Source organism: Trichosurus vulpecula, chromosome 4, assembly GCF_011100635.1.
Source record: "Trichosurus vulpecula isolate mTriVul1 chromosome 4, mTriVul1.pri, whole genome shotgun sequence".
Taxonomy (NCBI): domain Eukaryota; kingdom Metazoa; phylum Chordata; class Mammalia; order Diprotodontia; family Phalangeridae; genus Trichosurus; species Trichosurus vulpecula.
The window spans coordinates 231,387,828-231,532,006 of record NC_050576.1 but is presented as its reverse complement, the minus strand read 5'-3'; the positions used below and the strand labels follow the sequence as shown (position 1 = coordinate 231,532,006).

General features: G+C 44.6%; 3 protein-coding genes across 3 annotated transcripts; 2 read left to right on the top strand and 1 right to left on the bottom strand.

The window, feature by feature from the left end:
* The first annotated feature begins 37,326 nt into the window (after positions 1 to 37,326).
* Positions 37,327 to 73,490, top strand: RARRES1 (retinoic acid receptor responder 1). Its single transcript, XM_036758196.1, has 6 exons — positions 37,327 to 37,596; positions 57,632 to 57,694; positions 61,895 to 62,078; positions 66,336 to 66,472; positions 72,704 to 72,766; positions 72,862 to 73,490. Exons 1-6 carry the CDS (start codon positions 37,327 to 37,329, stop codon positions 73,012 to 73,014), a joined length of 870 nt encoding a protein of 289 aa, XP_036614091.1. The 3' UTR covers positions 73,015 to 73,490.
* Positions 73,491 to 82,072: 8,582 nt separating this feature from the next.
* Positions 82,073 to 134,514, bottom strand: GFM1 (G elongation factor mitochondrial 1). Its single transcript, XM_036754994.1, has 18 exons — positions 134,309 to 134,514; positions 129,872 to 130,021; positions 129,071 to 129,203; positions 127,694 to 127,898; positions 125,799 to 125,915; positions 124,410 to 124,560; positions 116,147 to 116,301; positions 115,507 to 115,591; positions 114,907 to 115,044; positions 113,209 to 113,310; positions 112,279 to 112,335; positions 110,781 to 110,918; positions 109,492 to 109,574; positions 98,827 to 98,989; positions 97,497 to 97,641; positions 83,729 to 83,889; positions 82,956 to 83,009; positions 82,073 to 82,450 (listed from the first exon to the last, which is right to left on the bottom strand). Exons 1-18 carry the CDS (start codon positions 134,360 to 134,362, stop codon positions 82,319 to 82,321), a joined length of 2,223 nt encoding a protein of 740 aa, XP_036610889.1. The 5' UTR covers positions 134,363 to 134,514; the 3' UTR covers positions 82,073 to 82,318.
* LXN (latexin) lies at positions 102,587 to 109,470 on the top strand. Its single transcript, XM_036754995.1, has 6 exons — positions 102,587 to 102,819; positions 103,884 to 103,946; positions 105,159 to 105,336; positions 105,850 to 105,986; positions 108,749 to 108,811; positions 109,209 to 109,470. The coding sequence occupies exons 1-6, from the start codon at positions 102,691 to 102,693 to the stop codon at positions 109,305 to 109,307; spliced, it is 669 nt and encodes a 222-aa protein (XP_036610890.1). The 5' UTR covers positions 102,587 to 102,690; the 3' UTR covers positions 109,308 to 109,470.
* Positions 134,515 to 144,179: the final 9,665 nt, after the last annotated feature.

Sequence of the window (144,179 nt, the reverse complement as noted above, 5' to 3'; positions counted from 1 at the left end):
CATTTTTGGGTATTCTTGGAAAAAGTACTAGAGTAGTTTGCCATTTCCTTCTCCAACTCATTTTACAGATGAGGAAACTGAGGCAAACAGGGTGAGGTGACTTGCCCAGGGTCACACAGCTAGTAAGTGTCTGAGGCCAGATTTGAACTCATGAAGATGGTTTTTACCAATTCCAAATCCAGTGCTCTACCCACTGTGCCACCTAGATGCCAACCTCTCTGATTATCCTCTGACAACTCTAAGACCATGAGTTGCCAGGTAGTTGTATTAGTGAAGAGAATTTTCTCACTGGGGATTTCCTACCCCAACAATCAAAGGTCCAGACAGAAAACAAAAATATCTACTGTATTCAAAGCACTGGGAATAAAAAGACAAAAAAATGAAAGAGTTCTGTCCTTTCCAGGGCATACACTCTCTCTAGGGGAAAACACAATGTACCCAGATTAGCAAACATGAGGTGTATTGAGACCATACAGAATGCCAACAAAGAAATATAAGAATGCTTGGTTAACTGACGAAGAGCAAGAAAGCAAAACTCGGCAAATGCGCGAGCAATGACAATGGTACGACCGATGAAAGTAACACTAAGAGATGGTGGAACTCAATTCTGGAGAACTGCAGGTGTCTTCCCATGATTCCCTGGATTCCTCATTTTTGGCATTTCTTACAGTGCGCTCTGTTTTTGCTGCCAGGAAGAATGATTCCCCAAAGGAAGCCTCTGTGGACATGACTGCCTAAGCAGCACCATGATATTACAGGATTTTGTAATATAATGAGTTTCTAATTTTTTACTGCATTTCTTGGAAATGTTTGGTAAAGATCCCCCTGGTTTTATACAGGAGAAAGAGGAACTTACTCTGAGAAACACATTCCTATGCCTTCTACTTTCCCTCAAAAGAGAACAATTCCATGCCAACCAACTCCCTCATTAGCCACCTCCCAACAGAGAGGTGACAGACTCAGGGTGCCAAATCAGACCTATTTTGAGATGTGGCCAGTGGAGGAATTTACTTTGCTTCACTATGCATATTTGTTCAAATGTTTTCTTTTCTTTTCATCAATGGAGGAGGAACATGGGAGGAAAAGAAAATAAGTGCTTGTTAATTAAAAAATCAATTTTTAAAAAAAAATAGCCTACTTTAGGAGTTCTTTTGTAAAAATTAGTTAATGTATTTATTTTTAGTTTTCAACATTCACTTCCGTAAGTTTTAAATTTTCTCTCCCTCCTTCCCCCTCCTTCCCCAAGACAGCCTGCAATCTGACATAGGCTCTACATACACATTCCTCTTAAACATATTTTCATGTTAGTCATATAGTGTAGAAGGAATGGGAGAAACCATGAGAAAGAAAAAATAGCTTAGGAGTCTTTAACCTAGGGCCCATGAACTTAGCATTTTAAAAAATATTTTGATAATTTTATTTTAATTGAATTGGTTTCCTTGCAAGCCTATGTATTTTATCTTTTGTATATAAAAACTGTAAGATGGAGTATATTTCCATCAGTTTGTTCATCTGTAAAATGAGATGTTGAAAGAAATGGCAAACCACTCCAAGAAAACCTCTGACACATACTGACTGTGTGACCTTGGACAAACCCCTTAACCTCTCAACATTCTAGGCAACTCTCTAAGACTATAGCTTGCAGAGAAAGAACCAAGCTGAACTGACAGGAGTTTCCTCACCCAGGAGTTCCCTATACCTTTGAAATCACAACTCTCTCCCTTCCACTCATTTACAATAAGCAAAGAACATTAAAAGTACATGTGCACTTGCTAAGATCCTTTCCCTGGAGATGATGCCCTTTGACTTTTGTGCTCACTGACCTGTTACTTTTGCTGTGACTCAATAATTAAAGCTAAGCTATGCCCTGGACTAGTTCTGGCTGTTGCTTACCAAGAAGGGAGAAGAGACTTAACGCAGCGGCCAGCCCTGCTTTCCTTCAATGCTTCCTTTGGTTAATTGAGTAATAATAACCATCAGAAAGATCCTCCATTAGAGCATCAGCCATGACTGGGAAAGGTGAGCTAGTTACATTGAGAGAGTTAGGAATGACTGATGGAGAGCATGGGTGCTCTGTTGTTTAGAGATTTCTTAGAAGACCATTGGCATATTTAGGGTGTGGGCACCCCTTGTGGAGTATGTTCAAGAGGACATGAACAAGAGTCTTGCAAGACAAGATGGTGTAGATGGGTTGCAATCTGTACCTTTGGAGGGCGTGCCCCCATCTAGATCACAGATTTGGCCAAGTATCAAAGCAATGACCAATACTTGAACAGAGTTTTCTCAAGTAGCATTTGCTATATTACAAAGTAGCCTCTTTTCTAAAGTAATGCTTCTCCAACTTTTTTTTTCCTGCCCACGGTGCAATATTATTCTTTGTCACAAGGCATCATGAAATGTCGTGAGAACATTGAGAGACTCACAGTCTGACTGCTGCTGTAAATTCCATACAATTCATGGCACAGGCAGTGGAAATTCTCAGCACATACCATGACACACCCTATGAGAATGTCTACCCAAAAGGTTATAGGTTCATTTTTGCTTTTCTGGCTTACACTCATAGAATGACAGGTTTAGAGTCAGCAGGGACCTTAATAACCACCCTCTCTCAGCATCATGGTTTTAAATAATTGAAGAAAATACTAAATTTTAGTTAGAGGGTAGGGAAAATAAAGATGCCATTTTCCCCCCATTCAAGTTCACAGACCCTTCAAAATCTCTCCATTCCCTTGGAGAGAATCTATGGACCTCGGGTTAAGAATCCATGATTCTAGTCAAATCCCCTCATTTTCCATATGAAGGAACTGACCACCGAAGAAGTGAAGCAATTTACCCAAGATCACACAAGCAGGTACAGGATTTGAACCCAGATTCTCTGACTTCAAATCTGATACTCTTTTCCCAGGACCACTGCTGTATCAATTTACTTCATTGTAAAATACATGGTAATTATAGTTAGAGGCAAGAACAGTGAGTTATACTGCCCAAACAGACAATTTAAAAGTACGATCAAAGAAATATAGTCAAAAATGCTATATCTAAAAAAAAACTAACCATCTAGTCCAATCTCCCCATTTTAAAAATGAAGAAACTGAAGCCCAGGGAGGTGAAAGGATTTGCTCAATGTCACAGGTCATACAGGGCAAAGTCAGGTCCTGAAGGTGACCCAAAATTCTCATTTGATGAGCCTGACCTTTGATCTCCCTCTGGTAGTTAAGCAAAGTCTGTTCAGTTAAACTGTGTGTAGCACTAGGAGTGAAATTTAACATCTCAAGACCTCAATAGAACTTAAGATCTCTGCAGACAAGGCCTGTTTCATTTCTGTCTTTGTATTCCCAATGCCTATGTAATGCTTACAGTAACATAGTACCTGGCACATAGTAGGTGCTTACAAATGCTTGTTGGTTGATTGGGCTGGACTGCTACTATAACATAAATAAGATATTTCTCTTTTGTCTCAGTGCTCATGAGTGCCTAGTGATTAGGGGGAAATTGTCCTTCCGTGTATCCACACCTGCTCCTCTGCCTTTTCCCATGCATTGTGGAAGATGCTTTTCTCAGATTCTCCAGTAAAGTCAATTGAGGTTAAGAACAGGAGGAAAAAAAGTTAATTGTATCAATAAACTCAAAAAGGCTTCTATTACCATGAGCCTCTCTGCCACCCAAAGATGATCTGCAATGCAGAATCTGGACAGCTCCCTACTGGCTGCCACAGTGTCCTACAGGAACATAAATTGGCATCCTTAACTCAACCCTTAACACTCTAGGAGAGAAAAAAAATCAAGGGTAGGCCCACACTGCACTGATAGCTGCAGCAGGGACCCAGGCACATCTTTTGGGAGTGTTGCAACAATTAGGCTAACAGCTACTGTGGGAGTGAAAAACCAACACAAGCCCAACAACAAGAATGCTGCAAGCCCAGGTTCTTTTGATCTGCTTTGCTAAGGAAAGCAACGTTAAGGGGTTAATAATCTTACTTTAATCCAACAGACAAATATCATTCACTCAGCTCAGGGGGAAAAGCCAGCACCCTGAACTTCATAGCAAATATAAACAAATTACAAACATACATTTATAAACAGACCAAATACAATTCATTGTTACCAAGGAACCATCAACATCTGAGTTCAGCCAGGAGCTCGACAATGGCTGGCTCAGAGTCATACATCACTACTGCTGCAGCTCAGAGCTCCAAAAAAGGAAAGCCGAACCCTGGTTTTATATATCTTGTTCAGGGTCAAAGATGAGTCACACATGCAACTCACCCACGTGACCTAAAAGCGTCACAAAAATGCAACTTAAACCCATGTGGTCTAAAAGCCTCTGATGTCACAAACATGTCACTCAAACCCATGTAAACTAGGCTTTCCCTTGAGGCAAGGAGGTCATCAAGAACTCCTAATTTAATCAAGGAAACAAAGGCCAAACTCTTCAAGGGCACTCGGTTGAATAAGTGCTAAAAGGCCATCTTGATTGCCAATACAGAGAGGAGGGGCAAGAGCAATGTTTAACTGCTCTTTCCTTTCATTCATTCTATGTGATTTCTATTTGGGAGAATGGGTCATTTACTACAAAATGATCTGGGGAGCCCTTCTCTACCATGGTTCTGAAATTCCCACCCTTCATTCTTGGGGTGCACTGGGCATGGAGGTTTTCTCTAGGATTGTACCTTGGACCCTTCCTATTTTGATGGGACAGGCCAATAAGCGGCAGCATGATCTGATAGGAAGAACCTGGCTTTGGAGTCTCCAGGCTCTTTTTATCATATGTAAAAGGAAGGGATTTGATGAAGTGGCCTCTCAGGTTCCTTCCGCCTCTAAATCCATGTTCCTATGACAAGTATACTTTAGCATTCCAAGAGCTTGGTAGAGTGTAAGTTCCTCACATGTCATCAGTATTGTACTCATTCCACATATACAGACTACAGCTCATTCCTTCAACAAGCTTAAGCTCATCTTGAAGGTGTCTTAAGCTCCTACTGTGTGCTAGTTACTAAATTCTGTGGATAAAAACATAAGAAAATTAGACAGTCCTTGACCTCTAGGAGCTTACATCCAAATGGGGAGAGAACACAAAAAGGGAAGCGAGGGCATCATATAGAAATGTCCAGGATGTGGCATGGAGAAGGACCTTAGCAGGTGTGTACTCTAACCCTTCATTTTATAAATGAGGGAACTGAGGTCCAGAGAAGTCATGACTTACTCAAGGGCACAAAGAGAGTACGTGACAAAATCAGGATTGGAACTCGGACCTGCTAACACCAAGTTCACTGCTCCATCACCTGCATCCCCCTGCCTTTGCTCTCTTTATGTGGGGAACTCACTTTCTTTCTAGCCTTTCCTATCTTTTATGATATCTCTTACTCTACTTTTGATGCGTCTTGTTGTTGGTGTTGCGCCATGGCCTCCCTGTCTGCTTTGTCTTTACCCTTTGGATCATCCACAACATGTACTTTTTAGGCATCATACTGTTCTGTGATTGGCAGGCATACAGAACCACCAGGAGAACACCGGTATTGAAAGCATGAGTTTTTATGTCAGGCAGTAATTTGGAATCATTGAGAAAAGCATTTCACAATTTCCAAATTGCAATCCAGCTGGCTTGCTTTCTTCCTTCTATTCAATTTTATGTGTGTCCATCAGTTTTGAGATTTCAAGCAACAGAGACAAAGCCACCAATGGAATGGATCTAATTGGAAGGTTTATTGAGTAACATACAAACCACATGGACTACTCACTCCAACAGAGAGGGGTGGACCCATCTTTGGTCCACCTCACTTATGCCCACTGAGTCTCCATCTTTGTCTGTCCCAAGGAAACAAGCTACATAGTTACCAGCTCCCAGAAGGTCAGCTCTAACCACAGTAATAGCCCAACCACTGGAAGGTTTAAAGTTTCTAGGGCCTGCACAGTAAGGTTTGTACTGGGTTAGACAAAAGAAGAGGAAATCTCTTGCAAAAACACCAACTTTTGATAGAACGAATGCAAGGATTGCATTTGTTACAAAGGTTTTGTTCTTCTTATTTCCCAGAGGGCTGAGGTGAGGTAGGAGGATGAGAAGGTCAGCCAACTAGCATTTGTAAGTGCCTACTATGTGCAAGTATTGGGTTAGAAAGCAGGTTTCTGGTCTTTGGGGAAAAAAATAACAATTCAAACATGCCCTCTTTCCTTTTATCTAAAAAATGCCTGATAAGTTTGCATCGTTATCTCACTGTCCCTCTGCAGTTCCTGTCCAATACGTGTCCTGATGGATTAACTCAGTGGCCTGCCTATCCAATTTCCTGGCAGAATCCAGATAACAGACATTTTTTAGCTCTTTGATCTTTTTTCCATACAGATTGCTAAGCTTGTCTCTTTTGAATAGCTGTGAGGTCATTTAGAATGTTATGGGGCCTTCCAAGACTCGACCCAATCAGCACTACTTTACCCGCCAACAGGAGCTTCACAAGTGGTAAGGGGCAGAACTACAATTCAAATACAGTCCCATGTCTCCAAGTCTAGAGAGCTTTCTGCTGCACTGGGCCATGATTTCATAATTGAAGTACTCCCTCCAGCAGGAGTTACCGTGAGTTAGTATGGATAGATACATTCACCAAATGGAGAAAGGATGCCCGATGTCTAGACTGTGACATGCCATTGGATGGGACGTGCAGTGACTTAATCCATCAGGACTTCTATCTTGGATAGGTACTGCAGATAGCTTAAAGTCTTCTCTATGCAGACCTGATAGACCCATTTTGCCCAGAAGTAGAGAGGGAGAGATATACAGATAGAGACAGATGAATATCCATAAGTACAGCCCCGAATTCTCAGAGAATTCTACCAACTCCTGCTTTTACTTTATCTAACCCACTCATGATTGGTGCATTTTAACCATTTGGTAATGAATTTCTCTCATCTTTGCTAAGTAGTCTGCTTCCAGGACAGGACTCAGAACCTTTTCAGCTAAATGGGTCCACCAAAGCTTAGACCCTGCTGATCCAACCTTCCAGAATTGGGGGGAGAGGAGGACAACTGAACAGTCCTAATTTAATGCTAATGTACATTTTGTAGTACTGTTTTACTTTTCTGGATGAGAAATTTTCCTTTACGCCCTGGTTTTATGCTAACTGGCTATTTTTTCATTAAGATATAAGAAAGAATGCCATGGAGCATGGTGTTAGTTTTCTTAATGTTCTCATTATCTTGTTTGCTACATCACAGCTTCTTGTTTATTTCTATTTATCACTTTGATTTCAGGATAATTTTCTTTGTTTTCACAAATGGGATCTTAATCTGGTGATATTTTCCATGATACATTATGCTTATTAGATTATTTAATGTATTATTCAGTATTAATAAGCCATATTTGTTGCTCAATTCTTCAGAAAACACCCTCTAAAGCTTTTGCTCAGAATTAAGAAACCACAATGCTCAGTAGTCTGATTGCAACACAATTCTGAATTCTGGATTTGCATCAAATTTTTCTCTTTGATTCTCTCAATACCTTTTTATTTCTAGGATTCTCCCAATCCCCCACTTCATGTCACAGATACTACAGACCCAGAAAAGAAAGCTCTTCTCACTAAAGTCCTTGGCACTGTCAAATGGTTCAACATTAGAAAGAGATATGGGTTTATTGATGGTAATGACACATAAAAAAATGATGCATGGCCATCTGCTTCAATGCTGTGCCCTAAGGATTATGGGATCTTTCCATCTGACTTGAAGCTGAAATCTCCTGAAAGTGCTGTCTCTGTCTATTAGAATGTAAGCTCCTTGGTAGCAGGGACTGTCAAACTTTACTACTTGTATCCCCAGCACTTCGTCCAATTCTTGGAACATAGTAAGGGTTTAAGACATTCTTTTTCAAACCTGGAAAGACTTACATGAACTGATACAGAGTGAAGTGAGCAGAACCAGGAGAACTTTGTACACAGTAACAGCTACATTGTGTGATGGCCAACTTTGATAGACTTAGCTCTTCCCAGCAATGCAAGGATCTAAGACAACTCCAAAAGACTCATGATGGAAAATGCTATCCACATCCAGAGAAAGAACTATGGAATCTGAATGCAGATCAAAGAATACTATTTTCTCTTTTGTTCTCTTTCTTGTGGTTTTTCTCTTTTGTTCTGATTCTTCTCTCACAATATGACTAATGGGAAATATGTCTAATATGATTACACATGTATAGCCTATACCAGATTGCTTGTCCTCTTGAGGAGGGAGAAGGGGAGGGAGGAGGAAAAAATTTGGAACTCAACATCTTATAAAAGTGAATGTTAAAAACTAAAAAAATAATAATAAATGAATGAATAAAAAAAGAAAAGAAATTATTTTTCATTCATTTAGATTGACTTCAACATGTTGCCAGGAATGAATGGATGGATGGATGGATGGATGGATGGATGGATGGATGGATGGATGAATAAACGAATGAATCTCCAGTGGGTAAAGACGAGGAGGGAAAGGGTTCCAAGCATGGGAGCCAGCCAGGGAAAATGCTAAGAGTGTCTTGTGTGAGGAATAGTGGGGGGGGGGGTCACCATCACCGGATTCCAGAGTATATGGGAGGAAGGAGGAAGGTCACTGGAAAGTCAGAAAGGGGTCAGGACATGAAGGGTTTTAAAAGCCAAACTGAGGGTTTTATATTTTATTCAGAAGGTGACAGAAGCCACTGGAGCTTGTTAAAAGGGAGATGATATGGGAGATGATTTTGACAGCTGAGGGGAACACAGACTAGAATGGAGAGAGTGTGAGGCAGGGAGACCCGCCAGCAGGAGAGGACAATAGTCCAAGCATGTGGTAATGAGGACCTTCTACCCCACAGTGGATACAGAGTCAGAAGAGAGAAAGGGGAACATGCAAAAGAGGTTAGAAATTATAGAACTTGGCAACTAATTGGACATTGTTGTGGTTATTATTATTATTAAAGTTATAACAATAGCATTTATATAGTACTTTGAGGTTTGAAAAGAGCTTTACAAAAGTTATTTTATCCTCACAACAACCCTGGAAGGTAGGTGTTATTATACTTCCCATTTTGTAGATGATGAAATTGAGGCAGCCAGGGGACTTGTCCAGGGTCACACAGCTACTAGGTCGGAGGTCAGATTTGAACTCGAGTTTTCCTGACTTCCAGTCTAGCACTCTATTATACTGTGCCACCTACATGCCCGTGGTAAATAAGGAGGCCTGGAAAGTATTTTTAAATTTGTATTTTTATTAGAGCTTAAAATCATCAATAAACACAAACTTTCAATAAGTTAAGAAGAAAAATGAGGATCTGATAAGTGTTGGAGAAGATGTGGGGAAATTGGGACACTAGCACATTGCTGGTGGAGCTGTGAACTGATCCAGCTGTTCTGGAGAACAATTTGAAATAATACCCCTTTGATCCAGCAATACCACTAAGTCTGTATCCTAAAGAGATCATAAAAAAGGCAAAAGGACCTACATGTACAAAAATATTCATAGAAGCTCTATTGTGGTGGCAAAGAATTGAAAATCAAGGGGATGCCCATCAGTTGGGGAATGGCTAAACCAATTGTGGTATGTGAATGCAATGGAATACTATTGTGCTATAAGAAATGAGAAACAGATGGACTTCTTTACAACCTAGAAAGACTTATATGAACTGATGCTGAGTGAAGGGAGCAGAACCAGGAGATCATTATATACCATTACAGACACACGGTATCTATAAGGACTAACTTTGATACACTTGGCTCCTCTCATCAATGCAAGGTTCAAAGACAGCTCCAAAAGACTCATGATGGAAAAAGCTATGCACATCCAGAGAAAGAATTATGGAGTCTGAATGCAGATTGAGGCAAACTATTTGTTCTCTTTTTTTCCTTCTTTTTGGGTTTCATTTCCTCTTTCTCATGATTCATTCCATTGGTTATAATTCTTCTTTACAACTGGACTATTATGTAAATAAGTTTAATGTGAAGGTATAAGTAGAAAGGGGGAATAGAGGGAGGGAGAGAAAATTTGGTACCAAAAAACTTGTGGAACTGAGTGTTGTAAATTAAAAATAAAAAATAAATTTATTTTAAAAAAGAAAAAAAAATGAAGACCACCTCTACTTAAGGATAAGTCTCCAGGGGAGGATTTTAGGGGGTGATCTACTCCCCTGAGGAGAAGAGTTGGTCTGTGGTATGGAGCACTGGACCTGGAGTCAGGAAGATCTGAGTTTGAATTCTGCTGCTATGTGACTCTGGGTAGGTCACTTAACCTCTGCTTTGCTCAGTTTTCTCATCTGTAAAATGGGGATGATAATAATATCTATTTTCCAGCATTGTTGTGAGGATCAGACGGGAATGTACGTAAAGCACTTTGCAAACCTTAAAAACATTTGATTTACAGAAAATAAGGACTAACCATAATAGCCAAAATTTAGTTAGCTATTATTATTCATAGGCTAAACTGGATTGCTTACTATCTCCAGCAGTGATACTCCATCTCCTGCCTCCATATATTTGTATAGGCTGTCCTCCATGCCTAGAATGCCCTCTCTGCTCACTCTGCCTCTTAGAATATCTAACTCCCTTTTGGATTCCACTCAGATACCACCTCCTACATAAGACCTTTCCTACTCCCCCTAGATGTTTGTGCTCTCTACCCTTTCCAAGAAATTACTTAGTACATATGTGATATTTATTTATGTCCATATATATATCATCCATCTTCCAGCAGCATATATGTTCTAAGAACAAAGGCTGGGGTTTTTTTTTTGTCTTTGTATACCCAATGCCTAGTACAGTATCTTGTACATGATGGGTGCCTAATAAGTGCTTGCCAAATGAATGCACGTCTCTATAAATTTCCTTAGGGATCTAGAGATCTGTCACTGTGTGTCAGAAAGGAGAGTTACTATTAGGCAGTGTTTATAGAGTCTCCAAGAAGGCAGACAGAACAAAGTCAGGCTTTTCCTGCTGTCATTTCTTTTTGTTTCTACTTAAACAGACTTTTGAGATCTACCTTCAACTTTAGCAATCTCACTTACATCAGACTTCTTTCAACTTCAAGAACCAGGCTCCTCAAAGAAGGCTAATCTCCTGACAAAAAGATGGCTTTATAAAAGTCCAACCCAAGATAAACAATGAAAGGAGCAGGAATCTTCTTTAAAAGATGTCAGCAGATTTGCTGTCTGAGATTGTACTCCCCTGAATTCCTTCCGGTTTCTGAGCTTCTCTGCCAAACTCCCCTGCGTGATTAATTTCAGTGTGGAATCATAATCCTCACTTCTGACTTAATTTTGTTTTACTGATATCACAGAGGTCCCACATGAAAAGAGGAAGCATTCAGTAGACAAAATTAAGGTTTGGTAGACAACAAATTCCAGGCACAGAAATGAAGTTAAGAGAAGGAAAGCAGATCCACAACTCTTGGAATATGTATGTGGGCTACAAAGCCAGCAGATGACCTCTGAGAGGCTCTTAAAAATGCCTTCAACTTTCATTTCCTGAATGGTCCAGAAAATAGCTAGACCTGGGGTGGGAGGGGAATGCCTGAAATCTCAACTATCTGAATTGCCCATAGAAATCAATTGGAAGACGATCTCATTGGAAATGCATGTTAGGCCTACATTGATTTCTTCTTCATTCTTCCCAACTCACTCCAAGCACATACAAGGGCACAAAATAGATTCCCATAATTCGATCCAACAAATATTTACTGAATGTCTCCTATGTATTAGCACTACATCAAATACTATGGGGATTAAAAAGAACTATGTCACAGTCTCTGCCTTCAGTGAGCTCATGAACATTTACTAAAATTAATCTAGCAGTGAAGGCATGTGGTTTTTACCCTGCCTTTATTTGGTATCATTCACTTATTGTCCTTACACTGATGGACACAGTCTCATGGAAGGTGTGGTTAATGTCATCCAAAAACAACACCAAGAACAACCTCAGTCAATTAACCTGATTTACAAGTGGCATTTTGATTCCTGCTGCAATCATGGGAGGGATGAATTTCTTCTGGAACTTAGCATAAACAACCCTAACTGATGGGCACAAGATGCTGTCCATTATTTATTATTCTGGAAAGGATTTGATGATGTGGTACTAGGTGGAATAGGCGGATTGGACACCAGAAATCTGTGCCTTGTCCCCACTCATTGGCCAAGAAAATCTGACAGACATGCCCTGGGGCCAATCAGCATTGGACAGCACTCCTTATTGTCAACCAAGAGCCCTAAGCATTTCCTTTTCTGAGGATGCTAAATCAGTGGACTTGGCTGATTCTAATTCTGATTTATCTGATTCTAAAAACTGCACATTTTTGCGTGTTGTTGTTGCTATTTGTCTTGCTGCTGCTGCTGCTGCTTAAACTAAAATTCAAGCACGAATGCACAGGCAAATAACATTCTCACTCATTTCCCTTCCCCCAACAAATGGCCATGACCATATCAATCCATATTTTGAATTTTTCCAAAGAGAAACAGTCATCAGCCAATAAGCATTTCCCAAGGATTTTCCTATGTGCCAGTCACTGGGCTAAGTGTTGAGAATACAAAGATGAGTGAAAAGAATATGAGACCTATGTGATAAGTAAAGGGAAGTAAGTTTGTTGTATTCTTTTCGGATCTGCCTCCTTTTCACTGAAAAGAATTTAAAAATAAAATCCATAACTTATCAGTAATGATGACCTTCAAAATGAATCAATAATGCAATTCCCATTCACTCCCCATCATCCCCACTCTCTGAAATAAACAAACAAGAGTGGGTTTGGGGTCCTCTGTCTGCCAGCACAAATACCTCCATGTCTGCACTCGGGCTTGGGGCTTTCCTTTGTATCCATTTTGTATCTGTATTCATGTTGCATCTCGCCTTGTAGAATGTAAACTCTTTGAGAATAAGGACTGTTTCATTTTTCTCTTTGTATCACCAAAGCCTAGCGCAGTGACTGGCACATAGTAGGCTCTTCACAGATGCCTGTGAAATAGAATGTTTTCAAATGAATTCATAGAATTAACCAAATTGCTCGAATCTGAAGTAAGGGAAATTCATGTGACTAACATGGTCTATAAAAAAGAGAGTTCGAATCAGATGGATCCGTTTTCACCTCAGTCATGCAAGCTGTGCTCTGTGGATCAAAGCTTCCTTCCATCAGCACATTTCCCAGCAAGAGCTGAAAAATCTTTTGGCAAAACAACACTAAATCAAACAAAAATAGGTTTTATTTTCCAGTTGAGACTTGGTATGCTTTTCACTAGAAAAACTGGGGATTTACTCTTCATTTCAAAGCTAATCTATTTCTCAGCACACAGAATGCCAGTGGTTTTGCCACTGCTGCTTTTTTTTTAATTCACACATCAAGATGACAAAGTCTTCAGATAGGACTGAATTTCCATCATCTTCTACCTTCTCCCAGTCTGCCCACAACTCTTGGGAATTTTTTTTAGCACTGCCAAGAGGCTGAGTAGTTTAGCAACTTTCATCAAACTGGAAATTCATAGACTGAGAATGTTAATCCTGGATTTGCCACATGAATCATCTAAATTCCCAGCCCCAGATTTTTGGCAAAATGAAGATGGCTGCCATGTCAGACAGCCATATTGAGGAAACCAGGGGTTAGTATAGTGTTAGGAACATAGTGTAGACCAATGAAGACTTAATAATTAATTAACCCCATGAGATACTCTTTAATGTGGATCAGTGGAAAGGGTACTAGATTTTAAGTCAGAGAACTGGATTTGAATCCCAGCTCTGTCCATTTCAACTGATGGAATCTTGGGCAAGCCACTTAGTATCTCTGGGCCTTAGTTTCTCCATCTGTAAAAAGAAGAAATTAAGTCAGATATGCTCTAAGATCCCTTCTAGCTCACAATCCTTGAGCCTATGGATTCGAATAACAGATAAATGCCCTAAATTTCAACACACAGGAACATCATGCCTCTTGTGGATAATATGTACATAATAACAGGTCCATATTGACAACAGCTATGATGGGCATGGAGCATCCCATCCTGGGTAATTACTATTCGCTTACTAAGCCTCTATCCTCCTGACAACCAGTGGTGGCTGGTCTTCACATTTCTGCATCCTGAATTAGAGAAATGGCTTCTCACTTCAAAAAGATAGCAGCAGGGATCAAGCTAACTGTGAGCTTCAGCATTCTGTATGTACCTTCATTGTCCCCCAGTGAGGGGTAGCACCTGCTCACAGCTGGGAAGAGCATCATGGCCTGTAAAGACAGGAATGCTATACTTGCTCATTAATACAGGGGTATCTACAGAATAATCTATTATGAATTAGAGCTAAGAAGCTTCTCTGAGGCTATGGGATGGCACCATCCCATTGATAAAAGATGTCCATTTACTGCAAAATCTACTTAGATTTGCCTTCCCTGCACTGCCCCATTTGTCGTTTACTTAGCTATAATGAGAATACCAAGGCAAAGCCAAGGAGTGGGAATGTATTTGTTATTGTAAGCAATTACAGCTCTAATTAAATTCACATTCTTGGGACTCCTACGGCTTAGCTGCCAGAGCAGAGATAGGTGCTCTAGAAACATTGCAGAACCCTATAAACAGCCAAGACAGAAGCTGCAAGTGGAACAGGTTTGGATTCCTACTCCTTCCTTCCACAAGTGTGCAGGTCTCAGCTGTCAGTTGTGAGTGGCAGGGAGGCAGCGTGGAACAGTGGAAAGAACACTGGATCTGGAATCATGAGCTTATTATTATAGAGTGGCTAGGTGGTGCGGTAGATAGAGTGCTGGGCCTGGAGTCAGGAAGACTCCTCTTTCTGAGTTCAAATCTGGCCTCAGACACCCGCTAACTGCGTGACCCTGGACAAATCACTTAACTCTGTTTGCCTCAGTTTCTTCATCTGTCAAATGAAGTGGAGAAAGAACCAGCAAACCACTCCAGTATCTTTGCCAAGAAAACCCCAAATGAGGTCACAAAGAGGACAGATACAAGAGATGTGACAACTGGCTAGACAAGGAGGAGGAGAAAAAGGGAAGAAGCAGGAGTGACTCAAAGGTTATGAACCTGAGAGACTGAAAGGAGGGCAGTAATCTCAACAGAAGTGGGAAAATCAAGAAGAGGGGTAGGTTTCATGGAAAAGATAACAAGTTCCATGTTGGACATGTTGCATCTCAAAGGCCCATGGGACATCCAGGTGGAGATGCTCAGCAAACAGAGAGATGCAACTGGGGCTCAGAGGTGGGGAGGGGAGTAGTCTCCATAGAGATGAGAAAATTGAATCAATTGACCCACGTGTACAGATGAGCCGGTAGCTGAGATTTTGGAGTAAGAGAAAAGGGCCCAAGGCAGAGCCTTCATACACACCCACACAGAGGGGGTGGGACACTAATAATGATCTGACAGGAGAGTCAGAAAAAAGAATGGTCAGTCCAGTAGGAGGAGAATGAGGAAAGTGTAATATTATGAAAATCCAAAGAGGAGAGAAGATCCAGGAGGGCGGGGTGGTCAACAGCCCCACAGCCATAGGCAGTGAAACAAAAATGGAGACTGACAAAGGGCCAGCGGCTTTAGCAGTAAGAGACAAATAAGTAGCTGGGGCTTTGGGTGCTTTCAGGTTTGCAAAGAGCTTTCTGTACATTAATTCACTTTACTCACTAGTCATTTGAGATAGGAACTGTAGTTATTATATATGCTTATTTTTTTAAACCAGGAGACTTAGGCCCAGAGAGGGCGAATTGCTTGCCCAAAGTGATATTGCTAGAGATGGGATTCCGACCCCGGTCTTCCTCACACCAAATCCAACCCCTACCCACTGTGCCATTTGACTGGTGGGGTCAGATGCCAGTTTGTAAGGAGCTGAGCAGTGAATGTGAGAGGAAGAACACGGAGGCCGCGAGCACGTAGAGATATTTCTAGAAATTGGTTATGAAAGGGGGAGATAAAAGGACAGTGTCTAGTGACATTTGCTGTTATTGCTGTTTTTGAAGGTTAGGGAGAGCTAGGCATGTTTGTTGGCTGCAGTGATAGAGACGGAGATTGAAAAAAGAGATTGAATATTGGAGGGGGAAGTGATGATCCAAGAGGAAAGCTCCCAGGGGGCAGGGCAGGGCATCGGCAAGTCCTCAACAAGGAAAAGGGTCACCTCTTTTTTCTGGGGAAGAGAAAGGAGGAGAAAGTGGAAGATTACATTGAGTGGGTTGGGGGAGAAGAGAGAGCTCACCATAACTGGTCTCTAATTTTCTAGGCAAAACAGGAGCCGGGTCAGGTAGAAGCTAGTGGAGTAAGTGCCTTGGGAAAAAAGGCATCTGCGATTGCAAAAGAGTGGTATTTCAAGAACATGACTGTTAAGCAAAAGCTAGTCTGGTATAACAGATGACTGGGACTGGCCAATGAATGCTCAGTCATTATGAGCCCGTAGAGCACACTCTGCCTAAGGCAATCAGCACAAGAACTTGGACATGGGTAGCTATGTTTTCAATCAGCTTACCACATGAAGAAGAGGAGGCTTTTGATTGGCTGCTAAGCTAGAATGAGATCTGCACTCAAACCTGCCAGGCTGTTTTCATTTCCCTGCTTGGCCACTTGAGTGAGAAAGTCATGCCGTAAGCCTTGGGATGGGGAAAGGGCATAAGGCTTCCTTCCCCACCTGAGACTGATGACTAACCAGTGAATATGGCCCTTTGTGCTTTCCTGCTTTTAGGTGAAGAATATTGGAGGTGACTATGACCTTGTAAGGTCAAAAGACTGAACCCCCACAAGACTTGTGATGAGAATCCAGGCCAGAGTTTGCAACCAGCTGAGGCGCCAGTGTAGCCCTATGGATTAAACCAAGCCCGGAGGTAGCAGGGATGCTCACCAACCAGTGGTTTTGCTGATTTCATGGGTGATCTTGGTACGATCAATGCTTTATGGAATATAAATGCTTTAAGGCTCAGCCTACTCTCCCCAGGGACCAGAGTACTATAGAAGAGAGTGCCCCCCCACTATTGTGGTAAAATGTTTTTACATCTATTCTTGCTGGATTTCAGTAACTATGCCTTTGTAAAAGCTATTTGGTGTTAATTGGTTAAATGACATTGGTATTAACACTGGTCAATAATATTAGAGAAGAATTACCTGAACGCCTCAGAGGTACCCCTGGAATCCTGAGGTGGATGAGACATAACCAGTAGCTCTAGGAGACTGGATTCATCATTGTGAGTAGGAGTCAGAATAAGTATCTTCAGAGTTTATAAAAGCTACACTACAATTAAAAATTCACCACACAAAAAGCACAAACTGGACAGACAGTTCTCAGTGATCAGTAATGAGGGGGTAGATGTGGACTTGATAATCCCCAAATCATTTTTACAAGGTTGTTAAAATGGTAGATCGAGATAATGCCAGTGACGTAAGGTACATGTTGTGGTTTGCAAAAAGGGAAGAAAATGGAATCTGCAAACCATTGATTTCAATTCAAAAGCCTCAATTGTATCACTAAAGGAATGCTTTTGCTCGGTGAAGAGCTAGGGGAAAAAAGCAAGAGATCACAGAGAGCCAGCATGATTTCATCAAGAACAGATCATCCCTAACCTTATTTCCTTTTTTGACAGTCATAAGACCAAAAGGTCAGGGGAACAACATAGACATATTTTAGCTAGAATTTAGCAAAGGATTACGTAGGCATCTCATGTTATTTTTGTGGAAAAGATATGAGCTAGACCAGTGGTTAGCAGACTATGACCCATGGGTCAAATCTGACCCACTGCCTACTTCTTTATAGTCCAAATATAATGAAACTTTCTTTTAAAATATAAAAAACCATTCTTAGCTCACCAGGACATACAAAAACTGGGATAGATTTGTCCCTCAGGCATTGTTTATCTGAGCTAGATAATAATACAATTAGGTAGAGACAGAATTGTTAAATAGAGTTGTCTTTCATCGTTCAGTGTCATTATTCAATATCATTCCTCTCCATGACTCTCCTCCTGGACTTTCTCTACCATGACCCAGAAATCTTTTCATCTGGAAGCATCCTCCACCCCTGGACTTCACCCATTGGAAGTGCCCTCCACCCTGTCAATCCTTCCCTCGGCTGGGCTGCTTCCTCTCATAGCCTCCATTTTAGGGAGGATATCTAGGCCTCCTACATCTTCATTCTTCTCCAGGCTATATTCTTTATTGTCTTCCTCCGTTAGAATATAAGCTCCTTGAGGGCAGGGACTATATTTCTGCTTATGTTTGTATTCTCAGAGTGTAGCATGTAGCAAGCATTTAATAAATGACTTGACTTGACTTGAAAGTAGGTTTCCTGTGTCATTAAAGAGTTTTATAAATAATTTGTATAAATTCCTAAATGGCTCACTTATCCAATTTTCCAGCAGCTAGGTAGCACAGTGGTTAGAGTGCTGGGCCTGGAGTCATAATATTCACCTTCCTGAATTCAAATTTTGCCTCGGATTCGTACTAGCTATGTGACCCTGGGCAAATCACTTCACCCTGTTTGCTCCAGTTTCCTCATCTTTAAAAGGAGATGGATAAAGAAATATCAAACCACTCCAGTATCTTTACCAGAAAAACCCCAAATGGGTCACGAAGAGTCAGACAAGACTGAAACACCTAAACAGCAAATCCAATTTTCAGAGGATACAAATCACAAAGCGATTTTTTTATCACACCTTGTGGGAGATTCAGGATTCAAAACGAGGCTAGAACCTTGAGTCAGTGTGAATGAGATCAAACCGAATGGGGACAAATGTAAAGTCTTTCACTTAAGCTCCAAAAATCAACTTGATATGTATAAGAAGGGGAAGACACTCTTAGAAAAATGGCTTATCTGAGAAATAAAAAAGCTAATGGTTTTAGTGGCCTATGATTCCACACACAGTGTGAGATGGCAGCCCCCAAATGGACAATCTTAGTCAGCATTAAAAGAGACATAATGTCCAGGACTCTAGGTGTCAGACCTCCTGTACCCTGCTCACATTCAGAGTACTTACTGTGTTCAGGTCTGCACACTATGTTTCACTGAAGACATCAATGAGCCTGAAAGCATCAGGCAGAGGGTGACTTGTATGATGAAGGGAGTGTTGGAGAAGAAAGGGCTCTACCCTTCCCCAAAGCCTTTTAGAGCCACTAGACATGTTCCTTGCCCTCTGCCAACCTGGCAGTGTGGTCATAGGACAAGTATGGCCCATATATTAGGTCCCCTCCTAACTCAGGAAGAGCAGGGATTTGCCAAAATAGTAGAGTTAAAGGAATTTTTAGCTGAACAATGACGCTCAATAAGTGGTGATGGTTTATTAACCATCATCACCTCAGTGGGAGTTCTTCAGTGGTATGCTTCAGGGCACTATGTGGTGGCCTTTTTTGTGACTTAGTTGAAGATTTCAAAAAAAGCATTTTTATCAAATTTGCAAATGACACAAAACTGAGAGGAATAATTAATAGGGTAAAAGATATACTTAGGATTGAAAATTATCCCAATGGTGTAGAACAACAAGCTGAAATAAGCACGATGAAATGTAATGGGGACAAGTGGAAACCATGACACCGATGTATTAGTGCTACAGCTGTGTAAGTATAGGATGGAAGCACATCATCTTAATGGTGGCTTCTGCATTGGAACTGGACACTGGGATGCGATCTTGAGGCAGGGATCTTCCCATGCGCCCTGTCTGCCCCCACGGTAATGCTGGCCTATCTTCTGTGTTATATGGACAAGTACTGCTTAACTCCTAATTTTTTGCAACATGTTAGATAAAGACAACACCACATTTATAATGATTGCAAAACACCATCTGAGCCTGAGCACCACCGGCTCTTCCTTGTAGATACACTTGGATTATGTCTGTTTCACATCTTTCTGAAAGATGTGGGTTCATAAAGTTGGCCCTCAGTTGCGCAGTATTACCGTAAACAGAAGGGGTGATGATGCCAACAAATGACTTGAAAACAAAACAGAACCACCCTCTCTAACCCCCTGAAAATTCCAGAATTTGCCAAGAAAGACTAGTAGATAATTGTGACTTGACTCTAATGGACAAATCCAAAAAGGAAAAGTTGAGGTGGTTAACATTTTATTCTTGGTAGCTCGTTTAGGGGAATCACTGCAGAAAGGGTGGGAGGAAGAACTGACTGAGTAAGATTTTTCTCAAGCCTTTGGTGGTATTAGTATTATTGATGAAAGAATGTTCAGTCAGAACCATCTGTTCCAAGAACAAAAACAAAATTATAAAAGCATAAGCCAAGATGAAGCAAGTGTTGGATGTGAAGCAGGGTGGGAGATATTCCTGAGTATTCTCAGCAATTAAAAAAAATTTTAAAGGGCTATTTGCTTTTTTAAAAAACAATTATCCTGCCCTATCTCCTCACTGGTCTATGACCAGTGGTCTCATGCATCAGAATGTTCACTGAAAGATTATTGTTTCTTTTGCATTTGAGAGATGGAGAAAACACAAGATTAGAAATGAGTAGAAGTGAGTTTGAGACTTAGCAATGCCACCAACTCCCTAGGTGACCTTGGATAAATAACTGAATCGTTCTGAGTTTTACTTTCCTCATCTGTAGAATGATGGGGTTGGACAAGACCAAACTTTCTTCTTATATGACCTTATCCCTTTCTGAAGAAAAGGAATGGTACTTCCAACCACACTGCCACCTTCCCAGAACCAAAGATATCAAAGTTGCAAGGGACCTTGGCAGCCATGTGGTCTCTGCCCATGCCCCCAAAAGAGTCAGCTGGACAATATATCAGATAAGTGACCATCCGGCTTCTATTTGAAGGCCTCTTTTAAGGGAAAGAAGGAAAAAAACAAGCATTTATTTTTTCCTATGTGCCAGGCAATGTTCTAAGTGTCAGGGATACAAATACCAGCAAAAAGAAAGACAGCCCCTGCCCTCAAGGAGCTTCCATTTTAATGGGGGAAGACAAGACGAGACATCAAAGAAAATCAAAGGGAGAAAAGAAAAGGTACCAGGCTTGAGAGCATGAAGTCTGGAAGTCAGGAATAGGACCAGTAAGGGAAGGAAGGCCAGCCTGGGCCCCTTCACAAAGTGGAGGTTCCAGGAAGAACTTACCACTGGGAGAAAAAGGTAGGCCTCACAGAATGATGTTCCAGGTTGAGAAGACAGCAGGGGTGGTTGGTTGGTCCAAGGCAAGGAGGCGCCATGTACTGAGGGAAAAAGCAGGATGAGACAACATGGTTTGGAAGACCAGAACCCAGGAAAAGGGTCAGGAGGGGAATGTAAGTGTAACGAGCCTTTGACACTTGTTTGGAGCAACTAAGATGGAGGCAGCCACATGGGAAATGTCAGAGACCTGCTTCTGGAAGCAGATGTTCTGAGTTCCCCTCCCACAGGGAAGAGAGCAGTCTTTTCTGTTTGCTATGTAACTGAAACTGTCAGCATCTTTAAAATTCCCAGGCTGGAAGAGTCATTTTCTCACCCAAATCCAGACACTATAAACTGAGGTTGGCAGGGGAAGGACTGCCTTCTCCTCCCCTCTCCTGTTTAGGCCCTGATGCTCCGAGAATCAGGTTGACAGTTTGGGTCTGGTGCTTTGCTTTGCTTTTTTCTTCTTTTTCTCTTTTTTTGCAGTTCTAGGCACAGGAGATAGAGTCCAGACACACAATAATAGCTCAAAATATAGTGACATTGGAGGCAGGATGCCAGGCCTGGGACTAGAACTCAGAGGGAACTTGGGACTTGGGACTCTGCTATCTAGAACTGAGTTAAGAGGTGAACTTCATCTCCTCCCCCTCTCCAGAGACTGAGGTGGTGGAAGGGCATACTATGCCCCGCCCCATGTTGGGACCGATGTTTGTATATTTGTTCTGTTTGTATCCTTGAAATAAAGTCTTTTGTAAAGAGTGTTAAGTAGTTAAATGGAACTAAGGCATCACGAACCCTCGAAAACTGGGGAACACAACTGGTGGGGAATAGAGCCAATAGCTGAAAGTCAACAGCCCTTTAAGAGGACTAGAGAACCTGGGGACGGGGTGAAATGTAACATCCCTGGCCTTCAGGAAGTAGGTCCCAAGGCAATCACTGTTATACAAGTGAGAGGGAAGCAGCAAGTACCCTGCTGGGGTGGCCCATTCTACTTTTTCTCATCATCATAAAGTTTTTCCTCAAAATTTGCCTCTTAACAATTTCCAAATCTTTCCTCTTACTTTTGCCCTTTTAGGAAGGGAGGGAGGGGTGGTGTCAAATAGAAGGACTGCTGCATTTGGAGTCAAAGGATCTAGATTTGAATCTTGACTCTGAGACTTACTATCTGGGTGATCTTAGTTACCTGAGTTCCTTGCAACAACCCTTCAAATACTCCCTCTCTCCTCTCCTCTCTCTCTCTCTCTCTCTCTCTCTCTTTCTCTATATCTCTCTCCTCTCGCTCTCTCTCTCTCTCTCTCCTCTCTCTCTCTCTCTCCTCTCTCTCTCTCTCTCCCTCCCCCTCCCCCCCTCTCTTTCTGTCTCTCCCTCCCTCCCTCCCTCCCCTCTCTGTCTCCTGTTTCCTCAGGAGGAGGAAGGGACACCAGGCAACAGCAGCTATTGATCTAACAGCAGGACCCCAGGAGTCAGTGACACTTGAGAATTCGGGAGCTTATGCCAGGGACCAAGAATGGCACCAGCTGAACTCTGCTCAAAGGATTCTCTGCAGGATGAAAAAACTCCAGAAATTCTTTCTCTCTGTGTGTGTAGCCTGCATTATTCAGTGACCTCACTCAAAAGTTCAAGAGAAGTAGTCTTGAGAAGAGCTTCCATAGCCACTGACTAACAAAAAAGAGGGTGTGTTGCATCAACAAAAAGACTCCAAAGGAATAGGGGAAAGTCATCAGGATTCAAAGTTTAGCTCTGATACTATTTGTGTAACATTGGGCACATCTCTTAATTTTCTGGGTCTCAGTTTCTCCATCTGTAAAATGAAGGGGTTAGACTTGGTGATCCCTAAAGTTCCCTCCCAGGGGAAGAGAGAATAAAGGTCTGTAACTCTATAAGATCCTAGATCAACAATGGCATACTTCTTGAACTACCAACATATGGAGTACGAGAATCTTCACTGACTTCTCAAGAACAGGGTTGCTCTGGGTTCAAATCTAACCTGAGATACCTACTAGCTCTGTGACTTAAGTCACTTAACCTCATCTGTAAAATGGGGGGAGGGTGTTGTTTGTCCTTTGTTTCTGAAGAGGACCAGTGACATCACAGGGTGATGTCTTGACTTGCTCATGAATCGGATTTAAGTGAGGCAGAGTTGCCCAAAGTTATCAGCCTCATTATCTCTTCCAGAATCAGTCCAGTGGCAGGACAAAAGTCAAGGTGACAGGCGATGGCCCAGGATGCAGTGGATGACTTTGGTGTCTGAGTGCTCCACGGCACCTCCTCCACGTGTTTAGGATAGACATTCCCCTAACTCACCAACAAGTTTGAGGCCTGCTAGATACCATCTCAGCCTGCTTTAGCCAAGAGACAGTTTGCTGGGGTGTAGGTCCAGCTCATGCTACAGCTGCTTGGAGCCATGGGTGAGAGCTGGGTGAATCAGGTGGACACCAAAGGTGTCTGAGCAGCCTCCCACCAGAGGTGCTGGTCCTCCCGAATACCCCATACACCCCAATGGGGATAATGATGGCACCTATGCCCTAGGGCTGTCGCCAAGAAAAGGTAAAAATGTTTGAAAAGTACTTTGCAAACCATCAAGTGAGATGTGAATTCAAGCCAGTTCTTATTTTTACCCTTCCCTTCTCCAGCGACTTCACAAAACAGCATGGCCCAGCCCAGCAGCCCTAGTGGAAGACAATCAAGGAAAAACAAATGGAAGAGAAGCTGAGGTAGTATGAAAAATGCCCCCAAATTAGTGGGAGGTGCTGATATTGGTGAGAGTACCTGGCACCAGAGAAGAGAAAAGGTCATTTGGCGATGGCAAGAGGCTAGTTCATAACACCCAGGTGATAGTAAAGTATCAGTTGTGGGAAGAGAAGGGAACAAACATTTATTAAACACCTACTGTGTGCCAGGCACCATGCCAAGCACTTTGCAAATCTTATCACAACAACCCTGGAAGGTAGATGTATTATCCCCGCTTTACATTTAGTAAATGAGGTTTTGGGGTAATCAGTACCACCCACCATTAGGGTGCAAGACTTGGAAGGAAAAAGGCACTCCAAGTGGCAGAGGAGAGGAAGGAGAGCTCTCCAGCATGAGAGATGACACACAAGCACGAATGGAAGAGCCAGTGGCCAGTTTGGCTGTGACTTAGAGGGCCTAAGTCAGAGTGATCTGGTCAGTCTAGAAAGATAGGTTGCAGCCAGACTGGGAAAGACTTGAGATGCCGAGCAGGGGGATTTGTGTCTATCCTACAGACAATAGGGAGCCATACCTTGAGCTGAGGAGTGGTGAGGTCACCCTGTGCTCTAGGAATAGCAATCTGGCAGCTGTGTGAGGAATTGATCTGCAGAGAGCAGCTACTGGAGAATGGGAGATGAATTTGGAGCCAGTTCTAATCTGGGTGAGGAGCAATGAAGGTCAGAACTAGTGGTGGTTGTATGAGTGAAGAGAAAGGAATGGATTCAAGAGAAGGGAAGATGGAATGGATGAGAGTTCAAAACTGATTACATTGGGGAGCGAAGGGAGAGAGAAGAGTTAAGCTTGAGTCTGACTGAGTCACAAAACTAAGAGACTGGAAGGAGGGCTCTGCCCTCAGCAAAAGTAGCCACATTAGGAAAAGTGACAAAAAAAAATGACTTACACTTTGGACATGTTGAGCTTGACATGTTAATGGGATCCAAAGAGAGATCTCTGGCAAGCAATCAGTGACGTCAGAAGAGAGTTCAGAGAGAGATAAAGACTGGATGTAGAGATGTGGGAGCCAGCTGCAAAGAAATGACAGGAGAACAGAGAGAGTGTAGAGGGACAAACTCTTGGGCCGAGAACCGAGCCCTGGATATGGATGATAATCCAACAAAGGAGAGGGAGGAGTGATTTAGAAAGGTAGGAGAAGAAGTGGGGTCATGGACTTCTTTTGTTTGCTGATTGTTGGGAAAAAAAAACAAGGGCATAGTGTGTTGGCTTTGGAAAGTTGGAGGGGAACAAAGCTGTCCTGTGTGTCTAGCATAAGTTTTGGTGCTGTTTCAAAAAGGAGTGGGAAATGTTGACAGATGATTGTAAGTCCAATTACTTCCAGGCCAGCTCCTATACAAAGAAATGTAGGAGGATGATTTTCCCAATTGCCACACTTACTTTATTTTCTATCTTTGAGAGTCATGGCACTAGAATCTCATGACCTTGTCCAAGTCATTTAACCTCCTTGGGCCTCAGTTCTTTCAGTTGTAAAGAGAGGGGGCTGGACAAGATGGCATTTGATGTTCCCCGTAGCTCCAGCCCTAGCCCCTTGATCCTACAGATTAGGGTGAACTCTAATAAAAGATAGCACCAAAGGAATGAGTAAAACAGATATATTGGCCATGTGAAGGTCAAGGAACAGCCTCTGGATAGTATATATTCCACCAATATACTCTTTATGTCAATAATGTTCCCAACATATTGGGTGGATTCCTCATGGAGAAATTACTATAGGACACGGAAAAGAATTGAAGAAGGTTGCAATCTGCATTTCTGAAGAGAATGCCCTCATCTATGAGAACACAGACCCATTTCACTTAATCCAAGAGTTCGAGGGGTCAGCACCAACCAACAGATATTTATTGAGCACCTACCATGTGCATAGTGCTACATTTGTATAACCAGCCTATGGTCTGCTCACTGCTTAGAACAGCCTGTAAGCATATTGAGATGAGGAATTGTTTCATCTTTGTCAGTACCAGAGACCTAATAAATGCTTAATAAATGCTTGGTGACTGATCATAGACGAGACAACATAGAATCATGGGAGTGAGGTGGATGAGTAAAACTATTCATTAAAGGTCTGGAATGATGTAAAGGAAGCTGGAAAAAACCCAGCTGGCATTAGATCTTCCATTCCCCCTGCTCTACCCCCCCCCCACCCCACCCAGTGAGACCATAGCAAGGTACAAAATGTCTGCATTTCTAGATGTCATTCAAAGGAGCAGGGATGGAATTTGGGAATGAAAAGTCTCTGGAGGATTTGCTCCACCTGCCACAGCCAATGAGTCACACATATAAGTGTTTCCTTGTTAGCATGGCACAGATACCACACCAAAATAAGTCCAAGCAGACAAAACCAGTCACATTAAAGCTACAAGGGAAACAGTTCTTTGGGAAGATCTTTGCAGTCAGTTTCTCTGATAAAGGTCAGATTGGCATGTATAAGAATGAGTCATTCCCCAATAGATTGCAATGGATATGAACAGGCAGTTTTCAAAGGAAGAAATCCACACCATCAACAGCCATACGAAAAACTGCTCCAAACCACTAATAACTAGAGAAACATAAATTAAAGCAACTCTTAGGTTCTACCTCCTACCCCTCAGTTTGGTAAAAATTACCCAAAAAAAGGGAAATGACAAATGATTGAGGGGTAGAGGGAAAGTACACTCATTGTGCTTCGTGGGGTTATAAATTGGTCTAGTCATTCTGGAAAGTAACTCTGATTGATGCTTCAAAAGTCACTAAATTATGAATAACCTTTGACCCAGTGGTTCCACTACTGGACCCATATGCTAAAGAGATCAAAGAAGAAAGAAAAAGGTCCACCTATACAAAAATATTGACAGCGGTTCTTTTTCTGATGACGAAGAACTGTAAACCAAGGAGGTGGCCACCAACTGAGGAATGGCTGAACACATTATAGCATATTAATATAATGGAATACTCTTATAATACAGTTTGGTATGGTGATATTAAGGAAAGATGGACAGGATGGTTTCAGAGAAACCTGGGAAGATTCGTCTAAACTGATTCAGAGTGAAGTGAGTAGACGCAAGGAAACAATTTATATAATATCATCGTAAAGACAACTTCGAGAGCTTTAAGAACTCTAATCAATGCAATGACCAACCGCAGAACCAGAGGACTGATGATGAGCCATGCTTTCACTCTCCTTACCACGAGGTTGGACTCAGAGTGTAAAACAAGGTGCCCATTTCTGAAAGCGGCCAATGCAGGAATTTGCTCTGTTTGACTAGGCATAGTTGTTATGAGGGTTTTGTTTCTCTTCTTTTTTCGGTTGGGTAGGGAGGTAAGAAGGAAGAGAAACTAAATTCTTGTTAATTGGGAAAAAATAAGTTAAAAAAATGAGGAGGAAATAGTCACCCCACGCATCATGACACGAACTCAATTGTTCCATTTACTTCTAATCTCAAGGATTCCAGTAAAGTGAGCAAAGCATTTGGCAACATAAAGGTTCCTGACACTTAGGTGGGAACCAAGGACAGGACTTGATTGGGAATAGCTCAGAACCAGGTCTACTCACGGAGTCAGGCAGGCAGGCAAGGAACGTTTATTAAGTGCCTACTATGTACAAGTCCCTGTGCTAAGTGCTGGAAGAGTCTGAGATAGGCAGTTAAGGAAAAAGAAAGAGAGCTTTAGCTTTCTTAGCTTTAGCTAATTAACAGTTAATTAGAGAGGTAGCATGGGATAACTGGACCTGGAGTCAGGAAGACTTGGGTTCAAATTCTTCCCCCAACCTCTGCTAGCTGTGTTACCATGAGAAAGCCATTTAAGATCTGCAAGCCTCAGTCATCTCATATGCAAAATGGGGGTAATCTCTATGGCATTTCATCACAAGGTTGTCATGAGGCTCAAATGAGATAAGGTACCTTACAAACCCTGAATCTCAACGTAAAAGCCAGGTGGGAATAGATTACTAAGTCCGTCATTTGACAAATGGGGAAATGAAGTCCAGAAAGCGAAGGAATTTGCCCAAGGTCACCCAGCAAGTTAGAAGCAGAGCCCAGCCTCAAACCCCAGTTTTCTGACTCATAGTTTAGTGCCCTTCCCAGCACACCATGGCAGCGAATCAATAGATAAAATGACATTTTATTGAACAATAGGACCTTGTCAGCCTAAACCAAGTCTCATTCTGATCTTCCTCTGTGACAGTAAGCACACAAGTAGTTTTCCCACTAATATTCATTTGCACACAGCAATATTTACCCTGTCCAAAGCACAATGTTTTTCTAAGCTCAAGTAAACGGTTTTCAGTAGTGGGACATGGGGATTTGGTGCTCTCTTTACACACAGCCCTGGGGGCCAGGTTCAAGACCTTCCACCCCATGTGCTTTCCCCTAGCTGCATTCTCCTCTTGCCATCCTCATCCTTCGGCCAAACATGGACCAGTTACAGGGACCAGCCTTGGAGCCCTTTTCTCTGAGCTGGCCCCCATAGCCTGAACACCCATCCCTGGGACATTCCCCAACTCCTAGGCCTGCTCAGCCCTGTAGTGCCCGCATTTCTAGAATGCTGGCCATGCATTATCTCCTGTGAGCCTCCCAAGGACCCCTCAGGCAGGAGCTATAGGTGTTCTTCTTCTCCTCTGGCTGGTGAGTGAGAGAGGGGACATGCCCTGCCTGGGTCTGGTCCAAAATCTGTGTCTTATATAATCTCTGTTTTATCGTGATAGCAAGCTAGCATTTACATAGCACCTTAAGGTCGGCAAAGAGCTTTACATCTAGCACCTCCTCCACTTCTGCACCAACTCTCAAAGATAATCGCTATTAATTATCCCCATTTTGCCATTTGAGGAAAATGGAGTTGAGAGAGGTTGGCTTGCCAAGGGTCTCACTATGAATAAGTGTTTGAGGCAAGATTCAAACTCAGGTCTTCCCCACTCCAGGTCCACCATACCACCATACCAAACTGGATCCAGTCAAAGAGCCACACTTGAGGACATAGAAGGCCACATGAGGCCTTGAGGTCAAAGGTCCCCCACCCCTGGTATAGGGAATTCCAGATGAGAACATTCTCTCCACAAGAACAGACCAGTATTCTAACACTGCCACAAGACCTAAGGATGCAAGAACTCCCATTTCTTATTGGCAATAATGCTTACAACTGCAGGAGACAATTACAAGGAAACTGAGGCAGACAGTTAAGTGATTCACTCAGGGTCACACTGCTAGCAAGTGTCTAAGGTGGAATCCTTCTAACTCCAGGTCAAACACTTAATCTAATATCCTAGCACAAGGTCCCGATATCTACTGCATTTGGGGGGCAGTGGACTTTCTTTAGTGCCCCCCAGAGTATTAGTTTGGGTTGGGAATGGTTAATAAACTTTATGCAATTATGATTTGGTATTTACTATCCTGAGGATGAGATTGAAGTATCATCTATCCCTCAAGTTGTTGGTACAGTAGAAGAGACCACTGGATTTGAAGTCAGGGGCCTGCGGGTCCATCTCCTCCTTCTCCTCACCTGCTGAATTACCACCCAAAGACACATCCCCCCTGAGGTTCCATCTCCTGATTGGTGGCTCCCAATCCCTGGTCCCCCATTTTAGGAAGGACCCCAGTTATGCTCCACTTCACTCACACCTACCTTTCCTTGGCTGCCACTCCCATCTCTCCTTGAAGTGGTGCCTTCCCCCATTAGAATGGAGCCAGCACCATTTTGTTTGCTTGCATTTGTATCTCCACTACTTTGTATTGGGCCTGACACATTGGCAAGTGCCTAAGAAATGGGACCTCTATTTATCTATCTGTCTAGGATCAAACCACAGCTGTCACTCATAACTTCCATGAGCCTGGACCATTCTTCAGCTACTCTCTGGGCCTGAGCCTCCTCAGCCATAAAATGGGATGTTGGATTATCTTTCCCCCACACCCATCCCTCTTCTCAAGCTCCCTGTTACTGGGGAGGGTGCCATGATCCTTCCCATCACCAGGTCACTACCTCAGGGTCATCCTCACTCTTACTCATCCCACATAGCAAATCGTCGGCCAAATCTTATAACTGCTTCCTCCACATCTCTCACATACACCTTCATCTCTTCACTTCCACAACCACGAGGACCTCATCACATCTCACTGGACTGCTGAAAAAACTGGCTAATTGCTCTCCCTGCCTCAAGTCTGTCTCTATTCAGTTCCTTCCACCACACAGTTGCCAACATGATTGTCTCAAGTGACAATGTGCCTGACTCCAGGGGACCAAAGATGAATCAGGCATGCTCCCACCTCCTGACAGGGAGGTGATGGACTCAAAACACCAAATGAGACACACATTTGGGGACCTGGCCAATGAGAGAATGGGCTGCACTTGACTTTGCATATTTTGGCTTTTCTTTTGTAGTTGTTGTTCATGGGGAAGCAGGAAGGGATATGGGATGGAGAGAAAATAATACTTGGTCATTGAAAAATACTTTTTAAATTAAAAAAAAGTGAGTGTAGGTTTATCTGTGTCACCCCTCCCTCACTTCAAACTGCAATGATTCTCCATTATTTCTAGGATTGAATATAAGCTCCTCTATCATTTACAGCTCTTCACAGACCAAACCCTTGCTATCTTCCCAGTCCTTCTTCTCCTCTTCCTCCCCTTCTTCCTTCTCCTCCTCCTTCTGCTGCTACTCCTACTGAACTATTTACAAAGGCTATCTCCTAGATAGTATTGTTTTCCAATTATATGTAAAGATAAATTTTAACATTCATTTTTCAAAAAATTTTTGAGTTCCAAATTTTCTCCTTCCTTCTCCTCCCCTTCCCTAAAAAAGTAACCAACTTGATATAGGTTATATATGTGCAGTCATGTAAAACATATTCCCACATTAGTCATGTTGTGAAAGAAGAAACAGAACAAAGCAAAAAAAAACATGAAAAGAATAAAGAAAGTGAAAAAAGTCTGCTTCCATCTGCATTCAGACTCCGGCAGTTCTTTCACTGGAGCGGGGTGGCATTTTTCATTGAGTCCTTTGGAATTGTTTTGCATCATTGTATTGCTGAGGATAGCTAAGTCATTCACAGGTTATCATCCTATAATGTGGCTGTGACTGTGCACGATATTCTCCTGGCTCTGCTCACTTCATTCTGCATCAGTTCATGTAAGTCTTTCCAGGCTTCCCTGGATCTAGGTTCAAATCCTACTTCAGACACTTATTGGCTGTGGGACCCTGGGTAAGTCACTTAACTTCTCTGGGCCTCAATTTCTTCATCTGTAAAATGAAAAAAAATTGGACTTGATGACCTCTGAAGTCCTTTCTAACTCTAAATCTGTGATCCGATGATTTTAAGACCTGAGTTCAAATCCCACTTCATCTACTTATAAACTATGTGACCCTGGCTAAGTCATTTAATGTCTCTAAGCTTCAAATCACTCATCAGTAAATGAGAATAAAAGGAACACCTATTTTATATGATAGAGTGAGACTTAAGCAAGACAGTGAAAGCTGAAAGCTTGGTACATCCTAAGGTGGTAGAGACTTAGCAGTATTTATGATAATGATGATGATTACGATGCATCTCCTGCCTTTAGAATTCTTACCTGCCCTTGAGACTGGGTTTGAGTGTGGCCTTTTCCATGAAACCTTCCCTGATCCCCCTCACATTACTAATGCTCTCTCTCTGCTCCATTTTCCTCAAACTCAACGTCTTTGTGTAATGTGTCATGTCCTGCCAAGAGACTGTTAACTCTCTGGTTGCAGGGACTATCTCTGTTTAGGTCTGTGTCTCCCCAGGGTCTCACCGAGTGCCTTGAACATAACACCATTGAATCTTAAAGGCCATCTAACCCATATTTTACGGGTGAGGAAAGTGAGGCCCAAAGAGGTTAACTAATTCACCCAGGGTTAGGCAGATGAGGAGTGGCAGAGTTGGTATTTGAACCCAGGTCCTCTGTCTCTAAATCCAGTGCTGATTTCTCTTCCCATGCTGCCTCCCACCATCGTAGGCATCTTCTCCCTGGCCCCTCTGGACACAAGATGGCCTGCAGGCACCTCCAAACTTAGTAGACCAAGACTGAATTCAGCTAATTCAGGGAGATAATGCAGAGGAGGCACTTTGCAAAGTCTAAAGCATAATATGAAAGTTCACTCATTATTCTTGTATTGGTATTTTCCCCAAAACTTGCTCTTCTCCAAAATTAGTTTTTTCAGAAGAGACCTAGAGACAGAAAAAGAATGATAGATGAATAGATGATAGATGATAAAGTTGGATAACTAGGTAAATGATGGTAGGTGGTAGATGATAGAAAGTTGGATTGATGATAGATAGAAAGACGGATAGATAGGCAGATAGATAGATAGAGATAGATGAACAGATAGGTAGACAGGCAGGCAGGCAGGTTGGTAGACAGACAGTCAGACACACACACACACACTTCAATGTAAGATGGGCTAGTCTGTTTAGGTCTAGTGTGAGTTCACATCCTTAGTTCAGGACATGCAGAGAGGTCCCTGTATTCCAAGATTCAGTGTAGCTATCTGAATCAGGGCAAAGAAGGAAAGTTATATATTATGCAAAAATAAATCCTGATATATAATTTTGTCATGTCTGTGGACTCAATTTATTTTTCCTCATTTTTCAGTTTATATTAAGGATTATAGTATGGCTAGTAACTCTATGATTTCATTGGTATAAGGAACCCCCAAGTGAGGAAAGTCCCTCCACCAATGAAGATCAACACCTTCCCTCCAATGCATAATCTTAGAGAATCTCCCAGGGCATGGAGGAGTTGGGTGACTTGCCAGGATCACCCAGTCAGTAGATGTCAGAGGTAAGATTTGAACCAGGCTCTTGGACTTTGAGGTCAGATCTCTAGCTATATATCATGTTGCCTAGACACTTCTATTTTCCATTTAAAGAATGACACATTACCTAAGGTTCCCCAAGATCACTTCCCTCTGAGTCTGTTTCCTCATCTGAAAGACTGGATTAAAACACTTGTGTTATCTACCCTGACCTGGGTGTTGGGAAGACAGTACTTTCCCAGCTTGAAAGGACTTGGGGTGATTTCATCAGGTAGGAATTCTCTCCCCCATATAGATTGCAAGTCATCTTATCATTTACAGCCTAGGAGAATTGCCCAAAACTCCTTGCCTAGGAAATATCAGAGGTGAGACTCTAACCCATTTCTTCCTGACCCCAAGACTTGTCCTTGGTCCACTAGGGCCATGACACTCATAGGATCATAAACAGAGCCCTTAAAGAGACCTCAGAGGTCGTCTAGTTCAACCCTTTCATTTTACATTTGAGGAAACTGAGGCCCAGGGAAATGAAATTACTTGTCCAAGGTCACCTAGGCGGCAATAGTCAGAGGGTAATGCTCTGGCTTCAGAGTCAGTATTTGTTTCTGTTGCTGCTGCTGCTGTAGTCCAACAAATCATCATTTCTAGAATAGATTCTGTTTAGTTAAATTTTGAAGATGCTCGTGGTTAGCACATATTCATCCAAGTCATGCTTTAACAGATTCCTAGAAAGACTAATGGCCTCAAGTCCTCAATATCATCTCACTTTAAGATCAGACCGCACCCTTCCATTCAGCTGAAATTGCCCTGCTCAGTGAAGTCTTAACTACCCAATCCAATGAATGGCCTCCTGCTCTTTCTCCAGCTCTTGGCACTGTTGATCCGCACCCTCCCTTAAACGCTCTCTCCTCCCTTTGCTTGTGTGGCCCATTCTACTGGTCTGACCAGTCCTTATCAGTCTCCATTCCTGGTTGCTGCTTCTCCTCCTCTACTGCCCTCTAAATATGGGCATCCACCAAGCCTTTGGCCCTGGCCCTTTTCCCTTCTACACTCTCTCCCTCAGTCTTCTCAACGACTTCCATGGCTTCAAGCACCAACTTCATTGCAGAAGATTTCCAAACCTATGTTTTAGGCTCAGTTTCCCCTCTGGGCTTCAGATTGACACTTTCAGCTGCCTCCTGGATATCTCATGGGATTATCAATTCGGAGCTAGAAGGGATTTAGCTCATCAGTTGGCCCAGTCCCCTCATTTTAAAATTGGGGATGCTGGGTCCTAGAGTCCAGCTTTGGTGACTTTCCCAAGGTCATTAAGAGCTAAGATCTGAACCCAGGTCCTCTGACTCCAAATCCAGTATTCTTTCTCCTGAACCAAACTGTATGTTGCTGCAACATGTAAAACACAACATTTCCCCCACAGATTCCTCATCTTTTCTCCACCTGTCCCCTGACTTTCCTATTTTTGTCCATGGCACTCATCCTGCCAATCACCCAGGCTGGCAATCTTAACATCATCTCTTCTTCTTCTGTTTCTCTCCCCCTCTTTGCTGCTCAGTCCTTTCAGTTGTACTTGACTCGTTATGACCCGGTTTGGTGTTTTCTTGGCAAAGACACTGGAGTGGTTTGCCATTTCCTTCTCCAGGTCATTTTACAGATGGGGAACACTGAGGCAAACAGGGTGAAGTGACTTGTCCAGGGTCACATGACTAGTGTCTGACCTGACTTTGAACTCATGAAGATGGGTCTTCCTGACTTCAGACCTGGTACTCTACACACCTTGGCAACACCTAGCTGCCCTCTCTCAACCTCTAATAGCTAATCAATTGCCAAAGACCTGCTGCTTCTGCCTTCACCAAATCTCTTCCATTTTTCTTTCCAGTAATACTAGTAGAGGCCCTTAGCACCCATAATCTGGACCACATTAGCCTCTTCACTGGTCTGTCTGTGTCCAGTCTGTTCCCTTGTCTATCTAACCTGGCTTGTCATCTCCCCTTCCTGATTTGTCTTCCCACATTAGAATGTAAGCTCCTTGAGGGAAGGGACTGTCTTGCTAGCTTGTATTTGTATCCCCAGCACAATGTTAGGCACACAGTAAACTCTTACTCGATGCTTTATCTATCACTGTGTCTAGTTGGCCTTCAAACTTCTAACAAATCATCTTCCTATTCCCCAAATCTGTTCATGTCACTCTCCTCCTCAAGAAATTTCTGTGGTTCCCTACTGCTTCTAGGATAAAACCTAAACTGGGCGTGGCCTTCAAGGTCCTCCACAGTCTGACTACAACATATCCCTCATGTCTTATTTTACTCTTATTTATTTACTTTACTATATTTTTTATATTTTACTATACTTTACTGTATTACTCTTATTTAGTTACTTTATCCCTCCATGTCTGCTATTGGCTCTTTCAGTCAAACTGGACGATTAGATGACCAACTGCTCCACAGTCTTGTCCTCTACTCTCCCACCTCTTCCAGGCCTTCCTACATACTGTCCCTGATGGATGAAAGCCACTTCATCTTCACCTGCTTAAATCCTTCCCTACCTACAAGGCCCATCTTAGGTGCTACCTGCTCCATGAAGACTGCTCTGAGCCCCCACCAGTGGGAAATAATTTAACTTCTCAAATTTTCCAAGAGCATTCCATCTTGATTTCTCCTTTACTCTCATCACCTTATGTCATAAGTGTATTGTAGAGGTCACACTCCCCCCACCTCAAACTCCTTGAAGGTAGAGACTGTGTCTTATTTGATCTTTGCGTAACCAGCAGCTAGCACAAACTATGTCTGGTGAATTGTGGTGAATTGAATTATCCCTTGCTCTTTTTGCCCACACTGATTTCCCAAGGTATTTTGCCATGCCCAACCTGATCAGTGTTTCTGAGTTTTTCCTAGGTCTAGATGGTCAGGGTTTTGTACTCCAGGCACCACAAGGGGTGGGGGAGGGAGGACTGAGAGCACTTACATTTCTTTAACAGCATTCAGACAACCGAGCAAGAATAATTGGTTAAGGGGCAGTGAGTAGAGCACCGGCCCTGGAGTCAGGAGGAACTGAGTTCAAATCCGGTCTCAGACACTTGATACACTTAATAGGTGTGTGACCTTGGGCAAGTCACTTAACCTCAATTGCCCTGCCTTCCACTCTCAAAAAAAAAAAAATAATTGGTTAAAATTGGAGACTTCCTCCCCTTGGTGACCAAATCTTTGAGGAGTTCCTCCAAGGCCACCCACCCACCCCAACCCCTTTCCTACCTTCTTTCAATGTCCTGAGATCTTTATCAGCTATGGTATTACCCTGGGTGCTCCATATGGAGCAGTATTCCAGGGTCTTCCCTGCCCCTCTCAACTGAATTTATCTTTAAAAAGTTCGTTTGAGAGCATGTCTCTGCTAATTGTTCCTGGTGTCAAAAAGTTGTATTGTTAGGCCGCTTTTCTTGCCTACTTTGTAGGCAGCCTTGAAGTTAAAGGCAGTATGAAAACGGGGCAAGGGAAGGCTTTCTCAAGCAGGCCACTCAGTTAACTCCAAGGCTGGGAACCTGGATGATCTGAAAAAGGCGATACCTTGGACAGAAGTAAGGAAGGCAGCTTTAGGGCTGGATATGTGGTTTGGGACTCCGCTGCACACTGGTGATGGTCGAATAATCCCGGCAGTGAGGAGCCTTCGAGGTTCTCGGAGGATCCAAGGCCTGGCAGAAGACTCCCTTTCTAAAGAATTGTAGTGTCTTCGATCTACCAAGAGAGGCGATCATATCCAGAAGGAGGGAATGGTAACTGTGTCAAAGGTGCAGAAAGAGCAAGAAAAGGGAGAAATGAGAAAAGGTCGTCAGTTAGAAGGGAAGAGAGCGCTCGGGACTGCAGAAAGCAGCTCCCACCGAGTGGTGGGGTGGGAAGCCAGAAAGCAAAGAGATTAAAGGAGTGAGAACGCCAAGCGGCGGCAAAGTTCTCTGAGTCACGGGATCACCATCTCAGGACACCCTCCTGGGGAATCTTCCTCTTCTCCTGTAACCGTTCCCTCCACATTCTCTGGGACTCAGTTTCCTAATCTGCCAAACACAGTGATCAGACGGAATCGCCATTGTTGTCCCTGTCCGCTCTTTAGACCTTAAAAAAGGAGCCTTCTTCCTGGCCTTAGGACTTTCACAAGTCTCCATGGCTTTTTCCAACTAGGGTCAGTGACTCCGCCATGGAAGTAAAGGGAGTTGCAGATGGGACAAAAAGGTGGTGCTGGGATGCAGGGTTGGGGGTTGGGGGCGGGGAGGCAGAATCCCTGCCACGGTGGCCAGGATCCTGGGTAAGACCCGCGCAGTAGGGGCTCCGGGGCTCCTCTTGGGCAGCCACGCAGCACCCAGGGGCGCCCGGCCGTCGGTCGTTCCCAGCAGAAGCCGGGACAGAGCCTCCGGCCCCCAGCGCCCGGGAGGCGCCGTTCCTTCCCGGCACTGATCCGAGCCAAGGAAGCTGGAGCCAGAGGCGAGGAGGGGGGGAAAGAGGAGGGAAGGCGGTTGAACTGGTGGTTAGCTCCGCGGGGACCTTGGCGCGGGAGGGCAGAGAGGAGGAAGAAAAAGGAGAGGTGGGCGCGCCAAGGAAGTGGAGGAGAGGGGGCAGATGGAGTCCAGGAGAAGCGGGCGAAGGCCGGGGATTGGCCGAAAGGGGAGTCCCGGAGCCTTCGGGCGGGGGCTGGAGGCCGTCCCAGCCCCGGGGGCGGAGGGGAGGGGCCGCGAGCCCCTATTTGTGCCAGCGCTGGACAGCGCCCGGCTCAGAGTCCTGGGTCCCTGGTCCGTGACAGCCGAGGCTGCAGTCGCCTCCGCCCCCGTAGGCCCCCACCCGCCCCCTGCTGCCATGCTCGCTCGCCAGCAGCAGCTGCCCGTCTGGGCCGGTCCGACGGCGGTGCTGCTCGTGGTGCTGCTGCCCGCGGTAGCGCAGGCCTTCTCGGGCCTCTGGCGAACGCTCGAGCCGGAGCGCCAGCAGCTGTGGCGGCGGCTGGACGTGGCGTCCTCCAGCCCCATGTTCCAGCAGGCCGCCCGGGCTGCCCTGCATTACTTCAACTACCGCGCCGCCTCGCCCAGCACCTTTCGAACCCTGAAACGAGTGCGCAGCGGCACCGCGTGGGTGAGTGCGCCCGGGGCCCGGGTCAGGGGGCGGCGGGCTAGGAGGGCGACCGGCGGACCGCGGGAGCCCTCCCCGGAGGGGCAGGTCTCCTCCGTCCTTTCAGGAACGCGCCGCAGAACGCCCTGCGTCCCGCGTCTAAATTCCCTCCGTCCCGCGTCTAGATTCCCTCCGTCCCGCGTCTAGATTCCCTCCATCCCGCGTCTGCACCCAGCTGAATCCGAGCTTTAAGCTTTCCCGGAGCCCCCTTCCAAGCTTGTTTCCCAGTCCTAAACTGCCTTGCCTCGTTAGCCTCAACTTACTTGTCTCAACATTCTACACTGTCTCAACGTTCTAAATCCTCCTTTATAGCGTGATCCTAAAGTTACCTGTTGCAATGTCCCAGACCGCCTTCTATCACAATCCTCAAATTACCTGCCTCCACGCTCTTATCCTCATCCCAAAGTTACCGGCCTCACCGTGCTACAGCTCATTGTCTCAACGTTCTAAACTTCCCCGTGGCATAATCCTAAAGTTACCCGTTTCAACATTCAACAACTCACGGTCGACGTTCTAAACCTCCTGGTTTCAACGTTCTAAAGGTCTCTGTCCCCACGTTGTAAAGCACGCTGTTACTGAGTTCTAGAAGTTGCCGACGTCAGGGTTCTAAAGTCCGCTTGGTCACTAGTCTAAAGCGCGCGGTGGCCACTTCTTAAAGCTCGGTGTCAGCTCCCGGAGCCCGCGCGCTTGAGAGAACCCCCCCCCCCCGCCCCCAGAGTCTGGAACCTGCGCGGGTCGGGTTAAAATGCCTTAGCGGCTCGCGTTTAAAAAGGTGGCTATGTTGGTAGCTTACAAAGGGGCCCTGGGGCGGCCGTGGGGAGGTTTAGAGTTCTGATCCGCCTAGCAATCTCAATCAGCAATCAGCCAATAAATATTTATTAAGCACAAACTCTATGTGTCAGGCACTGGGGCGGGGTGGGGGGGCGCGGGGAGTGTACGAGCAGAAAGAGTGAATTTAGCAAGCTTTTAGTAAGCACCTGCTGTCTCATTCCACAAGTCTTAGCTTCAGTGTCCTCAGGCTGATGGGGCTGGGTTGTAAATAGGGGATCTCAGAAAAGCCGCTTGGTTTCGAATGCTGGTCTTGGAGTCAGGAAGCCCGGGATTTGAATCCAGCCTCAGCCTGGGTAACTCTGAGCGGCTCGGAGCCTCAGTTTTCTGACCTGTAAAATGGAAATCGTAATCGTACCTACATCCCCAGGTTGTTGCTAGGATCATATGGAATGATGTGCTGTGCCAATCAAATGAGATAATGTTTGCAAAGACTCTACTTAAATATAATTTCTTACTATCCTAAGGTTTCTTCTTGCCCAAGTCCTGGGATCTTACAACCAGTAAAAGCAAGGTGGACTAGATGCCCTCCCTGCCCCCATCCTTGCCTTCCATCCTCTGAGCTGTGAAATGAGGGAGGGAGCTCTTACCTAAGCTTGGGGAAGCAGGGATAGAGATGGCAAGGGCAGTAGGAGCCAGTCAAAGGTTCTTTGTGGTGCTGACACATACAGGACCTCATCTGGGAGAGTCTCCCCTTCTCCCCACGCCCACCCTTCTTAATTCCAGATCTTACCACAAAGAAAACATGTTTTGGCATGGAATTATTTACATTTCCCCATGGAACTGTGATCACCCTTCCTAAAAGTATCCTCCGCTTTAATGTGGTAGGATTGTTTGGACAGAAGGCGGTGTTCTTGACTAAGGATGGCCCTGGATTTAAAGCTACAATTTGTAATCCTGACAAATTTGTAGCTTGTCTTTATCTTGTAGTAACATGGATGTCTCTGTTCAATGTAAGCTTCAGAACAAATACAGTTTCATTTTTATCTTCTAGCCCCAGCACCTGACACATAATAGGTACTTTATAAATGCTTGTGGCTTGATTAATTAGCACTAGCTGGGCTCAACATGTGGCTGTGTTGGGAGAAAGCAGTGCAATAGGATGCACTGAAGGGGTTGTTTTCACACCACTCCATCTATTCAATGAGACTACTCTGTGTGACTATGAGCCTCGATTTCCTCATCTATAAAATGGGAATAAACTTGTCCCACATATCTTGTAGGATTATTGCACTGTAATGAAAAGTGCTTTACAAACCTTAAGTACTATATATGCCAGGCTTTAAAGTGACTTGTAAACGTGAGGCGGTGTAGTGAAATTGATAGAGTACTGACCTTTGAGTCAGAAAGACCTGGGTTGGAGTCCCATCCCTGACATATGCTGGCTGGGTGACCCTGGCCAAGTCACTGCCTCTGTACATTCCCCAGAAACTCTCTTCAACTGTAAGTTGATAAACAGGTGCTTTTCTGCTTTGATGGTCAGAATTTCCTCACTGGGAGTTCCCTATGCCAATGGAATCCCAGGTCAAGTCCAGAAAAGAAAAATTAATCATTAAGGGGCAAAGGTTATAAGGATCACATTGTGACTTTTAAAAATTTTGCTGACAGGCACCAAACTTACCTTAAACATATAGCAAACAAGCTTTTCTTTCTTCTTAGATGACCTCTGAGTAGCTTACATCTGAATATCCTTAGAGCCCTACGGCAGCTAGGTGAGGCAGTGGATAGAGCTTGGAAGCTTGGAATCAGCATCATCCTGAGTTCAAATCCAGCCTCAAACACTTTTAGCCATGTGATCCTGTTTGCCTCAATTTCCTCATCTATAAATGAGGTAAAAAAAGGAAATGTCGAAGCACTCCAGTATCTTTGCCAAGAAAACCCCACATGGGATCCCAAAGGGTCAAATGTAACTGATAAGGTCTCAAAGAATCATTTACACATTCTATTCATTCACAATATATAAATAGCTGTAGTCTTCAGCATTCTCAAGCATAGAGACTGTCACCAAGTGGGCAAGACTATTCTTCATTCTTGCTCACGTCTGGAATGAGGGAAAACTTGGAATCCAAGAGACTACTTTTCTCCACCCCACCCCCCTTAGCCTTAGCTAGGTGGTTCAGTAGATAGGGAGCACATTGGACCTTGTTTCAGGAAGACCTAAGTTCAAATCCAGCTTCAGACACTTACTAACTTGGTGACCTTGGTCAAGTCACTTAAATTCTGCTTGCCTTAGTTTCCCCATATATAAAATGGGGTTGATATTATCACCAGTGAGGATAAAATGATACATTTGTAAAGTGCTTTACAAACCTTAAAGTGCCACATAAATGCTGGTTATTGTGATCATTATTATTAATTGCCCTGTTACCATCTTGATAGTTACTCTTAAGACCCAGCATCTTCCTGTCAAAACAGAGAAGCCTCCAGGGAGCAGGTTCAGGCCCAGCAGTCACAGCAGAGAGGAAGCAATTTAAGGCTTATTGAAGCCTTTTGCCTAGGTTTTCACATTTGCTGCTCACAAAAATCCTGAAAGGTTGGTGTTGTTATGAAGCCCATTTTACAAAAAAAAAAAAAAAAGAAAGAAACCAAGGCTGAGGGTAACTTGCCCACGGTCACACAGCTAGGAAGTGTCTGAGTCAGAATTCGAACTCCAGTCTTCCTTGGTCCAAGCCTATTGCTGAAGTTCCACTACCTACTTTGCAGGGTTGATATGAGTCAGAGGCTTTGTATACTTCTAAGTGCTAGGAGTATTCAGAGATATTCTATCATACCATGTTATGTTTATTTTATTGTATTCTATCCTGTTATACCACATCTTATACTGTATTATCGTATCATTTCAGTATATCATAAGAGCTATGATTTCATCAGATTCCATGCTCCCTCCACTGCTACAGTTCTCAACTCCTGCATGACTCAGTTTCTCCAGTCGATGGGACCATGATCCCTCGGCCAAACTTAGTTGGGTTGGTCCTCCCATCACTGGATCCATCCTCTGAACCTGTCCAGCTTGGTAGCACCCAACAGAGCTTATGCTCCCTTGGCCTACTCTTTGAGGGCCCAGGGTCAGTCATTTCCACACCACGGGGAGACTAGGAGGTAACTGGAGAAAGCTTGGTACTCCCTGCACAGGAACTAACCAGAGGGAAAAAGACTTGGGTGAAGGTAATTCTGCTTTTCCTCTGGACAGTTCTGAGAGTCCACACTACTGATCTCATCAAGGTAAGGAAGGTCTTTTGGGGAAATTCTCTCCATGGTTGTGGCCTCAGATCAACTGAGAACTGGGAAAGACCTCAGCTTAAAAGGCCAGGGTCTCCCACTGCCTCCAGGGCCATCACCAGTCCTCCTGACCTATGTCTTGCCACTGGACTCGGATGAACAATTCTGCCTCACTTAAATCCAATTTACTTCCTAGTCGAGACTTCATCATTCTGCCATCACTGCTCCTCTAACAACAACAACTCTATGGCTGCAGATCACTTCCAAAGGGAAAGTTGCCTGAGGCAATGAGAGATTGAGTGACTTGCCCAGGGTCATTCAGCCAGTTTGGGTCCGAGGCAGGACATGAACAGGGGATTCCCTGACAATGAGCATGGCCTTCTACATGCCATGCCCTACCAACTCTCCCTTTGAAAAATAAAGACATAACACTATTTCCTGGCTTCCACAAAGGAGCTCCAAGTGCCCACTAAAAACCCAGTGAGGAAAATAGAGAAGTAAGCTGCTGTATCCTATCTCTAATAAGTGAAATATCACATCACTTTCAAAGCATCTCATCTTTTTAACTTAAGGGAAGAAGTAGGCAAGAGGAGGCCAGGGGAACTTGATAGCCAAGAGAATACCAGTCACCGGGCATGGGGAAAATGCCAGCTGGTTAGCCCATTCTTGCTATCTTTGTAGAAGCACTGCATTACCCTCAAACTGATCAAGGGAACAAAGTCCAGTAAGCCAAGTGGTAGGAGTCTCTGGTGACAAAATGCTCTCAGGGATTCAGTGAAAAGGGAATCAAGTTGCCAGACACTCCTTCTACTTTATGGCCAATGACCCATTCCGGTCTCTTTTTCCATGCTCTTACCGTTCATTCATCCAAGAAACATTTATTAAGCACCTACTATGTGCTGGGCACTGTTCTAAGCACTGGAAGGTTTAAGGAAGCTTAGTACTGTGGTTTTGTTGCTGCTAACCAACAATGCTTTTGAACTGAAGTACCCAGGTTCTATTTGCTTTCCTTTTGGGTGATGACTACAAAGATTCACGGGAGGGCAGGCAGGCCCATCTGCAAAACGGACATAAAAGCTGTTCTTGCCATCCTACGAGATTATGGTGACAATCCAATGAAAGGCTTTAAAAACTACGTGAAGCATAACACATTACATATTTTATGTGTGTGTGTGTATATATACATACATATATGCATACATATGCACACATATATACACATACATATATGAAATGTAACATGTAGCTGATTTCTTCTCCTTGGGGCTGTATGTTATGATCCATCACATGTGGATGGGGTGCTGGCCTTTAGGAGTCAGACCCAGGTTCAAATGCTGCCTCAGACACTGACTAGCTGGGTAACTCTGGACAAGTCACTTAGCATCTCTCATCTGTAAAGCAAGGGGAGGAGGAGCAGGAGCAGGTGAACTTCTCTCCAAAGGCCATTCCAAGTCTAAAGTTCTTGGCATCGTAAGTAATCTGGTTGCCGAATTTTTCTGGAAACACTAGCGGCCTCTAGTGGGCAAAAACAAAATAGGTCTGTAGGAGCATAGATTAAGAGGGAGGACTTCAGAGATATTGGAAGGCCAGGGAGGTGCCCAAGGTCACAGGAACAGAGGCAAAATCTGAACCCAGGTCCGAGTCCGGTAATCTTTCTGCTATACTCTCATCATCCTTTCTTAAAACCATACTTCTTAGGGAGCAGGCAAAGTCTGGTTAATGTGGATATGACCTCAATGATGTCTGGATAGACTGGAAAAAAAAAACCCACAATATGTGTACATATTTATGTGCATGTTTGTGTCCATATATGTATATGTGTATGTATGTATTGTACATGTGTGTTTGTGTGCTTACATATACATACATAAATACATAGATAGATATACATACACACATATGCATATGTGCATCTATATGCAAAGAAATGGGTGTTCACACACAGAGCCCTTCTTTGTTTCCCCAGCACTTAGCACAGTGCCCGGCACATAGTAGGTGCTTATAATATGCTTATTGGGCAGCTCGGTGGCAAAGTGGTTAGAGTGCAGGCCTTGAGTAGAATACTCATTTTCCTGAGTTGAAATCTGGCCTTAGATACTTCCTAACTGTGTAACCCTAAGCAAGTCACTTAACCCTGTTTGCCTCAATTTCCTCATCTGTAAAATGAGCCAGAGAAAGAAATGGCCAACCACTCCAGTATCTAAGAAAACCCCAATTGGAGCCACAAAGAGTTGGATAGGACTGAAAATGACTGAACAAAGGTAGCTAGCTAAAACTCAAATCAATAAATAAGTATCTATAAAGTGCTTACTATATATACAGCTCTATGCTTGCTATTAAGGATAGAAAGTTGAAAAAAATAGAACAGTCCTTCTCTAATAGAGGTTACAATTTAATGGAAGCGCTAATACATGTACCCAAATGACTATAAATTGATCTTGTGAAAAAATGATACCTCATGGAGAAGAAAACGGCCAACCACTCCAGTATCTTTGCCAAGAAAACTCCAAATGGGATCACAGAGAGTCAGATACAACTGAAAATGTCAGAACAACAACAAACAAAAAAAATGCTTACTGTTTGACCAGAGCAGTCAGCGCACACACGTGCGCGCATGCACACACACACACACACACACACACACACACACAAGCAAGGAACAGCAATTCTAGGGCCTAGGGTTACCTGCTGTTCCTCAGTCATGAATATCGTTGCTTTGCATAAATGCAAATAATTCCAAATGATTGTGAAAAAAGAAGAGAACCAAAGCAGTCCAAGCTGCCCTAGCAGAGATGGATCCATTCTCCTCCACCCCACCCTTCCTCCCTGTGACTGACCACCAGCACATCAAAAGATGGCTCCCCAGAAGCAGTATTTGGCCATAGATGATGATAATGACAGACATTTATAGAGTGATTTCAAGTGTTTTATGCGCCTTGTCTGCTTTGCATCTCACAACCTATGAGGTAGGGGTTATAGCCCTCTTTTACCAAATAAAGAAACTGAGGCTCTGAGAACTTCAGCGCCTCCCCCGTTAAATGATCTTCATCTCACAGCCACAAAGTGTCTATTCAAATCATAGGGGGCAGGATTTAGAAGTGCAAAGTGGTCATCCCCCTCATTTCACAGATGAGGAAACTGAAGCCCACAGGTGACATGCTTCGCCCAGTCAGGCCAGTGATAAGGAGCAGAGCTGAAACTTAAATCCAGTGTTCTCCCCCTTTCACCAAGGAGAGCTCCAGAAGATGGACAACCTTCAAGTAACCTCGGCCTCCTTAGCCCACTCTTAAACCAGCTAAGCTAACCAGACACAGATGGACTAACAGGAAACAGGTTTAGGAACCAGCCTTTGCAGTTCAATCTTTCTAGAACCGAAAGCATTTACCATGTGAGGAAATGTGCCCCACTATTCCTCAGCATAGCAACATGACACGGAATGACGGCGAGCATTTAGAGCAGCAGGGGCCATTTTGGGGGGCTATTAAAAGGTTTGTTCAGCCCCTAAGTGTAGCTGCGATTGTGTGGGCCTGCTTGCTTTGGTGCTTTATTATTTGATCAGTGCTCTTTTAGGGCAATTAACTTGTTTTAAAAGACTGCAATATGAATCAAGAATTGACCCACTCTCCTAGTCTTATCTCCTCTGTATGGTCTGTCTCTCCACCGGTGTCTCCCTCACTTCAATCTAACCCCCTCTTTAGAATGTAGAATCAATTATCCAGCCTTGAGATTAATCAGCTGAAGCCTTGGGATTCTGATGTCATTGCTGCATCACCTCCTATGACTCTGGACAAGAGCCATGACAGGTATGGCCTTGAGGTCGTGCCACAGACCAGAACCTCCAGGTCTACCCAGATGGCCGATTTCTTCTGGCTTCCCTGCATGCGCAGGCCACCCACAAAGAAGGGCTTATCCTCAGGGTTTTCTCAAGGGCATACTCAGACATGGATGATCTTAATAAGAACCATAAGTAATTTCTAGGCAATTGGCAAAAACTTGTTGAGATGGTGGAAGCTCTTTTTCATGACATTTTGAAGTAAAATGTCATCTCGACTCCTCTGCTGTTTGGCATTTCTCGATTTTTCTCCTCTTTATTTTTTGAGCCAGAATCCTAGGCCCAGAGTGGGTAGTGGAAAGTCACAGAGTGATAAATGTTAGTGTAATTTCTTCTAAGCTCCTTCTTTACTAAGCAAGGACCTTGTCAGAAGCTTCTCTTCTCCCCTGGAAACCTCACAAAACGGAGAACAGAGGAAACTCCTAATCAACACTTGTTAACTGAGTTTTCCCCAATATTTGTTTACCAGCTGCTTGAACAAAGGCATAACTGGTAAGCTTAGCACAACTGTAGGTGACAGGAAGCCGGAAGACAGCACGACCACATCAGGCGAATGAGCCAGAATCCAAAGATGTCTTGACAGGCTGGAATGATGGGCCAAGGGCTAGACCTGGGAGTCAGAAGAAAACAGGCTTGAGTCTGGCATTTAATGCTTAATAGCCAAGTGACCATGGGGAATCATACCATTCTTTGGAGCCTTAGTATTTATATCATCCTTAGATTGGGCATAATTCCTCACAGAGGTGGTGTAAGGATGCAATGAAATAAAATCTCAAAGCATTAGATCGAAGGGAGGGACATATATTAAACACCTACTATGCACTGGTACTAAGTAAGCACTAGGGATACAAATCCAAGCAAGCACCACCTGCCCTCAAGACCCTTATATTCTCATAGGGCAAGACAACACATAAGGGGAGAGAGAGACTTGGAGTTGGCTGTATTTTCTCCACTAAAATCTGCCATCTCAATAATGTGTTAATACATGTTCGAAGTCTCCATTATTCCTTACTGTTGCATCAGCTTGGTGAGCACAGCTATGGAGAAGAGGGCTTCCAGTCGATGCTATTCCAGAGTCACCCACTAGAGGATGTCTTTGACTTTAAATTCCTGGAACTAGTTTTTGGAGAATTCTGGGACATGAACAGTATGCTATCAAGGAGTGAAGTGGGGGCCATGGGTGTGGCATATGGTATACATTGTCAGACTTGGTTGATGTGTTGGTTGGTTTTACTGACCTGCTATTTTCTTCTTCCAGATTTTTTTTCTTTTTTTGTGAAAAGGGATGGAAGGCTGGGAAGAGGAGAGGGAAGGGATATACTCAGAAATGAAGTGATGTAAAAATAAAAGCTCATTTTTAAGAACTGTTCACAATAAAGGTTTATTTACTGAATGAATGGGTGGTAGCTGGAATGGAATGAAGGACACAGAGAAAGCAGAATGGCTATGCCCAAGTCTCAGGCTCACTAGCTAAGCTTGCTTTAACTGGCCACCAGTTTCTGGGAGGACCGAAATGTTTCCCTCCCCTTCTCTGTGATTGTAGTGTGGAGGCGACCCAGGTCCCTCAGGAGTCAGTAGAGTGCCAGCTCCGGCTAGTTGGACTGAGGTGAATGATGATTCATAATAATAGCCAGCATTTCCATAGCTTTAGGTTTTACTGTTCTTCTATAGGTTTAAGTCTTTAAGGTTTACAAAACATATGTTATCTCATTAGACCCTCACAACACCCCTATTCTACAGATGAGAGAGAGGTTAAGTAACTTACCCAGCATCCCATAGTTCCTAAATGTCTGTGGCAGGATTTGAACTTGGGTCTTCCTGACTCTCATGCTGTATTCACTATGCCTCCTCATGAAATGGCTTTGAGTGCTGGCTACTGACTGGCTCTGTGTCTGCTTCCCTAAGAAAGTGTAGAGCACCCCAGCCCCAGAAGGTCAGTTCCTAGCAGGTCATTGGTTTTGGCCCCAACATCTCCTAAAATGGTCCCTAACTTATGAAGGGATTGCCATCTGTGTCAGGTGAGGGGGCATCCATAGCGATGGAGTCATACACATCTACCAAATGGGTGAAAAGGGCTGTCACCTACACCCTGATTCGACTGGGGATGTTTTGGTGGGGAAGAGAGTCTCCCCTTTCCATTCAGAATCATCGACTAACGGTGAGAAAAGATCCTGGAGGCCAGCCAGTCCAGCCTGTACTGAGTAGAATTTGTATATATGTGTGTATGCCTGCATGCGTACGTCTATACATACATATACATGTGCAAGGTATTTTGTTGTTGTTCAGTTGTTTCAGTCATGTCCAACTCTTTATGACTCCATTTGGAGTTTCTTGGCAAAAGTACTGGACTATTGGGGCAGCTAGGTGGTACAATGGATAGAACACTGGCCCTGGAGTCAGGAGAACCTGAGTTCAAATCCAGCCTCAGACATCTTACACTAATTAGCTGTGTAACCCTGGGTGACTCACTTGACTCCCATTGCTTCGCCAAAAAAAAATAAAAAATGATACTGGAGTGGTTTGCCATTTCCTTTTCCAGCTCATTTTACAGATGAGGAAACTGAGGCAAACAGGATGAAGTGACTTCCCCAGGGTCACACAGCTAGTAAGTGTCTAAGGCCATATTTAAACTCAGGCCTTCCTGACTCCAGGCCTGATGCTCTATCCACTACCACCTAGCTACCCTATATATCATTTATACATACATACATACATATATATATATATATATATATATATATATATATATATGTACACACACACACACACACATACACACACATATACACATATATAGTATGTATGTGTATATATATATGTGTGTATATATTATGTATGTAGTAAAATATATAATATAAATTACATAGTATATATAGGAGAATTATATATATTACATCACATACATAGTAGAGTTATATATATTATGTAGTCCATATATAATAGTGTGTGTATATAAAATTTACATACCATCTGCCTGATAAGCAGCCAGCCAGCCACCACCTAAAGGCCCATCCTTCAGTCTATGGCCCCAGGCAGCTCTACACGTTAAGAAGTTTTACCCTCCTCCACTGAGCTGAAATCTCTCTCTTTGTACCTTGTTATTATAGGATTTTAGAGCTAGGAGTGACTATAGGGAATGTATAGTCCAATTCCACAGCAACCGAGGCCTAGAGAACAGAGGCAAAGAGCAAAGCCAAGATTCCAAGTATGTCCGGTGAGTTAGTTGATTCAGTGTGTCTTCCATCACACCCCATTACCTGATGTTCCTGGTTCTACTTCTAAGCCCAAGAAGAATAAAATCATGGCCCTAGAACATTTGAAGATGCCCTCTGGATCCAAGGATTAGGTCTGTCCTGGCAGTCTGGTTTGGTTTTGGGGGTCAGGAATGATTTCCTGGACAAGTAGAGCCTGGCACTCAAGGCAATGCTTATGCTCAGTAGCTAAGACCCAGAGAAGGCAGCTGAATCACGGGGTTGACAGCAAGGCTTTAGGGATGGTCAAATGCAACCTTTGTACTTGAGATAAGTAAAAGGAGACCCAGAGATTTGGTCAAGCACATATATTGAAATTTCTGCTGTGAAAGTTGGGCAGATGCCACAGCCAGGCTTAATTGTTATCATATCAGCTCTCATTGTTTTGGAAAAAAGGAAAATTAGAAATAGGACAAACACAGGACAAAGAAGCCAAGCTTCAGGAGCCGTCAGGTCCAGAGATGTCCATCCTGCAGTAACTCTCTGCCCTGGGCAGGCCAAGGTACAGGCTAAGTGCCACATTATAGGAAAGATATGGAGAAACTTACCTGTTCTTCAGATCAGCACTTTTCAAACTTTTTGATCTCGGGACTCTTACAATTAGAAATTATCGAGGACTCCACACAAAATTATATAGATTGTATCTGTCTCTATTTATATATTAGAAATTAAAACATCTTAGTATTAATGTAAAATAGTTTTGACCTCATGGATCCCCTGAAAAGGTCTCAGGCACCCTCATGTCACACTTAGGGAATCGCTTCTTTAGATCATCTTAAGCCCAATTCCTCCAAATGGGTCCAGTGCTACAAAACCAACCTTAGGAGAAGATAACTCTCTCTCCTTTAATTGGAAGAGATCAGTATCTATGATTTCTAAGCACAAAGGCCAGGGATAAAAAGTAATTTTTTTAATGTGAATTTTTAAAGCTGGTAGAGCTTATTCTAAAATCAGATTAAAGAAATGGGTCCTTAGCAACCGAGGGGAGGTGGGATGGAGTCTGATGATAAGCAGTGTTTTCCTTCCTTTGGAGCATGAGTGTGTCCTTCCAACAGATCAGCTTCGGGCAGCATCATCCGTCTGGAGATGAGAATCCACAGGGCTGCATGATTTGAGTGGTCTCCTGCCACAGAAAACAGAGGGCCTTTTGGCGATGGGGTCCTTGAGCTAGTAAGGTTCTGTTACTGATTTTGACACTGGTGGTGGCTGTTTTCATTGTTCTGAAGGATTAACCAGGTAAATGAATTTTGAAATGTCAGTCAATATTATGCCCCAAATATCCACATTCCTCATTCATTCTCAAGTTCCCCAGGTTGTGGGGATGACCCCTGCCCATGTTCTCTCCACATCTACTTCCTTGTTTTTCATTGCATACTCCATGACGCAGAGTATTTCACACAGGGATGAAGGACACATCTACTCCATCCATTGATCTGGAATAGGGTCAGGAGTGATGAGAGGAGTCCTTAACCTTTCATAGCTCTTGCTCTCAAATTCAAACCGTTTCCACATCTGTAAACTGAGGGATTCAGACTAGGTGACGTCTAATATCCACTCATGATTCACAAGCCTCATCAATCCCCCTCCTCCATACACAATACATGTCATGCCCATCCAATCTTATAACCACCCTGTCACTCTCCACTTACTGGACTGTTACACAACAGCTTTCTGATTGGACTCCCAGCTTTTCTGCCTCTCCCTGCTCCAATGCAATCAATAATCGTTTATTAAGTGCTTTCTATTTGCCAGGCACTGTGCCAAGCACTTACAAACATTATCAAAACAGCAATGGGGCGCAGTGCTATGATTACCCTCATTTTACAGATGGGAAACTGAGGGAAACAGGGACTTGCCCAGGGTCACACAGCTAGCAAGTGTCTGAGGCTGGATTTGAACTCAGGTCTTCCTCACTCCAGGCCCAGCGCTCCATCCACTGGGTCACCTGGCTTATTGCTGTGAGGTCCAAATAAGTGAACATCCGTAAAGTGCTTTTGCAAACCTTAGAGCTGCATATAAATGCCAGCTATCATTATGATGAGGAGGAGTAGAAAAGGGGGGAGCTTTAAATGCCAAACACAGCATTGAGAGGTTTTTTCCTAGAGTCACTAGAGAGTCATTGGACTGGATTGAGTTGGGGGAGAGATGGCAGGCTTTAGGAAAATCCCTTTGGCAGCTGAGTGTAGGATGGCCCGAAGGGGAGGGAGACTCGAGGCAGGGAGGCCAATGGGAAGGCTGTTACAATGGTCAAGGCCAGAGAGGGTGCAGGCATGAAGTAGGGTTTGTGGCTGCAACCATCAAGGGAGATGTCGGGAGGTTGGACACCAAGATGTGGCAGCGGATTGGACGTGTGGGGTGAGTGAGCACGACTCCAAAGTCGTGAGCCTGGGTGACTGGGATGATGGTAAAGTCTACAACAGTAAGAGGCAAGTTCAGAAGAGGAGAGAGTCTGAAAGAAAAATGGGAGAGACAGAGAGAGCAGATGTGCATTTATTAAGCTCTAACTTGGGGATGGGCACTCTGCCTCAGGACTCATTATAAATACAGGCAAAGAGAGACAGGCCCTGCCCTCAAAGAGCTTACCTTTGATTGGGGAGAACACCATACAAAGGGGAAGTGGCAGGCATCCCAAGCAGCAGCGTGGAGGACAGAATGTGGAGGCCGAGGCTTACCCTGGAGAGCCAAGGATCCCAGCAGCAGAGTCTGAAGTTCTGGTGGGATCACATGTGAATTTGAGATGCCTGCAGGACAGGCAGGTGGCCACCCATGTGAGACTGTCGCTCAGGAGAGAAACTAGGGGTGAAAAATCTCAGTCTTGGAATTATTCATCTAGAGATGGTGCCAGAGTCCGGGGGGAGCTGCTGGGCCACCCTTTGGGTTTTGCAAAGATGAGTAAAGATCGTTTCACTTACTGCATCTAGACACCCACGACAAGGCACATTGTAGGCATTTCATAAATGCTTGTTGGCTGATTACACAACTAAATTACAACAAAAGATTGGAAGCTCCCTGAAAGCAGGGGCTGTGGCCATACCCCTTGCTGTTGCCATTTAAGACTGATTCCACATTGCTCACACGCTCCCTATTTTTGGCAAACTTGACGACTTAATGTGGCCCATAAACAACGGTTCATGTCCCATCACCTTTGTCCCAGCTGACCTTCATGCCTGGAATTTGCTCCCTCCTTTTCTCTACCTCTTGGAACTTCTAGCTCCCTTTAAGGCTCAGCTTAACGACCCCCTCCCCTCCCCCCCAAAGGCCCTTCTGGTCACCCAGTCTTTGGGGTTCCCCTTAGCTCTGTCTGTCATATTATTTTGTACTCTCTTTGTATTTATCTTGTGTTTGTGTCTCTGTGTGCATCTTGTTTCCATGGAGAGACTGTAAGCTCCTGAAGGCAGGGACTCTTCTGGGGTTTTTTGCTTTTGTGTCCCCAGAACTAGAATTGTGCCTGGCATATGATATAGGTGGTTAATCAATGCTTTCTAAATTGAACATAATAGACACTGAATACTTGATATTAATAAGATAAAGGCTCCCAGAGGACATTTCATCCTATCCCCTCTTAAGATGCAAATCCATCCATCCAGGCACATTTCAGTCCCAGAAAGATTCTACTGTGTAGCTGGGGACTGCCTGATAGGACAGGATTTAGAGCTGGTAGGGACCATAGTAGGCCACTAGGTGGTGATACAGAGCACAGAGCCTGGGGTCAGGAAGATTCATCTTCAAGAGTTCCAATCTGGCTTCAAACACTTACTAGCTGTGTCAGCCTATGGAAGTCACTTAACCTATTTGCCTCAGTTTACTCATCTGTAAAATGAGCTGGCAAACCACTCTAGTTAGTATCTTTGCCACGAAAGCCCCAAATGGGGTCCTGAACAGTCTGACGTGACTGAACAGCCATAAAAGGGACCATGCAGCTTTGCTAAGATTTGACATTGGGCAAGCCAGTTCTCCTCAGTTTTCTCCTCTGGGAAATGGGCAATGGGATAGTCCCTTCCAGATCACCCGGTGGGTGGTAAGAGAACTCCAAAACCATTCCCTGATGAAGAAGACCCGGCATAGGAGAGAGGGCATTCGGTGACTTCTGATCAGGGGGCTTTCTGACTTGTGTCCAATTAAAAACAAATCTGGTAAAGATCATCTCATCACTCCTTCCTACAGGCTGTAAAGCTCCAGGGTCCCTTCCTTTGTTTGACTTTTTCTTTACAAAAAGACCCCGGTGCTGGAAAATATGACCAACAAACGTTCTCCGCTTCTGGCTGTTGACAAAGCCTGACGATGATAAAGTTAAAAGAGAAGGGATGTCAAGAATTCTCATCTGTCTCCCAGATGATAAAGCTGGGCTGCAGGAGGGACCGGGGAGAGGGAGAATAAAACTGTTTGGAACAAAAGGAAAGAATGTGCTGATGCTTTGTGTGGCTCATGAGGGCAACTGTGATGACCCTAATTCAAGTCAACAAACATGTAGTAAGCACTTACTGTGTGCTGGACACCTCCCTAGGTGCTGATAGTTACGCTGGAAACTTCTCATTAGACTGTAAGCCTTTGTCTGTATCCCTGGTGCTTAGCACAGTGCCGGGCACACAGCAGGCACTTCGTAAATGCTTATTCATTGATTCCTGATAATGTCAATATGCAAATGAAGCAATCCCTGCTCTCCAAAAGCTTACATTCTGTGGAAGGATAACATGCACAAAAATGAGTAAAGATAAAAATCTATACAAGTTAAGGTGTGGGGGGAGGTCTGGTATAGGAAGAAGCAGCTGTACTGACCCTTGAAGGCAGCTGGGGATTCCAGGAAGTGGAAGTGAGGAAGGAGGCATCCTGGGCGTGGGGGATGACATAGAGAGACACAGAACTGGCAGGTAGGAGCTCAGGTACCACAGGCATTCTTAACTTAGGGTCCGCAGACTTGGTTGGTTGAGAGAGATGGTGGATATACATATCCACACAGATACATGCATGTACTCGGGTCTCCAGCCCCAGCATTCTCTCCACTGTTCCATGTAGCTACCTGGATCTCCCACACCCAGCACAGTTCCTGATGATCTCCATCAGTCCAAGGAGTTTCCTCAACACCCCTGTGCCTTCATTCCTTCCGATCCCCAAACCCTACTTTCTTCAGTACCCATTTTTAAAGAGCTCCTGGGGCTTCAACCACTTCTTCATCAATACTTTGTGATCTGGGATCTCATTAGTGTGGACACCCTACCAGCCTTGACAACTTGTCAATCAAGCAACAAGTAGTTATTAAGTGCCTACTGTGTTCCAGGAACTGTGCTGGGTGTGCAGGATCCAAGTACCTATGTGGAACAGTGGAGAGAGCGCTAGGGTTGGAGACCTGAGTTCAAATACTATCTCAGATACCTACTAGCCCAATCCCTTCACTTTACAGATAAAAAAACAGAGTCCCAGAGAAATAGAGTGACTTACCTATGATCACACAGACAGAATTTGAGCCCAGATTCCTTTTGGTCTTCAGAAGTGTCTCTGGCTGCCTAGTCCTCTCCCTGCATCCCACCAGATGAGAAGCATCTTTAAAATCAGTGAGTCTGGTCCTTGGAACTGACATACTCATGGCTGGGCCCATACTCACAGTCTGACAATCTGCTGGGTTGGCCTTTGAGGACCCAGGGTCATGTTCATGTCATGATGAGGCATCAGAGGAGAACCTCTGTGGAAGATGAGATGGAAGTATAAGTTCATCATCATCGTTACCACTGTCACCTTCATCATCACCATCATCACCATTATCATCATTATATCATCACCATCATTATCACCATCACCTTCACCATCACCATCACCATTATCATCATCATCATCACTATCTCCACCATCACCATCATCACCATCGTCATCACCATCACCATCACCACCACCACCACCACCACCACCACCGTCACCATCATCATTTAAGCACGAATTCTCACTACACTCTACCCAATAAGTGATTGCCCAAAAGACGCCAAGAGAACAGAGACGTCCTGAAAGCCACTTTGGCTCTGCTTTGAGTCCCCAGTAAAGGGCCACATGATCCTGAGGGATCTTGAAGGATATCGACTCCAAACTTCCTCATTTTTCAGAAGAGAGAGGTTAAGTGATTTGCCCCAGAGGTGGGATTCAAACCTAGGTCCAATGCTCTATACGCTGCCCCACAGTCTTTCTGACACATTGTAAATGCTTAATAAATGTTTGTTCAATTGAGCTGAACTACTTCCCAATGAAAAGCCACATTTCCCAATCATCTTATGATGCTGGCGCTGATAACAATTACAAGCCCAATGTTCTCCCCCTACCGAAACACTCCGACAATTGATTGTCAGTTTAGTCATTGTCTCTTTTACTTGGCATGGAGGCTAGAGAGCTCACCTCAAAGCCCGGGTTCCAGTCTTGCCTCTGACTTATGCCGGCTAGGAGACCTTGGGCCAGTCACTGGACCCCTCTCAGCTTTAGGCCATTCTCTTAGACTGTAGGAAAGGTTCCACCCTGAATTGGTAGAGGGAGTTTTCTCAATGAGAATTCTCTATACCAATGAAGTCCCAAGTCCAGTGTGGACCCCTATGTAAACATTACTGGCTTGTACAGCTTCCTGACGGCAAACACTCTGTCCTGGTTATCTCTGTATCTCGAGGGCCTTGCATGGTGCTTGCCCTACACTTATTAAATAGCATTTGATAAATGTTTGTTGAAAAGCCCATACACCACTCTTTCCTAGGGGATTCTAAAAAGGAAGGAAAGATTTGCTGTGAACATACCTCATCCTCCCCTCCTGGAGCATTTCTGCTGTGGAGATTTCAGAGTCCAGATGGGAGAAAAGATCCCTGTTTCCTATCTCCCCCACACCCAACAGTGTGACTGCTCAGTGCTTATCTCTAAAGCGTTTAGTCAAACAATGATAGGAACCTCTGAGTCATCTTTGGGAGGAAGGAGGAAGGGGGGGCCTTTGTGGGAGATGAAAGAATCTCATCTCAGATAACAAACCAAGGACCAGAAAAAGAGCCTTTAAGAGAACATCCCTAACAAAAGCAAATCGAATCAGCCAATAAAACAACTCTGTAAAGATCCACAGTGAGCATGACTCAGCTCCGGTCTCTTGTTAGTAACGCAGTCGGCAGCCTGGGTGTTTGGTGTATGCACCAACAAACTGCACACCCAGGTGTGCCTAACTCTGTGTAGGGGCATGGCCCTAAAAAGCCAGGCAAATCAGGGAATGGCCAAAATGAACAATTTTAAACAGAGGGAGTTTTATCTTGAAGGAATCCTACTGTGAATTATAGAGAGTGAATCTCTTTGTGTAACATGAGAGGAAGCATCCTTGTACTGCCTGTTGTCATTCCATTGTTTTCGGGACCCCAGTGGTTTGCCATTTCCTTCTCCAGCTCATTTTACAGGTGAGGAGGCTGAGGCAAACAGGGTGAAGTGACTCGCCCAGGGTCACACAGCTAGGAAGTGTCTGAGGCTGGATTTGAACTCAGGTCTTCCTGACTCCAGGCCCAGTGTTCTATCCATTGTGCCCCCTAGCTGGCCCTTGTACTACCTATGTTGAGTGTTTGCAGGATGGAAGCTCCTTGAGGGCAGAAATTGTCTTTCTGTCCCTTGCTGGTGCTAGCACAGTGCCTAGCACACAGCAGGCAGTGGTAAATGTTTGGCTGGGAATTGAATGGTGGCGAGAAAGGTTTATGGAAGTACAGGCTATTGTCAAACTGGCCTCTTTGCTACTCCTAACACACAACATGCCACCTCCTACCTCTTGACCTTTGCCTTGGCTGTGGCCCATGCCACGAATGCATTGCCTCCTTATCTCAACTTCTTAGAATTCCTAGCTTTTTTGCAAAGCTCAGCTCCCATGAGGCCCCCCCTAATCTCCCCAGCTCCTAGTGCCTTCATCCCCGCACCCCTCCCCAATTATATTGCGTTTAAGTTTCCTGGTTTGTACTTCTATACTCAGTGCCTGGCACACAGTAGGTGCTTAATCAATGCTTGCTGAGTGATTGGTTGGTTGGTCCACCTGCTCTTAGAAAGAACCGAAGACAGGCAGGTCCCATCGCAAGTGCTCTCCAACTTCCCTGTAGAATTCACCTTAACAAGTGATCGGCTTTATTGCCTGGCCCCAGCCCGTTTTCACAGACTTCCAGCGTCCCATTACAAAGCTTCCTGGTACTGGGAGCTGGCCTTCCAATGGAGCCTGCCCACACCCGATGCCCTGACAGCAGGACCAGGCACTTTGTTCTCTGCGGGGATCCCATACGCCAGCCCCAGGTCATTTCTCTGGCTCTAGGGAGGCCGCTAAGGAAGGTTTCAGTGGCATCATTACTATCTATCAAACAGCAAACATTTATTAAGCACCTCCTACATGCTTATGTGTGAGGGGTTTCTGTTTAAACCAGGGAGACAAGTAAATATCTAAATCAATGTTGGTGTTCAGTCATTTTCAGTTATGTCTGATTCTTCATGACCGCATTTGGGGTTTTCTTGGCAAAGACACTGGAGCGGTTTGCTGTTTCCTTCTCCAGCTCATTTTACAGATGAGGAAACTGAGGCAAACAGGGTAAGGTGACTTGCCCAGGGTCACACAGCCGACAAGTGTCTGAGGCCAGATTTGCACTCGGCTCTTCCTGACTCCACCCCAGGGCTCTATCCACTGCCCCACCTAGTGGGCCATCTAAATAAATACTACATAACTATAAAGTAAATAAATATATAAATGAGTAGTTCAGTGTAAGGTAGTTCAGGAAGGAGGGTGCTAAGGTAATATTTGAGTGCTCACGAGTAATTCCGGGATGGCAAGCAACCCGCATCTGGCTGTTGTCTGAAAATGCCAATTGACCACCCACTGGGTTAACCTTCCCTTTCTCCATTTCAGGTTAATGAGAAGAAAGGACAGAAGTTTGAGCTGGAGTTTACTATAGAAAGCCACAAGCCAGAGGTAGGTTGGATTCCCAGGGATGGGGGGGCGGGGGGGACAGGCATTGAAAGTCCTTTGAGAACAGGAAAGCATGTGTTGTGCATGTAGCACGTACATGAGAGGCATGTGCTTCGGAGGCAGGAAGACCTGGGTTTAACTGCTAAGCCTGTCACTTAAGTGTGTGACATCTTGGGGAAACTGAGGCCAATAAGGCACGCAGTCAGTGCCAGAACTCAGATTCAAACTCAGGTCCTCTGACCTCCTTCCTTCCACCTCCCATCGCCAGGAAACAGCCTTTTCTTTGGGGCATCTTACTTTCCATTCCATAGAGCGTATTTGGGGGAGGGAATAAGGGAGAACAAAGGGGGAAGGGAAATGTAGTGCAGCAGACAGTGTGCTAGATCTGGACTCAGAAGACCAGGGTTCCAATCCCTCCTTAGACACTGATTTACTTTATGGAGCTGGGTCAGTCATCCATCCTCAAGGAGGGTGGACTAGATGCCCTTCGAAGACCCTCCTAGCTTGAGGCCTGTGATCCTGTGACCTCTAAGTTCTGTCCCATCTCTACAAAAAAGGGACCACAACTGCCCTTGGAGATCTGTGCTCATGAACCATGATGGCTTCACGCCAGGGCGAGCTGCAGGTGACTAATGCCCGCAGTGGAGATTTCCTTCAGACGACTCAGAGGCTCCCCCCATCTTCCCTCCTCTTGGCTTCCCCTGGGTTGAATCTGACCCTCATGGTCACCTGGCTGGCCTCTGCCCAGGGCCTCTCACTCACCCAGGCCAGAAAGCAGAGCCCAGCCACCCCCTATTGGGATTCCTGCTCTGCCGGAGCCAAGCAAGGAAGTTTCCCAGGCAGCGTGAATGGCTTACAAAGAGGAGGGTATTGTTCATGTTTGAGGGTTTGTCGTTTGCACTAGAAACCTACCAAATGACTGATTCAAACAGCAGCAAAACCTAAGAAAGGGCCTTCCCTGGTAGGCTGTGGATGGAAAGTAGGGAGCTGGCAGAGGGCAGGACCAGGGGACAAGGGCTGACATCTGCTGTCCAGCCCGACTGATAAGGGCCTGGAAAATGGGCCTCCTTGGGGCCAGGAACGAGGTGTGGGGCCTGAAGTTTGAGCCAGGGCTGTCAAGGTTGTGGCACAGCTTTGTTCTCCAGGCCCTGATCCAGCTGAGCTGAGGAGCGGCTGAAATCATGTCTGAAGACCCAGGGAATTCTCTCTCTCTCATTGGCTTCTTCTTCCCCAGCAGCAGGAGGACTTGGGAACCCAGACATTCAGTTAGAGCTGCAAACACTGAGGAACCTCAGAAGCCATCGTGCCCAGCCTGCTTATTTTACAGATGGAGAAACTGAGGCCCAAGGGGATTTTTTTTTTTTAAGTGACTCACCCCAGCTCACACAGGCAGCAAGCAGCCCAGGTGGGCTTCCCTGAAACCAGGTCTGCTTCCTGAAGCCATGGCCACCACTCTGTCCACTAGACTGTGCTGACTCCACCACAGCTCAGCTTTGTGACCCTGGGCACATAGCATTCTGTTCAACTGGCAGTAGGCAAAGTGGCTGAGCTGGGCCTGATCTGCTCTGGGAGAAGCAGTCTGTTTGTCAGGAGCTTCCTGCATCAATGAGATCTCTCTGTCTCTGTCTCCCTCTGTGCCTCTGTCTCCCTCCCCTCCCCTCCCCTCCCCTCCCCTTCTCTCTCTCTCTCTCTCTCTCTCTCTCTCTCTCTCTCTGTCTCTCTCTCTGTCTGTCTCTCTCTCTGTCTCTGTCTCCCTCTGTGCCTCTGTCTCCCTCCCCTCCCCTCCCCTCCCCTTCTCTCTCTCTCTCTCTCTCTCTCTCTCTCTCTCTCTCTCTCTCTCTCTCTCTCTCTCTTTCTCTCTCTCTCTCTCTTTCTCTCTCTCTCTCTTCCTTCCCCCCTCTCTCCTCCCTCCCTTCCCTCTCTCCCTCTCTCTCCCCCCTCCTCCTTCCCATTGTCTCTCTCTTCCTCTCTCCTTCTCTCTCCCCTTCTCTCTTCCTTCCCCCCCTCTCCTCCCTCCCTTCCCTCTCTCCTTTCTCTCTCCCCCCTCCTCCTTCCCATTGTCTCTCTCTTCCTCTCTCCCTCTCTCTCCCCTTCTCTCTTCCTTCCCCCCTCTCTCCTCCCTCCCTTACCTCTCTCCTTTCTCTCTCCCCCCTCCTCCTTCCCATTGTCTCTCTCTTCCTCTCTTCCTCTCTCTCCCCTTCTCTCTTCCTTTCCCCCTCTCTCCTCCCTCCCTTCTCTCTCTCCTTTCTCTCCCTCCCTCCTTACCTCTCCCCACCAAAGCTGCCAGTGCTACCTTCCCTTCAGACGAGCTCTCAAAAGTTGTTAAGAGTTTCATAATGTGTTGAGAATGGTTCATTCCGGGTGATTCCCAGGAGAAGTTAGAAGAGATTGTGGAGACCAAGGGAGAGTAAGGCAGGCCCAAGCTCTCCCCAGCGTCTTCCTCCTTCCTCCATTAGTGTCAACGTGTGAGGAAAGGCTGTCCTTCTGGGGCTTTTGCCCCAGAGTTTCAAATAGAAATCAGCCACCAGGCGGGTTTCTGATGTGAATGTGAAGCCTCCACTGGCCAGGGGCAGGGGGCGAGGGAGGGGGGAAGGGGGGAGGGGAGGAGGAGGGGGAAATTCCCTCCCAAGGACCCTGGCTTAGCAGAGATGTTGTTTCCCTGGGATGGCCCAGGGAAGTTTCAAGAAGCATCAAGGGACGGGAGAGGAAGGAGAGGGAGGAGGGACAATGGTGTTTTTTTTTTAAACATTTATTTTTATTTTTAGTTTACAACAGACGGTTCTACATAATTTTGAGTTCCAGATTTTCTCCCCTCCCTCTCCCCCTCCCTCCCCAAGATGGCATGGAATCTCATATAACTACCATGAATGACTTCGCATTGAATTAATTTATACACTAGTCAAGTTGTGGAGAAGAATTATGACCAATGGAATGAATCATGAGAAAGAAGAAACAGAACCAAAAAAAAAAAACCCCAAAAACAAAAACAAAAGAGAAGAAAAAAGGCGAGCATGTAGCGTGCCTTAATCTGCATTCAGACTCCACAGTTCTTTCTCTGGATGTAGATAGCATTCTCCATCATGAGTCCTTTGGAGTTGTGCCTGCACCTTACGTTGCTGAGAAGAGCGAAGTATGTCAGGGTTGGTCCTCACGGAGTCCATATATCCGTGGTTGTGTACAATGTTCTCCTGGCTCTGCTCCGCTCACTCAGCATTATGTCGTGTAGGTTTTTCCAGGTTGTTATGAAGTCCGTATCATCCCCATTTCTTATAGCACGATAGTATTCCATTACCTTCAATGGTATTTTTTTAGGAGGTGGATGAGCACAAAGTCTCTCTCCCTGCAGAATTTTGTGTTTGTTTTCAAATTAAGTTTTACTGATGCCCTCATTTGTGGATATAACCCCTCTACCTCATGCAAAATGACAAAAAAAAAAAAAAGGACCAAACCACCAGCTAAACAGAGCCAACCAGCTCAGGGCTTATAGCTGAGGATGTATACAACATCCTATAGCCATAGTCTCCCACCTCTCTAACAAAGGGGCCCCTCTGAATACAGAAGCAGCTTTAAGTCTACCTAGGGTAGAAGCAAAGACAATAAGTGCAACAAAATGGTTAAAGGAGCTGGCTAGACAGATAGTAAGCTGGGCCTGGCATCAGGAAGACCTGAGCTCAAACCCCATTTCAGACACACACTAGCTGTGAGTCGAGGCAAGGCACTGGACCTCTTTCTGATTCATGTTTCCTCCTCTCTAAGATGTGAATGATAATGGGACCTATTGTTGTGAGGATCCGATGAAGCAACATGTTAAATGCTGACTGTTAAATGAGGGGCCACAGTGCAGTGGAAAGAGTACTAAACTTGTAGTCTGAGACCTGAATTCAAATCCTGACTCTGCAGCTCACTCCTCAGGTGACTTTGAGCCTAGACGAGGTGACCTCAAGAGGACTTTTCTGTCACTAGATCTGCATAAAACATCTTGCAAACCCTCACATTTTATATAAATGTCAGCCATTAGCAGTAGTAATTACATTAATGATAAAATTATTATTATTAATGAATTGCCCAGAGAGAGAAGAAATTATTCAAGCTGAGATTTACCCATCCTTCTCCCAGGGTAAACTTGTCTCTGGGTGATTCAGAATCTCTCTTTCTCTCTCTCTCTTCCTCCTCTCCCTCTCCCTCCCTCTCTTTCTCTCCTAGTCAAATGAAGAACGTCTGGGCGCCTGCTCTGCGTTTGTGATCTTCAAGAATCATAAGCCCAAACCTGCAGTCAACATAACCTGCACACGACTCCTAGATGAGAAAGAAAGAGAGCAGGAGGATTACGGACTGTACAAGCAAATGAAGCAGCTGAAAAGACCCCCCGATGGGACCAGAATCCCAGGTATGGGCCAGTAACCATCGAAACACTGAAAGCTTCCTATTGTTTCTGTAGCCACTGAACCCAAAAGTGAAGCAGGGGGATAATCTAAAATACTTTTCTGAAGCTATGGTTGCAGGCATCTGTAGAACAGGGCCAAAATCTTGAGCACCTGATTGTTTGGACTGGACTTAAAAGTTACCTGTCCTTGCCTGGTTGTTCACCAGTGACAACATGAAAAGGCCACCTGTGTGGAGAGGGTTGGGAAAGGAAACAATTGATTTCCAATCAATATCATTGCCTCCAAAATGTTTGAAGGAAACATCCTCCTTAATTCATGCCAATTGACATTTTGGAAGATGCTGGTTACAAGTTTTGATTTGGATTACTCCTCAAGGAATCAAATTATCGTGATCCAACTACAGGAATTAGTGGTGTTCCTATCTGAGTTACAGTAATATTCCCATTTGAAATATTTAATACTATGAAATATAGTACTTAAAGGAATAGCGAAATGGAATACAGGGTGAAATACAGAGTAAAACTCAAATAGTAGGGGATCTCAATATATTCCTTTCAGAACTAGGCAAATCTAACAAAAACAAACCAAAAAAAAAACAAACTTTAAAGGCCTGAATAGACTTTTAGAAAATTTAGATATAGTGGGTTTCTGGTGATTGCTACCGAGGAATAGAAAAGAGTGTGTGAGTGTGTGAGTGTGTGTGTGTGTGTGTGTGTGTATTCTAAGCTATGTGTAGCAAATTTACAAAAATTGACCATATATTAAACCACAGAAACCTTAAAAACAAATGCAAAGAAGCGGAAATACTAAATACAGATTTTACTGACCATAATGCAATAAAAAATATATTAAACTAAGGATCACTGAAGAAAGGACTAAAAATTAATTGAAGACTAAGTAACTTAATCCTAAAGAATTGATGAGTCAAAAAACAAATCATAGAAATGATAATTTTATTCTAATAACAATGAGACAACATATTACAATCCTGGGGATGCAGTCAAAGCTGTCCTTAGGGGGATATTTATATCTCTAAGCACTTTTATCAACAAAAGAGAGAGAAAGGACAGATCAAAGAATTGGATATTAAACTTAAAAAAAAACCTGGAAAATCAAGAAATTGAATTATAGTTGGAGGACACTGGTAGTAGATAAAGTGAATGTTAGACCCAGAGCTGTCTCTAGAATCCACTGATCATTTCATTCATGCTATTCAGGCTCATCTTAATGAAGCAACCCTGATTATTTTATGTGTTGACATCAATAAAAATAACAACAGAGCTTCATATGTCACTTTGAAGTTTGTATATATTATATATATACACATTATATATATTGTATATATATAGATATATAGATACATTATCTCATGTGAATCTTAAAACAACCCTGAGACATAGGAAGTATTACTACCCCCATTTTACAGATGTGGAAAACTGGTTCAGAGAGGTTAGAGATTAGTACATCGTCACAGAGCCCATCAATGTCAGAAAAAGGATTGGGGCTCAAATCTTCATGATTCTGGTCCCAGCATTGTATTGCCACAACAGAAATTTTTTTTTCCTAAAATAATTTTGAGAAGAATCTCTCTTATAGGATTTAGAATTGATTTAGCTCTCCACTGGGATTTTCCCTTTTTAATGTGTTAATGAACACAAATTAAACTTCTGCTTCATTAGTAGCTGTGAGGCTCAATTTCCACATCTACAAAATGGGAGAAGTAATACCTAAACTACCAGTCTTTGCACACTTTGAGGTGCTAGAGAAATTTAACGATTCATAGCTCAGAATGCCACCATACCATGGACAAAGCATTAAACTATAGCTTTGCGTTGAATTGGTTGAAGTCCTGTCTTCCTGCTTAATTTTGGGCTAATTCTGTGAGGCATAAGCAATGAGAAGCAATTTCTGTCTTTGGAGCCAAGGAGACTCAGGTTCAAGGTCTACCTCTGATGTGGACCAGCCCCTTCTCCTCTCAGTGCCCCACCCAACTCTCTAAGACTATCGGTTCCAGAGGCAGTACCACCTGCATCGGTAGAGGGGATTTCCCCACCTGGGAGATCCTTACAATCAGGGAAATCACAGGTCCAGTCTCTATCCCCAAGAATGAGCCATCATGCTCCCTAGATGGCTTTTCTTCATCAGAACCCTGCCATCAGGCCCACTTTCCATGGATCAGTTGGCCTTCTACAGCATCAGGTTTCTGGCTGGCAGATTTTAACATAACAATAGTGTAAGATGAAACAAGATAAGCAGAAACAAAGATAAGGCAGCTGGGAGTGAAGTGCACTAAGCTCTGCACTTGGAGACAAGACAATCCTAGTTCAAATCCAGTCTCAGGCACTTATTATCTGTGTGACCCTGGGTGAGTCATTTAGCCTCCATCTCAGTTTCCCTCATCTGTGAAATGAGGATCATAATAATGCTTACCTCCCAGGGTTGTTGTGAGGATCAAGTGAGGTTTTATACACACACACACACACACAGATATAAAGCACTTAGCACAGTGCCTAGCATATAGTAGGTACTAAGTAAACGCTTGTTAAATCTAAGCTGGCTGAAGATTTGCAGGTGTCCCTAATGAGGCATGAATGGGGAAACAGATGAAAATGAATTTTTGAAGTTTTTTTCTTCTTTATTAATGTGTTTATGTCTCAATGTTCCAGCCAGTGTCTTTGCTCTTTTTTAATGTTCTTTGAGCTTAGCTCTCCAGCTGTTCAGGCATCATGGTAGCAAGGAATAATAAATCCATTTTTGAAATACAGATTGATACCTTTGTGAGAAATAACTGAACATCTGGACCCACTTTCTCTGGGAAGATCTGCAGGAGCAGCCCCAGTTTCCAATTGATCCCTGCAGCTAGCATGCTCAGAGGGGGAGATAGGAAATAACCTGGAGATTTAGACAATTAAAAGGCAAATAGGATGAAAAAATGTTGGCTAGCATCAATCTGGCTCAATGGCTCAGTTTGGAGACATTGGGGGATTTTTTTTTGACAGAGAAGCCTAAGAATCTGAAAAATTTGGAGGCACACCTACTGATGGAGAATGGTAATGTAAGGGGAAAAAAAACTGGACCATGATATTTATGCCTTGTTCTCATTCATTTTTCTTTCCCAAATCACAAACCACTTTTGCTACTTTTCAAACATCTCCATAAAGATGCAAAGTCAAAAACTGGCCAACACAGGATGGGACTTATGCCAAAGACAAGTTTACTGAGCGAGGTTCGTTTGCTTAAGAACGATTCTTTTAGCAGTAATTTTATTTTGTATTATCGTGCACAAACGCGGGTGTGCTGGCTTGTTAACTAAGGACTGCAAACAGATTGCACAAGGAGAGACCCAGCTGGCAATGCTTCTTCCATCTCACGGCCCAGAGTCAAACACTGTGACTCAGCCACAGCAGATGCCCAGAGCATCCTGAGAGATGGGGCAGAGACATCAGGCAAGTGAGCGGGTGAGGCAGGCCCTACCCTCTCATTGGTCCTCAATCCTGTAGGCAGGTACCAGTTACTGTAATCTCCAATTACTAAGTGTGAGAGTGGGCTTCCAACCCAAGCCTCACAGGGTGCCCCAAGTCCTTAGTGTGAAGCTTTAGACTGCCCTAACACTTTTGGGACATGCTGTAGATTTGATTCTTCCCGTCCTGCATCTTTCTTCACGAGAAGAAAATCCTGCCATTATCTATTGGAGTGGCTCACACAAACGTGGCTAAGAATTTGGTTTCTTCTCGTAAAGAAAGATGCAGGACAGGAAGAATCAAATCTACAGCATGTCCCAAAAGTGGTCTCTTTGTTAGGAGCTTCCAATGAGATCTCTCTGTCTCCGTCTCCCTCTGTGTCTCTGTCTCCCCCACCTCCTCCCTTCCCTCCCCTTCCCTTTTGGAATTTGATGGGTAGGACCAACCCCAGGACTCATGCCCTCCTCCTCCTCTACCTTCAGCGGCACCAAAATGTGGAGGGAATCACGTCTTCTCTCCCGAAGGTCAACTCCTGACGTCACCGTTCTGCTTCTGCATTATGCAGCACAAAGATTTGGTATTTACTAGGTGTTTATAATTGGCTTCCTCAGAATAGCAAGAAGCAGCAGGGAAGGTTTCAGAGGACCAAAGAGACAAAATAGGAAGATGTCACATGCCCAGCTCCAAATGCCACCCCAAAAGCCACGTGGGTGGCTTTCACAGCCCTGCTCCTCAATTCCAAGGCTGAGACTTCCCTCCACTAAACTAACACATCTGTGCTTACTTCCTTCTTCTCAGGCAACCTTGGCCATCTTGACCCATCTCTGCAGCCCATGTGGGACTTAGCCATGGTTGGCAGCTCTTATGTGATGTGGGAGAAGACGTCACAGTCATTATACTATTATATGATGCAGCTTAGTGGGGTAAAGCAATGGGTAAGCAATATAGAAAAAAAATCTGCATTAAAGGGGTCTATCCTACTGCCCTGATTGAGGAAGGAGTGGGACCCAGAATGCACACTGGCCCCATAGGCAGCCCAAGGACTAACTTGTCATGCTAGGGGGTTTCTGGAATCTAGATAAGAACTTTAGATAATATGGCCAAGATTGTAGTTTCCTTTCAGAGGAATAAAAACACAGGCCACACCCTACTAGGTTAGAGATAAACTCATTTTTCAACTGTGGGCACAATTGTTTGAAAATCATCCCAATCTCCCCTAAGGACGCAAGCTTGCCATCAGCTAATTCTGATGCTAGGAGGCTAGCGAGAGCCCTTTGTCCATAGCCCTAATACAAGGAGTGAGAATTCCCTTCCTGTACCTCAGCCTCTTCCTAGCTGGGTGCCCCTGAAAATCACTGACCCCCTCTAGGACTCAGGCTCCTCGTCTGTAAAATGAAGGGGTCGGACTAGATGATCTCTATGGTGTCTCTTGGTTCTAAATTTGCGATCTTGTTCTGCTATGTCAGATGGATGGTCCACAAACTCCCTCAATCTAGGAAGGGTAAAAATCTATCTCTCCATCAAGGCCTCCAGCAGGTTGGGAGGATTCTGTTTGGAAGAACATACACATCAGATGACAGAGCCCAGATGGGTTGCAATCTGCTCCAGTGGAGGGAGCCTTCCCATTCATGAAGTCATGGATCTATTACTTAACTCATTCCTCCGTGACATTCAGTTCAGCTCAATTCAATCAGTGTTTATTAAGGGATTAGTCTTCATCTCTGTTCATTCCTCCTAAATTGTGCCAGGCTAGAAATGTTGTAAAATGGCACCCAACTGAGTCATCTTCAGGCTTCACAGCTTAGCATCAAGAGAGATACAGCTGAAAGACCCCTGGCTCTGGGGTCAGGCAACTTGGGTTCAAGTGCTGCTTCTAACAGTACAGTCTGCGGAACCTCGAACAAGTCGAGACCCAACTCTGGGCCTCAGTTTCCTTCTCTGTAAAATGCAGCAGGGAGGACTAGCAATCTTCTGAAGTCCATTCTGGCCTGGAGTTGGGATCCTGCAGCCCTTGGTGCCTTCACTCTAACAGTGACTAGTGCATCATCAACATGGCCACTGGTTGGTATGAGAGGTTCAAGAGAATGCCTAGGGGAAAAATACCTACAGATCATGCAGGAAACAAGCGACCCAATTTAGAATTCATCTCATATGATCTAGAACAAGTGTTGGCACCCACCTCATGACAATTATGTCAGGACATAAATAAGCAGCCAGAGATTCTGATATTTGGATGGACCTAGGTTTTCATCTATGTAGTACTCCCTCCACTGGTGAAGACTGCACCCCATCTCCATTTTCTTATCCCATGTGATTCTTGACCATACTTTGCAATGAATTCTCCACAGAGAATCGACTCCTTGCACGTTCTCTGACTGTTGGACCATTCAGGATATCCATTGATTGTCCCTGGCCCTCTCTATATTATTGTTACACTCCTTTTCTGGGCCATCTGAAAACTGGAAACAGGGACTGAGGACTCGGTACACACCAGAAATGTCACCTGGGATGGAAACAGTGGCCGGTGCCCCTAGTAAAAGTAAATAAATAAACCAATTTTGGGGGGCTGAACCTGTGATTTCACTGGGATGGGGAACTCGATTCAATTCAGCAAGCATTTGTTTATTTCCTTCCAGAGAGGAAGCTCCCTCTATCAAAGCAGATCCCTACCTTCTGGGCTATTCCAATAGTCCATAAATATTTATTAAGCATCTGCTGTGCAGGCCAGGCATGGTGCAAAGGTTAGTCTTAGAATAGAGGTTAAGTGACTAGCCCAAGTTGAGGACTGTAATGGCCCACTTATCAGAGCCCCTGATTTTAAAGTGCTTGTAATCTGAGATAATGGGAACTGTCCAATTTGGTGAAAACCAAGAGCTCCCTTCTAAAAAGTCATTTAGAATTAGATGTTGAGATTGTCTGATTGTGGGAGGTTCCAGGACCCTTCACCCAACACACAAGACCCAAAGCAGTTGGCTCAAGCAGACAGTGCCCAGGGCAGCTGTGGCTAAAAAGAGCTGATACAGACCTGATCAGGCTGGGGAGCCAAAAGTGGCCTGCGGGGATTAGAACTGGCTCCATCCCAACCAGCTGGGTGGGGGCCGTGACCCTTCCTCCAAGGCAGCACTGTGGTTCCCAATGACTTTTTGATGCAATAGCCCCAGGAATCACAGGCCCATCAACTCAGAAACAAATGAAGCCTGAGATACATCAATAACATTAAGGAATGAGGATTTAAATAAAAACATAAGCTACAGATGAGCAAAGGGTACCATAACTTCTTCAGGCTCCCTGCCAGCCACATCACTCTCAGCCACTGGGGACTTGGAGAACAGCTGGGGAAAGTTCTGAAGACAGAAAAGAATTAAGGCAGTCTTTGCAACTGTCTGAGTATCAGTCCTAGAGCGCCAGGCTCAAGTTGAAAAGAGCTGAAAATGAGGGAGAGAGAGAGAGACAGACAGAAAGACAGACAGAGGAGAGAGAAAGAGACAGAGACAGAGAGAGAATTGAAGGTTTGCCCAGACAGCCTTTCATAGCAAGTTCAATGAGTCTGTTCTCCCTTCCATCCCTCAACTCTCCATCTCTCCATCTCTCTCTCTCTCTCTCTCTCTCTCTCTCTCTCTCTCTCTCTCACACACACACACACACACACACACACACTTCTTTGAGTACTCTCTTCCAGCTTGACAATGCATATCAAGAGTCACCAAGAGAACCATGGATCCGTAATGAAGGAAACCCACTGATGGTTTCAACAAACATACCCCAGCGCCCTCAGAGAGGGGTCACAAGGACCACATTGGCTGTAGACAGAACACAGAAGGCATGTAGGGTATTAAGGGAAACAATCGTTCTACCTAGGAAGTTCTCCTTGGGAATCTCTGATATCAAAACCAGACCAGCCCTGCCATGGTCACCACCTCATAATAAAAGGTAAAAGAAAAAATGTGGGGAAACAAAAGCCGAGACCTGGGTTCAAATCCCATCTCCCTGGGTGGCTTTGGTCAAATCTCATCTATAAAATGGAAAAGACAGCCTTTGGGGTTCCTTATAGTTCTGGCTCTGTGATCCTGTCTTCTATCAGGTAAAACAGATTTGTCAGGGTGATCAAAATTACATCATTACAGTGAAATCTCACTGACTCAACCAATTCAGACTTTGTGATAATTTGGCCAAAGCCAGGCAGAATTACTTAAGCTCAACCCCACTACATCTGGGCCAGATAAACATGAGGATATTCTAAAGGAGAGATTCTGGCCTCTGCCCTTCCCTAATCAGTGAGTGAAGGGGTGAGAATGAGAGAGATAGGTTAGATAAGTGTTCTTCCTCTCAAGCCCCAGGATCCTACCAGTAAGGATTTCTTCATGGAAATCAGCTGAGAGGCCTTCATTGAGGAAGGCAATAGCCACAAGAACAAAAATTTCAGAACTTAGAGAATGCCGGAAATTACCACACCTTAAAAAAAAAGGGGAAACTGCCCTAATTTATTTGATGTGTCTTAAGTGAAATATTTCATCCAGGGGGGTACAGATTCCCATCATTGACTTCAATGCAAGCCCTGTCTCTGTTTAGCCTAAAATCAGCCTCCATGGTTTCCTCCAAGGCTATTCAGCTATTATGAAGGACAGGATTAGGAAAAATTGTCCTGGGAGCATCATCCAAGATTTAAAAATAAAACAGATTTTTTTAATTACTGAAGGAAAAAAAAGATGACATATAGCAGTCAGGTCTCGAGTATAGCAAAGGAAGAAGAGAACAAGCTAATGACATGAGTTGGGCAAACAGAAGCATCAGGACAGGGCAGGGCAGTCTCCTCCCAGACTCAGACAGAACAAAGTGAATCTCATCACCCCAGAAGAAGCAGAGCCAAATGGTGACTGGAAATAAGCAAAGCATTTCCTGAGTCAAAGGGAGGAGGGTTTTCTCGTCTGAGTTCTTGAGCCCTCTTCAGAGGCCAGCTTTTCCACCAGCGTTTTAGTGGCCAGCTGGTTCTAGAGAAGAGTTACAGGCTCACTCCATTTAAGCAAATTTCTTAGAGGGTGAGCTGCCAAGAATGAAAAGAAACTACCAGCAAGCCATGGTCAGCTCTTGCTTGTGGGTCATCCAGATTCTTGAATGCTCTTATCTGGTGTATCAGTAAGGCAAGATTCATGACCTCGAGGATAATCATGAACATGCCTAAATGGTTCAGAATCACAAATTATGAAAAAATCTCTAGGTAGAAGGCAGAGGAAGTATAACATTTATTTAGACACCAGAGAATCTGATCTCAAGACCAACGACCCCAATTCGATATAGCAGTCGTTATATTCCAAAACCAGTAAGCCCACCTCAATGTAGCAACAAGGAAATTATAACACAGTATTATAGCAAGGAACCAAGTCATCCTGTAACCTTCCCCCCTCCTAGGGCTTTCCCATAAACAATCAATCATGAATTCTGTCTGCTTGCTGTTCTGAAAGCCCTTGCAGTGCTCAGAGTCCTTGCAGTCTCTTGGATTCTGTGGATTCTCAGCTTTGATCTCCACACTCTCTGCTCTGCAGTCTCTGCTGCCTCAATGTCTTCTTGATGTCTGCTTCTCAATTCTGCTGCTCTCAGTTCTGGGTTCTCCTTATATACAGTCCTAGCCAGCATCTGATTGGCTAGAACTCAGGTTTGTGATTGGCTGAATTCATGCAACCTGATTGGCTAGAACTCAGGGCACATACAATCGATTGTGGTCTTAGCACCTAGGGTTTCACACCTCTTGTGACCTACTTAGCAAAAAGGTGTGGGCCTGGGGCCTCACACCTAGTAAGTAAAGGGTGTAAGCCTGCCTACAATCAAGCCTCTCCCAATCAAGTTTCCCTTAACTAGCTCCACCTGAGGCCTATTGAATTGGGGGGGGGGAGGGCAGATCTTTAATCACATTCTCATCACATCTGGGCACCTCATGACTTAGGGTCATGGATCCAGCACTGGAAGAGACCACAGAGATCATGTAGCCCAACCCCTCATTTTACAGATGAGGAAACTGAGACCCAGAGAGGTTCAGTAACTTGGGCCAAGGTCACACATTGAGTAAGAAGTGTTGGTTCTATGAGTCCAGGTTCTACAAGTCCAGATGGAGGATTTTTTCTGCTATATTATGGTACCTCCTAAGAGAAGGGGTGAAAGAAGGGACCTGAGCAGCGATCTATACCTGGAAAAGAAGCCCCCTCCTCCGCCAACATCCAACAAGTGGTCATCCAGCCTTTGCTTGAACACCTTGCCTTGGGAGGCTGTGGGCTCCTCCTCCGTATAGGACATCAAGCAGAAGATGGATGATCATTTCCAGGGTACATCGGTTGGGGAAGGGGGGAATTTTCTTTTATATGGGTCGGATTAGATGGCTGCTGAGGTCCCTTGAAACCCTGAAATTCTGCATTTCTATGGCTTCGAAGAAGGGGAACCCATCACCTCCCAAGGCAGCACATTCTACTTTTGGAGAATATCAGATAATAATTATTAGTAATTATAATTATTAATAATTATTTTTAGCTAGGCAGCTAGGTAGAACAGTGGAGAGATGGCAGGACCTGGAGTCAGGAAGACGAGTTCGAATCCTTGAGACTATGACTAGCTGTGTGATCCTAGGCAAGTCACTTAACCTATCTCACTTTCCCCATCTGTAAAATGAGGATATTAATGGCACCTACTATCCAGGGTTGCTTTGAGGACAAAATGAGACAATATTTGCAGAGTGTTTTATGAACCTTAAAGCATCTAGCTATTATCATTTTAATTATTATTAATTTGCTTCTTTGTATCCATCCTTCCTGATTGGGTCCTTTGGAGCCAGAGGAATCTCTTGCACCAGAAGACAACCTTTCACATACCTAAAATCAGCTATCATAATCCTACTATACCACCACCCTACTCTCAGTCTTAGGAACCACTAACACCTACAATGTGTTTTACAAGGTCACATTATAATTTGGTAATAAAGCAGAAACAGAAACCTTCCTCTTTCATATCTCATTCTAAAACATCATCCCCAAGGAAATGAGGCAAGGAAAACATCTAGGAAAGAAAAGGAATGCTGAGTGTTTAACTACCATGATGTCAGTCAACAAGCATTTATTAAGCACCTACTATGTGCTTGATAACTCCAACTATTTCTCACATTTATTCTTCTTTCCTTTTGACAGACAACAAGAGGTGATTTTATCAGTTTTAACTACACCGTCCTACTCCATGAATTCTCAACCCAGGTGAGAGATCCTACGTGCCCTTAGTAAATAAACATGGCGCTCACTGTAGGTCCCTGTATGTGCAGTAATGCTACCTTCCATCCTGTCTTCTCTAGGAGATCATTCCCTGCCAGATTCATCTACTCTGGTATCCTGGCAAACCCCTTAAAATCCGGTATCACTGTCAAGACCCTGGGGCACAAGAGGAAGGTTCTGGGAATGGCGAAGGCTCGGCGGAGACCCCTACAGAGATCTTTAGTAACTTCTGAAAGATGAAATACCTACTAATTACACTTATACCAATTTAAAATGACTATACTCAACGGCTTCAGCTGCTACCCGGTACAGTAGCTGACTAGAATCAACTCCATATTCTGGAGACGTAGGCAACACCGTGATTAATAGCCAATGTTCAGAAAACCCCCGGTATTTTTTTAAATTAACTTCTGGGAGCACTTGCCTGATTCCAGTAACTCATGAGTGCACTTAGCTCCACTCGGAGATACTTTGGGGCCACCTGAATGCCAGGACTGGTTAAGCCCTAAAACACTACATATAAAGGGAGAATGAATTAACAGCTTCAGAAGAGGATGCTCTTCAGGCTGAATTTTCTATTCTCCAAAGCTTGTACCTAATATTACTTTTAGAATTCTAGCTGATTATTTTACACCACTCCAATCTCAGTGTCCATGCTAGTACGGAAATAAAGATAATATATTTCAATAAAAGTAAAGTGAAAGGGAACCATGAAGCTGGTTTAGAACAAAGTTTGTGATTTTTAAGCTTCCTAGCAGAATGATTTTCTTTAGCCTGAGAATCAAGGGGGAAATAAATATGGTTACATTTCTAAAGAAGACAATTGGCTTTGTGATCATTTGCCTTGACCGGCAAGGTTTGCTGAGGATGGAGAGTAAAGTCAAAGCTGAGATGGTAAAGCACGGACTGGCACACAAAGTCTAGGGGAAGATCTTGGGATTGGATATTTAGAGCTGGAGGAGACTAAGGAGGCTGCCTAGTGCAGCTTTCTCATTTAACAGACGAGGAAACTGAGGCCAGGAAAAGGTAAGCATCCTGCCCAGGCTCACAAGCTTCTGAGAGGGGGTTTGAACCCATCTTTCCACCATACCAAGCTTCCTTCTGTTTTTCACTTATAGAAAGACCTTTGCACCCTGGATTTCTGCCTTTGGCCTCAGTAATTTAATAGCAAGCAGGAGAGCACATAATGGAAGCTATAATTGAATTCGATGGAGTGCCTCCTTGGGGCAGGACCAAAATGGCTGTGGGGAGGGGAAAAAAAAAGAGGGACAGAAAATAAATGTTCCCGTTATCTGATGGTGCCCAGAGTTGGCATCGTGCCATGGAAGGTCAGTGCCAATGTCAGAAAAGTATTAAGCAAGTTACTCAGGCCAAGAATGAGGAAACAACAGCCTTAAAAGAAGCAGTCGACAAAAATACTGAACATTTATTTCCCTGTCTGCACTGAATGTCACAACACATGGCACAACTTCTATGCCTAATGAGAAAGTTCTCGAGGCTTGGACCTGGTTCTGGGTCAAAGGATGACCGCCAAGGTTAGTCCAACTTTCTCATTCTACAGACGAGGAAACTGAAATCTGTAAGTGACTTGCCTAAGGTCATACGGCCAGTAAGAGGCAGAGCTGGGAATCAAACCCACGTCCGACGGTCATGGGTCCTAGAAGCCATTTGGTTCTGCCTCCTGCCTTTACGAAGGAGAAGTAACTGCCCAAAGTCACGTGAGAAAGGAAGAGGTAAAATCTGAACATAGATGTGCTCTGTCTCTAATGCCAGCGCTCTTTCCACTGTTCCATATCATATGACCAACACCATGAACTACCCAGGTCTCCATAGCATCCCACACACTGGCATCTATCTGCCCAAAATCCCTCTCTCTAAGTTAAACTATTGACATCAACTTAGATAGGAAAGTGTAGGACTGATCCAAAAACAAAGATCCCAAACCCAACTATCCCAGTTAGGGGAGGCTGCATAATAATAATTCACACAAATATAGCCTTGTAGGATTTGCAAAGCACTTCATAAAACCTCGTTTGGCCTTACAACAACCTTGTGAACTTGACACGATAGACATCATCAGCCCTGCTTTATGGATAAGCAAACTGAGGCTCAGGATTTAGGTGATTCATTAATCAACAAGCATTTGTTAAGCTCTTACAATGTGCCAGGCACTGTGTGTTAAGTAGTAGGAATACAAAGAAAGGGAAAAGGCAGCCCCTGCCCTCAAGGAGCTTACAGTCCAATGGGAAAGACAATGTGCAAATGACTATTCAAAAACAAGATGTATGGAATATATTAGAGCTAATCAGAGAGAAAGTACTAGAATTAAAAAGACGGGATTTTACCAGGGACTTGAAGGAAACCACAGAAGCCAGGAGGCAAGGATGAGGAAGGAGAGCATTTCAGGCATGGGGGAAGGACAGCCAGCGAAAATGCAGGCTGGGAGACGAGCATCCAGTTCAAGGAACAGCACAGAGGCCAGTGTCACTGGACCACAGTGGGTGGGGCAGGGTATAAGAAGAATGAAAAGGTAGAAATGATGGGGTACAGGCCCAGAGACCTTTTCTTCCTAACCCCCAAAAAAGCCAATTTGTCTTTAGCAATTCTCCTTGACTCTTCCCTGCTTGATTTGGTTTTAGCCTGAGGCTATAGCCTCGCATTCTTATTAGGCCCAAATCTCTCCCTCTATTGTAACTTTAGACATGCATGCCTTCAGTTACTTCCCAACCTTGATATTCCTTCAGGAACTTCCTGCCCTTGATCCCATTCTCTCGGATCCTGGACTCTGGCTCCACCTTATCTTCCTTAGACTTCCCCTCAGGACCATCCCAAAAGCCCCCCACCAGTCACCCCAGACAACCCCTCAATCTTTCCCACAATCTTTTATGTATTTAAATCCCATCCTGCCTTCATAAGGCGCTCAGATTCTTTAGGAGTCTAGCCTATGGCGGGGCTGCTGGAGGATCTGGCCAGTGTAGCTGGTCCCTAATAAACTTTGTCTTTTCCTTTGGCTAAGAAGGCTTGAGTCGAATTCTTTCGGCAGGACCCGGTGCGTCAATATTTTGGGGTGTCGAGCACCCCTCCACCTTTCACCTCTTCAGAAACAGACCAGGTTATAAAGGACTTTGAATGCCAAGAAGAGAGTTTTCAATTTGATCCTGGAGGTTCTAGGGACCCACTGGAGTTTATTGAGTAAGGGGCTGTCATGGGCTTTACGGAGATCAATTTGAGTGAAGGATAGTCTAGAGTGCAGACACATTTGAGGCGGTGAGAACAATCAGAAGGTGATCACAATAGTCCAGGTGTAATGTGATGAGATTTAGATCCAGGTCTAACTCTACATCCAATCAACTAACCATGATTTCACACTTCCTCTCTAGATCAACTTCCATAGATTAAACACTCCCTTGAAATACAATAAAATGAATGGCATGTGCTCAAGACTGCTCCCCAGTCAATGCCTTATAGTGATCCCATGGGTGTGACACTTTCAGAAAAAGACTTCAAATTTTCAAGAGTTTAGCTCCTCTGAATAAGCACTCAGCCTCCCATGACCACCTACAAAAAGAAGGGACTTTTGGTCTCTGACGACAGAACCAAGTGTCTTCGTCCAGTCTTAACCCTGAGCCAAGAAATGCAAAAAAAATGCTTAGCTGGTAGATACAGACAGATAATATGAGTTTTTCCCACTACTTTGTGGGATTCTAAGACCTGAGGTCTGCAATCACAGTGAGTTAATCAAGAAAAGGAAATCTGCTTTTAAAAAGGCTATCAGGGAAGAATATACATGGAAATACCAAATATCTTGACATTTTTTTAAAAACTAATAAAAAATTCATAGAAGGGAAAGGAAAGGGCACCGATTTAGCATGCAGTCGTTTTCTCAAAACTTCCCTTGGAAATGGAAACTAAAATGTCCTTTTATCTTACTTCACAGGATTGATACTTTATTTTGCGTGTTCTTTTAGGATACATCATCTAAAATAACTGGGATTATGTCATTTTTATGCTCTGCAAAGCAAACAGTAGATAGAAGATAAAGACTGGATAGAAGTCAATTATTTAGAGTAACAGTAAAATGGCTTCCCTTTTCCAATTTCAATTCCAATTTCCAATTTCATTTATCTAGTTAGTTGTACTAATAAGTAAGGTTTTTCCTCTTAGAATCATAGATTTAAAGCAGAAAAGGACCTCAGAAGTTGTGTACAACCCATTCATTTCATAAATGAGAAAACTGATGCCCAAGTTCACATAGGAAGTAAGTAGCAAGAGTTGGGATTTGAACTCAGGTCTACTGCTCTCTCTGCTTTATTAGTCTATTTGTTACCTTTCATGTTCAACACATTCAAAGAACACCAGCCATCTGGCTGAATGGGAGAACTAATTCATTTAATGGGATATTCAGGAGAAAAAGAAAAACTTGTAGATCTAGAAATAGAACGATCTTAAATAAAAGAAAGGAGACTACAAAGTTAAGCCTGTCATTCTTTTAGTTGCTTCACACCAGGTTCTTTTCTTGGGGCTAACAGGACTCCTGAGAGTATAAAAACTTAAACCATTGTGATGAATGAAAAGTCTAGGAGACAATTTCTGGGTAATTAATGATCAATTTATTAGTTATGGCTAGCAAATTAATAACCTTGGGGGCTGCTGAGAGTTTAAATACCCTTGGAAGAGTGGGTGTTCCCTACAGGCAGAAATGAACTCTAATTGGTTAACAATTAATAAGAGAATGAATCCTATAATAAGAGGTGGGTTTATTTTAATGAGGGACTGGAGAACCATTGTCACACTTGGACAAAAGAGACTCATGTCTACAGAGACCATCCCTAGCTCAGGGCTATCTAGACAAAATCCACCCTTACCAGAGTAGAACAGTGATGGAGTTATCTTAAGAACTCTACCTGTATAAGACCGGTCTTTACCCTTTGTCATAACTAAGCTGTCGCAGTTGGGCTTTGTTTCTGAATAAGGAAATAGTAAGGGAAAAAAACCTGGGTCACCCCATATTAGTAATTGGTTATTAATAAGTATTTCTTTCATAGTTACTAGTGTATTTCATAGATCAGGAAACTTTTTTGTATGTTTAGAAAATTTTATTGGAAAACTGAAAAGAACATGTGGTAAGTCAAACCCTCCTTCCCCCAGCATATAGTATCCACTCTTTTCCTTGAAATTTACAGAAAAAGGCAGGAGCTCCTGAGTGCTTGTAATCGCCTAAATTCTTTCTAGCAGAACTGTGTCCAAAAATAGGGCCCTCTCATTGCCTGTGAAATTATTTTTATGCAAAAAATTGAGAGATCCTTCCTAATAAAAGTGAGAGAATCTCTGGCCCATATTAGGATGCTACTGGACATTGGGCTGAGGGTTCAACATACAGAGACAGCTATAGAACCTAAGGGGAAATGGAGCTTATGGCCACTTCCAGAGGCTGAATTGTTTAAATATTTAGTACGATGCAAAAGACCCAATAGCAGGCTAATGTCCAATGGCCCAAACACTGGGAACACAAGTTAATTAGGAAATTGCCTTGGTGTTCATAAATAATCAAGTGTTTAGATGCCCGTGGGAAAGGGCCAAGTTCAGTCTGTGTTTTCTTATGCCAACATCTGTCATCAATTTATAATATCTTTAAGTTAAAAAGTGATTATCCTTCACTACAATATAAAAGCCCTAACTTGTGCCTATCCTAATTACTCCTCCTCCAGTCATGAGAGAGCTAGTGGTTGGTTTTTACCCATTTCAAGTATATGAGGGTGATACAATGAGGTGCCCAGTACTTTGACAGCTGACGAAAGAGCTTCCTCTTTGCAAGTTCCTTAAGCCAATGAAATCACAGGTTTGTCCTGATCCAAAAATAAAATGGTTGTAACATGTAGCTTTTGGGATCCACCCAAAAGTCTATGATGAAGTGCTTGGACACCAGCTAAAGACTAGGAAGATCTACCTATTAGTCTTGGGACATGTCTATTAGCTTAACCTGGTGGGTTTTGCCTGGACCGGTAGGTTTGGAACCACCTGGGAAGAAAGGGCAGGGTCTGTACAAAGAACATGGTAGTTGGTGGGAACCAACATGCAAAGGCAGGCTCTGAAATGAGCCAGAAGGCCCAAAGTGCCATGTGGTGTCAGTGGGATACTTTGTTATGAAAGGCTCAAAACAGCTGAAAGATCGGGCCTATGGGTGGAAAGACCAGCTTCCGATGAGATGACCTTGAAAACAGACTGAGGCCCATTTAGGGTGGTCTTTTTTTCAATGAGAGCTTGGTGGTTTGGATGGGAAGGGAGACTTGCCAACGCCTTGAGGTCTGAGAGTTAAGTATCATAAGACAACAGAGATGATGGACAGTGGAAGGAGTTTTCCATCCTAGCTACACATACACACACACACACACACTCGTTCACTCTGTATGTTCCCCTGTAAATACTACATTAGAGAACAGGGGAAGGAGTAGAGTGAAGAAAAGCCTGTAATTCTCTTCCTAAAAGGGGGATCTTGAGTTTGGGGATATCGATAAGCCAGGAGAAGGGGATCTAGCTTGAAATCTGAAAGAGGCACCAATGAGCTAAGGCCTGGAAAAGAGTGTGATTATTAGCAACATACGGAGATATTGGACTAGGAACCATGGTGCCACTGCCATAGGATGCCTAGGGTTTCAGCAAGCCACTTGATGGTTGCTCATATCATCGTAAACTAGGTAGTAGTAAAATTAGGTAGGTTCAGAATGAGGTGAATGACTAGCCCCAGAGATTAGTAGCTTCTAATGTAGTTTTCTTTGGCCCTTTTATTTTCACAATTTCTCTTGATGCCTTTCTGAAGGACTGTCCTCTCCCCTGCCCTAGCTCAACATGGCAGGGCCATCCACCAGCAGTTAGAAGACCAGCTCCACCTGCTGAGATTGAGAGGAGCCACAACCTAACCCTCACCAAGTGCTGGATGCTGACCCCCATACACCCTCCTCTGCTGGAGGTATTTCAGAGCCCCCTTTCACTCTAACACTTGAATGCCTTGCCCTCTAGCCTGGGAATCATCTGACTGACACTGCTCCCCAAGGTCCTGCTACTTTCTCTGCCAAGGAGCTCCCCGGCCCTTCTGCCTTCCATGAAACAAACATGAACACACACCCTCCTCTTCTTCCCCTCGTTAGAATGTGAACTCTTTGACAGTAAGGGCTTGTCCCTAGCACCTAGAGCAGTGCTTGGCACATAGTAGGTGCTTAGTAAATCTGTTTCCATTCCATTCTATAGATGGCATGTTAACAAAAATGGAGGTAATATGAAGCTTGGAGAGAAGGCTAATGGACTGGATGGTAACTCAGAAGCAGACTGAAAGGCTGGAACAATGGGATAGATTTATATTTATCCTGGTTACATTTTATTAAAATGTTACACTTAGGTTCAAAAACTAAACTACAAATGTACCAGATGAAGGGATCATGGGTCAAGTTCAGCCTCCAAGTATGATATGGTGGTTTATAAAGCTCATGTGATCCTAGGCTGCATTCAGAGAATGAGAGCACCCCCAAAAAAGTCAGTGATGGTTCCTCTGTCCTCTGGCCTGGTCCAACTGGATCTGATGTGCTGTGTTTAGGTTTGGCTGCCCCATCTTAAGAGTCCTTGATATGCTAGAGTGAGTCCAAGATCTGGATGGGGAAGTGATCCAAAAGCATTTCATGAGAATCCGCCAAAGGAATTGGGGATGTTTAGTCTAGAGAACAGAAGACTTGGAGGAACTTGAGGGCTCCCATGTGAAAGAATTAGATGTGCTTTCCTTGGCCCAAGAAAACAGAAACAGGACTAATGGCAGATTTCAACTTGAGAGGAGTAAAAATTCCTGAAATATGCATAGATTTATAGGGAGAAAGCAGCACAAAGTCAAGTGAGTTGCCTTAGAGAGTAGCGAATGTGACCACTTGTCAAGGCTTTTGCAGAGGAGTTCAACTAAATGGCTGCTGGGATCCCTTCCAACCCTGAAAGCTTGATTCTGTAAGTACTTAATGAAGCACAGAGCCTCTCCAGTTAACTCACCCCTATTGCCAACATCCCTGAAAATTCAAAGGAGCTGAGGGCAGCTGGAACAAATGTTGTTGATGCGAAGGCACAGTCCATGTGGACATTCTCTCACAGAATGGCGACCAAACTCTGAGCCTCTCTTCTCGTGGGTGGCCTCCAATGTTGATGAGTGATTCGTGGGAATTTGCAAACAAAACATACTCTGCAGCACCGATGCTTGAGTCAGTAACAACAACACTTAGGAGGCTAATGGATTTTTCTTAAGTCACAATCATAATTAATTTCTCCTTTTGTCAACCTCTAAATACAAAGCCATGCTAGAAGATATTTCCAAAAACCACAAGGAACCTAATGTCATCTTTTAGCTACTGGGTTGTTGTTGTCTTTTAAACATCCCAGGAAAGAGGTGGGAAGTCTTCTAAATCCAGATGGTCTTTGGAGGAAATGATCAGTATTCCCAACTTGGCTTAAATCACACTGTTGATACAAATGAACGCCTCTTCCTCCCCCTTTCTCTCGTTTCTCACCACCCTCCCCCCAACATACCCAACAAAATGCCAATTTTCCCACATACCATAGACAATTGTTTTAAGCCTCCACACCACGGTTCATTTGTTTGCAAATAGAAACCATCTTTACAAGAGGGAACACAATAGTCTGCTGTGTGCATGTCTCGAAAGGCTGGATACTAGGCCCATTTGAAACCAAGGGATTCTAAGGAAAGACAACCTCTTCTGCTACACCAGATAGACTCTAGAACAATACACCATCACTGCCATCTGGAATGTTTAATTGCTTATGAAGACAAACTCCAACCAATCACCTTTTCAGGGACCCAGCATTGGGGGCACTGGACCAAAGGCTGACCATATCCAGAAACAGCTGACACTGATCGGGCCCTCAAGGCTGTCCATGGTGCTGCTGAGCTGAAGGTTACCTTCTGACTAACGTAGGCAGGAAACACTTCATGGCAATCTCCCTTATTTTACATAAGGCCCCACTAGAATGCCCTCTACCCTCCTAAAACCAAACAGAGTTATTAGGGAGCTGTCAGAGCAGCAAACTTAAGAGCTTAAAGCCTTTATGGCTAAAAATCAAGCCAATACATCAATTTCCTGGAGCAAGGACCCAAGCCTGAAAAAAGTTCCTTTATGCCCTTTCAACAATCAAAAACATCCATCCACTGGGGATGCGGATACCAGGATTTCACTCTTCTCAGTAGCCTTTGGTAAGAAAATAACATCAGTCCAATATAGTAATAATCCCTCAAATAAATATTTGTACACTACAGTATAATCACTGCTTTTAATAGACATTTTACAATAAACTCAAAAAACTAATCCATGGCTGTAGGCCATTATACACACATTATCTCTAGGTTGCTTCTGAATAAAGAGAGAGGAAATCCCCCCAAATCCCAGCCTCCTCGGCCTAAATCCCCTCCCCTGGAATCCATCAAACCAGGGGAACACAGGAGACTGCGAGGGAATCCAAACCAAGTTCAGCGCTCAGCACGAGGGAGAAAAATCAGCTCTTGGCTTTTCCTTTCTTCACAGGGAGCTGACCAGTGGCTTCCAGGTACTTGTGGATGAGATCTTCTTGGGTGGCAGGCGAACACTGTTGGTAGCGAGAGTACTCCATGGTATATTCCCCTTTACCCTGCAAGACAGAAAGGAGAATGAGGCCTATTGTCCTGGGCTTATCACAACCATCACGGAAGGTCAGACAAAAATAAGATCCAAGCATGCATTTATGTGCTAAGCATGCATGTGTCAGGCATGATGCTGGGAATTGACTGGGGAATACAAAGACAGAAGCTTATATCCTGATATATCAGAGAAAATATCGTAATTAAATAAAAATATGCACAAAGTCAATGCAAGGTGATTTGGGGGCAGCACTAATAGCTTGTGGGGTGGGGGGCAGACTGAGCGAGAGGACGCCCTGTAGAGGCCACAGGGGCAGAGAGTGACTTCTAGGAATTTTAACTGAAAGGATGGAGACAGGACCCACCATTTCCCTTTTCTCCATAAGACATGGAAGAGAAAAGAGAATTCCCTAGGTTTATTACAGCTACCAGATAACACTGATTTCCCAGATCTCATCTGTTAGGTGGGTGGGCTCTCCAAGCATACACGCATCTCTAACTTAAACCCTGGCTCACCTCCGTGCACGACCGAAGTTCTGTGGCATAGCCAAACATTTCATTTAGCGGCACCTGAAAATCAACGCAGTCAACATTTCAGCAGCGCTTCCAGAAAAGTATTTAAACACAGAAGAGGCTCCTTTGGAGCAAATGTTACGGTTGGAGGAAAAATGCTAGAAGAACTCAAAAGGAATAACTTATTTCTAGGCTTCTAACAACCGCTAACTTAAAAGCACTCTCCCATCTGGCCAGCCTCGCCAGGCATTTATTTGCCGTTCTGCTCTGCAGGACCCAATGAGATCTGACCCCTGTGCTGTGGGACACCTCTTTCCTCTGGCTTCTTCAATCAGCTGCTGTCAGAGCTGCTTCTGGGGAGGCCCGAGGCCTCTTTTCTCATCACAGGGCTCCTGGGACACTACCCTGATGAACAAGTTGTCACCCATTGAATCTGAAAGCCCATGTTCCCAGTGAGGCAGCCAGACGTATAAATCCATACAGACAGAAAGCAAGACCAGGACGTATCTTAAAAAAGATTTCAAGGCTGAGGCCACATTCTGGGTCAGAGGCCTCTTTCTATAGCCCCTAAGACCCAGAGCTCACTGCAGACACCAAACCCTTCCTGTCTGTTAGTTCCCGATAGCCAGCCATCAAGTTCCCCGACACGGACATACAAAGTCAGGACTCAAAGCACCAGAAAGGGGAGGCTGTTTGAGCCCATAATTATCAAAAATCTTAAAAGCTCCTATTAAATTTTCACTGCTAAGCACTCTCCCCAGATCGACGACACTTACATCCGCATACAAAGTAAAGTAGTCCTCTACGCCATCTTGTCCGGTAATGACTCCATGGCGGCGATTAATCCCAGCAATCACAGTGCCCTGGAACTCGTTAGGAGCTACCACCTCCACCGACATCACAGGCTCCAGGATGCACAGAGTAGTGTTGGCCAAGGCTAGGAAGAAAAGGCCAGAGTCAGCGTGTTTGTCTCACACCCACAGGGTACAAAGTGTGTGCGTGAGTCTGCTAGGAAAGAGCTCAAAGGAGAGGGAATGGATTCACCAACACCAACTCAGTTTTAATGTGCCTTGGCCTTGGTAAACGTTTGGTGAATTGACCTGAATTTTGGTGCCCACAGAAGATTCTGCAGACTGCAATGTTCGATCTGAACACATTTCCCTAACTGTGATTGATTTCCCCAAAGGAGGGACTAGCTAACTGGGGCTTTGTTCTGATATAAGGAATCTTTCCATTAACAGACAGCTAACCCTCCAATCATGGAATCCAGGAACACAGAGCTACGAGGGCCCCTGAAAGAGCACTGAGTCCAGTACCATAGTGCATTAGTACCCTGTATCTCTAGGCACGTGAGTGCCCATACCACCCTGGGAAAAAGAACCAAGAGACCACATGGTACAACTCACTGTGGCAGCCCCCCCTTCCCCCCTGGGGCTTGGTTTTCATCACATCATCACAAAGTTCTTCCTTTTATCTAAATGAAGTGATTCTTGCTTCGATTTACATCCATTTTTCTTTTCCCCTTCTTGTCAGACATGGAAAACAAATGTTCCTTCTGTCTCTGAATGAGTCCTTTGGTCTTTCCCTAAAGAACCCAATTCTCTTCACTTTTCTTCCTACGAACAGGGTTCCCTTCCATAAGTCACCCTGGAGACTTAAGCGCACCTAAATTCAAACGCATCCACTGCTATAATGGAAGCTCATTTAAGCTGTGCGGTACATAAACGAGTCATTTGTAGTTTGGGGGAGAACCGTTAAGACAGGAGTAATGCAGACCGCTAATGTGACCTTTGGGATCATTCTGGGAGGGACAGGGCTGAAAGTGGCCTTTGTGCTAGCTAACAAGGAAGGTCTGCCTAAGTCCGCTAAGCCCTGCGGACCTCTTCCCAAAATGTTTCTAAATAACTGGAGGAATTTCAGTTCCTTCATGCTAAATTTCTGCTTGAGAGGAGTGAAAACAAAGATATCTACTTTCCCCCAACCAAGGTCACAAACTCCCTGAGATCTGTTCAAGGTTAAGGACGTGGATCCCCGGTTAAGCACGCCTGGCTGACATAAAAAGAGTCAAAGCAAGCCCAGTGTTCTAATGTCCTCCAGAAGCACCCAGTCACTTCAAACATCCTAATCGCCAGTCATGAAAGCATCTCCCTCAAAGAACTTGAGCAGTTGCGGCTCTGTCAGCCTGCCTGTAGCTGTGCTCTTCAAAGTCATCAAAACGAACTTCTCAAAAACCTTCTATAATTCAGAGCGATCTGCCCAAGCAGACCCCCATTTAATCCAGAAGGCATTAAAAGTAAAAGGCTATTCCAGGCTCCAAGTTCCCTTCGATGATCCCTTAGGGGGCTGAGTTCTAAACACAGATAGGAGGATCAGGAAAAACAAAGAACACAGACAGCTCGAAGTTTTGTCTGCTGCAAATGGAGGAATTACATCCACATCACAGGGTTTCCCTGGCTCTAAAAACAGCTGGGGGCTTCTTTTTGTTTTGTGTTTTTTTTTTTTTAAACATGGACATGTTTTAACCAGATGACAAAATCCCCAATGAGCAACAAAATCTTAGGAAAATTTTCACAGTACCACAATGACCTTTAACTCTCCCCAAATCCTCCCAATTCACCTCTCACCTTTTACCTTCTCCTACAACCAGGCTGAGGTACATGACAAGACTCCAGAGTCAATCTGGAACCACCAGTTGGCAGTCACCATGAAGGAGCCAGTGGACCTGCCTGACATTGCCAAGGTGGGACCCTGAGGACAGGCAGGAAGACTAGAAGACCAGAGACATCTTCAAGCCAAGGGCTGCAGCAGAAAATCCTATGGGATGGCAGCTGAGGGGCTGACATGAATAATAGGGAAACGTAGGTATGGGCTGAGGTCGAACTGCTCAACAGACAAGCATTCATCCAGAGCTCAGCCTAGCTGGTCTAGAGGGCAGTGTGTATGAATGGGGTAAAAGTCAATTAGTCAGGCAATACACATTTATTAAGAGCCTACTATGTGCCTGGTACTATACTAAGCACTGGAGATACAATCCAACGAGCAAACAAATATGTACAAAGCATGCTATATACAAGATAAATGGGAAATTGGCTGGTTGTTGTCCTTCGTTCTCAAAGAGGACCAAAATGACATCATTATGCTTGAGTCAACATTCAATGTGTCCGACTGTGGCTGATCAGGCCAACAAGAACTGGGAATGCTCTACCATAGGTGGGGCACAAATAGTCAGTGTGAACATTTGGGGTGGATACTCCAAACTTGCCCATCCTTCATTTCCTTTGAACTGTCTCAATTCGGCTTTGCTCACAGAGCACGGCACCTTCTCTGATGTGGGTGCACCATGCTTAGCGGTCCTGTGTCAGTGTCTCCCATTTCACACAGTCAATTCCAAAGTTCTTAAGAGAGGTCTTGAGAGTGTCCTTGTATCGCTTCTTCTGACCACCATGTAAGCCCTTGCCCTGTGTGAGTTCTCCATAAAACAGTCTTTTTGGCAAGCATACATTTTGCATTTGAATAACACGGCCAACACATCAGACTTGCGCTCTCTGAAGCAGAGTCTGAATGCTTGGCAGTTTAGTTTGAGTAAGGACCTCAGTGTCTAGTACCTTATCCTGCCAGGTGATCTTCAGAATCTTCCTAAGACAATTCAAATGGAAGTGATTCACTTTACTGGCATGGTGTTGGTATACTGTCTCTTTACTAAGCAGGCACTTCGAGGGGAAAGACACTAGAATTAAGAGGGACTGGGAAAGCCTTCCTGTAAGACAGGGGATTTTATCTGGAAGTTAAAGAGAGCCAGGGAAGCCAACAGGTAGAGATAAGGAGGGAAAGCATTCCAGGCACAGGGAGCAGTCACAGAAAATGGCCAGAGCCAAGAGAGAGTCTTGTTTGTGGAACAAGGCCAGTCTGGATCTCAGAATATGTGCTGCGAAGAGGGGTATAAAAGACTGGAAAAGGCAGGAGGGGCCTAAGTTATGAGGAGCTTTGAACATCCAAAGAGGCTGGAGGGTGTGATCGTGATCCAGCAAAGGAGTCAGAGAAGTGGCCAGCCAGGTAGGAGGAGAACTAGGAGAGCCATTTCTGGAAAACCTAGAGAGAAGAGAGGATCAAGGAGGAGTGATAAGCAGGGTCAAAGGCTGCAGAGAGACCAAGGCTGAGCAAAGGACAGCTTTGGCAGCTAAGGAATCATTAGTAACTTTGGAGAGTCATTTGGTGAAAGGTTGGAAGCCGGAGAAGAAGACCATGAGAAGAGCCAGGGAAGGTACCCATGGTGGATGGCCTCTGATATAGGATGACAGTCAGTAGCAATGAAAGGAGCAAGTGGGACAAGGGAGAAAAGGGCATGAAGATGCTTTTGCCACCTCGTCCCTCACAGGCTTTCTAACATTTTGAAGAAATGCTTCGTAAAGCCTAATATTCCAGAGCTCTGGTCACTAGGCTGGCTCCGTTGGGACTTTGGTTTCTTCCGTAGGATGGCTAGAAGACAGGCATATTAAGCAAGGCACTTTTTAGTTAAAGCAAAACCAAAAAATGAGCAGAGGAAATGGTTGTAATAATTGTGATCCCAAGGTGAAAGGCAGACAGGGAAGGGAAGCCCTTCCACCTTATACTGTATTCAAGACAAAGCATTACCAAGTCCCAGAGACAAAGTTTTGAGTTCTGATTCTGCCCTAGTGATTTAACAAAAACAAACAAACAACAGCCCATTAAAAGTGTGCGCCAGAAAGAATTGGGAGAGGGGAAAGTATTCAACTTAAGAATGGCTGAAAAAGTTGTGGTATATGATCATGATGGAATACTGTTGTGTTATAAGAAACGATGAGCAGGATGGTTTTCAAAAAACCTGGAAAGGGGAGGCGGCGCCAAGATGGCGGCTGGTAAGCAGGGACTAGTGTGAGCTCCGTACCGAGTCCCTCCAAAAACCTATAAAAAATGGCTCTGAACCAATTCTAGAACAGCAGAACCCACAGAACAGCAGAGGGAAGCAGGGCTCCAGCCCAGGACAGCCTGGATGGTCTCTGGGTGAGGTCTATCCCACACGCAGCTGGGAGCTGGGAGCTGGGAACGGAGTGAAGCAGAGCCCAGCCTGAGCGCCATGGAACAACCAAACTTGGAGTCGGGCGGATGGGGCCCCTAGCGCCCTGAATATGTGAGCTGCGGCAGTTACCAGAATCCTCAACCCACAAACACCAAAGACTTCGGAGGTTAGTGGGAAAAGCTGCGCGAGTGGAAGGAGTTCGAGGTTCAGCTTCCAGCCCCTGGGGCAGCGGAGGTGGGGCAGCTACAGCTGCTGCCGCTTCTGGCCCCAGGCCCACCTGGGGGGAGGAATTAAGTGGTGGATCAGAGCAGGAGTGCAACAGCCTGCTGAAGATCTAAGCCCAGCCCGGGCTGGGGGTTCTTGGGGAAGGAGTAGTGCTGGTGTGACAGAGCTGGCACCTCCCCCCCAAACGTGGAACATAGAACTCTTTAGTCTACAAGCAGTCATACCCCACTCAAAAACTCAAGGGTCAAGTTAGTTGGTTGGGAATATGGCCAGGCAGCGAAAACACACCCAGATTCAGTCTCAGACTTTGGATTCTTTCTTTGGTGACAAAGAAGACCAAAACATACAGACAGAAGAAGACAACAAAGTCATAGAGCCTACAACAAAAGCCTCCAAGAAAAACATGAACTGGTCCCAGGCCATGGAAGAGCTCAAAAAGGATTTGGAAAAGCAAGTTAGAGAAGTAGAGGAAAAATTGGGAAGAGAAATGAGAAGGATGCGAGAAAACCATGAAAAACAAGTCAATGACTTGCTAAAGGAGACCCAAAAAAATACTGAAAAATACACTGAAGAAAACAACACCTTAAAAAATAGATTAACTCAAATGGCAAAAGATCTCCAAAAAGCCAATGAGGAGAAGAATGCCTTGAAAGGCAGAATTAGCCAAATTGAAAAGGAGGTCCAAAAGACCACTGAAGAAAATACTACTTTAAAAATTAGATTGGAGCAAGTGGAAGCTAGTGACTTTATGAGAAATCAGGATATTATAAAACAGAACCAAAGGAATGAAAAAATGGAAGACAATGTGAAATATCTCATTGGAAAAACCACTGACCTGGAAAATAGATCCAGGAGAGATAATTTAAAAATTACTGGACTACCTGAAAGCCATGATCAAAAAAAGAGCCTAGATATCATCTTTCAAGAAATTATCAAGGAGAACTTCCCTGATATTCTAGAGCCACAGGGCAAAATAGAAATTGAAAGAATCCATCGATCGCCTCCGCAAATAGATCCCAAAAAGAAATCTCCCAGGAATATTGTCGCCAAATTCCAGAACTCCCAGATCAAGGAGAAAATACTGCAAGCAGCCAGAAAGAAACAATTTGAGTATTGTGGAAACACAATCAGAATAACCCAAGATCTGGCAGCTTCTACATTAAGAGATCGAAGGGCTTGGAATGCGATATTCCGGAGGTCAATGGAGCTAGGATTAAAACCTAGAACCACCTACCCAGCAAAACTGAGTATCATGCTCCAAGGCAAAATATGGACTTTCAATAAAATAGAGGACTTTCAAGCTTTCTCAGTGAAAAGAACAGAACTGAATAGAAAATCTGACTTTCAAACATAAGAATCAAGAGAAGCATGAAAAGGTAATCAAGAAACAGAAATTGCAAGGGACTTACTAAAGTTGAACCGTTTTGTTTACATTCCTACATGGAAAGATGACATGTATGATTCATGAGACCTCAGTATTAGGGTAGCCGAAGGGAATATGCATATATATATGTTTATGTATATACATATATAAGTGAATGTGTATGTATGTATATATCTATGTGTATATGTATATATGTGTATGTATGTATGTATGTATATATATGTGTATATATATATATATACACACATATGTAAAAGAGAGAGAGCAGACACAGGGTGAGTTGAAGATGAAGGGAAGCTATCTAAAAGAAATAAAATGAAATTAAGGGATGAGAGAGCAACATACTGAGAGAGGGAGATAGGGAGAGATAGAATGGGGTGGATTATCTCGCATAAAGGTGGCAAGAGGAAGCAGTTCTGTGGGAGGAGGGGAGAGGGCAGGTGAGGGGGGAATGAGTGAACCTTGCTCTCATCAGATTTGGCCTGAGGAGGGAATACCATACATACTCAGTTGGGTATCTTACCCCACAGGAAAGAAGAGGGAGGAAGATAAAAAAAAAATAAAAGGGGGGGGGATGATGGAGGGGAGGGCAGATGGGGGTGAAGGTAATCAAAACAAACACTTTGGAAAGGGGATAGGGTCAAGGGAGAAAATTCAATAAAGCGGGATGGGTTGGGAAGGAGCAAAATGTAGTTAGTCTTTCACAACATGAGTATTGTGGAAGGGTTATACATAATGATACACATGTGGCCTAGGTTGAATTGCTCGACTTCTTAGGGAGGGTGGGTGGGAAGGGAAGAGGGGAGAGAATTTGGAACTCAAAGTTTTAAAAACAGATGTTCAAAAACAAAAAAAAAAAGTTTTTGCATGCAACTAAAAAATAAGATACACAGGCAATGGGGCGTAGAAATTTATCTTGCCCTACAAGAAAGGAAGGGAAAAGGGGATGAGAGAGGAGGGGGGTGATAGAGGGAAGGGCTGACTGGGGAACAGGGCAACCAAAATATATGCCATCTTGGAGTGGGGGGGAGGGTAGAAATGGGAAGCAAATTTGTAATTCAAACTGTTGTGAAAATCAATGCTGAAAACTAAATATGTTAAATAAATAAATTTAAATTAAATTTAAAAAAAAAAAAACCTGGAAAGACTTCCAAGAGCTGATGCAGAGTGAAGTGAACAGAACCAGGAGAACACTGTACGCAGCAACGGCAACATTGTAAAGATGATCGACCAGGAAAGACTTGGCTACTCTAATCAAAATAATGATCCAAGACAATTCCAAAGGACTCATGGTGAAAAATGCTATCCATCTTCAAAGACAGAACTGATGAACTCTGAATGCAGACTGAAGCAAACTTTTTTTTTACTTTTTCTATTTTGGGGTTTTTTTATCTATTTTGTTTTGCAACATGGCTAGTATGGAAATATGTTTTTCGTGACTTTATATGTATAATTATATGATTAAATATTATGCCTTCTTATATATGATTATATATATGCCTTCTCAAGTAGGGGGAAAGGGTGGGAGAAAGAGAATTTGGAACTTAAAATGTCAACAAATGAATGTTAAAAAAATTTTTTACATGTAATTGGAAAATATTTAGCAAAATAAATAAAAATATATTATTAAAAAAAGAAAATGTGAGCCAGATGAATTTTTGCTTGTTATCAAGGTCAAACTATGCAGTTGGGATAAAGAATACCCATGAAAAGATTTTTTTAAATGTTTTCCTATCTTTAGCAATGAAATAGGATCATCTTAGAAGGAGCCAAGGTAGAATTAGTACTGAGGTGTAGTGACCAGGACTGTGACTCTAAGTATTAAGGGAGGAGACTGAAAGAAGTGAAATTTTCACTTTGGGTTTTTGGGTTCTTTACTTTTACCCTAGAACAGTTATCATCTCTCAGTGACTAAGGGAGGGGGAGGAGGAAAACAGACATTCTGAACTAACAAATTTAAAATGAGGAGAAAAGGTGAAGAAACAGATATTTAGATGAGCAAGTCAAACTAGCACTTTGCTTGTGGGCCTCCTACTTGCCTGAGCCAGTATGCCAGAACCACTTCTGTGGTGTCCTTCACAGCTGCCCAGTCTGCTGGGAGACTGTTTAGACATGCATACACAACACATGTATGTACGCGTGCATGTGCATGTCTGTCTGTATGTGTGTGCATAAACATAAATATAAATACGTGCATGCATGTATAAACAGAGATTTCAATGATTCCTTCTCAAATACCTACTAGTTAACACTGATGGATACTTGGGCATTTTTTTCAGTATTTTAATTCAGGGTAGAGTAGTGAATTGAGCTGGAAGTGAAGCCAAGAAGACCTAGATTCAAATCCTTCCTGACAAATACTGTTTGTGTGACCCTGGGTAAGTCTAGGCCAGGGTGTGAAACTCACCAGCAAAAACCCTGAGGTTCAAATGAGATTCAAATGCAACTGGGAAATGTGTAAGGAAATAAATAAAAACACAATAAAAGATAATGCTAGAGCAGAGTTTGATCTCATTGCTCTAAGCCATGCTCTAGGCCATGCCCTAAGCCTATCAGCAGAAGAGAAGCTGCAAATGAGGCCAGAAGAAGGCATCATTGCAAGGCCAGGTCTCATCCCTCTTTTTATTCTCAAATGCTTTCTTTAAAAGGATAAAGCTTTAAAAAATGGCAAACATGGTAAACCTAGCTATTTATGTAAACTCTGCCCTACAAGGAATCCAATCCATCTTTAGCTAATAACAATTGAGAGGTGCACAATTTCAATTTAAAAAAGTAATTTGGGGGGCGGAACCAAGATGGTGGCTGGAAAGTAGGGACTTGCTTAAGCTCTCCCCCAAAGGCCCCCAAACACCTGTAAAAAATGGCTCTGAACAAATTCTAGAGCTGCAACACCCAAGAAATAGCATAGGGAAGCAGGTCTCTACCAGGACAGCCTGGATGGTCACTGGGAAGGGTCTATCACACGGTGCTGGGAGTGGAACACAGCCCAGCATGGGCCCCGCCAAGACAGACCAGATGGGGAGTCGGCCAGATGAGGCCTTAGGGCCATGAATCATTGAGCTGTGGCAGTTACCAGACTTTATGAGAAATCAAAATATCATAAAACAGAACCAAAGGAATGAAAAAATGGAAGACAATGTGAAATATCTCTTTGAAAAAAACACTGACCTGGAGAATTGATCCAGGAGAGATAATTTAAAAATTATTGGACTACCTGAAAGTTATGATCAAAAAAAGAGCCTAGACATCATCTTTCAACAAATTATCAAGGTTAACTGCCCTGATATTCTAGAACCAGAGGGTAAAATAGAAATTGAAAGAATCTACTGATCACCTCCTGAAAAAGATCCCAAAAATAAAACTCCTAGGAATATTGTCGCCAAATTCCAGAGCTTCCAGATCAAGGAGAAAATACTGCAAGCAGCCAGAAAGAAACAATTTGAGTATTGTGGAAACACAATCATATCACATCAATAAAACAAGATCTAGTAGCTTCTACATTAAGGGTCAAAGGGCTTGGAATATGATATTCTGGAAGTCAAAGGAGCTAGGATTAAAACCAAGAATCACCTACCCAGCAAAACTGAGTATCATGTTCCAAGGCAAAATATGGACTTTCAATAAAATAGAGGAATTTCAAGCTTTCTCAATGAAAAGACCAGAGCTAAATAGAAAATCTGACTTTCAAACACAAGAATCAAGAGAAGCATGAAAAGGTAAACAAGAAAGACAAATCATAAGGGACTTACTAAAGTTGAACTGTTTTGTTCACATTCCTACATGGAAAGATGATGTGTATAATTCATGAGACTTTTCTCATATTAGGGTAGTTGAAGGGAATATACATATATACAGACAGAGGGCACAGGGTGAGTTGAACATGAAAGGATGATATCTAAAGAACAAAATCAAATTAAGGGATGAGAGAGGAATATATTGAGAGAGGGAGAAAGGGAGAGATAGATTGGGGTAAATTATCTCACATAAAAGTGGCAAGAAAAAGCAGTTCTGTTGGGAGGCAAGAGGGGGCAGGTGAGGGGGAATGAGTGAATCTTGTTCTCATCAGATTTGACTTGAGGAGAGAATGACACACACATTCATTTGGGTATCTTACCCCACAGGAAAGAAGGAGGAAGGGGATAAAAAAGGGGGGATGATAGAAGGGAGGGCAGATAGGGGGAGGAGGTAATCAAAAGCAAATACTTTCAAAAAGGGACAGGGTCAAGGGAGAAAACTGAATAAAGGGGTTCAGCATAAGAGGCAGGGAAATACAGTTAGTCTTTCACATGATTATTGTGGAAGTGTTTTACATAATGATACATGTGTGGCCTATGCTGAATTGCTTGCCTTCTTAGGGAGGGTGGGTGGTAAGGGAAGAGGGGAGAGAATTTGGAACTCAAAGTTTTAAAAGCAGACGCTCAAAAAAAAAAGCTGTTTTTGCATGCAACTGGGAAATAGGATGTATAGGGAATGGGGCACAGAAATCTGTCCTGCCCTACAAGAAAGTAAGGGGAAAGAGGATGGGGAGGGAGTGGGGTGACAGAAGGGAGGGCTGACTGGGGAACAGGGCAATCAGAATATATGCCATCTTGGAGTGGGGGGAGGGTAAAATGGGGAGAAAATTGGTAACTCAAAATCTTGTGGAAATCAATGTTGAAAACTAAAATATTAAATAATAAAATAATTGTTAAGAAAAAAAAGTAATTTGTTTTCACAGCACATTGCTCTAAAGTAAGAGGGGCTGATGTTTGATTTCCAGCTTTAGATTTATTAAATAAATTTATCAAAGCTAAATCCACCTAGGCTAAGCAGTGCTCAGAATATCACACAGTCCTTGAAATATGGTATTCACAATGAATAAAATGTAGAAAACATTCCTCCCCTCTACTGATGTGAGCATTTCTTCTTTGCTATCAGCAGAAGGCCTAAGGCTACTGCCTGTCTTAGCTGTATACACTTTCTAGAATATCTACGATTTTAGCTTAATTTTTTTTAAACAGGGAAAGACAGTTGAGTTCAATGGTCTTAAACCCAGAGTTCAAATTCATTTTTGGTTTACAGCCCTTAAATTCTTGTCATAGAGGCAAAGAGCTGGTAATAAAAGAAGTATATCCATCAACTGAAGAATGGCTAAACAAATTCTGGGATATGAATGGAATGGAATGCTATTGTTCCTTAAGAAATGACAACAGATGATTCCAGAGAAGCCTAGGAAGACTTGCGTGAACTGATTCAGAATGAAGTGGGAAGAGAAAGGAGAACAATTTATACGATGACAATAATATTGTAAAGGAAACAACAATGAAAGACTTAGGAACTCTCATTAATGCAATGACACGGGCCGCACACCTCCAGAGAATGCAAAATGAGATCTGTTTTGAGACACGGCCATGGAGGAATCTGTTTTGCCTGACTATTCATATTTTTCACAAGGGTTTTTTTTTCCCTCCCCAGCAGTGGGTAAGGAGAGGAGTAAGGAGAGAAAACACATGTTTGTTAAATGAAAATAAACTAATTTTTTAAAAAACATGATTAAAACACTCAGAAGGAAAGCAATGATCACTTCCAAACAGGATGGCTTAAAAAACCAATCAAGCCAAACTCACCCTCATCTCCTTTTTTAACAGGGTGACCAGACTGGCAGAACAAAGCAATGACACAAACATAGTGTGTCTGCTTAATCAAGGTCCCTGACAAAGGCTTCTCAAGTCTTTTTGGAAAAGCTGGGCTGACCTGAATTGCAGCAGTTCTGTAGATCTGGAATGCTGATCACCTAAACCCAAGCAGTGGGGATTAATAGACTGATTCAACCTAGAGATTCCCTAGGAAAGCTCAATATGGTAATCGACCCCCTGGCTCAGCTGTCTGTGGCATGCTTATCAAACATGCAGGGGATATTGAGCTGGGATATGGAACACCAACAGCAAAACTGGGACCCAAAAAGACCTCAAGAGGCTAGAACTGGATCTAAGATGATGAAATTTAATAGAGCTATTTAAGTCTTCAATGGGGTTCCAGATGGAGGATAGAGGAGTCAGGAATACACAGTTCTCATGAAAAGGATGTAGGCGTTTTCATGGACACCATTAACATGTGAGCATTAACATTAACAGAAATGGCGTAGCACTTCGGCCGTTAACCGAAAGGTTGGTGGTTCAAGCCCACCCAGGGACGTATGTCACCAAAGTGTTTGGAGCAGCCCTGGAGTCAGGAGGACCCAAGTTCAAATCCGGCCTCAGACACTTGACACATGTACTACCTGTGTGACCTTGGGCAAGTCACTTAACCCCAATTGCCCTGCCAAAAAAAAAAAAAACACAAACAAACCCAAAAATAGTGGATTCAGAACAAAGGGGTGCTGTCAGGTTTGCTGCACATCCTGTGCCTGGGTCAAACTACAGCAGGAGGCTGGGGGGCCTATCTGAGTGCCATGTCTTAGCAAAATACAGTGACAGCCTAGAATGCATCCAGAAGAGTCGTCAGGAACATGAATGGCTTAGCAGTGACTGAAAGAAATAGAAGCAGATGGCCTGGGGATAGAAGAATGCCTGGAGAAATAGGACAGCTGTCCTTAAGAATCTCATGTCACCATATGGACATGGGATGAGCCTTCTTGGATCTGCCACCAAGGGCAGGACCAAGACTGGTAGGTGGCAGAGAGGCAAATCTCAGCCTTACATAAGGAAAACCTTGCACACGATTAGAGGAATGAGGCTGGACAGCCACTTAAGGAGATTGTACAACTTAAAAGGGACAGAATCCTGAGTTCAAAATTCTACTGATAGGACCTCAGTTAAACAATGGCTCTGCCAATGGGTGTTTAGGCCCATTTATGTTTTTGGTTACCTTAAAGTTAATCCTAAAATCTGTTTTGTTTCATTAATAAAAAATTCTTTCTCCAATAAACTCTCTCCCCTGTCCTAAGTATAATGAATAGACTTTCATCATACTGTGGTGGTTCACAAAGCCATAGGGTGATCCTTAGGAACACAGAACCATGGTCTTAGTGATGTGGGCAGTCCATTCACCAGTGCAGTGTGCCGCCTTTGTCTACCCTGTGATTCTTATCAAAGGACCAAAGAGTTAGAGCTGGAAAGGACTTTGGAGATCTTTCGGTCAAAGAGAGCACTGACATCACCTGCTCAGGGTCACACAGCTGGTGTTGCTGGAGGGCTTTGAACCCAGATCTTGCTGGCTCCCACTCTAACCCTCTCTCCACTAGGCCTTCCTGAACATGCCCTTCCATAGACCCTCCACAGATGATCTTACCCAAATAGGAAGAAGTCCAGAGGCCCAGAATATGCCATGCAAATTCCACCTGCAGCCTTACCCATCCTTTTCCTCTTGGTAAGTCCAGGAGATTGGGACAGATTGTCCTAGCTCTAGCACAAAGCCTCACGGTGGCTGGCTTAGATAAATTTCTGACGTTGGGTGGCTTTCTTGTCATTTCCTTCTTTCATAAAAGTCCACTAGAGAAAAATAATCTTGGCAATTGAGGAGTTGAGTGTAAATGAGTCTATGAGTGAGGGGTTTCTGATTTCTGCAGTGCTACTGTAAGGAGGCTCATTATTGCTTCTTTTCCAAATAAAATATGGCAATTTTCTATGTCCCCAAAGTCCCCAATGCCACATATGTAAAGAAGTCCATTTCATGAGTAATCATGTATTTTGTGCCCTTTGCATGAATCACTTAAAAATCAGAACATGACCACAGGAATTTATACCAAAAATGCTTTTCTGAAATTCTGACTCTTCTTGCCTTACATACGAAGTTTTCGTTTTTTAAAGGCAAGAAGAAACAGGTAAGTGGGGCTTTGTTGTGTTCCACAAGAACTCAACCTTCCCTCTCCATCCCTAATGGCCTACAAAAAGCACATGACTAAAGAGATTTATCCTACCTTGCTTAAGGGCGCCTTCCCCAGCTCGGATGAAAGAGATTTCATTAGAATCCACCATGTGGTGAGCTCCATCTTCTACGATGAATCGTACCCCAGATATTCGGTGACCTGAAAGTGGGCCTTTCTCACAAGCATCCAAGAACCCCTGAAAAAACATTATAGAAGAGTGTGTGTGTGTGTGTGTGTGTGTGTGTGTGTGTGTGCAGGCTCCAAAGAGAGTGATTCTTCACAACCTTGGCAAGAACCCCAGACACTCTGGAGTTGGAAAGTTGACTGATGCTCCTTGAACACCATTACTTGGGCATAAGACTGCAAGTGAATAATGAATGAGACGCTATTTTACAGCTCTATTGCACAGGTATTACGGCAATATGAAGAAAGTCTGCCATCTTTGGCGCCTTCTCTTCGCAGTAATGACCTCATTTCTGCAGCCCGTCATAAAGAGAACATTGTTATGATTGCCCAATGAGGAAACCAAGGGAAGGAGAAATGATGCTACTTCACATCTCTCTACAGAACCTCCATCAAAACTGAATCTGCACTATAGATTCCCATCTCTCAAGTAATAGGCCTCGAGTAATAGATCATGCCTTTAAATGGTCCACAACATCAATAAGGACCAAACGGGGAGACGATCATAATAGCCTGCCATTTCCATGGAGCTGTAACATAAGAGGATGTTTCTATTAAGCTTTATAAATTTCAGTTGTATGTAACTATAGAAAAATCTTTGCCTACTTGAGGACGGCTACTGAACAGAGAAAATTGCAAAGAGTACAAAGGATAGATATGATTGAAATAGAAATACAAGGAAAAACTCAAAATTCAGAGACGTATTAGCCACTGTTACCTAAATTACAGCCTGTCAATAAGGAACCTCTAATTTAAAAGGGGGGAGGGGGAATTTGGAATTAAACAAGAAACAAAAATCCACTGCAATTTTAAATTCTACCCTAAAACAGGTAAATTTTGAATAAACAAAACAGCAAAAGTCCACGAAACTAAACATACATAATAACCTCTCAAGATTCCAATTTTTTAAATTTACTTTACTATGCACCAATTAAATATTTTCAAGTTATTATCAGACAGCTGAAGTTTACTATCATTAAGAAAGCACGATCTCTTACTAACCTCAAAAAGATATCAATTTACTGGCCACGTGGCCACATACAGAACAGAAATCCCTTAAATCAAATGAGAAATCTAAAAGTCAGCTATTAAGAACAAAGCTAGAATTAAGGCAATGAAATTAGAGAGGAATGAGTTAGATATTGAGTCAAAAGTTAATCAGTCCACTGTTTTAATAAACCAAAGTTAATTTTCTCACCTTTTCTATGGCAGGAATAAACTGCTTTGGAATATTCGTCCCATAAGTTTTATCTACAAACTCCAGCTTGGTGTAATTCTCAGGTTCCAGAGGTTCTAAGATACCTATCACTTTCCCATACTGGCCAGCACCACCAGATTGTTTCTTATGAGTAAAGTCGAACCTGTACATGAACAAAAATGAGAATTACTTTCAATGGACCCTGGATTTCCTTAATGTGGCCACTCCCTCTACCAGTGAAAACTACACTCCCTTCTCCCTCTGCTCCTCAGGGGTGATTCCTGGCAGGGCTTTCGCATAGATCCCCTGTAGAGAATATGTCCCGGGCCCAAAGCTTTCCTCAAGCACCTTTCTGTGTCTCTGAGGCACCAGTGTATCACTCCACCCCTCCACTGCCCCCATCCACCCCTCCTCCGCTGTTCCTCCACAACATTTTTTGTCATTAAAATTAAAAAACTTTTGCATCACATCTCTTTCCTTAGGCAAACAAAAAAGGGTCCCTTGGACTAAAATTCTAGAGACGAATTCAGTCAAGGTGGGTCAGAAACTCTCAAGAATGAAGCTATAAAGAGATTAAGAGAAACAATTTTGATGAAGAGTTAAAACAGGTGGTAGCTTAAGCCAGGTGTTCGGTGGCCTGGACACTGGCCAACTTAGACTGTAAAAGGAGACGCAGAGAACATGGAGGCAAGGCCAGGTGGCCACAGGATAGGTCTAAGAATGTGGCCTGGTTCACCAAAAACAGGGGGAGGCTGCTAAAGCTCCCAATGAGCTGAGGCTAGCCGGGAAAGCTGAGCACAATCCAAAGGAGACGACTGTCTTCTAAAGGTCTATGAGGGCAAGGCCTGATGCTTGGGGTGGATGGGAGGATGTCAACAGCCAACAGAGGAGGAAGAGTTGCTCAGTTCACATTTTACTACTCCTTTCTCTACCCAAAAGAAGGACCTTCAGAAAGGGTAGAACCAAAATGGTTCCTAAGAAGCCAATACCCCAAATGTCTTCCCCACCTTCCCATTAGTGGCGAGCACCGCCATCTTCAGTGACACCTTCCCCTCCTCTCCCTCATTTCCCCTGCCCCTATGCCATGTCTTTCTTTCCTACCTTCCAAACATTTCTCACATTCATCCCCCTGCCGTTGTGCAGCCTTCATGCTGGTGCAGGCCCTCATCACCTGGCCTACTGCAAACATCTGCCTGCCTCAGAACTCTCCCCCTCAGTCTCCCCTCCATTTGGTCACTAACGTGATTTTCCTAAAGCGAGTGTCCCACCACATTACTGCCCAAAACATAACACTTTCTATTTGGCACAGGCACAGGAAAAGGCCTTCCTCTCTTTCTATTTTTCTTACCCTCTCCACTCCTCTGTGCCCTCTGTGATTCACCTACTCTGACTACTTGGAATGCCTCCCACACAACACTACGTGTCCTGATGCCCTGGGCCTTTTCACTGACCATTCACCATATCTGTAGTGGCACAGAGTAAAGTCAGGATGACTCCTCTCCCTGAGTTCAAACCTCACCTCAGACACTTCCTGGCTGTGTGGCCCTGGCCAAGTCACTGAACCCTGTTTGCCTCAGCTTCCTCATCTGTAAAATGAGCTGGAGAAGAAAATGGCAAAGAACTCCTGGTATCTCAGAGAGTCAGACACAAAAATAAAAAACAACTCAACAACAACATTTAGAATGCTCTCCCTCTGGCCTTCCCTGGCCCCCTTCAAGACTCAGCTCAAATCAATCTTCTGCAGAAGGCAGTTCCAACTGCCCTTTCTTTGAACCCCAACATTCAGCACAGAGCCTGGCACATAATTAAGTACTTAGTAAATGCTTACTGCCCCTTACTACCAGTGATGAATTCAAATCACCTGGCCCAGATGAAGTCTAGCCCTGAATACTCCAAGAATGAACAGATGGGATCATGAGCCACTGTCAATGATATCTGAAAGCCCAAGAATGGGAGAGGTTCTGAAGGCCCGGAGGATGAATGCTGGCCCGTTTACAAATCATGGGCCAGAGCTTTAGTTCCTTGGAAAATTCTAGATGACTCATTAAGGAACAGCAAGAAGAGAAAGCGATGACTCTAGCTTCCTCAGGTCCCCTAGGTCCATGCCCTAGGGCCCTTACTGCCTTTTCCGACCCAGAGGATTCTATAGCTGTCCTTTACCTGGATTTTACCAAAGCCTCATTTTATTCTTGGTGTGAAGCTGCTGGTGGAACAGCCCAGGGATTTGCTCTTGGCCCTGTGCTGCATCACAGCTTTATCAGTGAATTGGATAAAACGGCGCAGAAGGCAGGTTCACCAACTTTGCACGTGATACCAAGCTAAGAGGGACAGCAAAAACAGGGAGTGAGCCAAAGGATCCAAGAGGCTCTTAACAGGTTATAGCATCAGGCTCAATCTAAGCAGATGAAATGCTTTAGGGTTAAAGCGTACATGAGGACAAAGGGCCGTATGAAATCAACAGGAAGCTTTGTTCTGAATCTCTGCTCTGAAAAAGATCTGGGGATTTTAGTGGACTGCAAGCTGAACCCAAGTGATGTGATAGCCAAGAAGTCTGAGATTTGGGGCTGCAGAACACGGGCACAGGAAGAAGAGGAGGTGAGAGTCCCAGTGGAATCTGCTCTTGTGAGATCCCCTCTGCAGTATGGCGTTCCATTCTGGGCGCCATGATTTAAGGGCATTAGTGAGCAGCAGAGCATCCAGAGGAGGGCGACCAGGAAGGCGGAGGGCCTCATGGTAGCAGTCTTCGGGCATCCGGAGGGAGAGGAAGGACCAGACTGCTCTCATCTGGCCCTAGAGGACAGAACCAAGAGCAGAGGAACAAGGAGGATTCCTTCCTAGCGGTATGGGCTGGACTCCATGGATGCCTTAGTCCTTTCTAACTCTCAAATTCTGTGATTCCGGGAATCCCTGACTTTCTTCAAGGTTCAGTTCCCGGTGAAGCCTCCCCTGGTCCCCCTCAGGAGCCAGCTCCGCGTTTACCCTGTATCGATTTGGCATAAGCTGCTCATGTCACCTCCCCTACCTCACCCATAAGGTCCTCAGGGTGAGCCCAGTCTGGTGCTGAGGAGCTTAGGGAATAACTTTTAATTGATGGGTGAATTTCACTTCTGACTTGGTGAGTCTGATATACCTAGGAATATCCAGGTAGGGAAGCCAGTGGGTAGTGGTGGTCTGGATTTGGTGTTGGAGAGATCAGGGTAGGGCGTATAATTTGAAGAGCTTTCTGTATGGAGATAAGTGAATCACTTCAGCTGAAAACCCCAACTCAGGCTGGGAAACCCACAAGCCACCGATTGTGAGCTACCTCCTTGTTTGGGGGTGCCGGCTTACTTGGGGTGGGTGGCCAGAGGGAAAGGAGCAAGGAGCCGGGGCCACTTCCCCAGGGCCCACTAAGAGGTCTGGAGGAGAGAGAGCCTGGCAGAGGAGGCAAAGGGCAGCGTCCCGCCCTGCCCCGCCCAGAGCTGAGTCCTAGCCTCGGGGGATGGATCAAAAGAAAAAATCCCAGGGTAATGAGAGAGTGGAGGTCCGCCCTGGGCAGCAAAGGCGGGAGGAGCCCAGAGGTCTGGCCCGCCAGGCTGAGAGGGCAGCGCAGCCCACGGCCCGGCTCAGCTTCCTGCCTCCCGGGAGGAGGGGAAGGAGGAGGGGAGAAGGAAGGAGAGAAGGAGGAGGGAGGGAAGAAGGAAGGGGGAGGGAAGGTGAGCCAGCCCGCCCGCCCGTCAGCGGAGGAGCCCCCGCCCCCGCCGCCCAGCCCGCCAGTGGCTGCGTCCTTTTCCGTGTCTCCACATCCTCTGCCCATCGGTCCGTCGGTGGGCCCCGGAGCCCCAGCCCCAGCCGCGCCCCGGCAGCCGCTGCCCCAGACCAGGGATGGAGATCCCCCCGACCCACTTCCCCGCAGCCCGGGCGGCCTCGGTGGCGGAGAACTGCATCAACTACCAGCAGGGGACCCCGCACAAGGTGTTCCTGGTTCAGACGGTCACCCAGGCCAGCTTGGAGGTGAGTGTCCGCCCGGCCCCTGCGGGGGGCATCGCGAGGCTGGGAAATCCCAAAGTTAAACCTGCCTCCTCCCTCTCCCTGGGGACGCTCCCACTCCCCGGGCTGGCCTTCCAGGGCCCAGGTCTGGATTCTCAAAAGCTCAGATCATCAGGTTAATTCATTGGAGCAGTTATTCCAGCCCGAAAATCAGCAGCAAGTGGAGGGGTGGGCCGGCTGCGAGGCCGGGTCAGCCACTCGTGGGGAGGCAGCCAAAAGCCTCCTCCCACGACAGCACCCCTATCCTTCAAAGAACTAACATTCCTAAGACAGAAAAAGCAGGAAGCCCGACCTGGGGTGCAGGAGGTTGGAGCACAATGAAATAAGAAATGCCCGATAGGACACCAGACCCCTCCCCATAGTCTATCTCACGGATAAAAGTCTTCCCAGCGGTCGGACCCGGCATTGGCGGCCCTTGTGTGCATTTATTTCACTGCGGCCGTGGTCATAAAAATGTTTATGTCCCCAAAGTCCGGCCAGAGTAGCTCCCAAACTGGATCGGGTTACACAATCGATGCTAGCGTCAAGCTGCAAAGGCACCCTTTAAAGATCCATCTCGACCTGGATGGTTCCAAGGGAGAGCGCTTCCCGGGATTTCTTACTCCCTAAAGGGCTGTTGGAGAGCCCCACTTCCCCACCCGAGGTTCCCTCCCTAAGTTCCCGTGCAGCCGACCCGACCCGGTCTGCCCATTACTGCCCAGCCCTGTTGCTAGCCAGCATTCATCGGGCTAAGGGGGATGCTGGACAAGAGCTTGGTGCCTGGAAAAACTGCCTTTTCAGGCTTCTGACTTGGCTGCTGAAATCATCTGAAAAATCCAACTGTGCTTGCCTCTCTCCCAGGCACTTGGGTAGGTCTGTTGTCATTCTGAAATGCCATGCTAGACCAGCATCCCTGCTACTGATACACATAACACACCTTCACTGCCTCCTATGGTCCCAGGTCCCCTAACAAATTAGACCTGACTGCCCCCCCACCCCCAAACCAGAGAAGGAGAAAGACTATCCTTCTCTCTACATTGTTAATTTAGGACATTCCAGGAAGTGGACATAAGTACCACCTGAAATTTTCTGTGGAAGAAATCATCCAGAAAGTAAGTAACACTTCATTTTTTAATGTAATTTGTTTATAACACCTAAAATAATCTTTCAACAGGACACAAGGTTGCTGGTTTTGGTCACTATTTTAAAAGACAAGATGAAATCCTTGCCTCCTAAATAAATACTGAAATATCAACAATATTGGAGAAGCTTTGTGGTCTGTATACTCAAAGACCCAATGGGAAAATGGGCATTTCTGCTGCGTTATACATAAAACAAATCATCGATTTCACTTGAGTTTCCATTTTAAACAAGATATGATCATGGTTAATAGAACTATCCACAGCTTTACTGGAAATTCCTTGAAGGAATTTGTTTTTTCAATTATAATTGTGTTTTCAAATTGCTTTCCTCATTCCTGTTCTGATTTACCAGGGGTTAGCAAGAGGGGGGAGTGAAAATCTACTTCCAGATATCTATGAGTAATTAAATGGCCAAATGACACTATTGGACAAATAACCTTCAGTAACACGACAGCAAAGATAGTAAGACATTAAACCGGCTTAGTAAGACATGTTAACATTAATATGGAGAGAAAAGAGAAGTTTGGGCCACTGCCCTGATAAGGACTGATAGGAGGCTGATTCAGAATTTAAGTTTTGCTGTTGGCACAAGATGTTAAACGAGATCCAGAGAGATACAGGGTCAGATGAGAATTATAATAAAAGGCATCAGTGTTGCTAGACAACCAGTCACCTTTAAAACAGTATTATCCACTGCTGCCATCTCCTAAGGGATGAGAATAAACCTAAATGTTTGATCTTCCTTCTTGTGGTACCATTAGCACATCACTTTACTATTGTAAAGGGAGGGGACTCAGGGTGATTTCACTTTCAAATCTAGTTCTACAAATAGTTATTATTCATATTTAAAAAATATTTGGTGTTACAATGCAAGATGAATTATGAGGATCCCACAGGATGTTTGCGTGTCTATAAATATAAATGCATATATATGTAAGTGTGTGTATGTATGCAAACAACCATACACACGTCTATCAGGGCATTTAAATGGTTCCTCTGGCAGAGGGCACAGTGGGGCCAAATAAGTCACCCTGATTAATGGACACCCAGATTAATTGCAGAACCAGGCCCAGAGCAATAGAAAGACAACAGAGTATTTTTTGAATTCTGAACCAGAGCACCAGGTTAAGACCTTTACTACATTCTACACATTTGAACTCTGTGCAAACGTATTTTAAACAGCAAATTACAGTGAACTGCCGTGCACAAGTACTGTACCCAACAGCTGGACAAAACACTGCACCAGAAGTGGACTTCACGTTTGAAGGGGAGATTGGGAAGAACCCAGATGAGGAAGACAATAAGTTTTATGAGAGACTCAAATCCATGAAGGAACCACTGGAAGCAAAGAATATTCCAGGTACATATAAGAATGGTACAGACCGTATTTTCTAATTTTAAAGGTAAAATGGAGTCATCCTTGGCCCAATATTAACATACCAGCAGCTACTCACATTGTACAACGGTCCTGTGAGTGAGGTAGGACAAGTGAGCACCATCTCCATTGGACAAATGAGGACAAATGAGCACAGCAGCAAAGCCAGGGTCCCATTGCCAAAAAAAGGGAGAAGGCCAGGGATCGATGCCAAGATGACTGCTTGGGGCAGCATCTCCCCAGCTCCCTCTTAGCAGGTTCAGCTTTGGCACAAACAGTAACTGAGTCAAACAACAAGGGGGTGCTTAAGAGTGGGCAGGCAGTGGCTTTTCATGGTTTTTCTGCACATAGCTTTGGAGACTCAACTTTCTACAGCTGAGAGGATCATGTTTCCGAGAACCCAGAAAGCTTGACTTCTGATTTGGAATTGTGCACTGCTTTCTACTATGTAGAGAAAACAATGGCTGCATTTACCATATGAGTGTTTTCCCCCAACAGACAGTTTTGGGAACGTTCCTCCAGAAATGAAGCCAGTCCGACACCTAGCCTGGGTGGCTTGTGGTTACATAATATGGCAGAACTCCACTGAAAGCACATGGTATAAAATGGCAAAAATACAAACTGTCAAGCAAGTGGTGAGTAGCAACTTTTGGACCATCAGACATTGGGGATAATACTGAAGATCTACTGGGACCATATAATTAGCAAAACAGATAACCTAGATGTCCCAAAATCAATGCTTAAACATCCACTCTGAGGGGGAGCAAGCAGCTAAGAGAATAACAGATCATTAACGTCTGGCTCTGGAATATGATGATGAAACTATTCGCAGCACAATTTTGTTCCTGATTAGGGATAGTTGTCTCAGCCTGATAGGAAATTTAGTTTGCATTTCCTGAACACAGGAAATGGCAATGGGAAGGGGGCAGTATGTTTTCCTGGGGGCCAAATATTTGCTGCAATAGTCATGCAGGGGCAAGGTGGTACACTGAGATCATATGCTCCATCTATGAAAATGACCACTCCCGTGTATCCAAAAGACAAAAGCTCAAACTTACATAAAAAAATGCCTCACCTAGAACTTTTGACAACTAGAGACAGACAGATAATAATACAGTCCCTAGATTAAAAAAATTTTTTTTAAAACACACACACACGTACATATACACATGCTGCCAATATGTATAAGTAGCAGTTCACACATCAATGAAAGTCCAGGCCTGGACAAAAAAAAAAAAAAAAGATACATACTCACCCACTGGTGGAGGCTGCTTTATCTCCTACTAGTTCTTAATTGCATCTCAACACTGCTACTTTTTCCTCAATCACAAATTAAATAAACCAGCAGGTACTTCTGAGAATCTGTTCAGAACATACTACCTGGGCACAGGTCATTGATTTTTTACTATTTGTTTCAAATTTTTTAATCACAAATACTTTATGATTTTGGTCCATTCAGTTTTACTAGTAATTCCATATTCTACACAACTTAGTTTTACTTTATTAAGGACACCCAACAAACACTAAAATTACTCTCCCAAATTGTGCACCCCAAAGTACTCACATTTGGCACCTGTCTTTTTCAACTTAGTATTTGCAGAAGAACTGTATCTGCCCTAAGTCATTGGCTCCTAATGAGACCTTTCTCTAAGCCTTCCAAGGTCTGTAAATCTAACATGACTCTTGTTACTACTACATTATAGTTTTTACAAATTTTTGCTTTTTAGCCTCAAAAGTCAAAAAGGGAGACTATTAACTACACAAGGAGTTGAATTTGAAGGGAAGGAGAAAAAGGGTGAAAAAGCCCTTGTCTGAAAATAACCACCTTTTTTCTATCCTTTTGCTAAAGTCTTATTTTTCATATAAGTAAAAATTCAAATGCAGAAGTACTGTGCAACCACACAATTAATCACTTCTACAACAGGAATAAAACCCTTCAGCTAACTTGTTGCACATGGTTGACTTGTTTTGCAACCAGAGACCAATTACAGTGGACTTTTAAGTACTCCGCCCCATTGGCTTCTACAAATTTTAAATGACCCTTAAATCCAGACTGTAAGAATTGTTTTGTCAAAACTCAAAGCTATGTCACATTATCAGCAATATTATGTTAATACCTAACATTCAGGGCTTTAATTTCCTTTGCCCACATTCCATATTATTTCATAAGAATTCATGGAGAAGTTAGAAACAAATATTATTTCCTTAAAAAAAAAGCAGGAGAATTGAGGCACAGAGAAATTACGAACTTGCTAAAATTAATGAGGGAAGGAAAACCATAAATTTTTTAATCAATCCCTGCTTTTTAAATGGTTTTACAGAATGTCACATCCATAAGGCATTTTTAGGGATATTCCAAAAAGAGAGCCTGGACCAAGGCTAGGACAATGAGTCACACCAATTACCTTTACAGAAAGGTTCCAGTTTTTCAAGAAAATGTCTCGCCACTATGGCAGGCAGATTACTGGCTGCATTCCCTTAACAGTACAAGGAAGTGGTTTCTGCAGAGCCAACCAAAAGCAAAGCCACCTTCCCTGTTTAAGACATTCACCACCTATCCTCACAGAAAAGATCATGAAGCAAAATCATATTTTGAGAGCCAGGAAGGCCTTTCGAAGCATCCAAGCCAACTCATTTAAACAGGAACACTCCCTGTGTGACGATGCACTTGCATCTGTAATCACCAGAAAACAACCATATCCCCTGAAGAGTTTAGGAATATTCTAGTACAGAGATTAGTGGTCTTAAAGAGCCAGAAGCCCTACTCACAGGATAAACCAATGTCTAATTAGCTTTCCTTAATTAGACAACTTGGTAAACATATACATTGTGTTTATCACAACTTCTAGATTTTCCAGAGTAAGCTTTCCATAGAAACATGTGTTTGCTTTACTACAAATAACTCATTTCAATAATTGATTGTCCCTTGAGCTCTGCTTTCATGAATAATGATGGACGCTCTCAGGGTTCTTAAATAATAAACTAGTCTTTTAACAATTCTCATGCAGCTGTCACAGTAATGAGCAGACTCCCAACACAAAGGGCACACACAGTGTCTACGGTGGCAAACAAAATAATCATGTGAAGAGTGCTCGAATCAGCATGAACTCAGGGCTAGAGGAGGACTTAGGGGTCACTGCATCTAGCCCCCCCATTTTACAGAAGAAGAAACTGAGCCCCAAAGGGGCACCTTGCCTTGGCCCACGCTCCAAAGCTAAGGCAGGAGCAGGCCCATACAGGACGTGTCAGCGAGCTCTGCGCTGGTGCTCTTCTCCATCATTTTGCAATTTATTCATCTCAAAGTGAAAGCTGATTTCTTTCATTAAAAAGTGACTTTTTTTTTTTTGCTAAGGAAAAGTGTATTTTAAATGTGAGCTCTCTTTAATTTTTATTCCAGAAAAGAAACGATGATTTTATTGAATTAGACTATACCATCCTACTTCATGATGTTGCATCTCAGGTAAAGTAACACCACCACACCTCTGCCTCAGGAACTGAGTTTTTAGGGAAAATGACAACTTGTTGATGGATCTTTCACTTCTGGTGTGATTTGGGTAGCTGGTCAGTAAGGGCACTCCCAGCTGCTGATGCCTTTCCCTCAGAGATGACCTATACGTTATCTAGTATGTGCCTACATCTGTATACACCTTTGTCCCCCCATCCCTGAAGGCAGGAAGGGCTTCCTCTTTTTGAGTTCCGACCACTTCACAGAGACCTGGCACATAAAATCCTTGTTGATTAATTGACTGACCGTCAGCACAACTCAAAGATACCTTGCACTTCTTTTCAGTAAAATGCCAAGTATGTTTCCTTTAACCTTGAGAATTTCATCTCTGCATTTAATTTTTCCTCCCTAGGAAATGATTCCATGGCAAATGCAAGTCCTCTGGCATCCCCAGTATGGAGTTAAAGTCAAACACAACAGCCGCCAACCCAAGCAGGCCCCAGTGGAATAAACAGCAGGCTGCCATCACCAACGTCCTCGCTTGTGCCGTTCATCCAGCCACCTTTAGCTTGGGAACCAAACTCTTCCCAATATAGTGACATATCAGTGTCTAGACTGCAGTGTACTATTGTGCAGACTCCATAATAAACCACTCCAATCCATGCCTAACTCAATTAATGGTGCAGTGTACTTACGGTACAGGTCCAGTGATGCTTTCTCTAAAGGCCACTTTGGGCTTTCCAGTGACACAGGGGCAGCCATATTCCCTCTCCATCCTCTGGGGAAAGAGATAACTGAAAGTAAACAAGTTGTTCCTATAAACCAGAAATGTTTATAATCCAAACACCTCCCTGCAAATTGGATTTTTAGTTCTACATTGGAAAGTGGAATAGTTGTGAATTCTGAAGCTACAGTTAACCTCATTAATTCTGAACTACTACTTGAGAATAGGTGATAATTCAGACTGGGGCTGAATTGTCTTTTACCTAAGCTTAATTAGCAAACCATTCATAGATGGTGTAGATTAATACAAACCAATTTGCTGGGGGCTGGGGGGGGAGCATGATCAGTGGGCAGAAGCACCTGCTTTTATAAAGCTGAAATGTTAATTATATATATATATGTCTATTCATAAAAGAAAGTAACCAGATGGAGAGTTGGCAAGTGACTATGAGTAACTGACAGCAAAAAACCTTACATTTTTACAAGTGCTACAAAGAGTTTTTTCCCAGTTCAAATTGGCATTCTTCCTAATTAAACAATATTAGTGACTGTCTGCTATAAACTAAAAATTTATTTACAATTCATTGGAATATAATGTAGGAAAATAATAAGTATAGGTGTATCGAGGCTTTTCACTACTTTCAATACGTTAATATATTTTTTTAAAAGTACAGATCAAAATGGGACAGTTTTACAGTACAGCTAAATCATACAAACAAAATTATAAGTTTCCAAAAAACTACAGAAGTCACTACGAGGTCAGGAATCTTTAGAGAAATCCCTGCTCTCTTCAGCTACTCCCTCCCATCATTTTAACATGGACTAAACTGACCCTCCAGAGGAGCCCAGAAGGAAAAGCAGTCACAGAAGGGCAAGGAGTAACAGGGCTCCTGGGTGAGGCCCAGCGGGTGGGTGCTATCCACACAGTTTTAGAAGCTGCTGTAGAGTCTGTGTCAAGAGAGACAGCCAGGCACTGTGGGCAGAGAACTGGCCTCAAAGCCAAGAGACCTGGGTTCACACGTCATCTCCAACACAGCCAGCAAATCAGTGAAGCTCTCGGTGCTCTAGACAATGAAGAAGATGCCAAGTTGTGCTGGTGGAGGGGACTCATCACACAAGACAGTGAAATCCCAACCCAGCCCAGAAACCCCAGCAATCCCTTTCTAGACACCTCAGGGTGGCTCTACAAAAATGGAGGAGTGACTCACAAAGTGCCAGGCCCTGGCCAGGGCCTCAGGGGGGAGGTGACAGCAGTCATTACCTGAGCGTAAATTTCCAAGTGTAATTCTCCCATTCCAGAAACAATTGTCTCTCTGCTTTCAAGATCATAGTGGATCCTAAATGTGGGGTCTTCTCTTGTAAACCGGGCAATGCCTTTTGAAAATTTCTCTAGATCATTCTTTTCAAAGTAAAAAGCAACAAGTTACATTATTTGTGTAGTTTCAAAGACACAAATTAATTTATAATTAATTTATAAATTTATAATTGATTTATTTCAGGAACCAAGCAAACTAAATTAAATAAAAAACAAAAATGTCTACTTTGACATGGTGACTTTAGGGTTCTGGGGGAAGGGAGATCACTCATGCTCCATGGCCTAACACTGGATCCCTGAAGACATATACCCACGAGAGAGGAGAGGGAGTTTCCTGCTTTTCTGCCCTTTCAGAGGGCAACAGCGCCTGAAGTTTGTATTAGGCCTCTCTCTCTTTCCTACTATACTGAAAAAGTGACCCACTTTGAAGAGTGAAGGGAGGTCTGAGCAGAACTGTCGAACCAGGCACAAATTCTAGAAACGCCAGGCCTCCAGCAGAAGCCCAGGACTATCAGGATGGGTTTAACATGGTTAGTGTGGAAAAGCTGCCCCACACAGCTCATTAATTTGTGCCCTGACAAGAAATCACAATCCAGCTGTCCAGATTTACTCACTGACCAGGACAGAATGGAAAAGAATGGAAAGAAAGAAAAAATGAAAAGAATGGAAGTAAAGGTCTTCCCCTCCCCTACTGGAGCCCTAGCACCAGTGGTTACGAGTAGCAAGGTCTGACGTATGCTATAATGACAGCAGCCTAAATGTCATCACCACCTGGACCCAATATCCTCAACCTTTGATGACTGAGCAGATGGCAAGGGAAGGGATATTCCCTAACCTGAACCTTCAGGTGACATACAATCTGCTCTGGAGGCAGATGACCTTCCATCTGTAACCACTAGAGCTGGTTTCCAGAGGGCAGACCTAGACTGCCTGAGATCCAGGTTAACCAAACGGGCTACTTTAGGAGGTCTAAAGAGGTTTCTTCCTCACTGGAGGTCTTCAAGAGAGGCCTAAATGACTATTTGTCATTACAACCTAAGTTGTAGAAAGGATTCTTGTCCAGGTCTCTTCGGTTCCTTCCAACCCGGACACTACAAATTTACTAATCCTGATTACTCTTTCTTGAAAATAATCCCACCATGCGTGGCTTAGGGACGAGCACTGTACACTAGCTGGGAGGCCTTTAGTAACTTCTCAGGTTGCGGGGATTCATGCAGCAGAGCTGGGCCTAAAGGGAGTAAGTGATTTCTTGCCTCAGGTCTCTCAGACATCCAGTGGCAAGGCCAGGATCTGAACTCACATCCTGACCCCAGACCCAGCATTCCTGCTGCTCCCCAACATCCATCCAGTAGATCAGAAAACTCAAAGATTGACTCCAACATTAAGAAAAAGCAGCACAAACCAAAGGAGGCTGACGAAGCAGCATGGTGAGGGGCACACCTACCTTGTTAGCAGGCTTCATTGATATGGAAATGACAGGATCAGGAACATGAATTGATTCCTAGGATCATTTAAGAAATAAGTTCTAGTTTAGGTTGGGACAGACTGGAGAACTACATAAAGTAACACAAAGTGTGAAGCACAAAGAACAGGTCTAATGTGTTTTCTCCCAAACCACTGCCACCGAGGCAGCTGAAGAGCCCCGGTGGGAAGCCTGGCTCTGTGTGTGACTCTGGGGCTGTTTCCCCATCCACAAAACCAGGGTTAAATGAGACAATCACCAGAGTCTCTAAATGGGATCCTCTCTGCCTAAAACCACAGCTGGTATTAGCCAAAGCACAGGCCCTTCATTCATCAGAAGGTAGGCTACTTGAGGGGAGAGCCTGATTTGCCTTCCTTTCATCCAGTACCTGACACACAGTGAGCACTTACAGTGAACCAGGGATGCATAATCTGGGTCAGTTCAGCTCCATGATTCTCTTGTTGGATGCTTAGGTAAGGATTTAGAATTTTAAAATAAAAACAAAAATCCCAATTCGGAAACTTAAAAGGGTTAATTCACCAACAAAGGAATCAGTGACTAGCAAGAATATAAAGACCAAAATAAAAGACCTTTTCTCCCTCAAGAAGCCTCAATTCTAGCGAGGTGGGGGGAATGAAACTACCACTGTCCTCATCTGTAAGAGAGACCAGGAAATACAGAAAATCTCAAAGCACAGAAACTCCTCTAGGATCCCACCTCTCTCTAGGAACCCAAACTGGATCCTTATTTTTTAGTGGTTAGAAAAAAATCATTAACTATGGTATCCAAATGGACAAAATGGTGAGATTCAACAAAAGGAGTTTTAATGCTTCTCTGAATTTAAATGAATTACCCAAAAGCATATATTTTGCCAAGTCAAGAGATGAACAGCTTTGAAGCAATAGAACTTACCATAGATAGATCAATACTATCTTTGTTTGTGAAGGTATCTCCACTGGCACAATCAATACCAAACAATGCAAAGATATCTCCAGCATAAACTTCGTCAACATCCTAAATGAAGAAAAAACGTACTAAGCTATATGCATGTGACATATTAAAAATGATGGGCACAATATTTAAAAGAAACACTAAACGACCAATGAGGGTAGTAGCTCCCACCCCTTCTGCCAGCCAAACCGCAGCAAACCACAGCCCCTTCATCTGAGTCCCATTTCTTTACATTTAAAATTTCTGTCCCATTGAAAATGAACCCCTCAGGGATGAGCCAGGACTACTCAGTAACACCAATATGACCAAGTCCTTGTGGCTATAAACTGATTTCTTTGGGATTCCAAAGGACCACATGTGCTACTTCAATCAGATAATGAGATGTGAGACAGATATTTTCAATCCATAACTTCAAAGGAAGTTCTAAGAAGTGTGGGCAGGAGAATGAAGTCCATTGTGCCTAAAAATAATCTTAATTTTCAACAGATGTAAACTGGCTGAAAACACAGGAAATCCAAGGGCAAAATGCTAAGCTTCCTGGCTTTTGTCCGTTTGTCTGAGCTCCATTCACGACAGCCTCATTTTCTTCCTTGCTTACTGGACAGCCCAAGACTGGTCTGAGGCCCATAAAACAGCTGACAAAGCCATCAGGTCCTGCTTCCCTCCGTCCACGCCCTCTGCTGCCCAAAGAACAGAACAACAATCCGTGGACCTCTGAGAGATGGCTTAGTCACCTTCAGCGCCATCAGCAAAGAGAGATGGCCAGGGGAAAGAACTTTTTTCTTAAGATGGACATGCTTATGTGTGTGCTTATGTATGTTTGTGCACACATACCTACACACACACTCTCTACATACATGAATATACACGACTCTGTTCTACAATCTTGGGCTCAGGAACATGGATTCAAATGACGGAGGCTAGTACTGATGTACAGGACATGGGTGGATCTTCTAAATGGCAGGTGAACCCTGACCCCACAGCCTGAGCAGAAGCCCTAGGAGCGCCAAACCAAAGCAGAATGTCCTACTTGGCAGGCTGATGGCAAACTGATGTTGGCATCAAACTGCTTTCGCCTGGGACTAGATGAAGTCCGGAACTGTCCTTTGCACTCCAGAACACCCTGGAGTTTAAAGAGACCTTCAGTCTCATTCCACATCCGCTAGGAAGAAGACTGATCAAGCTCTTCTGGAAAATCTGATGCCATTTCTAGGACAGATTAGTGTCCACTGAACTTCTGGATTCTGAAACTGCCCCAGAAATCACTCCCACTCCATGCATCATTTTTTCCTGATCCTGCTCCTGCTCCTACAACAAAACCTTGCTGAGACCTAGAACTGATCCTGACCAAGTATTGGGAAAGAGACCACTCTCTCTGACTTGGGATGTTGCTACAGACCCTGCCCAAAGTAGATCAACTGGCAAGATGTTATATACAGCTTGCAACATCTTACAGAGAATGGTTTCTTAATGGGGACTGCTTTCCCTAATGCTAGGAAACACCAAGTCAGAACTAGGAGATGCTGTAGGAAGGAAAAGCAACAGTAAGAGAGCAAGTGCTTTTCATTAGGTGGAGAGTAGGTCTTAGGACAAGAAGCAGGTACCAGCAGCTCAGGAGAGCAGGAACCGCCTGGCCTCCACGGTGGGCCTAAGACTTGCCTCCATCATATCCGCGTGCATCCGGACAAGGCGCTGCACTCGCACCTTCTTCTTGGTCCTGGTGTTATAAATGGTGTCTCCTTTCTTCAGCTCACCCTGATAATTTCGCACATAAGTCAGCTGTCCAAATCGCCCAGCCTGGAAATATGCATTGGATGGGAAGGCAGAGAAGAAGAACACATGCCAAATTCAGGACACATCACAACCATGCCATGTTTTTCTTTTAACCACTGAACCTTCTGCACATGTTTGATTCATCAACTGCCAGGAGAGAATAGGGTAACTCTTCCCAGGGAACCTTAATGGAACCCCCCACAAGTTCTTCAGCACTCCAAAACACATCCCCCTCTCATTTCCTTCCAATTGCATCAATAGGATGAGTTTTGAAAAACTACTTAGACAATGTTTACCTAAAGCCCACTCCAGTCATGTTTAGGGGAAAATAAACAAATCCTGGCGGTATATAAACCACTGTCTAGATGATGGAGGACAAATCATCTTTTCCAAATTCAACCCTCCCCAAAAGACATCCAATTACATTCATTATTCTTAATCGGCACATTTAAATTTAACAAAAGATAAAATAAAATAATACCTTACCTCCAGTTTAAAAGCCAAGCCGACAAAAGGTTGAGAATTATCTCTTTTGGAGCTCATTAAGACTTTGGATTTCTCATCAGAGTCCCTTAAAGTAAGTGGAAAATGTTTATATGCTGTAAGACTGGACAGTTTCCCTCAAGATCATTTAGCAGCTGTCATCTCAGGGCAAAGAGCATGGCTGCTCCCCTTTCTAAATCACATCTCACAGCCAGCATGGCTGTAACTATGACAAGGCAGCAGCAGCCCGCCAGGCCTTGCCTCTGCCTAATAAGACAGTAAGTGAACCAAAATAAATTAGGGACAGGAAAGAAGAGGGGGAAAAAAAAAGCTTTTCAGCGCTAGCTCCTATTTACAAAATCTTATCCTAGAGGAAAGAATCAAGCTCCACAACATACAATACAATATGTTCTCTACTTAGACAAAATATATGAAAAACAAGAATTTTTTTTTCTTTTATTTGCAGAAACTGCTGTCCAAGGTTCCCTGACAATACTATTTTGTATATTAAAAAACTAAACATCACCTGAAGACTGAAAAATGAAACCCAGTAACTGCAATGCCCAGTCCCGTATTCAGGCCCTCTTTAGAGAATGAAAACGCCCCTACAACTGGAAAGCTTCCCTGCATCTCCCTTACTTACTCCTGATTGAGAATGGCATAGTTCTGGACCTCGGAGGGATTGGGGAGGTAGGTGAGGACGCCATCGAGGAGAGGCTGCACCCCTTTGTTCTTCAAAGCACTTCCCACAAAAACAGGCGTAAACAATCGCTTAATGGTTGCTCTTCGGATTGCAAGCTAAAGACAAAAAATTACCTGTTACTTCTGTTTGGCTGCATTTAGGAAATCCATTTTGTGCTTAAAATCAAATAAGTATGAGTAAATTAGTAAGACAGCTGAACTGCTATTAGTTAAGATTCTAGGACACGGAAACCAGTAGCAATAGGGAGAGCTAGCCTCTTTCTTACGGTCATAATCGAAAGTGGAAAGGCCATGGCCCAACAGTGAATCCTGGCACCAAACGCCCTTTCTACACTTGGCTTACCCCGCTCCCCTTCACACACTCTGCTCTTCCCCTGATGTGCCACTTACTGAGCTTAGACAAAGAAAGGCAGAAACAAGGCCCTTGCCTTCAAGGAGTTCACACTCTGATGAGGGAGAGCTAACTAAACCCAGGACACACACAGAGACTCGGGGATGGAGGGGGCACTGCCCCGACCAAGGGAAGGCTTCGAGGATGCAGATGCGAGGCAGGAGAGTGAGCCTAACAGGGCCAGAAAGTACTGTCCTCCCCTTCCCTGTGACACTCGGCACTGGTAATCTCCCTCCTGTTTTCATCCGAGGTCCCACCGGAAGGTTTCACTTCTCCATTCTCTTTTTACATTTCTTACAAAACTCTGCCTGGACCCCATCTTTGCCCAACACTCTACCCTGTGCCCTACTTAGGGATGATTTATTCCCACCACTCACCACTGGACTGTAAGATCCTTAAGGACAGGCACTATTGTATTTTCTCTTTGTATTCCCAGGATGTTGAACATAGCAGATGTTCAATGAATATTCATGAAGCTGAAGTCAACGTTCAGTCTCAATTGAAAAGATTAAAGTGATTGTGGATCACTTTTCATTGCTCCCATTTTGTCCTCTACCTGCCTAACTCATGGCTCTTTGTCTCAGAGTTCAGAATTCAGCGGGCCTGGGATTGCTTTAGAAATTCAGTTTTCTTACTAATCTCTGTCCTGTTCTTGCCTCGGTGAATTCTGCCCACATCGGGGAATACAGCTTGCCATGAAGGAGTCGGGCCTAATACCTTTATAACACCAAGCGGGATTTCTGGTGTGCTGTCCAAAGAAGTCTGAGCCCTTACCTTTGACCTTGGAGGCAGATTCAAACAATGGATACTTCGTAATCTCGGGAGGGCAAAAGGGGTTTGCTGCTAGCTTCTCATTACGAATTTCCAGCCACACCTCAGCTATATAACCACTCATGCCGCCCTCAATCCCACAATGCACACACCTCAGCTATATAACCACTCATGCCGCCCTCAATCCCACAACATTCTCCTCTCACACTCTGAAACGATGCTGCCACAAAGGACAGAGGGATGGCTTCATTTTTCATCAAACACACTTTAGTAGCTTTGTGATCTTAACCATGGCGGTCCTCCCTCCAACAACACCCACAACCACGCTGCTCGTCCAGGGGGACTCTTGCTCCTGGCCTCCATGAGACCTCAGAGGGAGGGGGGAGCAGCTCACGTCCTGGCTTCCTCAACATCTCATGATACGGGACTGGTACCAATGATGCCACAGGCTACCCATGGGCTAATCCCTTGTTCCTTACACAGCCAGCCCAGGTCATCTTCTTTTTTCCCCAATCATATGTCTCTCTAACAACATCCTTTTTGCCATTTCTGCCTAATTTCTGGTTGACAATATGTTGTAGTCTATACCTGCCCATAATGTCTATGACTAGCAGCCCCAGAGCACCACAGGATTACCTTTGAGGAACCATGCAATGCATTTCCTGACCTTGGGCATCTCCCCGACACGATGACCCACGTTCTCTAGTGGCAGTGAAAAGGATGCTGAGGGTCTATGCTACTGGGGAAGACGGAAGACACACAAAGCGAACAGAAGGGAGTTAACTAGGAGATGGGGAGGGCACCAGCAGTTGGGGAGATCTGGTGAGGCTCTGTGCAGAAGGTGACTCAAGGGCGGCATGTGGCACAGAGGAGGAAGGAGGGCATCCGTGGTGTGGCCAAGATGGCAGATGGAGAGTGGAGGAGGGCAGCGTTGCACAACAAGGCTGGAAAGAGAAGTCTGGGCCAAGCTATCAAGGGCCTGATGAGCCCCTAGAGTCCACTGAGTAGGAAGTGACATGGCCAGATCAGGACTTCATGCAAATCACTGGTAATTTTATGGACAATGGACTAGAGTGGAGAGAAACAAGGTAGGCAGACAAATAATTACACAGTTAAGTTGCAAAACTTGCAGATCAGCGATGGTCAAGGGGATTTCCTCATCAGGAATTCCCTGTACCAATAAAATCACAAGCCTGGACCAAACTAGCAAAGCTGTTCCAGATTTATCCAGGACAGAGCCTTGAGGGGTGCATCCACATGATGACTCCAAAAAGTAGTCTCAGGAGTGGTCAGAGAGGGAGGAAGAGAACAAAGAGATGGCAAGGTCATGAAAACCCAAAGGAGAGGGGAGATTCAAGAGAGGAGAATGGTCAGTGGCATCAAAGACTGCAGAGAGCTCAAGGCCAAGGCCTGAGAGAACCATCAGAACTGGCAGGTAACTGGCGATCTGTGAGAGAAAGTCTCGGCCAAGTGACACAGCCAGATGCCCACTGCCAGTCTAAGGGGGCTGGGAAGTAGCATTCATGAAGGGGATGGTGAAACTGGGTGAGAAAGGTGAGGAGCAGCAGCCTGTGGAAGGAGGTTTTGGATGCCAGGCAATCCGAAGAGAATCCTATTAAACCAATGCCACATACACTTGATACGTTAGAGCTTTGGGGAATCTACCATGGATAACATTGTTTCTAAGGCAAAACAAGGATCATTAACCTTCCTTGTGTCATGGACTCCTCTGGCTGGGGAAAACCACAGAAGCTGGGGACTTGCTCAGGGTCCCATAGCTAATAAGTGCCTGAGGAAGGATCCGAGTTCAGGTCCAAGAAGAGAGAACCTGGGAGGCCACTGGCAGGACCTGGGCTGTGCCCTGACTATGGCAGATGGGCCAGTAAGGAGCTCCTAGGCCCTAAATGCCATTCCAATAATCTAGTATGTTCTATTACATTTCCCTCCCCCCACACTGAACTTCACTCTGAATCCCCCACACCAGCACCCAAGGAAGGCATGGCACCATGCACTCCAACTGCAGCCAGGCTATGGTGGTTATAGTTCTATTAACATCAAGAACTTGTAGCCACCAGCAGGGCAGCAAACATCCATTATGTAGAGATACTCCTCAGATCATACATAGACTTAGAGCTGGAAGGACCCCATTTATAGCTGGGGAAATGAAATTAAAGTCTAATCATCACTCACAGATTCTGTGGTTTTCTTGCTTATCTAGTTCATCTATATTTGCTGAGAGACCATGCAGTGGTACTAGAATCTACAAGGGCAGACGAAGATGAAGCACCAGAGCTCAAGGAGAGAGATGAGGGCTGGAGATGTGGACCTAGGAATCATCATCAGGCCCGGGAGCTGAACCCATGAAACTGAGATCACCCCATGAGACGGTCTACGGGGGAAGAGGGCTCAGGACAGAGCTTTGGGGGACAGCCGGGGTTAGTGGGCAAGGCCAAATGACTGTCCAGAATGGAGGCTGAGAAAGAGCGGTCAGACAAGGTGAAACCAGAAGAGAACGATGACACAGAAGCTGAGAGAGAAGAAAATGCAGAGAAGACGGTCATCGGCAGCATCAAATGCTGTTGCAGAGAGATTAAGATGAGGCCAGAGAGAATGAGGCCTTGCAATGGGGTGATGAAGAGACCGTGGGAGAGGACAGGCTGCACCTGGTACTGCTGCTCCTGGAGCAGGGGGTGGCTGAGAGGGTAGAAGTGCTTGAGGAAGCCTGGGAAGGCAAATGGGACAGTGACCAGACGCTGCCTTGGCGCAGGAAGGCTGTTGGGAGTAGGCCTGACCCAGACAAGCACCAGTAATTCAGGATAAAAGGAGGCACCCCTAAGCCATTCAACAGCTACCACAGTGTAAGAAGAATCCACAGGAAGTCCCCAGACACACTCACACTTAGGTGATCAGGAACAAGAAGTGGTATCAAGGGAGGCCCCCCTGAGCCTTGGCAGCTTAGGTGGCTTTCAGAGAAATGAAGCCAGCCTAATCCACACTGCAGCAGGAGGGCTCAATTGAGCCCAGTGGCCATCATAACAAGTTCAGGATTTTCTCCTCTGCTCAGCAGCACATGGATGGGAGTGAAGGAGGTAGAAGGTTGGGCAGTGGATGGGGGAGGCAGGCAGGGGGAGGAAAGGGTTCTAGGGTAGAGAATAACATAGATAACACACAATCGTAGTAAAAGAGCTCACCAACAAGTCAAGAGAGGGACAAGGGAGAAGAGTGTGGACAATGCTACAGTGATGGATGGTCTGGTAAAGACGTCAGAGTGGCTGGGAAAAGGGACAAGGGCATGGTGAGGCACAGGAAGAGATGGAATGATACAGGATGATGGCGCTGTGAGCCAGGCACCCTTTCCCTTGCCAACCACGGGGACAAAAACCAGGAGCAGGGGAGTCCTTCAATCTGGCATCACTTGTATTTTCACTACCAGCAAAACCAAAACCAAGGCGCCCCCCCCCCCCACCTTCCTGTGAGGCTAGGCCATTCCCTCCTCAGGGATGCAGGCTTTCCCCCAGGGCTCTGAGGAGGACCAGGCCTAAGGACAAGTCCAACACATTTCACCTGCTACCCTTTTTAGCTAAAGTACCAAAACTTTCTCAGATCTTTATGCCCAAAGCTAACATTGCTTACAGTAACAATCCTAGCTTGCCTCCTACAGGTCTGTTATTCCAGCAGGAGTGCTACCACATAAAACTCTTAGCCTGCCCTTGTCCTTTATGCTTAAAATATGGGAAACAGAAAACTATGTGTACCCTTCAGACACTCTAGCCTAACTTGGTAAAAAGGGCAGATCTCTTACAGCAATTGTGTAAGATATCAGCTATCCATGTTCTATGTTCAAAGAAACAGCTGAAATGAGCGTTCCAAGCTGACTTCTCAAAGTCACAATGAACCTGCTCCCCCAGTAAGACCTTCTGGGTCTGGATGAATCTGCTACATTTAGCAAGTGCTCTGGCCTGCCCTAGAGTGTCTACAAACCAAGGCCCTGGGCATGACGGTGGAGGGACACTCCACTTTCAGGGCATACTAGGCAACCAGATTTCAAACAGCAGCTTTTCCACACTGCAGAGATGGTGAAGGAGAAGGATTTTTTTCCCTGTGACAGCCTGTTAAAACTATGCATGACTTGGTCTAGCTGGAGGGCACACAACATAAGGCCTCTGCAAACCTTTTCTTTTAACCGAGAGGTAACCCCGTCTCAGAGGAAAGGCTCCGGTATTAAGAGGACTGGTGCTCTCAGCCTGAAACAGCCTCTCTCTCCATCTCTGCTGGTGGAATTCCGAGAAAGTCTTTCAAGCCCAACTCAAACGTCTTGCTTCCCATCTCGTCCTTCGGTCACTCACTGGCAACAATCTTTTACTCAGACTGGACAAAGGACTTTCTCTGACATCCCTTTAATGCCCACGTAGATCTGGGGGCTCTCCCTCCCCCTCCACAAGAGCAGACCTCTAAGGTCCCTCCAGCTCTGGACGAGGATCCTGTGATCCCAAGACCCCAGAGCCCATTTTTCTCTCTCAGTGCCTAGTATCATACTGTCACATACCATAAGTGGGCACTTTAGTAAGTGTCAAAACTGGAACTGTCCTTCCAATCCATGGTAAACAGGAAACCCGAAAACCTACTTGTAAGAATTACCAGGGTCTAGAGCCTCTGAATTGAGAGCCAAGGCTTTGTAATACCAGTGTTGGGGCTCAGGTCTTTCTTGTTTCCTTTCTGGTTCCTGGCTATTTCACAGACAGCTGAGGTTTCCAGTGATCTCTGAATATCAAGTGATCATTAACTATATATGTCTGTACCTTCTCCTATTTTCATTCAATTGATGCTCTACGCTGGCTACTGTGTTAGGCGCTGGGAACATAAAGATGAAGAACCAATATGGTCCTTGCCTTCCGGAAGCTTTCAGTCTCACGGGGGAAGATGTGTCACAGAGGAGAGTAATTTGTGTACCAGTTACAACGTGGTCAGTGCAGAGGAGAGGCTGGGGAGCGACCCTTCCCCCCAGTCCAAACCATGGAATCGGGAAAGAAGCGGCCCTTCAGCTAGACCTTAAAGGAAGAACAAGAGCCCCTTCCAGGCAAGGGGCCAGTCATATAGAGTCAGTGGCAGGAGGCTGCAGGACAATAATAACCACTGATGTTTGTGGACAGGCTAAAGTGTGCAAAATGCTCTGCCTAATTCACAAGGTTCTTAAGGAGAACACTTTGTAAACCTAAATTAGCACTACAGGAATCTGACTAGCATCATAGGAAAATGTCCTCGTTTCACAAACCGTGGTGCAGGACAAGGGGATGTGCCCAGATAGCCCTGCAGACTGGACAACCCAAGCAACTGCAGAATACCCTTTTCTCAACACTGTAAATCAGAACAGATCATATGGGGGAAATGAGACAGAGTTCAAAAGAAATGATCATGGAATCAAAGTGTGTCAGGGCTGGAAGGAGTCTTCAAGGGCATCTTTTCCAACTCCCTCATTTTTTACAGAGAAGAGGGGGAGTGAGCACTTCTTCTGTAAGACAGGAAATACTGAAGCAGCCTAAGTACTTGGTCACTTGGGTCACGAGATCTGCTGCTGGCACGAGCAAAAGCCAGAGCTCACTGGGCTGTGGCTGACCCTGCAGAGCTTCTGCTTTCCTGCCTCGGTCCCTCAGAATGAGGAGGCAGGAAGCCAATGGTCGGGCTCAGTCAGCACCCCGAGCAGAGAAGACCCCTGGGCAGTGAGTGGATGGAGCAGAGGAGTGGCAGAGTGGACACGGGTTAGGGACAGCCTCGAGCGCCTCCCCAGGTGGGCATCAGGGAGCCCAAGACCTGTACAGAGGGAAGATGAGATGGAGACAGAGGACAGGACTGGAATGGGGAGAGGAAAGCCAACTCTGGTCCCCAGAATTCCAGGCTTTGGGGTCTGTGCCTGATCATGCCCACTCTTGGCATGGTGGACAGTGAAGAAATCAAGAAGGCTGTGCCCATGCTTACTCTGCTATTGTAGAAAGGGGGACACAGGAGAGAGAGAGGAAAAGGAAGAGAAACCAGGGCAAACCAGCCCACAAAAGCTTTTGCTTCCCAAGTTTCTACTGACATCAGCCTTCACCTGGCTCCCCAGGGAGACACATCTGTTTTAAAGAAGGTGAGAATGCCCTCAATTGAGACCAGGAAATCACGAGCAGCTGCGCCGCTCCAGCGCCTGACACCTGTCTGGGCCAAGGCCTGCCTCCATTCTGCAAGTCTGCCTTCCCAAATGCTGGATGGGCTCCATCTTTACAAGGCAGTAAAGGTATTTAGGGGTCAACAGGACCCAAGCAAAGACAATTCTTTCTGCATGCACAGTCTTAGCTAAAACTGCCAAGGAAACCTGATGGAATTAAAGGCAAAATAGGCAATAACTAGATCCAGAGGGGAATCGAGTTCTCTTCGTTTGGCTAAAATGGGGCTGGGGAACCCACAGCCTCGAGGCCACAAGTGGCCCTCCAGGTCCTCAAGTGCAGCCCTCTGACTGAATCCAAGCTTCACAGAACAAATCCCTTCCTGGGCTAAAAGAATGGCAGCTAAAAGTATGGTTCGTAGCTTCCAAATATGCATAAAATGCTAAAGAAACATTTATTTCCGCTAGTCCTCTAACACGAGATTTGAAACTATACCAGTTAATGGAAAACTGGAAAATTCCTCAAGTGTGAGGGCAGGGGAGGTACCATACGAGAGACACTCAGACACTGAGATAATGTTCTCCCAATTTTTTACATACTTCTACATTTATTTTCTTTCTTTTGTGGAAAAGGCATAGCCAATAAACTAATTCTGCTTATGGTGTGTCCTCCTCAAAGCATGCATTATTGTTTCTTCTTCTCTATCCCAAAATACTGAAGAAAGAATCATTTACTCACAGTGACACATTGTGCCAATACTTTCCCATGACCCCAAATTATTTTTTTCCAGTATTCCCTCAATCAGCAATGAGGCCAACAGAAATGCCATCTCCAGAAAGAAAAAACTGCCAAGATGTTATTGCCTCTCCATTAATGTAGGGTCTATTTTTGAGAATACTTGCCTTTAAGTCTGTCACCGAGGGGACCTTTTCTTCCAAGAACAGCTCTCCAAGTTGCTCATCTGAATTTGCAACACATTCAATGAGTTCCTGACGGTGGTCAGTCGCTGCTGCCCTAAACTCCGCTGGGATTTCAGCATATCGGATGGTCTGGCTGGGAAGAGAAAGTCTTTTGTTTGAGAAAACAGGATCTTTTCTGGCAGATGGAAGGCCTGCAGTGCAAGCTTCCCTCAGCTCCCTCTGCTCAATTCTGAAAGCCTCTGGCCATCATTGCCCATTCTGTCCTCTTTGGTCACAAAAGAAGAGATGAGGCCTCACACCTCCCTAAACCTTCCATGACCCATCTCCTCCAGGACCCTGATCAAGCCATCGTTCCCCTCTCTCATGAATCCTCAATGTCTCCCCATGCAATGGCTCTTCCCCACCTGCTTACTAACATGCTAGCTGGCCCAGTTGTCCTGATCTGTATCTGGCCATCAGACCCAGGTGGCTCCGGAGGAGAAAGTGAGGCTGGTGACTCTGCACAGTCCTGCCTCACTTATATCCAATTCACTTGCAAATCAGGGCATCGTCTGCCTGATGTCATGGTCCTCTTTGAGAACAAAGGACAAACCACACAACTAAGATGCTCAGATTTCCCCAATCCTAAAAAAGCTCTCCTTTGACCTTTTTCTCTCATCCAACAGTCATCTCATCTCTCCTTTCTCTCCCTCATTGCAACACCTCAGAAGTCTTCCCTGACTACCCCACATTCTCAAATGTTACCAACAACCATCTAACTGCCAAATTCAATATCTATTACTTTCAGCCTCCATCTTTCTTGTGCCCTTTTATGGGCAGTTTTTGAAGGAGGAAATTTAAACTAGCCACAAACAAAAACAAAAAAACCCAAACAAAAAAAAAGCAATGCTTCAAATCACCAATAAAGAAATGCAAATTAAAGTGGCTCGAAGCAGTCCCATGTCACATCCATCATGGGGTAAAGACGACATGAAAGGAAAATGACAAAAGGTGGAGGGAGGGCAGGAAAACCCACAGACAAACATATGCTGGTGGAGCTGCGAATCAGTCCAGCTATTCTGGAAAGTCATTGGGAGCTATGCCCAAAAGGTCACTAAACTGCACAACCTTGGACTCTGCTATTCCATTACTGGGCCCATGACCTACAGAGATCATGGGAGAAAAAGGAAAAGGACCATATGGACAAAAATCTTTCTATCAGCGATTCCTGTAGTAGCAGGACTTTAGTGAAGGAAGAATACATGTAATTTTTCAATAAATATTTTGGAAGAACTCACCCCAACCAAATTTCAAAGAGATGCCATCTTTTGAAAGGAATTAATTTTCACTCTCATTTCATCGCTCGCCAAATTCCAAAGTTTTGCCACTCACCCAAAGTCTCCATCAAAGTATATGGCCCGCTCCTCAATGAGGTCTATGATGCCTTTAAAATCACCCTCCAAGCCCATGGGTATCTGGACAAATGCTGCATTATGATTTAACTTTGATCTGGAAAATAAAAAATGTATTTGAGATGATAAGGAAAAAGGGTGGCCAGCCACTAATTAGGGAACTACTCCACATTTTGAGTTCGAAATAATCTGCTGCCCAGAGCGCTCACTTGCTACTGCAGAATTCCCAACATTAAATATGAACAGATTCAACTTTACGGTTTTGGACAACTCCATAAGTGAGACTCCAATGATGAACCTAAGGCTGACTGCCAAATAATGCTGCCTTGACTTGCCTGAAGTGAAATCAATGTCATGAAAGAAGGAGAGAAAAGGAAGCCCAAGCACACACACCCCATTGTGCCCACAATGCAGCAGCTAGTGATGTTGGATGTTCACAAGCTAAGGTAAGTCAGCACCTCCCACTCCACCCATCATCCCAAGCTCTTTCACTTCTTTCTGCTGGGCGCCATGGCCCAGCACAGAAAGGAAACATCCCATGTGCAAAATCTCTGCCCCTCTTGATTTGTTGTGGCAATCTGAGCAAGCCAACCGACTTTACTACAGACGCGTGTTCCCATCTGTGAGAGGGCATGGTAATACTCCAGCCTATCTATGGTCATGGAGGTCAGGAAGAAAGCAAAGCATTGAACTTGAAAGATGATGAATGCTACAAATGATTCCAAATAATAGTTTTAAATTAAGGAAGATGATTTACTTGGGTTACTGTAGCTGTTAGCAGAAATAATAAAGTGAGAGAATTTCATTTTATCCTGTAATTTAAAGGTTAGTAACTGCAATCCTAACACAAAGGTTAAAGATGATCCTCTTATCACATTTCTAGGTTTTCCTTAAACAAAATGGACAAAATATTTGTTTGGGCTATTCCAGGGTTTAGAGGCAGCATGAGAAGAGCATTGGCCTCAAAGCCAGAAAGCTCTGGGTTCAAGCCTCACTTCTGGCCTATCGCTTAACCTCCCAGGGCTCTGCTATAGAGAAGGAGCTGACCTGGATCAGGCAGTTTTCTCACCCGGGACCTCCCATCCAAGGACGGCACAAGCCTTTGTTGTGGGTTCTAAAGGGCAGTTATATAGCACAGAAAATGCTGGGCCCAAAAGACCTGGATTCAAAATCCAGCTGAGATTCAGACTGGCTTTGTGACCCTGGGCAAGTCCCTTTACTCTTCAGTACCTCAGATTAATGGAGCTTGGATTAATATAAGTCACAGAGGAGCTTCCGTCTATACGGGCACCAGCTGTTTACATGCCAAGCTTTCCCTAAACCGATGAAATCATCAGTCAGTTAACAAATATCTATTTAAGGCAGCTTCACAGTGTGTGAGTACAGGGCAGGCCTGGGGTCAGAAGACTGAGAATCCAGGCTCAGACATGATCTGTATGACTGAGCGAGGCGCAGCCTCAATGTCTCAATTGCCTCAATGGCAATAACACTGAGCTCACAGGACTGTGGTGAGGATCAGATGAGAATCCATTTAAAGTGGTAAAGCACAGCTACTACTTCATCACTACTACTGTCAGCAGCAGCAGCAGCATCCTAAGTTTTACACATTTGGGGCTGAGCAGCACTCTAAATTTGCACAATACTTAGGATCATAAAATCCCCACCTTAAAGGAGACAAAGCTCATCCTGTAAACAAAGGCATACGCTGAGACCTCAGGTAACTCAGCAGCAGAGCTGACTCTTGTTGCTAAGGAAGCTAGAGCCTGTTTAGAAATCCCTGGGCCACTAGTGCCGGGCCCCAGACGTAGCCAGGCCCCATCACCTCCCCCACGGCACCTTCCCAGCAGCGGCCGGGATGAGCCCCTCTCTCGGTACCTCATCTGCTGCAATGCCCTGGATGGATTGGAGCCCAATCGGTCCAGTTTATTAATGAAGGTTAGAAATGGAACGTTGTATCGTTTCATTTGACGGTTGACAGTCATCGTCTGGCACTGAACGCCTCCAACCGCACAGAGAACCAGGATGGCACCATCCAATACTCGCAATGCCCTCTCTACTTCGATCGTGAAGTCCACATGCCCTAAGGAGACAAAAGTGGCTGGTGATGTTTCAGAAGAGCAGCCAGGATGCCAGCCCAGCAAGGATCCTCTCAATACTTCTGTCTAGGCCCACCTACTACTCTGAGCGGCACTGCAATAAACTCTCCAACTGAATGACAATTCTTCAGCCCAATGACAGGGTTCAGAGACCGTGAAGAAGAGTCTTAGTCACTCCCTACAGACCTCTCTCTCTAAGGAGGTCACCAATGAGGTCACATCTACATCAGCGCAGACCTTCCCCATCCTGTGAGGGTGAAACACAGGCTTCTTGGTGAGCCATGCTTAGCACAGGGCCCGGGAATCACATAGATGTTCTTTGACAACTAACGGATCACTTCTGGTGTGGACAACTCCAGAACAAATTACATAAAGATGGGAGTAGCTAAAGGTCCTAATCTAGCCACTTCGGCTCTGAATTAATTTAATGGACACCAAATCCAATTACCCTAATACTTTCTAATCCATTTTCAATCACAAGGCAACTGTTGGAGGAAGAATGTAAGTGTTGGGATTGGTAACCGGAGATGCCAAGTACCCTGCGGTCTTTGGCAGGCTCAGTCACCTCTCAGCTCCTGGCATAGAACTTAGCACATTATTTATGACTGATGGCCCACAGACACATAGGAATTAGCTGACATGGCACAGTGGACAAAGTCCTGGGCTCTGAATCAGGAAGTGCTGAGTTTGAATCCTGCCTCCCCCTGACCAGGGACAAGTCCTGTGATTTCTCTGAAACTCTCTGTGGTACCAAACAACCTGAGCAAGGGCTGACAAAGCCCCATGTAAATGCAGCTGCTATTACTGGATGATGGACCCAGGGACCTCAGGTGATCTAACCTGATCCTTTATTTTGTATCTGTACAGAGGCTCAGAGAAAGGTGACTTGGCCACGTCACGTCTACATGTCAAGGACCTATAACTTGGTTTAATCTTTCTTCTTTTTTTTTGCGGGGGGGGGAGGAACAGGGCTTCAGTGGGGGCTAAGTGACTTGCCCAAGGTCACACAGCTAGTAAATGTGTCAAGTGTCTGAGACCGGATTTGAACTCAGTTCCTCCTGACTCCAGGGCCACCTAGCTGCCCCCTGGTCTTTCTTCTTTCACAGAGCACTGAATTATCCTAACAACTGCAAACACAACAAGTCTGTCTGCCCACCAGGTGTGTCTATAATGTTGATGTTCACGTCTTTCCACATGGTGTAGGTGGCTGCAGACTGAATAGTGATTCCTCGCTGTCGTTCCAGTTCCATGGAATCCATGACGGCACCAACTCCATCTTTACCTTTCACCTAAACACCAAAAAGCATTCAGACTTACACACATTCACACACACCATGAAAAAAGGATCCTAACGTGACAGGATCCTGACTGAGAGAAAACGAAAAAGCTTCTAAAAACGCAATTCGCCTGATCCCGAAGTTGCAAAGTCTGGCTTATTCCCAAGGTCAGTGAAACAATTGACCTGAACTCCAGGGCACAACAGGAATGATTATGACCTGTCCTCCCTTCTGCCATTCCAAATGCCACTACAGGGCAGCAATCAGCCAGCCCCACATGGGCACGTTGGCACTGAGTGTTGCAATTTTCTGAGAGATAAAAAGGACTTTGCTGCCAGCCTCTTTGACATACAGGATGACCCTTGTTTGGGGAAATCTGTAACTAAAAAGGAAGGCTGCAATATGCTGAAATACAGAGTCCCAGCATGTCTCAGAATTTTTTCATTCATGTCATCAGAAAAACACCAAAAATCAACATGACCTTTCTCCTTTGTACTTCCCAAGAACTTAGGCTCTTCACTTTCATCAAAATGTATCTGAACAATGCCAGAGGTAAAAAACGTTTCCATTTTAAAGCATATTGTTTTCTTTTTCTTTTTTAGTGGAGCCTCGTACACCATGCCTGCAATGCAGCTGTCAGAGAAGGTACCAGTAGCCCGCAGCCTTTGGGCCGCTCCTACCTCGTGCATCTTTGCTATCCTCCCAGTGTAGTAAAGCACTCGCTCAGTTAGGGTCGTTTTCCCAGAATCAATGTGAGCAGAAATGCCGATGTTGCGGATCCTCTCATTAGGAACAACTCCTGAACACCATCGGCAGCTCTTCCAATTCACCTGGAAAAACAGGACAGGTTCAGTTCCAGTTACAAGAATATAGAGGCAATCAGGGTTGGCAAAGTGGGCAGATGTCCCATAGATATCTTCAGCAAACATGTCCAAATCTTCCTCCACCACAGGATGACAGAGGCCACATCACACAGAACAGGGAGAACGGAAAAGCAGGCCCCAGGCTGCTAGGGCTGACACATGGCCTCATGGGCAACAGGAGGGGACTGAGACAGATCCCCAGACTTAGCTGGCACCAAGCTGAGGCAAAAGAGAATGGAGGAAACTCATCCTCCATCGGTGGTACATGGCAAGGGAGGATTTTACAAAACCATAGTAGGCTCCTTATTCTATTAAAACGTAAACTCTGAGGCTTGCTTTCCCTTTTCTGTGAAGTCATCCTTCATCAGAATGAAAGCACAGATATCTTTCTCTTCATCTCCAAAGACAAGATGATTCATTCATCCCACTGAGTTTGGGGCCAACTTCTTGTTACTTATTGGTTACATGTGCCCCACAGGGTCCAATACCCCTATCTTTTCACATGAGCAGCCATCACATCTTACTGAGTGCCTACTATGTGCCAGGCTCTGAGCTGGATGCTGGGGATACAGGACATAATAAACAGGCCCTGTGCTCAAAGAGCTTACCTTCCATCGGGAAAGGTAACAAATACATGTGACTAGATATATTGAATTATATACAAAAGAAATGCCAGGTCATTTTTTGGAAGGAGGTTCTAACCAGTTTGAGAGGGGGTAGACCACAAAGGCTTCCTGCAGAAGGTGGAGAGAGAGTAGACCACAAAGGCTTCCTGCAGAAGGTGGAGAGAGAAGGCTTTTGAAGTGTGGAGAAGAACCAGGAAAAAGGCCCAGAGACAGACAAGGGTGACTTGTATGAGGAAAAGCCAGAAGGCCAGTTTGGTGGGAACACGGAATGCTGAGAGACAGCTTATATATCATGATGTTGCAAAAGCAGGTTTTAAATGTTTATCAGAAGTTTATATTTGGCATTAGAGTCCATGGGGAACCACTGGAGTTTACTGGGGAGAAGACAGGAGCAATATGGCAACACCTGATCTGTCTTTGAAGAAAATCACTTTGGCAGCTGTGTGTAGGACAGACTGGAAAGAAAAGGGACTTAAGACTGTGAGGCCACTGTAAGGACATAACCTGAGTGGGGTCGTGGCCGTGGCAAAAGGTGGCCTTCTGAAGCCACTCACTGAGAGCAACCCCTTCTTCCCCCTCATCTCAAATCCCTCACACATCTCACCATTCCTCACAATCTCCTTTGTCCCTGGGCCATATGAAGAAGGGAGTCTTCTACTTGACCATGTGAAACCCTCTACATGCAACTTGACCTCTTAAAATCCAGCTTCTGACCTCATCATTCCAACCAAACTGCTCTCCCAAGTTCCCAATGATGTCTTAGCTGCCAAAACCAGTGGCCTTTTCTCAGGCCTGGTCCTTCCTGATCTGCCAGAGGCCTCTGACACCGTTGATCACTCCCCTCCTCTCTCCTGGTTCTCCTCATGCCTCTCAGTCTCCTTTGCTGGACCCCCCTCCAGATGACGCCCTCAAACCCGACGTGTCCCTCAGGGCTCTGTCCAGTGATCTCAATCAGCTTCCCTCGACTTAATGATCATCTCCAAGGATACGGTTCTCAGATCTTAGATGTCCCATAGATCTCTTCAGCAAACATGCCCAAACCAGAACTCATGTTCTCTTTCCCCCAGATCCTCCCCACTCTTAACTGCCATATAACTGTAAAGGTCGATGCCATCTTCCCAGTTCCTCCAGCACCCAACCCTGGAGTCCTCCGGGATTCCTCACTGCCTCTTACCTTCACACCCAAGCTGTAGCTCCCTCTCTGCCTCCCTCCAGGTCCCCTATTATGTGTTATCTTCCCATATTAGACTGTAAAGTCCTGATGTGCATGTATGTGTCTAAGTCTGAATGTTATTTAGCATTTAGGTGAAAGGTAAAGATGGAAGGCCTGATTTTCTTTCTCCTTGTATGTGTACCCCCAGTGCTTAGCACAGTGGTACACAGTAAACACTTAATAAATGCTTGTTGCTTGACGGATGCCATGCACTCTACAATCTGGTTCTTGCCCATCTGGAATGTTCTCCTCCATCCCCAGCTTCCTGGGCTTCCTTCAAGACTCTACACAAAGCCCAGCTTCCAAAGGAGGCCTTTCCCAGGCTCTCCCCACCCTCTGCTAGTGGCTTCCCTTCCATTCACCCTGTGTGCTGAGATTATGGCCATCATTTCTCCTCCCTTCATTAGAATAGGTGCTCAATAAGGGTAGGGATGGGGTTTTTGCCCTTCTCAGGAACTATCACCTTGCCGGGCACTTAGCAAGCACTTGAGAGAAATGCCACTTGAGTGAACAGGTTGCATATGTTTTACACCCCGAAGCCCCTGCCCAGACTCACTCACCTAAACTACCAGCTGAATCAGTTAGTACATGGGCAATACTAATTCCCAGGATATGAAAGGAGCTTCTGATCAGCACAGGCGATTCCAGCTGGGTGGGCACAGCCACGTGGGAGGGAGGCTGAGGGCAAGCTCCTGCCAACCGTCACAGGATCAAAACTACAGACAAAAGAGGCATCCACCACTTCCCTGAGTTTTGGGGGTACAAAATGTCAACTAATGCTTCACCATTATTTACTGTGCCATTCCCAAAGCTTTAGAGAAGAAAACAGAAGCAATCTTTCCAGTAACTGTGGTGATGACAGCTTCAAGAAAGCCCAAGAAAGAGGAGGGTTGATTCCTTAAGTAAAAACACTACATGAACCCCGTGGGGTTTCCTTCATTCCTTTGGACAAGAAACACATTCTTGGATCATGTAGGCCCGAGATGTCTCACAAATCATCCTCCAAAAGACTGCAGCACAGATGGGCTAAGGGGGAAAGCCAGGGAACAGGGGAATCCCCTGGACCCAAAGCGCTCAGGCCCCAGAAACCAAGCCAGAGAGTGGACTAGATGGGCCCACCCGTGGCCACCTTCTCTGTCCAACCCCAGAAAGAATAACAAAAGGAGTGTCTCTCTATCTCCTCTCTTCTTCCACCCCAAACGTGGAAGTGAAGGGAAGAAAGAACAGGCAGAGGAGGCTGCAATGGGGATTTATTTGGGCACAAACACCCACCCCTGCCCCCAAACTCACCCAAAGCACCAGGGCATGAGCCAAGGGAGAAGGGGAGGGAATGAATGACTATCCTTCACACCGTGTTGGGAGGGAGTGCTGAATCCCAGGCCAAATACAGCCTCAGACACAAACTGCCGACATTTGGCAAAGTCACCAAACCTCTGTTTGCCTCAGTCTCCCCAAGTTTAAAAAAAGGGACGATCATAATAGCACTGGCCTCCCAGGGTTATTGTGAGGATCAAATGAGATAATTTTTGTAAAGCGCTGGGCAAACAGCAGGTGATATATAAATGCTACAGTCATTGTGGTTATTAAACTTTCCGTTGGGATCCTCAGTAACCAGGCTGGAAAGGTATCCCTAAAAGCAGCATTTACAATTTAGTTACTGTTGCATTACATGACTGTTAACAGCTAGGAGTTCCATGCTTTTTAGCACCAGCTCGTGCTGGCGCTTCCACAGACTTCACCCGGCGGTAATTAGCAACAATGTAACAGGATATTGACACAAGACTTTAAACGCCAAAGTTCGACCGCGCTTCAAGGACGGCTAGTTTTAGACCGTGCTTTAGTAATAATAACGTTTAGATTTTTGTTGTTCAGTCTCTCCATGACCCCACTGGGGGTTTTCTTGGCAGAGATGCTGGAGTGGTTTACCATTCCCTTCTGCAGCTCACTTTACAGATGAGGAAACTGAGGCAGACAGCGTGAAATGACTTACCCAGGGTCACGCAGCTAGTGAATGTCTCAGGCCGCATTTGAACTCGGGTCCTCCTGCCTGCAGTCCACCGCCCCACCCAGCCGCCCCGTATTGGATGCACTTTGAGTACCAGCTGGCACTTCCAGTGTGCCCGGTCTCTCATAACGATATCGGTTAATTGCACATCAAGCCTTCATTGCTAAAGTCTACACAGCGCTTCAATAACCGCTTTACACGCGTCATCTAATTGGTCATTCACAAGCACCCCGGCAGGGAGGTTCTAGTGTTAACCCTATCTCACAGATTGGGGAAACTGAGGCCCAGGGGGGTTCCGCCATCTACACCTGGGCATAGCCCCCTCCCCACCTCTCCCCGCCCCCAGGACCCCACGTGGGGAAACTGAGGCGGGGGCGGGGCAGCGCTGCCGAAGGTCACCCGGCCCGTACCTGCCTCCCGGGCCGAGGCCCGCCCAGCGCCGCCCGGACTCGGAGCAGCCACATCGTGGGGCTGTCGGACGGACGGAGCGAGAGACTGACGGCTGCGCCTCCCGGCAGCCGCAACACTAGAGGCAGGCGCAGCACGAGCCGCTCAAAGTCACGCCGGGCTCCAGTCGCTCACTTCCGGACCGGCGAGGCCGGGCTCGATCACTTCCGGAGCAAAGGACGGCACGGATGTGGGGCCGGCACGAAGGCCTTCCCGGCGAGCTCTGGGCTCCGAGCGGCGCCGCGCCCCCTGCTGGACGGGGGGAGCCCTGCAGGCGCGCTGGAACCGCTGTCCTCTAGGGCGGGGGAGCCGGCGCTGCTTAGGGTACGCCTCCGGGACTACTGTCTCCTCGGGGATTCCTGGCACCCAGGGCGTGACCCGTAGGAGCGCTTGACTGAGCTTGCCTCGAACGTGCAACTTCAGAGACTTTCCAAGGATGCGCAAAAGGGTGCATCCGGGGGGACAGCTGGGGATACCCCGCCCCCCATGGAGAGAGGGACCACCCCGCTTCCCCATCCCCTTTCCCTTTCTTCCCTCCCCCTTCTTCTCCTCTTCCCACCTCCATCACCCCCTCATCCAGGGCCCATTCCCTTTTCACTGCATCAGACAGGCAATCAACATTGATTAAGCGTCTACTATGTGCCAGGCACTGTGCAAAGCCCTAGGGGAGACAGGAGGCAGAATTCGATCCAAACGACATTAAGCGCCTACTATTTGCCAGGCACTGTACAAAGCTTCAGGGAGACAAAAAGTGGCAAAAGACATTCCCTGTCTTCAAGGCGCTTACAATCGGGGGGGGGAGGGGAGGGGCCGGAGGGGGCGGGGGGGGGGGGGGCGCGACAACATGCAGACAAATACATAAGCAACGAGCTGTGTGTGGGACAAATCCGAGCTAATTAATGGAGAAAAGGCACAGGAACTAAGGGGATGGAGACATGCGTAGTGTGGTGGAAAGGGTGTCCTGCTGCTCCTGCAACCTCGGAGAGGCCTGGTTTTCAATGGGACCTCTAGAATTTGCCGATTAAAGGCTAGAGATAAGGCTTGCCAATTACTCTACAGATAATCTCATTTTATCTCCATAATGACCTTAGAAGGTGGGTGTTATTATTATCATCTCCATTTTTACAGCTGAGTAAACTGAGGCATGGAGAGATTACATGTCGCACAGCTGATAGTCTGAGGCTGGATTCCTGCCTCTAGGTCCAGCACTATCCACTGGGCCACTTTCTATAACTGCATACAGATTATTGATAAGGAAGCCTGTTTTCTCATCTGTAAAAGCCGGATAATACATTGAGCCTACTTCACATGGTTGTCAAAATTAATTGAAACAACATACAAGATGCTTTGCAAATCTTAAGGTGATGTGTAAATATCACTTATTAGGAAGAAGGAAACAGGTGCAGGGAGGAAAGTGGGTCTAAGTCAGAGTCACAGAGAGTTTGTAACAGAGATGGACTTAAATCCAGGTCTCCTGACCCCCAGGATATCCTGTGTCCCTTGCTGGGCTATCCTCAAGGTGCCTTCAAGCCCTGATATACTAAGATTCCACAGTTATTTTAGGAACGGTGGCTATATGTCAAGGCCCTGTGCACCCGTGGGAGCTCTGCTTCTCACACCCCCTGACTTGTGACCAACTCGGTGGTTCTCTTTGCAGAAGCGGTGGTTCTTGGCCCAGTCTCAGAACTAGACGCTTGTGGGCACGAGTACCTCCCAGTAACACCTGCTTTCCCCAGAGAAGCTCAGAATCTACATTCAGCCTGCAGTGGACACATGGGAGAGCAGTCTTCAAGGAGTATGCTGTTCTGCTTAGAAATGTTTTTCTTTACACCAAGCCCAAATCTGCACCCTTACATCTTCCCCACATTGCCCCTGGCTCTATCCTCTAGGTAGGACCAAGCAAAACAATCTACTCTTTCTCCCATTTGACAGCCCTTCACTTAAATCCAGCTCACTTGCAAGTTAAGACATAACCCTGGGATGTCACTGGTCTTCTGAAATGAAGGAGGAACAACAGTCCTTCACAGCTTGAAAGCACTATCATCATCCTCCTCTCTCCTCGCTAAGTCTTCTCTTCATTCCAGGTTCCTTTGGCTGATTCTGGGTCTGAGTCTCTCTAGGATGCTAGGGAAAGGCTTCTGTGAGGTAGTTACAAGTCTGCAGGCTTCAGAAAGAATCAAATTAGGATGGGCTGTTTCAGAGCCAAGTCACTGGTCTTATTTTTCCATGAAATATTTGAAGTCTCTGGGAGAAGAGAATGTCAGATACACTCACAAAGGGATACAACCTAAGAGTGCACCACAGGCCACCTGGACAAAACAGATGGGGACTTTGAGAAATAGAGCACAAGCCTGGCTCTGGGTTGTGCTTACGGTAGTGATGGGGATCCTCAATCAGCCAGACATCTATTGTGACTCTGTGCAAAAAGCAGAGCAGCTAATGACCTTTTTATCTACATGATAATTTCATCCTTCCAAAGGGCCAACTGGTAATTGGCAATTCTTTGCTGGGTCTGATTCCCACCAACAGAATGGAACTCATTGTTAGGGTAGAAGTGATGAGAAGCTTGGGAGGAAGGCATCTCTCCTTCCCTGAGTTTGTGGTTTTAAAGAGAGGAAAACTGTCCAGAGTCTGACAACTAGGGACTTTATGTGAATAGATCTCAAAGGGTCCAGAGGAGAGATGGGTAGAAAGGAGCATATGGACCTCAGTTCTACAGGGGAAGTCAACAGAAGGATGTTTCTGCTCTCAGGGATGAAATTCTGAAGACACAGAAAGAAACAATTCCAATGATTGGGAAGGAAAAACAGGAGTTTTATCCATGTGGAGATGAAGAGAACTCCCTAGCCAGTTTCTAGTGGGAGATTTCCTCAACAGCATGATTATTTATTCTTTTTTCCACTTACATGTAAAGACACTTTTTAACATTGATTTTTACAAAACTTTGAGTTTCAAATTTTTCTCTCTCCTTCTCCCCTCTTTCTAAAACAGTGAAGAATTTGATGTGGGTTATATATGTGCAATCATGCAAAACATATTTCTATATTAGTCAGGTGAAAGAAGAAACAGACCAAAAGGAAAAAAAAACACAAAACGCAAAAAATAAAGTGAAAATAGTGTGCATAAAACGATCTGCATTCAGGTTTTGTTGTTTGGTTGGTTTTTTTTACTGGGTGTGGACAGCATTTTCCATCATGAGTGCTTTGGAATTGTCTTGGATCATTGTTTTGCTGAGAAGAGATAAGTCATTCATGGTTGATCATCACACAATGTTGTTGCTGCTGTGTACGATGTTCTCCTGGTTCTTAGTAGATAGCTGCTGGCACCAGCCATCACTGGCTAGCTAGGAGACTGCAGATTCAGTGTCAGAGTAGCAGGCTTCCTGCCCTGTTATTCGGGTGCAGACTTGGGGCTGGACCTGAGACCCTGCCTCTCCTCTTGGGGGCAGAGTCACAAAGAAAGTGCTTACTCCTGCTCCTGCATACACAGTCTCAGCCCACTCTGACCCCTCCTTGCCCTGACCCACCACCCCTAGGTGAGGTCCCTTCCTCAGTCCACACTGGATCTGAGACCCGACTCTGAGGGCTGAGTGCCAGAGCTGCCAGTTAGCATCAGCTGCTACTCCCTGGAGCATCAGGCTCCTCCAAGCTGCACCCAGGACCCCTTCCTGACCTATTGCACAGCTACAATTCCTTATTTCAGAAACCATACTAGGTAGCTGCACAGTGGACTCCTGTTGCCAGTGCCTACACCCTGTTCCCCAGGCCCTTACACCTTGTGTTGGTAAGCAAAATGGGCTCCTTAGCACTTAGTTGGCCTTTGTTCCCTTTGAGTAATTCAGTGTATTTCATTGAGCCTTACTAGGTGCTAAGGCCCAGGCCCAAACCCCTATTAGGTGTAAAACCTATGTGGGTGTGGATTGGCAACTAAGGTGCCTAAGGTAGCCCAAGGTGGGGCTAACTCAGGGGAGGGCCTAGTTTTACATGTGAGTTTGAGTGATAGGTTTGGGACATCAGAGGCTCTTAGACCACGTGGGTTTAAGTCGCCTCTTTGTGACAATTTTAGGTCACGTGGGTGTTGCATGTGTGACTCACCCCTTGCTGAAAAAGATATAAAACCAGGGGTTGGCTATCTCTTCTTTGGAGCTCTTTCCCACAGCAGTCGTAGTGCAGGTGACTCTGGGCCAGCCCTTGTTCTGAGCTCCCAGGCTGAACCTAGATGTTGGTAACTATGAATTGTATTGGGTCTGTCTGTTTGTAATTTGTTTAGGGCTCTCACTCGTGATGGTGGTGATGCAGAGACTCCGGACAGCTGTGACTAAGGAGCCCTCCAGCTTGTAAACCCAGATGCTGAGACTTTGTTGAACTCTGGTAACTATATATTGGGATTTGAATCAGACAAGGTCTGTCTTTTGATGTTTGTACTTCGTTTGTATTTTGCTCTGAAGTTCAGGATGCTGGCTTTTTCCCCTGAACTAAGTGAATGATATTTGTATGCTGAATTAAAAGTAAGCCTGTCAACCCCTTAGTTAAGCAGATCAAAAGAACCTGTGCTTTTGCAGTGTGCTGGTAGCGTTCTTGTTGTCGGGGTTGTGTTGGTCTTTCACCCCCACAGCAGCAGCTAGCTGGATTGTTGAAACACACCTCTGTCTCTGTATGCCAACTTGGGTTAGAGAATGACCCACTATGAGTTTTCTTTGGATTTCCCAGTTGGCCAGGACTCAGACTGGAGCCCTCAGACTAGGTCTTCATGGAGAAGTTGTTTGGGACTGGGCTAGACTGCTTCCATTATCTGGCCTACACTTGAAGACCTCCACTACCTTAGGAGCCAGCATATTTCACTTTTGGACAGTTCTAATCATTATGGAGAATTTCCTCTGAAACTCCTCCCAATTATTCCTCGTCATTCCTTCTCATTAGATTATTACATTATTATTAGAAGAGCCTCACTAGATTATGACCTCCTTGAGGTCACAAACTGACTTTTGCCTCAGTTCTTGTATCCTCAGTGCCTGGGGCTTAACACAGAATGTCTGACTGACTGATTCCAGTTTCCTGGCTTCCTTCAAGACCCATCCAAAATCCCATCTTTTGCAAGTGGCCTTTCCCAGTCCCCCCAGCTGCTAATGCTTTCCAGCTTGAGAATGCTGTTGAGGTTTAGATTGTGGGAGCCCCCTTGAACTTCCCTTGAATCTTCCCACTAGATGAGGTGTTTGCCTGAGGCCATAAGCCTTTCATTATTGCTAGGCCCAAATCTCTAGGCTAGGTTACACTTAACCTAGCCTAGCCCTCCATTGTCTGGCTGGTTTCCACTCTTGATCCTATCAAAATGTCTAGGCCTAGCCCTACTTTGTCCAGGTAGCCTTCAGCTACTTCCCACCCTTAATCTTATTCTCTTGGTTCCAGGAGTCTGACCTCATCCCAGTCCCATCAAGCTCCTCCTTAGACTCCTCCTCAAGGCCCTCCCTAAACCCTTCCACCCATCACCCCAGGACCACCCTAGATCCCTCCCACAATTTTCCTGTATATGTTTCATCTTGCCTCCATGAAGGTGCTCAGATTCCATCTCCCTCAGATGGAATCTGGCCCACTTGTGAAAACCAGCATCACAAAGGGTGAGATTTCTTAAGACAGCCCAATATGCCAAACCTGTAATAAACTTTGTTTTTCTTTGGCTGTGAGAAGGCTTGAGTCGAGTTCATTCGAGCAGGACCCGGCATAATGGTATTTTGGCATCTCGAGCACCCCTAAAAACATATAGTTCCCTGACCTCTTCAGTGCCATCTACTTTAAATACATCATTTGTACTTATTTGCATGTTGTCTCACTGATTGGACTGTGAGCTCCTGGAGGGCAGACTTCTGTTTTGTCTTTGTACAGCCAGCACTTAGCACCTTGCCCAGCACAGACCAGGCACCTAATGCCTGTTGATTAACTAGTCCAGTACCCAGACCTCAGCACAGCCATGTACAGATTCATCAGGGCAGAGTCCAATCCTGGGGCTGTCACTGCTCTCTTTATGGGCATTGTACTGGCACTGTCATGAAAGACTGTAGAACAGCACTTGGCATGTAGTAGGAGCTTAATAAATGCTTGTTGAGCTGAACCGAAATGTCATCTCGTTGACTTACATGGGTATTTGCTCTGCTGAAACTTTGGTTGGCACAGAAACCATTACTTCCACATGCCTTTCATCCAGTCTTGCACACGAGCCCAGGTGAGGGACCTAACTTTACATACATCTACATTAAAAGCTGTCCTATTCGATTCAATCCATTATTCCAGCACCATGGTTCAGTAGAAGCTATGTGTGCTAAATGCTGTCTTGGATAATTACTACTGTCATCAAGGAAAATCTGGTGGGTGAAATGACCATTGCATTTACAATTACAATTACCAAAGTATCTCTCATTTCTCCCATAAGAAATTTCTCATTTATCACTGTGATGTTGCCCTTCTTGAACAAGGGGGCTGCTCAGGGCAGGAACCAAGGCCAAAGAACTTTTATGGGACCTTAGCCCATTTCCCCTGCCCAGCCTGGCTCCCCAAAAACCTGACAGACATCACCTGGTGGGCTTAGCAAAGCTGATTGTCCCCATAGTAATCCACCCTTACCCCCAAGTCAGGGCTGTCCAAAATGAGGCCTGCAATGCCATTTATGCAGCCCGCCTACAAGCATAAATTTACCTAAATGCTCTCTCTAAATGGCAAATCAAAATACATTGTCTTTTGTTTCAATAAAAACTTACAGTTGGACAGCCCTGCCCCCAAGTAATGGGACTTTGAAAGGTGGCTGTGGGTGGTGCCTTTGCATACCCAGAATGTCCTATATAACCTTTCCTCACTTCTACTCCTTGGAATCACTAGCTTTAACCAAGGCTTAGCTGCAATGCTATGAGATAAGGTCTTCCATGCCCCTACCTTCCCCCATCCCCCACCCCTCACAACTGGATTTCCTTTACGAATTTATAGTACAACTTTGGTAAGAGAAATCATTCAAAGGTCTTTATTATTAATGAAATAGTGAATCTTATAGTTTTAGAACAATTAAAGTCCTGCACAACCTGGTTGATTCCCCAATAGTAAAATAAGTTAACATTTCTTTTAGCTAGAAATGTTAAAGACAAGGTCAAAGCTAGCCCATATAAATAACCATTTTAACACACAGTGGGGCTACTTGAAGGAAGTCACCATCACTCTGGCTAGTCCTTGCACTTGTTCATTAAGCTCATTCAAGTACACACACACACACACACACACACACAGTGTCCCTTGCCCCGCCCTCCCCTTGAGTCTGGTTGTGGGTGTGTGAGGTAGTGAGAAAATAAAATGTGAAGACTTAGCAGGGAATATATATGTATATATCTATATCTATTTATATCTATACTTAAAAATCAAGAAATAGGGAAATAGGGAAGTGGAAAAATTCTGAGGCTGTGAAAGTTTGATTACTCAGCCCCTGGGAAAGTTTCTTTTTTCTCCTGAAACTTTTTGTTATTTCTTCTAGTTCTGGTTCAAAGATTTATTAAGTAAGAATAGGGTCACTATGACCTGCTTTCCTTTACTGTAAAAGTACTGTAAAAGAAAGGAGAGGGTCTCCCCATCCCCTTGTTTTATTCTCCTTCTTTGAGTTATAGATGTCATCTCAGTTGTAATCATTAACTAAGGGAATGGGAATCGTAACTTCTGTGCCTTGATTTCCTGGTTGTCTAGTTTTTCTGCACAATTGTAAGCCCACCTCCCAGCCAATGGTGAGAAAGGTCAGAGGTAGGCAGGAATCCTCTTGCGTTAGGTATAATTATTGGTGCTTTGCCCCTTGTACTCTGCCTCCCTTGCTAGCTCTGTTCTGGCAGATCGCGCCCTATTCTTGTGAGAATCGAATAAAATTTATTTCTGTTCCCACTCTGAGATGGCTCCTTATTAAAAATTATTTTAATTGGTGAGGGTCTTTAACCCCACACGTGGAGAAAAATGATCTGGCCACGTGATGTCTGACTGAGGGATACTGGTGCTAGGAGGGCAGATTTTTGTAGCATTGCTTTCTCTATGTTCAGAGAGTGCAGAGGTGACATGATACCATTAAAAACTCCTAACTAATGACAAGGGAAGACAGGTATGAAAGCAATTCTGGTTCCTGAGGACAGAGCTGGTCTTCATGGAAAAGAGAACTGTTTATCATGAACTCATACCATTTCCTTATGATGACCACAAAGCTTTCCCTCTTTACCCATCCTTTTGAATCAGCTCAGTTCTTTCCAGGCAAAGGGCAATGCCTCCTGACTTCAGGTGATTAAAAGAGGCATGTCAGCTGAATCCCACCATGGTATTTGTGTGTCAAGGTCAAGAATAACAGAGCTGAAGGAGTTTAGCACCAAGAGGACAACTATTTCTTGTAGCCCTGATTTATGCTACAGTACCTCCTTTTATAATAGAAAGAGGAAAACTGTCATGGTAGCAGGCAACCTCAGCTTGGCCTGAGTTCAAGCTAATTTGCGAAAAAGGTCATAATCCTGCACTCCTCAATATCCTTCCCTAACTTACGACTGGTTGCAAGATAAAAATTTTGTGGCATGTGCAGATGTATCCAGAATGGCCTTTGTTTTCTTTGAGTGACTCAATTTATCTCAGTGAGCTTTACTGGGTGCTAAGCCCCAGGTCCAAACCCCATCAGGTGTTAACATAATTCATATGGATGTGAACCTCCCAGGGTCCTAAGGGGAGGGGCCAACTCAAGAACCAATCACCAGAGCCTGAGCTCTGGTGATTCAGATGATGTCTGATGTCTGAAGCCCTATAAGAAGGGAGGACAGAGCCATTTGTGCGGGGCTCTGGAGATGGTGTTGATGAGGAGACTCCAGGTAGCTGTGGCTAAGGAGCCCTCCAGCTTGTAAACTCGGATGTTGAAACTTCGTTGAACTCTGGTAACTATGTGTTTGGATTTGAATCAGACAAAGTCTGTTGATGTTTGTAATTTGTTTGCATTTTGTTTTGAAGTTCAGGGTGCTGGTTTTTTCCCCTGAACTAACTGAATGATATTTGAATTAAAAGTAAGCCTGTCAACTCCTTCACCTTGCTTCTCTTGCTTAAGCAGATCGAAAAACCTGTGCTGTTGGCAGCTTTCTGGGTGCTGGCTGTGGGTGAATCTTAAACCCTCACAGAAGCTGCTAGCCGGATTGTTAAAACAGCAGAAAAATCATTTTTGCCCTATTAAACAAAGAATACATCCTAAAAAAATGGGTTAAATTCACCTTCAGACATATATAACTTAGGTTACTGTGACAGTACACCAAATCAGGAGATATGTAGCGGGAAGACTTTCTAAAGATTTCCTTTAACAGATGGCAAAATATTTTCAGGAATAAAATGAAGTAACATATAAAAATATTAAACTTGATACATTTGTAGCTTGACGATTTAAAAATGTGAAATGCTAATCAGATTACTGACCACATAACGGACAGCTAAAAAATGATGAAGGGAGCATATGAGCACAGGTCTCCGTGCACTGTCCCCATCCCCCCCACCTCCATTGTCACTCTGAGAAGCATAGCAATATTTACCTTGAGGATAAAGGTCAAAGTGATGGACCCTGTTTCTAACCCTAATTTCAAGGCAGTAAATGAGGCCAAGTGGCTCTTCTGCCCCTCTAGAGAGAGGCATTTCTGGTGTGTCTGAAGAAACAACAAACACATGCCTGAGGATGGTGGGTATGTTTCAGGTGGCATAATTGAAGAGGGCATAAAAGTACAATAAGTGTCTATATGCATCTTGTGGCTGATGGATTTCAGACAATTTATTAATCAAGTTTGTAGAATGTCAACCATGTTTAGTTTCT

Coding starts and splice junctions, on each gene's coding strand:
- RARRES1 (XM_036758196.1), top strand. CDS start 37,327: ATGCTCGCTCGCCAGCAGCAGCTGCCCGTCTGGGCCGGTCCGACGGCG. Junction 66,473..72,703: donor TTAGTGGGGTAAAGCAATGG/GTAAGCAATATA, acceptor TCCTTTTGACAG/ACAACAAGAGGTGATTTTAT. Junction 72,767..72,861: donor TCCATGAATTCTCAACCCAG/GTGAGAGATCCT, acceptor TGTCTTCTCTAG/GAGATCATTCCCTGCCAGAT.
- LXN (XM_036754995.1), top strand. CDS start 102,691: ATGGAGATCCCCCCGACCCACTTCCCCGCAGCCCGGGCGGCCTCGGTG. Junction 102,820..103,883: donor TCACCCAGGCCAGCTTGGAG/GTGAGTGTCCGC, acceptor TTGTTAATTTAG/GACATTCCAGGAAGTGGACA. Junction 105,337..105,849: donor GGAAGCAAAGAATATTCCAG/GTACATATAAGA, acceptor TTCCCCCAACAG/ACAGTTTTGGGAACGTTCCT.
- GFM1 (XM_036754994.1), bottom strand. CDS start 134,362: ATGTGGCTGCTCCGAGTCCGGGCGGCGCTGGGCGGGCCTCGGCCCGGG. Junction 124,561..125,798: donor TACTTTGATGGAGACTTTGG/GTGAGTGGCAAA, acceptor TTCTCTTCCCAG/CCAGACCATCCGATATGCTG. Junction 110,919..112,278: donor CAATGAAGCCTGCTAACAAG/GTAGGTGTGCCC, acceptor TACTTTGAAAAG/AATGATCTAGAGAAATTTTC.